Source organism: Echiichthys vipera (genome assembly GCF_963691815.1).
Source record: "Echiichthys vipera genome assembly, chromosome: 18".
NCBI lineage: Eukaryota > Metazoa > Chordata > Actinopteri > Perciformes > Trachinidae > Echiichthys > Echiichthys vipera.
The window spans coordinates 27,088,243-27,232,421 of NC_139843.1; the positions used below are offsets into that span (position 1 = coordinate 27,088,243).

The following is a 144,179-nucleotide window of genomic DNA, read 5'->3' on the forward strand; positions in this document are numbered from 1 at the left end:
GGTTATGTACCACAGTCTTTTAAAGCTGTAGCTGTAATTAAACCTCTTCTTAAAAAGCCCAATCTTGATCCTGAGGTACTAGCTCACTATAGACCTATATCTAAGTCTTAGTACATGAGGCCCCTGGTGAAGTGGGCTTCCGGCCCAGGAGTGAAGAAGGATCTCCCTGAACTTTTGGCTCCAGGGCCGTAATTTAATTAAATTTAACTCACCTCCCTGTGACGGTTCTGTGCCCCGGGGTGACGGATCCCGAGGACAGACTGCGACATGATGGCTGTGTGCGAGTCCTGTCTCCCCACGCTCTCAAAGCTGAGGGAGAACGTCTCTGGCCTGAAGGCTGACCTCAAGGAGAAGAACTAAATCCTCCTGGTATTTTCCAACGTCGCCTCAACTCAGGCGAAGTTCCTCGCCCATCTTAAGGCTCCCGAAGCTGGTGACCATACCATGACGGCTGCCGACAACACCACCCTGCCATGGATTGGCTCAATCACCACCGGATCTTCGGCCCCAACACTCACCGAGTCCCGCTGGCAGCATCAGGGTGCCAGGCCCAAGTCATCGGCACCCTCCTGCCTTCTTCCCGCGGAGTGGCAGTGCTCCACCAGGGAGAACGGAGCGGTGGCTCCGGGTCTGGTGAGCTCAACTCCACTCAAACCGAGGAAACCCTGGTCAGTGGTGAACAGGGGCACTGGGGCTCGCCCATCTCTCCCTCCTCCGCCTCCGGATCTACCACTGGATAACAGGTTTGATGTCCTAAGCATGCAGGATTTCCCACTGCTCGGTGCGCGCTCCAGCTCGTCTCCGGGATCCGCCCACACAGCCGGTCGTGGCTCTGGCCGACCCAGGAGCCGGGGTCCGCTCGCCCAAACCAAACCCCCCGCTCCGCCCCGGTTAGGAGCAGCCGTGAGGCAGCGCAATCCCCCCGTGCTGGTTGTCGGAACCTCTATGGCTAGGCACGTAAGGGTGCACTGCGGCCAGACTTTCTGCTACCCTCGAGCCTGCGTCAGGGATATTGAGTGCTCCGCCCTCCAGCTGTGCTCACAACACAGGTCGGCCTCCATGCTGGTGCTGCAAGCCGGCACCAACAACTTAAAGAAATGCCAGTCCAAGGTCCTCAAGCAGGACTTCAGGTCTATGGTGGACTGCCTGCTAAACACGGGGAAGTGTGTGATCATACTCATATTCCTCGAGGCAGTGGTCGAGGAGGAGGCGTTACAGCTATTTATGAATCAGGCCTATTAATAAACCCTAAACCTAAACTAAATTATAACTCATTTGAAAGTCTTGTTCTTTGTCTTTCACATTCAACCTGGAAAAGTGTGCAGCCAATTATACTTGTTATAGTGTATCGGGCTCCTGGTAATTTCTATCTGAATTCTCAGAGTTTCTGTCAAATTTAGTCCTTAAATCTGATAAAGTAATCATTGTAGGAGATTTTAATATTCATGTGGACATTGTTAATAATACCCTTACTATTGCGTTTATCTCTCTACTAGATTCGATTGGTTTTAGTCAGAGTGTACATAAACCTAGTCACTGTTTTAATCACACCCTCGACCTTGTTTTGGCTTATGGTGTGGAAATCAATGACTTAATAGTCTTTTCACAGAATCCTATTTTATCAAACCATTATTTAATAACTTTTGAATTCATATTACAGGACTACTCACCTCTGGGCAAAAGTTTCTACTCTAGATGTTTATCTGATAGTGCTGTAACTAAATTTAAGGAAGTGATTCCATCTGCATTTACTTTAATGCCTTATCCTAATATTCCAGTTTCCTGCACTAACGTTTGTCTCTCTGAAATTGATCATTTTGTTGACAGTGTTGCAGGCTCACTATGAACAAAACTCGACTCTATTGCTCCTTATATATAGGAGGCCCTCCGTAATGCCAGAGTAGCCTATTACTCATCTTTAATAGAGGAGAATTAGAACAATCCTAGATTTCTTTTCAGCACTGTAGCCAGGCTGACAGAGAGCCACAGCTCTATTGAGCCATGTATTCCTATAACCCTCAGTAGTAACGACTTCATGACCTTCTTTAATGACAAAATTATAACTATTAGAGACAAAAACAACTCGCTTGGCACCAATTTTTCTTCAAACCCAAAAACCTTAGAAACTGTAAGACCTGATATATTCTTGGACTGCTTTTCTACAGTCGACCTTAACAAATTAACATCTACTATTTCAGCATCAAAGCCTCTCCTAGACTCTATTCCAACAAAGTTACTTAAAGAAGCGTTACCTTTAGTAAGCACTCCTTTATTGGATATGATTAAAATGTCTTTATCAGCAGGTTATGTACCACAGTCTTTTAAAGCTGTAGCTGTAATTAAACCTCTTCTTAAAAAGCCCAGTCTTGATCCTGAGGTACTAGCTCACTATAGACCTATATCTAACCTTCCTTTTCTCTCTAAGATCCTCGAGAAATTAGTCGCGAATCAGCTGTGCGACTTTTTACATAATAATGAGTTACTTGAGGACTTCCAGTCAGGATTTAGAGCGAATCATAGCACTGGTAAAAATTACTAACGACCTTCTAGATAGCTTGACACAAAGGACTTGTCTCTCTGCTTGTTTTACTAGATCTTAGTGCTGCCTTCGACACTGTTGACCATCACGTCCTGCTACAGAGACTAGAGCATCTGATCGGCATTAAAGGAACCGCACTGAGCTGGTTTAAGTCTTATTTATCAGATAGATCTCAGTTTGTACATGTTAATGACAAATCCTCCATTCACACTAAAGTTAGTCACGGAGTCCCACAGGGTTTTGTCCTTGGACCGATTCTATTCTCCTTATATATACTTCCCTTAGGAAATATTATAAGGAAGCACTCCATACATTTTCATTGTTATGCTGATGATACAAAATTATAGAAGAAGACACTGATCAGTTAGATAAACTTCAAATGTGCATTAAGGAAATAAAAAGCTGGATGATGTAGTTACACACAATACTTTAGTCAAATCAGAAGGACCTCACAGAGTATATACTGCGTAACTCAAATTCTATAGGAGACTTCCTGGAGTAAGCAGAGTCGCTGGCAGTTTAGCGCGCCAGCAGGCATTTATTAGTAGATGGACATCGAATGATACAGACGTCTGGAGAAATGTTCTATTCTCTATCTAGAGTAACTGTGTGCAACACAGTACCAGTGATCAAAGGCAAGAAGTTCTGATATCTATTCTAACTACTCCAGCAGTTATGCTTGTTACAAAGGCGTGGTTTATGTGTCTGCTTGTGCATGCATATGTGTATTTCAAAAGTAGCTGCTGTTCCAGCCTCCATCTTCCTCCGGCCTCCATCTTCCTCCCCTCGCGTCGGGGTAACCTCTGTTTCCGCATGACTCTTCTTCTTTATCTGTGAAAGAAGCACATACTCTCATCCTCCCTGTAGCCTGCCTCCTTATATGGTTGTTCCTGCCTCCTTATATGGTTGTTGTTTGTGAACGGCAATTCTCTAATCTCAACTAGATGCCAGGTGGGTTTGTGCAAGCTAGCTATTTCATTTTCTTGTGACCTTGACTGGCTGCCAAAGGTTTGTGTGCTTTTGCAGAAAGCAGAAAAGCTTGAGCCTGGACTAATAATCACACTATCACACTCTTAAATGATTATACTTATTGCGTCTTATTATCATACTCTCATTAATCATTACTTATACCCACGCTAACACATGATTATGATACTTCACTCATTGATTATTACACTCTCATTAATCATTACTAATACACACGCTAACACATGATTATGATACTTCACTCATTGATTATTAATTCTTCAATGCCCTGCAATTTTCTGATGTTAAACTCAGATAAAACTGAAGTCATCGTACTTGGCCCAAAAGGCCTCCGAAACTCAATAACTAAAGATATTGTTACTCTGGATGATGTTTTGTTGTCCTCCAGCACCACAGTAAGTAATCTGGGTGTTATTTTTGACCAGGATATGTCCTTCGATTGTCACATAAAATTAACAACAAGGACTGCATATTTTCACCTGCGTAATATTGCTAAAATTAGGAACATTGTGTCTCAGAAAGATGCAGAAAAACTAATCCATGCATTTGTTACTTCTAGGCTGGACTGCTGCAACTCCTTATTACCAGGTTGCTCCAATAAGTCTGTTAAGAGTCTCCAGTTGGTGATCGTGGTGGTACCTGCTGCCGTGGTCCTGTGTGCTGGTCTCTGCTGATGTTGGTGGTGCCTGCTGCCCTGGTCCTGCATGACGCTTCCTGCTACTTCAATCACTATTAGTCATTTATACTGTCACTAGTCTAGTCTCTATTATAGAATTTGTAGCCATAAAAACACCATCAGTTTCTTTTGACCAAAATCTTATTTGTGTCTGTACGTCCAGTAGCTGGTTTTCAGCTCTTAACTCAGCGCAAACAATGCAGTGGATCGATCTATACAAAACAAGTGTCACTAGATTATTTGATAGTGCAGCAAACAAGTTACTGATTGGAGAATTAAGAAACAATTCACAGCTGTAACGATGAGTAGCAACATGAATTCAACAGGGGTTGTACTTATATTGTATCATACATACAGCATATTTCTTGGGAGAATCCACCTGAGTTCATCAGTGGAGGCGAGTGCTGTGATCATCATCATGAGACAGCATATATCAGTTTCTCCTTACTTCCATCAGGAAGACAAGTTCTTCAAGGTCAAGAACTAGCTTCACACCATCAGAATGCACCCCCACTAGGGATGTTCCTGGCCACTAAAAATAAAAAATACTACTGGTGTCCATCTAGCCATGTCCTCCTATCTTCTACCCCCTAACCATTGTTGTTGCATAAGCAATAGGGCTGGGTATTGTTAAGAATCTCACGATTGGGTCTCGATTCGATTCGATATCGATTTGATTAGATATTGCTTGAAATTCCTCAATATCGATTGAGTATCATATAGAAAAACACACGTAAGAGTACCAGAGCATTTTTTGAAATAATTTATTTTGTTTCATGCCTAATGAACAGCTGTGGTATAACTCATAGCATGATAAAACAGGACACTGCTTAAACACTGAACTACAGTGCATGTAAAAAACATCAGCTCAATAATACTAGTACATGCATGTATTTGATACACATACATACAAAAGTATTCAAAAAAATGACAGTGCTGATTAACACTGAACTAAAGTGTATGTAACTTAAATTATGTATTTCATATACTCAGCATTTTGGTAAAAAAAAAATAAAATGAAAAAATAACATCAGCACAACAATACCAGTTTAAGGTGTACAAAAGTAAACAAATAAAACATGACAGTGCTGTATTACATGTAATGTAATGTAACGTAGGCCTATGTAAACTTAAATCATGTTTTTTCTTTCTTCTGATCTCACATAAAACATAAGAACCAGGTGCCTTCTGGTTTCATACTAGATGTGCACATGTAGATTTTTGTTTAAGAAAATCAGCTGGTCTACATGTTCTGGATTAAGTGCACTTCGCTTGGCCATGAAAATATCACCAGCTGTGGAAAATATTCTCTCAGCAGGTACACTAGTTCCTGGGATACATAGGTATCGCTTTGCTTGGCATGACAAAAGGGGGTATTCCCCCTCATGTTCTCTCCACCAGTTGAGTGGATTGGTGGAGAGTGGCAGTGGCTTTACCTCTTTGTACCTCATCACCTCATCTAAAGCTTTGTCACTTGTGGTTCTGGACACTGCTATTGGAGCATATGTGTTCCCCAGGAGATCAGCTAAAGCACAAGAGTCCCTGGTTTCTTTGATGGTGGTCCAGTCATCAGCTGGCTCTGCCTGCTGCTCCAGCACTTCACCTGCCTCACTGTCTGCTGCGTTTATTGGCCCACCCTGTTGTGAAAGTAAATAAATCACATTAAAGTAAAGAAAAGCTTTGTATTTCAATAGTTGCACAGTTAGTTTCAAATCAATTGTGGGAGTGTATGATAGAAGTAAAATTATCAATAAAATAAAATGTGCCAGCGTTTAAATAATTCCAGACCTGACTGCATAAGACAATAAAACAAAAATATTATGTGTACACAGTTGCACACACCTAGTCAGCATCTTCATTCAATATAAATTTGCACTTACAGAATCCTTCTCAGTTGCTAATGCATCAGTGATAGTGGTGAAATTGGCGAAGATTTCCTCACGCTCATCATCAGACAGAAAAGGCAGGGCCTTGAAGCATGGGTTCACAGCTGAAGCTAGGAGAAGTTCGTCCTTAGGCCCATGTACTTTGAAAATAAATTAAAATGAATTAATTCACATTACAAATTGTATGTCAGGGTAGCTATTAGATTTTACAGTGTAAAATGAATAATGAAATTATTAGTGATTCAATATTAAAGTGTAATTCCGGCATAAAATCATCCCATGGTCAGCACATCTCAATAATTGGCAATTCTCTGTCTAATAATCACTGCTCTGCCTTCCCCCTGATTACCGAAAGGTGCAGAAGTTCCTTCTCCTTTAGAACTATCACCTCAAACGAGGTTCAACAGGTCACTGACGGCTTAAGCTCTGGGAGCAGTTCAATTCTTTAAATTGGCTTGTTATGTTTTGTCATTTCCTCTGTCCGATTATTTTAATCTATCTCTGACTACCTGTGAAACTCTCTTATCTTTGAAATGGGCCAGCGTAACCCCTTTACATAAAGGCGGTGACCGCCAAGATTGGTCACAGGAGACTGATGAAGCTTTACAGGGCTGCTTTGAACTCACAGACTGGGATTTGCTCTGTAATTCGCATGGAGAGGACCTTGATGATCTCACGGACTGCATAACAGGATACATCAATTTCTGTGTGGACAGCGTTGTTCCTACAGTGACTGTACGCTGTTTCCCAAATAACAAGCCGTGGGTCACCAGAGACATCAAGGTCCTGCTGAATGCGAAGAAGAGGGCCTTCAGATAAGGGGACAGAGAGCAGATGAGGCAGGTCCAGAGGGAGCTTAAGGAGAGGATCCAACAGGGCAAAGACACCTACAGGAGGAAGCTGGAGCACAAACTCAAGCAGAACAATTTAAAGGACGTGTGGAGCAGCATGAGGACGCTACAAACCATCTGGTAGCCAGACAGTAGGAGGTGGTACTGAACGTGCCAATGAGCTGAATCTGTTCTTCAACAGATTTGATGAGAGGGCTCTGGACCTAAGGATGAGGAATACAGGGGCGTTGTGGACTCCTTCGTCGACTGGTGTGCAGCTAATCACCTGATTCTAAACGCCACCAAGACTAAGGAGCTAGTGGTGGATTTCCGCAGAAGTAAATCTGCCCCCACACCCATCTCCATCAACGGCGTGACAGTGGATGTTGTCCAGGATTACAAATACCTTGGAGTATACCTGGATAACAAACTGGACTGGTCCAAGAACACTGAGGCTGTCTACAAGAAGGGCCAGAGTCGTCTCTATTTCCTGAGGAGGCTCCGGTCATTCAATGTATGTAACACCATGCTGAGGATGTTCTATCAGTCGGTGGTAGCCAGTGCCATCTTCTTTGCTGTTGTGTGCTGGGGCAGCAGACTGAGGGCAGCAGACGCCAAGAGAATCAGTAAGATCATCAGGAAGGCTGGCTCCGTCCTGGGGGTCAAACTGGACTCTTTGGTGGCGGTGTCTGAGAGGAGGATGCTGTCTAAACTGCACAGCATCCTGGATAACAACTTTCACCCTCTCCAACATCTGCTGACCTCCAGCAGAAGCACCTTCAGCCACAGACTCATTCTCCCTCGGTGTAATACTGAACGCCGGAGGAAGTCTTTTCTTCCGGTGGCCACCAAATTTTATAATTCATCTACCCCCGGTCAGGTAAGGAACAGTGGAGACACTGTATCCTGAGAAAATGTCACTTTGTCACTTTATATCATCAATGCACCACTTCATTTAGTGGTACTGTAACTACTGCTGCTACACTTTACACTGTCACTTTATATCACCACTACATCACTTTATTTTATGGTACTGTAACTTACTGCTGCTACACTTACTGTGCTTTACTGTAACCTAGCTCTGTAGGAAATGCTGTAACATTTCACTGAGGTTTACTGTAACATATCTCAGTAGAATGCTGCTACACTGTACTTTACTGTAACTTACTGTAAATTACTTCAGTAGGAAAGGCTGCTACACTTCACTGTGCCACACTGTCACTTAGTTCTGTAGAAAATGCTGCTACATTTTTAACACTGTTATCACTTATCGCTCCTTCTCACTTATTTAGTTTGTACTTATTTTATTTCAATCTGCTGCTAAACTATACGCTGCGTATTGTTGTATATTGTATATACCTACGCTTAACCACAATGTCTGTTGCACTCTGTCACACTTAGTTAATGTTTGATTTATTTTATGTTAGCTTTATTGTTATTTGATTATGTTAGCTTATTGTTACTCTGATCCTTTCCCACCTTTGTATTGAAACTGTTGCACAATAATTTCCCTCTGGATAAATAAAGCTTCTTGAATCTTGAATCTGCATATCAACATTTTATGAAAGTTATTAGTTTTAGTTTTAATGAATGTTTTCAAATTGGAAATTCTGCTAGGAAATAAAATCAAGACTTCAGTAAGCCTTGGTTTACAGTTGATTTGTTGAAGCTGTTGAGAAGAAAGAATAAACTATACAGAAAATATATCTCAAATCCTACTCCACTTACCCTTGGTGTCTATAAATCCTATAGAAATAAATATATTCATTCTATTAGATCTGCAAAAAAGAAATATTTCAGTGAAAAATTTAAGAGATGTTCAAAGGATATTAAAACCACGTGGAAAGTGATAAATCAGTTGTTGCAAAGAGAAAAAACTGCCCCAGAGCTACCTTCAGTCTTTTTGGAAGGTGAAAATCCTCTGAAAAATCGATTTGATATAGTGCAAAAATGTAATGATTTCTTTGTTAATATTGGTTATGAATTAGCTAACAAAATATCTGCATGTCATGGTAATCCACTGGAATTTTATTCCGAGAAATTTTCCAATTATTTCTTCTTTTGAGTCCTCTGATACCCAAGAAACAAGTGACATAATTGATGATCTAAAAGCATCTTCAGCCGGTCATGACAATATTACTGCATTTCTTGTCAAACAAGTGAAACAGCCAATACTGCAGCCACTTGCTCACATATTTTCTCTTTCCTTGAAAACAGGCGTTGTACCAAAGGATTTAAAACTTACCAAAGTTATTCCTCTGTTTAAGTCTGGTGATCCATGTTGTTTTAATAACTATAGACCCATATCTATTCTGCCATGTTTTTCAAAAATATTAGAAAAAAATATTTACAAAAGGCTTCTTATTAATTTAGATTCTAATTCAATTCTTTACAAACACCAGTACGGTTTCCGGAAAAAAACACTCCACTTATATGGCTCTGCTTCACCTGATTGACAAAGTTACTTCTGCACTTGAACAATTGAATTTACTTGTAGTATTTTCATAGACTTTTCAAAAGCTTTTGCACCAGTAAATCATCATTTTTTACTGGAAAATATGTATAAATATGGTATAAATAATTCATGAAACTACATACAAATGGTTAAAAAATTATGTTTCCAACAGAAGACGGTTTGTTTGTGTTACGGGTTGCTATTCTAACAAAGCCAGACTACTTTGTGGGGTTCCACAGGGATCCATTCTGGGACCATTATTGTTCCTTATATAGATTAATGATTTGTCTAATGTCTCTAATATCTTTTCTTCAATAATGTTTGCAGATGATACAACTCTAGTTCTCTCTGATTTCAGTTCACTGATTAAGGATGCTAATGTTGGTTTAACTGCCTATGCTACATGGTTCAGATTAAATAAATTATCTTTGAATACGAAAAAATCTAACTTTATCCTTTTCAGTGGAAATAAATCATATCCCAGGGACTTATTTAAAATTACAATTGAGTCAGCTGAGATCTTCTTCTACAAGATTCCTGGGAATTATTGTTGATGAGAGTTTGAGTTGGAGACAACAAACTGACTGGGTTAGCAGAAAAATAAATCAATCTATTGGTATAATAAGGAGGGTCAGTCATCTTGTCACCACATACTGTCTCCTCACTCTTTATTACAGTTTAATTTATCCCTATCTTTCATATTGTAATATAGTTTGGGCGAGTACTTTTCTTAGTACTCTCTACAAAATCTTGGTCCTCCAGAAACGTTTTGTTAGAATTGCAACTCGATCAGAGTCTTACATCCCATCCACTCCTTTATTTCAAAAACTACAAATTCTTACTATTTACGACATCAATATTTCTCAAATATGTGTTTTTATTTATAAGATCCAGTCAAGTGAAAGGAATATTCCTGAGCATTTCAAGACTTACTTTAAAGCAAATTCACAGGTCCATTCCCACTCAACTCGTCAATCTTCAGATCTTCATCCTCCTAAATTTCTTACTAGTAGAGGTCAATTTTCAATAAGATTTAGGGGTACCAAATTATGGAATGGCTTTTCCCATCTGGCAAAGAACTGTTCCTCCATAACTTGCTATAAAAGAAACTTAAAAGATAATTTAATGGTTGCTTTGTAATTGCGTTTTTCATATATTGTTGTTAATTCTTTACACATTTGTCCATTTACATATTATATACTCACTTTCTTTGCTTTTATATTGTATGTTATTATTTTGTTATTATATATAATTTGTTACTATTAACTTGTTATTTCTTTATGTACTCTTTTTGTATGTTCATTTTGTGTTTCTTTATAATATTGTGAAATTTTAACATTATTTAGGTGGAGGCTTCAATAAGCCCACTGGGTTTTCTGCCTCTTCCTGCACTGTATGTTATTTCTCTTCTTTGTCAGTATTTGTGTATTTTTTTAAATTGTGCTAAATAAATATAACCTAAAACCTAAACCTAATTACAACCTATAGACCCATTTCAATCATCAATAGCATTTCAATCATCAATAGTATAACTTATTTTTCATCAATTATCCAATTATCTCAATGATTACAATATTCTATCTCCACACCAATCTGGCTTTCAACCTAACTTCTTGACGACCACTGCTCTCACAAAATTCCCCAATGACATACTGTCCTCCTTTGATAATAATATGCATACTGGTGCCAAATTCATTGATCTATCAAAAGCTTTTGATATAGTTGATCACTCTCCTCCTAGCTATATACAATTGGTCTCTCAACAGATTCAATTTTATTTTTTAATTCTTTCCTTCACAATAGAAGTCAATGCATCTCTTTTCAGACCAATCAGTCAGACTTTAAGTCCATAACAAAAGGTGTGCCTCAAGGCTCATCTTTGGATCCTCTTTATTTTCTATTTTTGTCAACGATCTTCCACAAATCTGCTGTCAAATTCATCCCTGTGCCAATGATACTGTAATTTACTCTTCCAAACCTGTAATTCTAAAATTTTAACTTAGTTCAAAAATGTTTTTCGGGTCGGCCGAAGGCTGAATGGTTAATGCAGTCGCACCATATAAAGAGGCCGAAGGTCCGGCGGCCGAGGGTTTGACTCCGACCTGTGGCCCTTTTCTACATCTCTCTCCCTCTCTCTCTCTCTCTCTCTCTCTCTCTGTCTCTCTCTCTCTCTCTCTCTCTCTCTCTCTCTCTCTCTCTCTCTCTCTCTCTCTCTCACCCTCTTTCCAGTCTGAAAGAATTTTGTAGTTAAAAGGAAGTTCCTTAATATGTGCATGTTTCACACAGGTCTTACAAGAACGTGTTTTTAATAATAAAGTACAATTGCAGGTAAAATTCAACCTGGGGCTAGTTTCCTAGTATTTTCCCTGCTCCTATTATGCAGTAGTTCTCTCAGTCTCTATATGGGAGCGGATGGAAAAATATGAAAATGTGAAATGTAACATTTTGATTTCATTAGACCTTAGGTCGGCATGTAATGAATCAATCTGTTAATAATGGAGGCACCATGCTTAAAATTCAGGCTAAAAAGATGTCTCAAGATTTCTATTTAAAGATTTGAGGTGCAGGTCATGATTTTAAAATACTTTTGACAGTAAAATTGCACCTTGAAAGACAACATAGACCCCAAACATTGACCAAAGTCCGACTGTAGTAGTATTTGAGGAAACTGCACAGACCAGTGCCCAGCCACAGCTCCTCTGCAGACTCACTACTGTAATCAAATGAGCACAGAGCAAACGACTCCTCTAGTCCATGTAAATATAACTATGGCTGTTACTGCAGCCGTAGGGGCCTTCACATGATCAGCTTTTTGCGCTGAGCTCACTGCGAGGTTGGGCGCAGAGACCCAGTAAACGGCTAAATCAACGTTAATATTATAACAACCGTTTGCTCGAAAACTGCCTATTCACAAACCTGCTGTGATGCTTATAAACCTCCAAGCTTTACGTCTTCTTCCCAGATCGTGATATGACTTTATTGTAACGTTAAATAGTTCGGGAAACTCGTTTTTCCTCCATCTTTTCAGCCGGCTCGATGGCGCTCTCTGGTTGCCTAGGAATGGTCTTGTATAATAAAAGCTTGAAAAAGCTGTTAATAGCCTGTTTCAGGGTTTGAAATATATTGTACCAAAATTCAAAACCTTTGGGGACGTCCAGAACATGTGTGCTTGATCAGCTGGGGAAAGCATCACTGTGACTGGGGTATATCTAGGGCTCTATGAAGCACCTTCCACTGTAATAGGCCGTGCCTGGCACAAACTGAGGATGAGTGGACCTGTTTAAAAATGCCACTGGACCTCAGTAATGTCTATCCCAGGGCTATATAATTTAATTGGGAATTGGGGCTGGTTGACAAAAATGATCCAAAATGAGGGGCCAGAAAAATATAAGCATCACATTAATGGATATTGTAAAACAATGCACCGACATAGGAGTACACGTATTGTCTTAATTTGATCAATATAAATAGTAGTCATAGGCCTCAAAGTGCAACAAGCTTGTCAAAAAACAATCCATGTTAAATGATCAAACCTGTTAACCAGAGGTTTTCACTCAATTATTGGACTAAAGGCAATCTTCTTATAAATGACAGATATCAGTTGTTTGTGTTGAACGTTGAGAGACAGGAATTGGTCCATTTCAGCTCCAGGGGGGGCGGTTCGGAAAATATGGGAATTGCTTTTGGATAAAATGTCACATTTGAAGGTACCGAAAAAGTGGCTATTAGGCAGGCTGTATTCATCCAACATAGATGCAGAGGACGGAAAACCACCTTCGTCATACAGGTCATGAAGTGTTTTGAGGACCATATGCGGAATGTACGGTCAGTGCAGGAAGGGAGAAACGCATAATTATTCAAAACTGGGAGCTCTGTGAAAGCCGTGCTGCTTCCTGGATCCAAAGGTCTTAGGTGCCTCAAGGGACGGTAACCCTCATGTTATCCCAGAAGACTCCGGAGGCAGTTGCAAGGTACCGACGGGGCAGAAGAGAAGCAGCGGGTGTGGGAGAAGTTCAGAGAAGTCATGGAGAAGGACTTTCGGGGGCACCAAGGTGCTTCAGGAAAACCATTCGACATCTCAGCAGGGGGAAATGGGGAACCGTCCAGGATGGTTACAGTAAGGACGGGACGCTGGTGACCACAGCGGATGAGGTAATCGGGCGGTAGAAGGAGCACTTTGAGGAACTCCTTAATCCAACTACTCTTTTGTAGAGGCAGAGCTGGAGGCTCTCTGGCGGAAGTCACTGAGGTAGTCAAACAACTCCACAGTGGCAAAGCCCCAGGGATTGATGAGATTCGTCCAGAAATGCTGAAAGCTTTGGGTTGGTAGGGGCTGTCTCAGTTGACACTTCTCTTCAACATTGCTTGGAAGTCTGGGACAGTGCCAAGGGGTGGTGGTTCCCCTATTTAAAAAGGGGGACCAGAGAGTGTGTGCCAATTACAAGGGTATCACACTACTCAGCCTCCCTGTTAAAGTCTACTCCAAGGTGCTGGAAAAGAGGGTTCGTCCTATAGTCGCACCTCAGATCCGTCCTGGACGAGGAACAACTGATCAGCTCTTCACTCTCGCAAAGATCCTGGAGAGGGCCTGGGAGTATGCAGTCTACATGTGCTTTGTGGATCTGGAGAAGAAATATGACCGGGTCCCCTGGGAGACACTGTGGGAGGTGCTGCGGGAGTATGGGGTGAGGGGGTCAATTCTGTGGGCCATCCAATCTCTGTACAACCAAAGCAAGAGCTTTGTCCGAATCTTTGGCAGTAAGTTGGATTCGTTCTCCAAGTAGGGAATGTGTCCTTATCCCAAGTGAAGGAGAAGAATAACTCACTTTTTTCGAAATTTCGAAATAGCGCTCCCTAAAAACTTTCAAAATCCCCATAGGGAATTTGGGAAACTTTGTCCCAAGCACATTAAAAATCGGTAGACATATGTAACATACCCAGACCAAAAAGTCTCCATCATGACCTCAACCCAACAGAAAAAGGGCCATTTTGTTCTTTATTTATTCTATTCAAAATAAACTCCTCCCACAGTTTTCGCCCAATCAACTTCAAATTTGCTACACATCATTTACGGACCGAGCTGAGCTAAAGTTGCGCTCTGCAGGTATGTAAATGGCAGGGCGTGGCTGCTAGGGCTCAACAAACCTTTGTTGCTCGTCACCTACATATGAATGGCTCTCATGCCCACATACTTGATCCAATCAACTTCAAACTTGCTGGACATGATGATAGCTACGCCCTAATTTGGCTAGGCTACATTTTTTTTAATGCTGTAAAGAAATGAGTAATGGCGTCCATGTGGCGAACAAATTCCTCACCAAGAAAATACGTTTGACTTTTTAATATCTTTAATAAACTTGTATCATCATGAAAATTAAGATGGATGAACCATCAACTTATCATATCTCCTTCATGCTTTGTCCGATTTGCTCCAAAATTCACGTGTGATGAGGGACCACCCCTGAACGCACCCATCCACAACTGCCTAGGGCCACTTGGTGGCCGAACGAAACATTGCGTTTTGCCTCCGTCCTGGTTTTTTCTCCCTTCTCGCTTTTACGCCCTGGCCCCGACGTGCCTCAGGCCCCGCGGTTGCGTGGGAGAGCGAGGGCCCATTCATCTCCGCCGTATTTTATGGGTCTCATGCATGGGCATGGCAAAATTGCTCAGTAGCACCACCTAGAAAGTTGCTAAAATTGAGCCCCTCAATTCACCTAGAGTAACAAAAAACGATAGGCCCATAGAGAGTGAGGAGACACACGAATAAGCCTCAAGAAGACATATCCTAAACCCAACAGGAGTCGGCTATTTTGAGCCGTATTTTAACAAACTCGTCCAAGAGATTTAACCCGAGATTTTATCCAATCAACATCAAATTTGGCCTGTACCATCTCAAGACCCTTTTGATTTAAGTTACCTCATATCGTTCCGTTATTTTGAAGCGTCTGCCTGTGGCATGGAGGCGAATATTGGCGTTTTTCCATGAAACAGGAAGTAGCAAATAACTTCAGCACAAATTGTCCAATCTGGTTGATGAGGGTCCCGCCCTGAACAGAACCACATCTCAATATTCACTCATAATTAGAGCGCCCCCTATTGGTGACAGGAAATATGTGGCTTTTTAAAGGTGTCATTTAACAAACTCCTCCTAAAGATTGAATCCCATCACCTTCAAAATCAGCCTGTACCATCTAATACCATCTATACCTTAGTAATCAAAGTTATCTCATAACGTTTTGTTTTTTTGGAGGGTTTTGCCATGCCGTGGCGGTGAACATTGGCGTCACATCAGAACACAGAAAGTAGCTATAACTTGAGCAATAGTTGAACAATCTGCCCCAAATATCTCATGCATGACAAAAGCCCCGCCCTGAACAAACCTAGATGACAACATTGACTCACAGTGAGAGCGCCCCCTACTGGCAAACCTTAAATAACAGCCCCTACTGCAGGATGGACATACTTTTATGAAAATCTTTAGGCATATATAACACCTCTAGACGTACAAAAAAGCGTCTTGGAGCAAAATCCTAAACACAACAGGAAGTCGGCCATTTTGGATTTTATGGCCATTTTCCGACAATTACACGTGTCATACTTTAACAAACTGCTCCTCGAGATTTAATCTGATCGACTTCAAAACCTACCAGTATCATCTAAAGACGTCTGTGATCAAAGTTACCTCATATCCTTTCATTTTTCTGGGGCATGTGGTCATGGCGGGGAATATTGGCATCACGTTATAAAACAGGAAGTTGCTGTAACTTGAGCATACATTGTCCAATCTTCACCATATTTCTGATGATTGATGAGAGTCCGATCCTGAACAGAACCCCATCTCAATATTCACTCATAGTCAGAGTGCCCCCTATTGGCAACAGGAAATATGTGGCTTTTAGATGGTGTCCTACTTTAACGAACTCCTCCTAGAGATTGAATCCCATCACCTTCAAAATCGGCTTGTACCATCTAAAGACCTTAGTGATCAAAGTTACCTCATATCGTTTCACTTTTCAGGAGCATCTGGCCGTGGCCTCGCAGGGAATATTGCTATCACGTTATGAAACAGGAAGTTGCTGTAACTTTAGCATACATTGTCCAATCTTTACCATAATTCTGAGGAATGACAAGACCCACAGCCTGAACAGCTAACATCTAAATATTAACTGGGATGTTTTGGGATTAGCTGTGGTTAGGAGAGTCTTTGTCTGTGTGTGTGTGTGCATTTATAAGTCCTGTATTGTGTTTCACTGTATCTCTTTTTTTTTTACTTTGTATCATGTGCATCATTTTATGGAAGGACCCCCTCGAAAATGAGATTCAATGAGATTTATCATAAGGGGATATCCAGAATAAATAAATTCTAAAATTCCAAATATTAAATAATGATGAGTCCAATGTCTTCATGGAGCCTACCCCTGCATAACCTAAAAGTATCTCTTAAAAACGAATCTGGACTTTGTTTGTTCTATTTTATCTATTTATTATTCACCTTTCGGACCTCGAGTCAAGATTTAGAATGAATCATAGCACTGAGACATCCATCTTCAACCGCTTTTCCCTATCGGGTGGTAGGGGGGCTGGAGCCTATTCCAGTTGACATTGGGCTTGAGGCGGGGTACACCCTGGACTGGACGCCAGTCTATTGCAGGGCACAGAGAGACAACCATTCGCATATTCACACCTACAGGCAATTTAGAATCATCAATGAACCTAACACATGCATGTCTTTGGACTGTGGGAGGAAGAAAGAGAACCCGGAGACAACTGACACAGACACGTGGAGAACATGCAAACTCCACACAGAAGGGCCCCAGACGGGATTCGAACCAGGAACCCTCTTGCTATGAGGCGACAGTGCCCAGCACCGAGACAGTACTAGTAAAAATTACTAATGACCTTCTAATAGCTTCAGACAAATGAATTGTCTCTGTACTTGTTTTAATTTAACTCAATGTGATATAGAGTGCCAAATCTCAAGACACTGTACATATAGTAAAGTAGTTAAATACCACACTCTATTACCCAACAATTCCTTCATGAGCAGCAACAAATTGCACTATCGTAAATAATATTAATAATATTTTTATACAGTATTAATCCAGCAATCTTGTGCACACATAACCATTTTCGACCAACCCAGACCTAGTTCTAGTGCTGGGTGACTGTTGGATCAACTTGGGAACCTTCTCAGAACCGGTTTTCCACAGGCTAGAGAGCCACGTCATTACCTCACTGCATCAGTCTGAGATCTCCTCAGAAATGCTAATGCCCACTTCAAGCAGAACAACACACTTGTATATTCATGTTTATGTTTGCTTGCCGAGTTGTTAATAGTTATTTGATTTTCTGAAAGGAACTGTGTTTAATTATTGTGCATAACTGTGAATAAACATTTAAAAAAAAAAACTTAATTTATGGTAATCTGTTACCTTTTGATTAAGCATACTAAAGACGACATGTCAAAAAAACAACAATAAAATACACAAATTCTAAAAACAATTTTATGACTTTGTGGTACCTGTTCAAGACCAGCGAAGAGTTGGTGCTGCTCTGGAATCAGTTTTCCTGACCGAGAGCCGGTTCTTTTGCTGTCGTAACAGGAAGAACCGGATTGGGCACCGGCTCTGAACCGGCCTTGTCTCGGTCGAAAAGGGGTTACAGTGGCAATGAAAACATTCCCTTTAACAGGCAGGAATGTCAAACAGACCCAGCTCTATGGAGGACGGACATCTGTCTTGACTGATTGGGGAGGAAGAAAAGGAGAGAGAAAGAGAGAGAAAAGACAGACAGATGGACAGAGAGACAAAGACACAAAAAACAGATGGACAGAGAGACAGTTCCAGAGATGCAAGCAACTGCAAAAGTTACAGTAACTATATCTATAGTAATGTGAATATGACTTATATGTTATGGCATTTCATATACCAGAGTGATATAAATAGTAGGAACAACTACAGCTAAGGTGATAGAATATGATAATGATAATAATTATGGTGGTAAATATGACAGCAGCGGTTGTAGCAGATTCTGTGGTCTGTCCAGGGACCACGGGGCGGCTGTGGCTTAGTAGTAGAGTGGGTCGTCCTCCATTCTAGAGATCGGCAGTTCAGTCCACAGCTCCCAGCTCATGTCGAAGTGGCAAGACACTGAACCCCGAATTGCTCCCTGTGCTGCGCATGGGTGTGTAAATGTGGTGTGAATGGTTAGATTAGATGGTATGATGTCCACCGCCATCCGTGTGAATGTCTTTGTGAATGGGTGAATGTGACAAGTAGTGTGAAAGCACCTTGAGTAGTCAGAAGATTAGAAAAGCGTTATATAAGTACAAGTCTATAGAGTACGACAGCTGTCAAAAAGATGTGTCCATGATTAAAAGATCCGTCCGTGATTCTAACCATTTGTATTCGTAAATACAAAAGTTGTACACAAAAAATTATGCTGTCATACACGAGTCTGAGAAACTGTTCGGGTTAGGATTGTTTTTATGCGAGTATGAGTCTAAAAGCTGTGAGTACAACTCTAATTTCTACGACTACGAAAACTCCCCTGTGAACACGAATTCTGTTTTTGGGTATGAGTAGGAAAGGTGTTGAAATGACGTCACATAAGTCACTGGCAGGTCATAGGGGAAAGTAATCAAACCCCAAATGATGCGCCCAAGCCGAGGATGGCTGACAACAGTGCACCCATGGACACCGCCGGTACCTCAGGGGAAGCATCATCACAGCTAAAGTCAATAACACATCCAACATTTATTTATTTTTAGTTAGTTATTTATTTCATGAAATTATACTATTTCAAATAATAGTTATCAGAATCCTACAACACAGAGCTGATAACGTACCCACCAGCTCACAGGCCCAAGGGGAAGAACGCAAGCACCTGAGAGGCATGGACTGATGAAGCCTCTTGGATGAGAGGTGAAACGTCTTCACAGACAAAAACCAAGTCCAGTTGCTTTTGACTGAAATTGCTTTGGGGGTATTATTATTCAAGGTCTGAAAAGACTTAATATTTTTGTCATTTAGGCTAGTTTAGTCATTAGCCAATAAAAGCTCTAAATGCAGATATTTTTTTTAAATTTAGGGAGAAATGTTGTTGGTAGTTGATAGAATAAAACAAAAAAAGGTGTACCAGTATTTCATTTTATTCAAACACATACCTATAAATAGTAAAACCAGAGAAACTGATCATTTTGGGAGTGGTCTCTTATTTTTTTTTCCAGAGATGTATATGCCAATCATAGCATGTAAGTTAATACAACAAATATAAATTATTATATGATTATAATTATTATTATTACTACAATCTGGACCCATGCAAACCACACTTGAGCACCTGATCTCAAGCAAATGACTGCATGTTTACAGCTTTATTGAGTGTTCGCAATGTTAGTCTGTTATTTCTGTTTATTAGACTGCTGCTGGGGACGCAGCTCTAATCAAAGAGGCTACGGAGGAACTATACAGGATATTTTCCTTATTGTTCTTTTTACCTTGATTAAACCGCTTCAGAGTAATAGTGCTGGTTAAATAATTGAATAATTACATGTAGAATGGAGCCTCAGACCCGGGGTCCCAACTTTCGTCTCTGCAGCACCGCAACACAAACGCGCACCGTAACGCCTAATCCCTTGTTTATGACACACTGCACGTGACCAAGAACAGAGTCAGCGAAGCGGAATTGAAACCGGACTTATACAATGGACAGGTTTATACGCCATTTGACACAATTTATAAATCTTTAAAAGCCATATTTTGGTCAACATTATATCTCAAATTAGTTTTTGTTTATATCAGTGCTAATTAGCTAACTTAAGCCAACTATTACTAGTAGCTAATGCAAGCACTAACTGAGCATCACCGGCCGGCATGTTGTTAGCTTGTAAGCTAAAGCAGTATGTCTTTACGTCCATAAACCGTATATTATTTTAAACAGTACAATTTCATGAAATAAATAACTAAAAATAAATAAATGTTGGCTGTGTTATTGACTTTAGCTGTGATGATGCTTCCCCTGAGTTACCGGCGGTGTCCATGGGTGCACTGTTGTCAGCCATCCACGGATTGGGCGCATCATTCGGGGTTCGATTACTTTCCCCTATGACCTGCCTGTGACCTATGTGATGTCATTTCAACACTTTTTCTACTCGTACCCACAAACTGAATTTGTGTTTACAGGGAAGACTTCGTAGTTGTAGAAATTAGAGTTGTACTCACAGCTTTTAGATTCATACTCACGTTAAAACAATCCTAACCCGAACAGTTTCTCAGACTCATGTATGACAGCATAATTTTTTGTGTACAACTTTTGTATTTACGAATACGAATGGTTAGAATCACGGACGGATCTTTTAATCATGGACACATCTTTTTGACAGCTGTCCTACTCCATACAAGTCCATTTACCATGGTCTCTGGCAGTGACACCACTGTCACCAGTGGTTACTGCCACTAGGGGCGCTAAAGACACTGATCCGGAGCAGCTCCTCAGTGGTCTGCCCTGTGGTCCCTGTGGTCTGTGAAGCAAACTTTAGTATTTCCTCCACTTTTTGGCAGCACTGTTAGCTGGATAAATGTCAGAGATCGTAATCTTTTGTCTATAAAATACACAATATCAGATGTATTATGATTATTATTAGGGGTCAAAGCCTGAGGTGTCTGGGCGGGGGCTTGTCACAGCCCTCTGCATTTGGCACTGACACACCAGAGGGCCCAAGACCCTTTGGCATCAACGCCCTGGGTAGCCCTGCACGTAAAACACATGATACTCCTGTTGCTGTTTTAAACAAGGGGAACATAATTACGTTATGAACTCATATGTGATTAGGTTCAGCCAGAAAAACCACTTGGTTAGGGTTAAGAAAAAGATGGTGGGGTTATAATAAGTGTTTGTAATGTAACTACAGTGTCACACAGGACACAGACCCTGGTCTCCTAGGTGAAAATACGGTATTAGTTTAACCTTCTGTAGGAGAGTAAGCCTACCTTTATTATGGCTAGAATATATTAGTCGCTGAATGAATTATGAATTAACTCGACTCGTTAAAATTCAGGATTTATTTTACCTCGAAGTAGGGCACCACACCAAAATAAGACAGGATGTTTGTTAAACTTCGGTGAAGGTTTAATACCTGTTAGTAATTTAAAGTAATTCATTGTTTAAATTTGATCAGTCTCGTCTAGAACGCGTTAATTCGTACGACAGCCTTTATCAGTGACCAAACTTTCTGTACAGAACGGAAGATTCTCACAACGGCGTATGGTTATAAACATTTATTTGACTACCTAGCAAGGAGAAAACCGGATAGTGCAACACTGAATAGACAAGTGAAAAAGGGTTAAATGTGGATATAAAAAGCTTAAGACTTAAGAGTTATTCAGACCTAGGGGGCTGGTTTATAATATCACTGGCAGACTTAAACTGGCTCCAATTAGCCCATCAACAGAACTCGGATCAGAATTTAACTGTCACCAACGTTTAAACCAAGAATGGCATTAAAAGGCCAACCTTACTTTGCCGTTGTTATTACAGTCGCCCTGGCGTCTTACAGTACCGATGCAGGTTCGCGTCCGCGTCCCGGTGTTTGGCGGACCTGGGTTGTGGTCTGCAGACTGGGTCAGCTGCGCGGTTGGATCGGCGGGGCTCGTCTGCTCCCGTCCCGGCTTGGATTCAGCTCTTCAGGTGGCTTGCCTCCGGAGGTTGTTTGTGGGTTGACAAAAAATGTTCTGATCGGTTCTGTGGGGCTGGAGTCGCAAGTTCGATGCAATTTGCCGGCCGGACAAAAAGGCAAAGACAGCACGAGGGGTTTTACTATACTTATAAAAGATAAAGCGTGTCGTAGAAAACTAGAAAGTAGAAAAGTCACGTGATAAAAATAGATTAATAAACGAAAATACTTTAGTAAGAAACAAAATATAAAGTAACGTCTCTTGCTAACTTTGGGTTAACAAAGTTGAACAAAAGAAACGAACTGCAGGGAGCATAAGAGGTGCAGTAAGTTAAGGTGAAGAGAGAAGAGGACCCCCTCTTCTCTCTTCATCTTAAGGGGTGCGAAGAGCAGAAGAGAGTCTGAGAGAGAGCAGTCTCTTCCTTTTCTACGGAAGAAAAGGGGGGGTGAGAAGGGGCTCTTTCTTACCCAACCCTGTGGCTGTATAGCGAATTAGCTGCTTTATTATGCCAGAATTCTAACAGGGAAGATTAAACTAACAGTGGTTGATTTTTAGTTATTAGTCTTTCTGATATCCATTTAGCCAAAATCTTTAGGCAGACAGTTTTAACAGATACAGATACTGAGTGACGGGGCCTATTATTTAAGCACAAAATATTTCAGGAATTAGACAGAGACTTTGCACTTCTGAAACCACATAAACATAATCACAACAAGATACAAATAATTCATATACTGTTACACATTTGCAAGAATGTCTTTGAACAGCCCGTTGCGATGAAACATCGAACTTTAACCATTTTTCAAACTTTTAAGCAAAGTTCTGGGGTTTAGATCTTATCAATGAAAGTCCCTCTGTCTCCAAAACAGAGACCGATCCTCCAGTTCGAATTGCTGCCAGATTTGACGTTGATTTAGGATAAAAGGGTCCTCCATCCTTAAGTTCTGGGTTTTAATTACCCTAGGAGGGTTTGAGGTTGTAAAACACACCTTATCTCAAATTGAAACAAGTATAAAAACGTCTTATCTCCCACTCCCTTCCTGTGACGCTGAGCAGAAAAACAGACACAAAGAACTCATTAAACAGCACTTCCTCTCCGGGTCCTACACTACAACAACACCATCTTTAAAATAAGAATGTTAACTTCCACCAGGTTCTAAAATCCCTCAAGTCCCAGGGAAAACAGATATGACTTCAGTGGGGCAATGGGGCACTACTGGAATTTTAGTTGCTGTAAAGTTTTCACCAATTTGTTGCTGCATTTAAAAAGTTTACACTTTGTAATTAATTGTAGTTCTTGTTCATTTTGAAGATTATTTTTACCAAGCTGCTGGTGCATGATTTTTTATTTTAACAATTAATAACAATTCAGTAAATCTATTTTTGTTACATTTCGTTTTACAAAGTTAGTAAGTCCTGCCTGATATTGCCTGACACATAAAGAATGATCCCAGTCACTTCCACACAGTGAGGCATTTAGCTTTATTCAACACTGGGAGCAGATCGCTACTGTCTATTGGCCAATACCCAAAGCCTGGTTATCGGTAGCTTATTGGGCCTCATGACTGGGCTAATTTAAAGGGTTTCTCTAACAATTAAGTATTGCATCTCCACAGAGATACAAAAAATATATATATCCTACACTTCCTAAAATGCAACCCATAGCTTCTTTGGGTCCGTTCTGTCTGGTTAACGGCCACATGTTAGAAAGTCCAGGCCCCCAATTTGTGACAGGATATATTTGCAGTTTTAAAAACCCTAGCTGAGATACGCTCTGATGACGTCATTAAGGGATTTGTTCTTTTCAGACAAAGCTCCTCCAGAGTCACAGAAGACATTAAACTGTCAGTGCCCCTTACATGACAACATCACAATGTATTTTCTTTAAGGTGGGCTGGAGATGGAAACTCAGAAAAAGACAAAGACAAAATATGTTGAAATTATTTATTTTCAACAAAAAAACACAGCTCTATTGCTCCTGTTCTAGAGTGTTTACAATGCCACCATAATTTATCCACAACCTTTTCTTTTCTTTCATAAGAAAATTAAGTCGATTAAGAATCAGCCACTGCAGCACATCAGGGCTTTTAAGACACGTGTGAGATGCACTCATGCACAGCATTTCTGAATTTTGTAATTGTAACCCAACATTTTGTCCCATGTGAAGCTTTTTCAGGATCATGGAATGAGTAGGTATGATGTGTAGAACACACACAGTCCTACACTGACATGGTCAGATGACAGTATGTGGGAACACGTTGTACCTCTGTGTGTGAAGAACTGGCAATTGAGTTTATTCCAAATGCACCACAGATGGTTAACCCAGCTTACCAATTAAGACATTTCAAGATGAGACTTTAAAACACTTACTGTCTTTATGTATGCATTGAGTAAAAAAAACAACAACATGTGACTGTAAATGATTACTTGTTTTCATCACAGCCATGCACCCTTAAAAAAATAGCAATTTGCTATGAAGTCATAGGCTACTTACATTCCAGTTTGACAGCTCTATATGGTGGAAATCATCAATGTTAAGTGGATAAAGTTACTAAATGAATATGATACTGTAGGAACCCACAATTATGAGTGGTATAGAAGAAAAGAAAAGTAGGGGAATTTTTTTTTTTAATCATTTTTGTTTTTTATAGTCAATAGAATATTTAACATTTTCAAGTTGATTACTTTGAACATAGATGGATGGAAGTTATTACTTTGTGTTAATTGCACAATAAAATAAAAACTTTAAATGTGTTTTTTAAGTAATCATCATTAATAGAACACTCGAAATGTGTCTATTATTAACTAGTAGCTAGAGACAGAAATGTATGGAAGCCTGTTTCCGCCACTGAAAGAAAAAATATTGCCATGGTAAGACATGAGATAAGTCGAAATTATGAGATAAAATGTTGAAATTACGAGATAAAAATGAGATAAAAAGACATGAGATAAAAAGTCAATATTACGAGATAAAAAGACATAATGAGATAAAAACTCAAAATGATGATATGTCCACACATCAGTTTTTCTTCCTCTAATTTATAGCCACTTTTAAAGTGGTCGTCTATGTACTCCCAATCCATCTCAGTGTCAAACTGAATAGGAAATATCACACCAAAGAGCTGCTACTGTGACTGTTGAATGTACCTCATGATTTCAACTTTTTATCTATTTATTTTAACTTTTTAACTCATAATTTTGAGATGATGTGTGTACATAAGAGAAAGAACATAAGGCTGTTTAGTTTCAAAAAATGTATACCCTGGTTCTATAGGAAAGGTATCCTTAAATGACTACTGTTGTGATCGGGTGCTTTCAGAAAATACAATTCAATAAAAGTAACTTGACTTTCAAGGGGGGGAGGAGGGGGCACTGTTGTTAAAGGTTAAACAAAGGAAGAATATTGAATTAAAAAATACAATTGAATTGGTCTGTACCACCAGGTATAAAACTGTAAACAAAAACGGTCATGTAAAGACAGTCGCTATGCTAAGCTAGGCTAGCCATGTCCTGACTCAAGCTCCATACTTAGATTGATCTTCTCATTTCACTCTCAGAAAAAAAGCATATGAGCAAATATTCAAAATTATTCTATTAACCATGAACACTGATGCCTTGCCTCAATTTAGTCAATTGAATTAGAATTAGAAAATCACTAACAGCCTGATTATCTTGGTGTAGATACACAGCCCAGGGATGTGTGCGAAAATAATAACGATCTAAATATTGAGAGAAATAAAAGTTATGATTATTTTAGAACTTTTAAAGACACGACTGTGATGTAATACCAACAGATTCTGTAGACCTGATAGAACCACTCGTATAGACGAATCTGGCGAAGTACCTGAGGTGAACAAGTCGCAATTACTACGGTGGCGTCCTCCACTATTTGCTCGAGCTTTCATTATAAGTTAACTTTTTTTAAATTTACCTGTACTTTTTATGCAGCATTACTTTTGACAACAATTTCTAGGAAGTTGGGAAGAACCTGTGCAATTCTCTGCTGCTCCAACAGCAGTGGGAAACTTCAACTTTGGAAAATAACTGAACGACACAAACCTTTACCTCATGAAGAGCGCCCCTGTCTGAGGACGTACGGTCTACATGGATTCAAACCTTTACCTCATGAAGAGCGCCCCTGTCTGAGGCCGTAGACCATGGAGTCATGTGTCCCGACTCTGTACGGTATACGGCCTCAGACAGGGGCGCTCTTATGAGTTAAAGGTTTGAATCCATGTAGACCGTACCACCTCAGACAGGGGCGCTCTTCATGAGGTAAAAATTTGTGTAGTTCACATTCAGATTTTTTTCCAAAGTTGAAGTTTCCCACTGTGTGTGTACGTGAGTGTGCGCGTGTCTGTGTGTGTAGTGTTTAACAGTAGTACGTTTATTATAACCTGTTGTTGGCACAGAGGACACGGTTTTGTTGTTCTCAAATGTAAAGTAAAAAATAACAACACCTAGTGGGTTTTTATAGGTGAATGAAATATTATGGGATGTCAGTGAATCCCATAAGCAGCCACAGTAAGAGCCTCTGTGAGCTACGGTGGAACGGTTGGACTGTAAACCTGATCTGTGTCAGCTCTGCCCTGCGGTTCAGTTTCCTGCTGGAGCGCTCACAGTCTACGCCTCAGTGTCATAACCCAGTATGGGAGCCAGCCATCTCTCCACCTCCTCCACACTCATCTGCTTCCTCTTGGCATAGTCCTCCACCTAAGGACAAGAGCAGAGAAGATCCAGGTTCAGCCTGAGTTTGTGTCCCGACTTCCTACAAAATACGTGATGTGTTATTAGTGAGATTAGTCTCTTTAGTGTAGTAAGGCCGGCCAGGCAGATCACACATAGTGAGCAAGTGAGGATAGGGATCCCTTTAAACCTTTAAATGCACATCAACATTTAACATCCACTTAATGTAATACCATTTATTTTGGAGCTTCTTTAACATTAGGCTACAAGTTACAGGTTCAGTGTCGGCACTTGAACGGTCATCATGCAGGGAATACCTTTTCAGGACTTTTAAAGACCTTTGCAAAATATTTTATGACCTCATCGCCACTTTACGCTGTAATCAGCAACACATCTTTAACTTGCTAAACAGTTGTAATTGTAAGTTGCAATTAAATTCATAGATCATAACCATACAATAGAACCAATAATCTGGAAAGTACGGAAGCCCTGAAAGACAAGGTGAAATGTTTTTGTTTATCTCCTCCGTACAAGATAAACTTTGAGGCTTAATTAGTCTGTTTTGAAAGCCGTGCCTGACGCACGATACAAAGGGAAGTGAAAGTTCAGCAAAATGCAGCATAAACAACATGTTTTACATTATTAGTGAACTACAAATGTCTGTAAAAAGATAATGGGACTGTGCATAGGTGCTGACTTGGGTTAAACAATGTAGATATAAGGTCTGATGGAATCATATTGAGAAGAGACTGTGTGTTCCACATGGCTACTTAATATTCATGTCAATGATCATGATGCCTGCAAGCAGTGTAAACCTACATAATAATAATAATGGATTGGATTTATATAGAGCCTTCCTCAGTACTCAAGGGGCTTCAGAGTCCAGGTTCCATTCATTCACATACATGGTGGTGGTAAACTGCGACAGCAGTCACAGCTACCAGTCACAAATCAAATGTATTTTGACCAAATACCTAAAGCTTTACATCAGATCGTTTGATGGTGAGAGACGTCAGAATGTCTTTGATTTGTGACAGGCGCTAATGTTGACAAAATAAGCACAATGGGCCTCATTTAACAAACGAACGTACAGGTACGACCATTTCCTGGCGAACGTCTGCATTTATCAATTTGGACGTGAGCGTGAGCTATGATCAAATCTCACGTCTGGTCTGAGATCGTGTACGCACATTTGAGCCTGTGTATTTGCGGTGCAGCACAGCAAAACCTGTCTGAAAATAATGAACAAACCTCAGCTGTCATTAAGCATAAGCAGTCACATATTAAGAACTGATCAAAACGGATTCTTAAAACGAATAAAAAATTGAAAATTCTGGTTGGAGCGATTGATTGTACTCAAGTGCGTCTGAAGGCACCATCCATGAATGATAACGCATTCATCAATCGCCAAAACTACCACTCGATAAATGTACAGGTGATTTGTGATGCCAAGCTGTCGCTTTTAAACGTGGTGGCCAGGTGACCAGGGAGAACACACGATTCTTTTAAATATCAAAACAGCTCGGCTCCAGCCCCCCACGACCCCGACATTGAATGAATGAATGAATGAATGTGTTGGCGCGCGGCTGCAGCAAGACCAGTGCAGAGCCAGAGTCATCTCCTCGGTTCTTGGCTACCAAGGTATCAGATGATTAACATCTTGGTATGGTTCTTCTAGATGACAAAGGTATTCTCTTACGGAATACCTAATAACCCCGCTGGCAAAGGTGTGTGCTTTTAATTGGGTTACACCTGTCCAACAGTGCGCACAGGCACACACAGGTCTCAGTGGAGCGCTGCCTCGGTTTGACTTCCTCCGTTATTCTTATACAGTGTTTTTATGGGCCCCTTTTATTCCACTCTTAAGACTGCCAACAAGCTGAGCTTTATTTTGCTCCATCTCGGATGTCAGGATGCCGATCTGTGTGTCGGAAAAGTTTATTTTCTAACCGGCGTTCTTCCTCTCCATGTTTGACCTCAGTGGGCGAGGCCTCCGAACCAGGAATATTTAGGGGCGTAACATGTTAAAGACGATTGAATTCAGCCACCGCATTTATCAAGGTCCGCTCATTCGTACGCTGAGATTGGTCAGATACGAATGTTTCATAAATCACACGTGGGTCCTTTCCTACGACCAATTCTGCGCTCAGATCTGCACCCGTTTCCACGCAAGTTTGATAAATGAGGCCCATAGTGTGCATGTCCACGCCAGCCAGCCGGTGTCTCGCCAAAGCAATTTCAGTCAAAAGCAACTGGACTTGGTTATTTGTCTAGGAAGACGTTTCACCTCTCATCCAAGAGGCTTCATCAGTTCATGTACACATCTGACCAGGCTGGGACTGGTCAGACCAGTCGACTAAATATTAAGTAGCCATGTGGAACACAGTCTCTTCACAATATGATTCCATCAGACCTTATATCTACACTGTTTGACCCAAGTCGGCAGCTATGCACAGTCCCATACTATCTCCTACATAGGAACTTTTGGCCAACAATGCCAGAAGAAATTTCACCTCGCCTTTCAGGGCTTCTGTAGTAAAGGAACAAAGCTCGAAAGAATAAATTAGACCAAAGGCAAAGTTTATTAAAATATACCTTAGGTCACAACCAGTGGTGGAAAGTAAGTACAGTATTATTCAGCACCACTATACAGATGTGACTGATGATTTTTACCCAGCCTTTCTAATCAACAGGCCTTCAACTATTGTAATATAATGTTGCTTGGCCAGTAGTAAATCTACACCTGGTCTCTTTATCACACTTCATCCACACCTTTTCCTGTCATATTCTGTTTGAATATACAGCATACATACTGTATTTACACTAACTTACTTTCTGTTGTACACGACTCATTTGTAAGGTGAGATTGTTATCATATTATGACAAATTATGATTACTGTATGTACAAGCCATATTGATATAATTATGTTACATTCATATTATAGTTTTGTCCTCCTGGCTTTAATTGCATGTAATTGTTTTAAATCAGTCTTTGAGTCCAGTCCAGAGATCTCTAAATGAAAAGGAAGAGATCGGTTATCCAGTTGTGAGACGGGTCGCCAAACACCTATTCAGTGTCAGCCAAGGACTCACAAAACACCATTTCCTCTAGTGATTTATACCTGCTCCTTGGTGATCTTCCCCACAGCAAAGTATAAGGCATTAGGGTTTGCGAAGTAAAGTCCAGACACTGAGGCAGCAGGCGTCATGGCCAGGGACTCTGTCAGACAAATGCCTACACAGACAAAACACACATTGAGTTATTACATACGCATACTGCCAAGAAAACAAATATACACATAATAATGCACACACAGCAAAATTAGACAAAAGCAAAAAGGGCATTGTTTCATTTTTCTACTTTAATCTGAATAATATTGATTTTCATAGCTTTAACAGAAAAAGTCTCAAAGTCTCACTTGATTAAATCTGTTAAATGAAATTGCAATCAAATACAATACAATGAAATTACTTGTCTCTTTTGATCATTTATTTCCACAAAATGATTGGGTCTACAAACGCAGCATAAAAACATGTAAAACATGACATGAACTAATTGGAACTTTATGTCCAATATATGTGAAGAACATCTGGATCCTGTGAGGGCCTGATTTTGAACCCCCCATGACTTTGGGGGTTAAAGTAAAAGTTCACAAGCCAAGTGTCATCTAGTTTCCTACACTGGAGATCAAAATTAGAGAACAAGCTATAAATACTTTACTTTCGTTATTTGTTATTGTTCAGAATTTGATAGGATATCAGCTGTGTCTATACCACTGCTGTACTAGCATGTTTTTTTTTAAATAACCAAGGCACTTCAACAAAAACCTTTATTTTGTGAAAAAAAACAGTGAGCAAAATTAGAGAACACTTTCAGACCCTCCCAGTTGGTGTTAATCTGCAACTGGTGACAATTGTTTTCATTGTTGGACACACCCTATTTATCTGCAGCTCTCCTGGTTACTTTGAAAGATGGAAGCTGCTCTAAGGAGACTGAAACCCTGAGACAGCAGGTTGTCCAGATGAAGGCCAAAGGGATGACCCTCTCAGCTATCAGAGAGAGGTTGGGCGTTCACACTCTGTGATTTCAAGAATATTGAAACTTTACAAGGACACAGAATCAGTTAAGTCCCTCAAAAAGGCCGGCCGTCGACGTAAAACAAGTGCACGAGAGGAAAGGATTATGAGAAGACTCTCAATGGGGAATCAGTTCAACACTGCAGTTGGTGTTGGTCTCCAGTTCAGTGCTGAACAGGGCAAGGATCTGTCTCTGCACTCAGTGTCTCATCGCTTAAGACTTTTTGGAGTGAAAGCCCACTCTGCAGTGCCCAAACCTCTCATCAGCAGAAAGAATAAAAAGGCTAGACTTGCCTTTTCTGAGGAGCATGTTGTGTGGACAGAGGAGAACTGGTCCAGAGTGACTGCAGTGATGGGAGTATGTTCAATTTATTTGGGTCTGATGGAAACATTATGTTGGGCGTACACCGGGGAAAGACTGAACCCAAAGTGTGTGAAGAAGTCAGTTACATTTGGAGGAGGAAGTGTCATGGTTTGGGGATCTTTTCTGCAGCAGGAGTTTGGCCTCTTGTACAGCTACATGGCAGGGTGAATGCAAATGTTTATTTGAACCTCCTTCAGCAACATGCAATACCTTCACTGCAATTGGCTCCCAATCAGCTGCAATTTTCATGAAGACAATGCTCCCGGTCACACTGCAAAACAGGTGAAGCAGTTCCTTGAAGCTAAGATTATTGAAACAATGAAATGCCAAGAGTCCAGATCTAAACCCTATAGAGAATCTCTGGAAAATCCTTGTCAAAAAAGTAGTGTAAGAAACCCACTGCAGTTAGTGAACTTTGGAAGAGACTGAAGAAGAATAGACCAAGATCAAACCAGAGCAGTGTGAGAAACTAATGATGTCCTGTGGGCCCAGATGTGCTGAAGTCATTCAAAGCTGTGGCCTCTACACTTCCTGTTCATTTTTGAATCCTAGAGAAGAGAACATTGTTGAAATCTTCTCTTCTGACACAGTGGTTACTGTTCTCCACAATTTTGACCTCCACTGTATATTCAAGAGAAGGCAGACGTATCTACGGCTGCACCAAGAGGCTGCATCAGCATCTCACCTCCTGCTTGCCTCATCACCTTCCCTGCAGCAAGCTGCATTCACAGGGTCCTCCACCAGCCTCAGTGATGCCTCATTGCACCCTCCTGCATTATATTAAAGAGAACTTAATGGGCTCCTCACCGTCTTGGTATTCAACACAGCAGACAACATTGAGCAGAGTAGACATTCTTCATGCTGAAGAGAATGGTTTGCATCCATCGATGAGTAGCAATGTTAAATTGCATGTTCCTATGTTGCTTCACCACAGGCAGTTTCTTTGTTTTGCCTTGCAAGGCTGTGATTTTCAGATTCAGGGTGCTCCCCAGTCGGACTCCCCACAAGTATTTGTTAGATGTGAGGTTACAGCCCTCTCATGTTGTGGTCGCAGGACATGAGAATTTTAATCGATGACAAAGAATTGTGTTGTCCCAGGTTAAGGTAGCCCAGGAGAAGACTCCTCCTTATGTTTCATATGGCCTACCCCCATTTTCATAAACTACTGCACCTGTATGTTCTTTTTTTCGCTGCCCTGTCGCAGTCTCTCATCGTAGTCTGCTGTTTTTACGCTAAGTTATTCCTAATACTAAGAAAGTCAAACCTAAAAAGCCGGTGTCACCTCAGGCGAGCCCAGCTGCTACTAACTCCGGGGCAGGTCCCATATAACCCGCCATTGCTAGCCATGGTGTCGAGCTCGCCAAGATTTGTACGCTTGTGGATGACATGAAAAGTCAATGGAGGGGCGCTTTGACTCCATTGAAGCATGCCTATCCACCCTCCAAAAAGAGCACCGCGAAGCCCAGCACCGTCTGGACGACGGGGATGAGGCACTCTCGGCCGCTGATAGCCGCATCACAGTGCTGGGGGCGACATGCAAAGGGTAAACAGCGGCTAACGGGCTCCTCAAAGCTTAAGTGAATGATTTGGAGGGTTGCTCTCGGAGACTTAACGTCAGAACCGTGGGCATTAAAGGAGGTGAAGAAAATGGTCGCCCTACTGAGTTTGTCTCGCGGCTGACACCGTAGCTTCTTGGCAAGGACAATTTTCCCAAGCCCGTCAAAATTGACCGGGCCCACCGCAGCCTGAGGCCCAAGCCACTCGCTAATGAGCGACCGCGCATCATCATCGCTAGAGTCCATAACGACTGCGACCTCGTCAATATTCTCCGGCTCAGTCGCCAACAAGCCCCGCTACGCTACCATGGTGAGAGGGTCTCGATATTCCCCGACTACACAGCTGAGGTATCATCTCTACGCCAGGCCTTCAGCACCGTGAGGAAGAAGCTCATGGATGCCGGCGCTACATGCTCCCTGCGCTTTCCAGCCAAACTTAAGGTTGTCCAAAACAACACAGTGAAAATCTTCGGTTCACCAGTTGACGCTGAACGGTTTGCCACTTCACTAGCTGACAAAACCATACAGTAGCCTACTACCTAGTTTTCTACTCTTTGAATTTAATGCAGCTTCACTACTGTTGTTGTGGTTTAGCATTTTGCCTTTCTTAATGTCTAAGTTTCTAGCTTTCAGTCCGGGAGTGAGATAGGTCACTTTTTTCCTCATGGTATTGATATTCCACCGGGATTTTGTAACTCACTACTTGTTCAGCCCAGCCTGATTTACCCTGGTGTGATTTTCATTTAATTTTTTCTTCTTTTCTCTTCTATTATTTACCCTCTTGTATCTCACTCCCTCAAACATTCCCAGTATGGGCTTAAGAGATTGGTTGTTATAATTATGCTCATGCAGGTGCTTCTTATCGTTAAATCTTAAATTTGGAGGTGCACACGGTGCTGTTAGTATAGGCCAGTCTATTGCTGTACGGTTTAGCTGTCTCTGTTACCCAGCAGCCTCCACAATTGATCGGGGGTTTTGCCGCTTAGTTCTTGTCGTTTGTTTGTGTTTCAAATCGTGTTTGTCGTGTCAGCCATCATTTTCTGTTCTTTCGTTTCCTAAATTCAGGTTAGTCATGTGGCCAAGGGAATGAGTTCTATTACTTTTACTTCTTGGAATTGTAGAGGTCTTGGCAAGGCACTTAAGAGGGGGAAAGTACTCTTGCATTTAAAATCCTTGTCATCTGTTGCAGGAGACCCACAATCAACCTACTGAGCACAGGCGTTTGAGATCGCTATGGGTGTCACAAGTGTACCAATCTTTCTCATCTAAGGCGAGAGTGGTTGCCATCCAAACTATTCTGTTTGTATTCAACTCTATAACAACAGACCCAGGTGGGAGTCACTGGTGCAATCAATTCGTTCCTCTTTTAAATATCTGTGCCCCCAATTTTGACTTTCTGTAAAGTTTTTAATCTTGTTGCAGAAAATAATACTCATAATATAATCATTCGGGGCGACTTTAACCGCTATTTCGACCCTCAGCTGGACAGGTCTTCCAATAAAGCTGCACCATCATTGAAATATGTACCAGTTCTGAATAACTTGGTAAAATCTTTTGATTTAGTTGATCCGATGCTGGGAGAACAGGTTGGAAATTATATCCGCAAACTTAAGAAGAAGTATTTTGAGCTAGATGATAAGCCTGACAAATTACTTGCTAGGCAGCCAAAAGGCATACAGGCTGACAGGGCAATTTCCTTTGCCACTGGACAATTAATAACTGATCCAAAATTGATTAACGACAGATTCTTAAGACTTTTTCAGTCAGTTGTATACCTCCAAAGCTAAGCAGAGTGACTCCGACCTGGATGATTTTTTCAATTCTATGAACATTCCAACTCTTAGGGCGCACTCACACTTTTCTCTTTCTGTCCCGGGACAAAACCGGTTTTTCAGCTAAAGCCTAGTACGTTTAAGCAGTGTGAGTGCACCCGCTCCGCGCATAACTGCGGCCAGCGGGCCGTCCACGCTTGAAAGAGGTGGGCTTTAGCAGAGCCGTTTGCACATGTACGAGCACGAGCGTGCGCACATGTAAGAGCACGAGCACGAGCCCTACGGCGGTAGCAGTATGTGCGCCTGTTCAGACATAGAAAATAGAACGACGGACCATGCGCGGACATTTAACAACAACAACAATGGCGGTGAAAGGTTCACGTTGGTGTGATGCGGAGGTGGAGTGTTTACTGCAGATTTGGTCGGATGAAAATATTCAAAAACAGTCAACAAGACGCACAAAAACTCAGAGGTCTACGGAAAGATTTGTAAACAAAGCCACACACACGCGATCAATGCGTGTGACATGTTACGGTGTGATGACATATGGACAGCAAGAAGCATTGGCCGAGGCCCAGGCAGTGTGAGTACAAACGGGGCTGGGGCGCGGGGGGAGAGGGAGGGGGGGACAAGTACCCTAAAGCCCGGGCCGCGGTGCGGAAGGACAGTGTGAGTGCGCCCTTAATGAAGCTGCTAAGCTAGAATTGGATTCTGACCTCACACTGGAGGAAATAAAAACAGCAATTTGTTCCTTTCCCAATGGTAAAGCTTGTGGCCCTTGTGGCTTTGGAATAGAATTCTATAGAAAACATAGATAAAATTGCTCCTCTTCTTCTTCGGATGATAAATTGTTCTGTGAAAGATGGAATTTTCCCAGCAGTGTGTATATTGCTCATATTTGCCTTCTCCTGAAAAAAGACAGGGATAGCACTAATGTCGCGTCTTATCGCCCTTTAAGTCTCCTAAACAGCGACCAAAAGATTGTTGCAAAAGTTCTGACTAACCGATGAAAAGAACTAGTTGGCCTGTTAATCCACCCTAACCAGTCAGGCTTTATCCCAGATAGGTTCTCCTTCTCCAATACTCGCCGTTTGCTAAATATTATGTATTCCAATAAGTTATCGCACTCTGCTATCTCATTAGATGCTAAGCAAGCATTTGACCAATTTGAATGGAAATATATGATTGCAACACTCAAATATTGCCCCTTCTCTCCATATCAAATCAGCCTGGGTATCGGACACTGGGGTTGAGATTTCAGAGGAGCTGTGGGCCCAGGGTCTTAGAAGGATTAAATCTTGCTCTATCAATTCCAGACTTCAACTTATTCAATTTAAAGTAATTCATCGTTTGCATTTCTCCAAGACCAAACTGAACCGGACATTTCCTTCTGTTTCTGATACTGGTGACAAATGTAAATCACATGATGGGACTCTAGGTCATCTTTTCTGGTCCTGCCCCAAGCTTCGGAACTTTTGGGAAGACATTTTTCATTTGTATAGTGTTATATACAGTAAACAGTTGATCCCTGAATGTCATCTGATATTACTGGGCTGTTCCAACTTCTCTCTCACTCTTCCCTCATCTTTACAACAAGTCCTTATGTTTGGTTTGGTCGTAGAAAAACGAGTTATTCTGAGAGATTGGAAATCCGTTTCTCCTCCCTGTTTTAAGAAATGGTTGAACGACATGGTCTCTTGTATCTACCTGGAAGAAATTCAATATACTCTGTCAGACACTCATAACAAATTCCTTGATTTCTGGGGGACTCTTTATTGAGTATATTCAAAGTGACAGACATCGTTCTCCGGACTAGTTACTCTGGACACTATTATTCAGTCTCATTCTGTTTTGAACTGTCTACATTGTGCTTTGCACAGCCAAGCATCCATCTCCTTGTCTTCATTTGGACCTTGCTCTTTGGACTTTCTGGACTCTTTCCTGGACTTAATTTTAACCTTTTACATATTTATATCTTTGTGTGCTGGCAGTTTGTTTTGTTCTGTTTTGTCCTTTTCCTCCTGGTTTTATTGTATATTGTCTGTTGTTCTTAATGTGGCTAAAACATAAAAACTTTACAAATAAATGCCAGAACCCCTGCAGTATGAGGACTGTCAGAAGTTCTTTTCTAACTGGTTGACAGTTTGTAAGAGACAAGTACATTGTTCAGTACCTACCATCCTTGGGTTCCTGCAATCGAGGACGGTCTTCCTCTACCCTAACAGAAAAAGATGTATGTGACTGCTATTTTCATTGCAGCACATTAGGGCCTGCAATGAACCTAGGGGACCACAGGCTGGTGTCCCTCTTCTTGAAGGGTTCATTTCCCTGAGCCCCCTCAGGCTCCTGCATGGGACTTAACCTTAGTGTTAGAACGAAAGTTACGAATGTAACTACGGTTCTATGAAACCGCCAGAATTCCAGGTCACTCAGAATCTTGTGAACCGCGGAAATGATCTCGTGGATGACATCGAAACTTTTACCTGAGCCGGGGGTCGTCCGAGGTCACATGTGACTTTGTTGATATTAATACTCGACCTGCGCATGCGCGAGACAGAAGATATCCAGTGTAAAGCACTGCCTCTGGCAGTCATCCAGGATTCATAGAACCGTAGTTACATTCGTGACTTTCGTTTTATTCCATTCTGCCTCTCATATTCCATCTCATAATGTATTTTTTCCTATAAAATTTACTGTTTCAGTTGTGACCAGTGTGGTTCAACCAATCAGGCAGCAGCAGAATCTCCCTGCGGGTACCACTTCTTGTTTAGCTTTACTCACTTTTTTCACCCTGGGTTTTGTCTCTCAAGCTGTATACAGACTGACCTATTTTATCAGTGAAGGTTGTCGAGGCAGTAGGAAACCTGAAAGGAACACCTGCAGACATTACTCATGGTTGAAAAAGGCACTGACTACTTTCATGCAGGGAAAGTACAAGTGCAGTGGACTGAAATAAGGGATAAGTACACAGTGAGTGATACATTCTTGTATACAAAATAATTTCATTCAAAGTGCGATTAAAACTTCAACTAACTAGAAGTCTGTCCTGACGCAGCATCTTCTATCACTACAACAGTTCCAGTATAAGGTTAGTGGTTAATCCTATCCCTGACCTGCTGCATGTCTATGTGGATTTACAGTCCTCAGGTTACTACAATGCACATATGTGTTTTCTGTTACGTGTGTAACCAGTTTTTTTGTAACTTGAGGGCATGTTAGGCGCTAAGAAGAGAAATTTTTTTTGTTTTGCCGTTCAAAAGCTACTTAGGGTATTTCACACGTGTAGTTGTGGTCCTCTGTGATTTGGGGTTGAAGTGTTCACACTGTACTTTTTCAAATGCACCAAACATTGTGAACAAATGTCACATGGTTGAAGCAGTCGCTCTTCATGGTGAGTGTCAAACTCACCGACACTTCCTGGTCTCGAAAAGCAACACCAAATGTATGTAGTCTTGGGTTTTCTTGTTTTGGTCTGGTGTTTGTATCAATTAAACATTTTAGAAGAACAAGACAGCCATTTGTCGAGCTTGTTATACTTCAAATGAGATGAGTGAGTATGTACGGAAGGAGCAGGTGGGCCCTTATGACAGAGATTATTAAGTGTTGTCCTTGTCCACACAGATGACGAGCACGTAAAGTGAACAGAACCTTAGCGCACTTAGTGGCAAACCCAGACCCAACTTTTCAGGCAGACCAGAGTTCGGCCGTTTGGCCCGCACCAGGGTTCAAATGGGCTTTCACACCACCCCAAACCAACCGGAATATCCGATGATACACTCCGGGGTTTGGATAAAAATGAACTAAACAGACCCTAAGAAAGAACAATACAACAGCATTGGGAGCCTTTGAGCTTGACAGTGAAATGGTCGGCGCTCTCACCAGTCTTCTCCTGGATCCCAGCCAGTCTCCACATAATGGTCTTCTCTGTGTGGTCAGGCTGGCTGGGATAACCTGCTGCAGGTCTGATGCCCTGGTATCGAATTCTGTGGAGGTCTGATGCCTGCAGAGCCTCGCCTGTACTATAGCCCCACAGCTCCTTACGCACACGAGCATGGAGCTCCTCAGCAAAGGCCTAGAGGAAACCAAAGAAACACCAACAGTTAACATGTTATTAAGCATGCCATACAAGCAGTTATGGAGCCCTGGTGTGTCCATACTGTACCTCGGCCAGTCTGTCAGCCAGGGCTTTGACCATGATGCTGCTGTAGTCGTCTCCCTGAGCCTGGAAATGCTTACTCAGCTCCTCCGCTCCAAACACACCCACAGCAAACACACCAATGTAGTCAGCCACACCGCTGGCTATGGGGGCAACAAAGTCAGACACACACAGGTAGGGCTCTGAACTGGAGCTGTCCTTCTCCGCCTGCAGCACGCACAAACACGCACGCACGCACGCACGCACGTGCACACATACACACACACACACACACTTTTAGACTTTGAAACAACAAGAGGGTTCTCGAAAGGCAATTTTAGCTAGGTAATTCCCTTCGTGTCTCTGGCATCTGTCGGAAAAACACAACACCACAATAAAAGACATGCCAGCCAATGACAGACGTTTAACAGGACAGTGCTCCACAACAACATCACCAAAATTAAAGGCTCCTGCTATGAGGATGTGTGTTCCTGTTAAGGGGGCTGCACGGAATATTAATCAAAATCATAATTTTGGCTCCCACAAGGTTCACACATGATCGACTGTGATACTGACGTTTAAAATGCTCAACTCTGCTCAAAAACTGCTGCTTATCAAATCAAAGGCTTCCTGAATTGCACTCTGCACTCTACCGGTTAACATCCTACCATCCACACAGCCATCTTGACACTGAAGGAGAGTTTTGAGGGTCAGATGACAGAAGAGAACATTGAGGTGGGGATCTGCAATAAGGCCAGCTTCAAAAGACCCTCCCTGGTGACAGGGCTCTGGCCACATTTCATCACCGAAAAAAACGCACATACCGGGTAACTTGGAGAGGCTCTGTGTCAGAACCCTGTCCACTTAGTACTTGGGTCCCTCAAGGTTCAGTCCTGGGTCCCCTCCTCTTCTCTCACTACACTCGGTTCCGATATTCACTCACATGGTTTGTCCTATCACAGCTATGCCAACTGACTGTATTTTCCTGAATATAAGACGTCCCTACTTCTTTTAAGAATCATGTTCAAAAAAAGTATTTTTGAAGACCAAATCTTGTTTTTGTTCTTTTCTTCCTCCCAAATTTTTTTTTATTGAATTCTGCAGATAAGTACACAAGAAAAAGTTAATAGTTGTATAGTGTGGTTACTTCAAGTCAGACACGGTCACAATCAATCAATCAATCAAGTAACCGAATAACATGTATCATACACTTACCGGCCACTTAATTAGGTGCACCTATCCAACTGCGCGTTAACGCAAATTTCTTATCAGCCAATCACATGGCAGCAACTCAATGCATTAAGGCATGTAGACATGGAAATATCCAGTGAGTGGCAGTTCTGTGGGCGCAAATGCCTTGTTTTAGCCAGAGGTCAGAGGAGAATGGCCAGACTGGTTGGAGCTGATAGAAAGGCAACAGAAACTCAAATATCTACTGGTTACAACCAAGGTATGCAGGAAAGCATCTGTGAACACACAACACCATCTACTTTCTAGCAGATAGGTAACAGCAGCAGAAGACCACACTGACACTTTATTAAGCACCAGGTATGCCTAATAAAGTGGCTGGTGAGTAAGTATATAGGTAAAGTTTAAAAAAAAAAAAAAAAAACAGTAAAAATAAATAAAGTAATTTAAGAAAGAGAAAAACAACAAAAAATTAAAAATAAAATAAATCCGGGCACAAGGAAGTGTTCTCAGCATCATCAGGAATAACAGTAAGACTGTTACTAATAAGAGCAGACAGTGGGTCCCAGGTTTTGTGGAATGCTGTCAAAGAAAGAAAACCGTAAACTCTCCAACCATAGACATTTTAGAATTTCACGTATCCAACTGTTAAGAGGGGAAACATGTTTCCATTGAAGGAGAATGTTACGTCTGATGAGTAGGGTGGTAAATGCAACGACGCACTGTTTAGTAATGGGCAGATTTTTAGACGGCGGGAGCCCAAAAAGAGCAGTCAGGGGATTAGGTTCCAAATTTGTGTTAAGAGCCTGTTTGGGGGTTTGAAATATATCAGAACAAAATTCAAAAAGCTTTGGGCACGGACTTCTGGTTTGGCTGAGATGGAGTAGACACGGGTCTAGCCTTGCTCCCGCAGCTTTTGATAATTTTAACGATTCAGGACCCCGAAAGTCACAACAATAGTAAAATTCTTCTCATTTAACGGATGAACCACCTAAATATGCCAACAGTCGACCAGACAGATTGTAAAAGACCAGGGGGCGAAGGCTAGCCCCGCAGAGGAGGGAGGTGCCGAGATTAGCATGGCGGCCATTACTAACCTCTTGGAGCATCACCGTGCAGCCCTTTCCGCCGAGTTCAAAGCCTCCATTTCAATGCTCGAAGCAAAGCTGGACCACGACCACGCTACAGTGTCCAGCTAAGCCAGGGCTCACTGCACACTAGCTGTGGATCGAACACTCCTGAGGTCGTAGTGGCACTAGATGCGGAGAAAGCCTTCAACCAGGTAGAGTGGGGCTTCCTATTTTATATTTTGGAGAAATATGGCTTTGATTCTAATTTTATTTCTTGGGTTAAGCTTCTGTATGTAACCCCCTCTGCATCTGTAAACACTAATGGCGTCCGTTCAGCATGTTTCCCTCTCAGGCGTGGGACCCGGCAGGGCTGCCCGCTCTCACCCTTGTTGTTCAACATAGCCATTGAGAAACCAGAAACTGGTCCACTCATCTTCGATTTGTACCAGGCACAGCCTATTACAGTGGAAGGTGCTTCATAGAGCCCATTTCACCAACGTTAAATAGGCTTAGATATATCCTAGTCACAGTGATGCTTGTAACCATTGTAAGCAGTCCTCAGCCGACCCCCTTGTCAACCCCTTGTCATCTGCTTTAATCTGTCTCTGCATCTAGTGCCACTATGACCTCAGAAATGTCCAACCCAGGTGAGAATATGATGTTGAGCAGCCTTCTAGTGTTGAAGAATGGGTGTCTCCCTAATGTGAAGCCTGTCTGGTCTAGTGAAATTATCGATGACATTACACTTGGAGGCGGAGGGTGAGGACCTGAGCAAGGATCAAGGGGGTGGAGAGGTGGAATAAGTTCAATCGAGTTTCACCAGTTCCTCTGGAATTTCCACCAGCCTAGCCCGTTCAGCCCCTTCTAATTTGAGAAATATAGGATATCACTTGTCCCCGAATAGTAGCTTTAAGCGCTTCCCACAGAATGCCACTGCTGACGTCAGGGGTGTCTTTAAACTCTATGTAAGGGTGGAATTGGATCACAACAAAATCTTTAAACTTACTTTCCGACAGTAAGTGTGAGCTGAACCTCAATGGTGAACGAAGAATTGTATCTCGTGGAAAACTAATGTCAACTGTCGAAGAAGCATGGTCAGAAGTGACTGTTGGGTGATATTCACATGCATTCACACAGTCGAGGAGATTGTTATGGAGTAAATAGAAATCAATTTGGGAGAATGTGTTGTTTACATGGGGAAAAAAGGAGAAAGCTTTGCCATGGGGATTTCTAAACCTCCAAGGATCAGAAATTCCCAACTGTGATGCATATGTTTTTACGGTGTGTGCTGATTTAGATAGTGTAGTTAGTGTAGGGGAAGATCTGTTGAGAGTCACATCCTGCATGCGTTGACTGTCAGTGTTTGGGATTTTTGCAAATAGCCTTGTAAAAACTGTTCATCATCCCAGGTGGGCGCATAAACCGAAACTAAGACCATTGGTGTGTTCTGAAGTGTACTCGAAACTATGACATAGCTACTGTCAGTATCTAGGACTACATTTGTTGGCTCAAACAGGACCCTTTTATGAATGACAATAGCTGCCCCTCTAACTCTACCTGTAAATTTGGAATGGAATAACTAACTCAACAATACCCTCTTAATACCTGGGGTGTCAGCTGATTTGAGATGTGTTTCTTGCAGAAACATCACATCCCCCTTAAGGTTCTGTAAATGTGTCAAGACATTACAGATTTTGATTGTGTTGTTCATTCCCTTAGTATTCCAGGCAATCAGACGCACTCGAGTGCCTGTCTTTACAGCATTAGCCATAGGAACAATAATTATAAGTTAGAACGACACTGCATGACCTTAAAGCATTCTGTAGTAGTGGAAAAAGAAGAGAGTGGGGAGGAAGGGTAAAACAGAACAAACAAAAAAAGGCCCAAACACACATAAAACAGAACATAACAACATGCAATTAAACAATAACATTGGGACCAATCTGAGGGCTACTCCCATAGAAAAAAACACCATCTGAGCTCTCCAGCTCGCAACTAACAGCTAAACTGAGCTTCCGGGGTCGCCTTCCTTAACTAACAGTGTTTGACCCCTTAAAGTCACCACAAGAAAGAAGAAAAAATAGTAAAATTAAAAAATATATATTCAGACAGATAAAAAAAAACATGTAAAATAAATTAAATCAAATCAGCCAGCAGAGGGCGCCAAGATGCCATAGGGCAGACAGGGGGTATTTTTCTACATCAGATCAGCTAAATAGAATGCCTGCCTATATGAAACCCTAGCGTCCCCCCTGGGTTAGAATGCACATGCTGTATTTATAAAGGTCACCTCTGTACATCAGTCTATGATAAGAGTCAGGCCCCTTGACCAAACAGAGAACAAGAATACTTCAGATAACCCTATTGCGGTGGGAGATGAACATTTGAAATAAAATAAATTAAAGCTGTGAGGAAAATATATAATAACGAACTGAAATCCACATGTAGACGAGCTTCCAGTTCTTGGCATGAAGGCAGATTAAAGATAAATTGAATTCACATAGTAGCGTAAGCAGGCAGAGAAAGAAAAATGGAAAAAAAAAAGAGAACGGAAATTCAAAAACATCAGAAAATACCGGATCTCGAGTCAACATGTCCACAGTGTGTTAAAATGTCCATTTAGCGATTTCTGTTCAAAACTCTTTAACAGACAGAATATCAGCAGTCCGTCTGGACTGTAACTACTAATGCAGCAGTCCAAAAATAAACTCAGTCCAGTCCGGGGGCGTTAAAGCACAGCTATACAGTCAGCATCACATCAACTCACGGTTATCCATATAACATTACAGTGGCTCGTCTGTGATAAAATCAAAAGTCTCCCGCGGTCATCAGGTCTCCTCCTTGCAAGAGGATTTTATGATGGCTTTCGCCTCGGTGACCGAAGAGAGCCTTTTCCTCCCCCCATCCTTCATCGTGATGACAAGCCTGACAGGAAACAGCAGAGCAGGTCTGAAGCCCAGGTTGTAAAGCTCCGACATCACCTCTGTACTGCAGCTTCCCTCTCCTGGCGCGGGCCATGCGTATGATTTTCTCCTTCATCTGGTACATGTGCAGCCTTATAATGACTGGCTCTCTGCCCTGGCTTCGGCTTCTCTGATAGCGTGCGATAAGTCATTTTCAAAATGACCGTACCGTTCAAGAAAATCAAAACCAAATGATACCTCCTGCTTCTGATAGACCAGCTTTGTAAAGGAGCTTTCCCTGTTTCTCGGCTGCTTGACAGCTGTTTGACTCTGCTGGGTTAATCACCATTATAATAAAATGAAATCAGAACTCCTCCTCAATTGTCGGCTAACTTGGCCAACTTTTGCGCTACTTTGTAGCCATGTCTCAGGCCCCTGCCACAGTAAGCTAAGCTAGTTGTCTCTGTAAACAGTGTCGCTGTAAACTGTGTTGTGATTGACAGCCCGTCATCAAAGGAACTTGTTTTAGTGTGACTCTGACTGTGTCTATAGAAGCACTTACTTGGCCTTTAAAATCTAGACCCCGACCCCCTTTTCAGGCAGATTTCCAGGAAAAAAACCTGTCTCTCTGTTTTCCCCAGTCTGACACACTCGCAGCAGAACGGATCTCGGCCTGTCTGACTGACATTTCTCAATGGATGTCTGCAAAACCACCTGAAACTCAACAAGACAGAGTTGCTTTTTCTTCCTGGAAAAGGCCCCCCCACCCAAGACCTTACTATCACCCTTGACAACTCTGTGGTAGACCCCCACCCAGACTGCAAGGAACCTGGGTGTGACACTTAATGACCGACTCTCCCTTACCGACAACAGTGCTGCAACAACCTGATCGTGCAGATATATGTTGCACAACATCAGGAGGATACGCCCTCATCTGACCCAGAAGAAATGAAAATCTAATTAAATTAAAACTTTAAATGTAAAAGTGCAATAAAAGTATTTTTTCTAAATTTAATGAATAAAGATGATACATAATTATGATCCCAATCCTGATCAAAACAATGGTGATTATCATTTTGGCTAAGATGGTGCAGCCCTGTTATCGGTGCATGACGGACACTGAACACAAAACAATGAAGCAACTGTTTATGAAACTCACCTGTTGCCGTAAGCCATGGAAGGTGGCGATGGGCTCGGTGTCTCTGTGTACTGTGACATCATCTTTGTACACACGGATGTCATCGCCATCACTCTGGGTACGCCAGAACCCCACCAAGCCCCGCCCTTTCAGACTACCGCTGTCAATCATCTGGTTGAGGAGCCGCTGGGCGTCATCAAAGACACGTCGAGCCTCCACACCTGCAGGAAGACAACATCACTGAGGTCAGACACGGTTCCACTTCTGTTACAACAAGGCTGGAAGTCATTTTGAATTTCAACTCTGGGATGAATAAAGTATAATTGATTGATTTCACTGACTCACTACTCAAATCAAATCAGCTTTATTTATATAGCACGTTTCATACCTATAAAAATGCAGCCCAAAGTGCTTTACATTAAAATAAACCCCCTTGACATCCCCACTCCCTCAATTGTCACACACACACACACACACACACACACACACACACACACACACACACACACACACACACACACACACACACACACACACACACACACACACACACACACACACACACACACACACACACACACACACACACACACACACACACACACACACACACACACACACACACACACCTATTATTCTTCTGCCCTTACTACAAGCCTGACTAGCAGCTCTGTGCTAGCCAGGGAGAGAAACGGGCGAACTCTGGTTATATTCTTAATATGGTAAAAACCAATCTTTGTATTATTTCTGATGGGTGGAATAAAATCAAGCTCAGAGTCGATAAAAATGCCCAGGTTGTTTATGCACTGTGAATGTTTAAAAGCATTTAGTTTTGGTAAAAGTTTCTCTCTCTTGCCTTCAGGACCAATAATTAAAACCTGTTTTGTCCTGGTTGAGCTGTAAGAAGTCCTCTGCCATCCATGACTTTCTATCTAAAATACATTTTAAAAGGGAATCAATAATAATAAAAATAATAATCAAAACACTGCCATTGTTTTTGTCTTCTTGTAGCTGTACACTTGTTTTAGTTTTTAAGATCACCAGGAACTGTAGAATAGTCACTTGCATCAAACCTGTGAATTCACAATATATACAAACTTTTTAAAACTTAAGGCCTTTCTATGTTGTTTTTAAATGTGGCATAGAACCCTTGCACACTGAGTCCAATGTGTTTGTTTATTCGATTTGTTTGCGAAAACTTGCAGTGACAGAACCCTGACAGAGGTCGAGCTCGTACCGACAGTCTTGTCGTTGAAGATCTTGGGGTAACCTCTGTTGGGGTATTTTCCTCTCAGCTGCCACACATCAAAGAAAGGCTTCCAGTCGATGAAGTCCAGCAGACTGTTCAGGTCGTAGCTCTCAAACACACGGGTGCCAAGGAACTGAGGACACACTGAAACAAAAGACAAAGAAAGAGCACACTTTAACAATGCACTAAAGTATTACATACAGTATGTCCTCTAATTGCTTGTTTCAACACCTCACTGAAGCTATATGAGACATGTACTCATGATAGATGCTGTATCAGTGTATCTGTGCTAGAGTTTAGCTTGAATTATGTTGGGTAGGGATGGACACGAGTAGTTAATTCCAAGATCAAGGGATCACATCAGTTCCTCGAGGGCCAATCGAGTACTTGTTTTTCCAAATCTATTTTTGAACTCAACGCATCATCCTGCAGGAATAATGATGCACAGGAATATAGCCTACCCAACACCTAATGCTTATTCTCAATCACAACAGTCACAGTTAGACTTATTTCACAACCACAACTTCAAAACCTTGTTTCATTTCAAAAACATAATTAAATCCTGGTCCCATTCTGTTAATGATCATCCTGCTGTGGAGAACAGGTGCTCCTCTGGCACAGAGGTGGCAGGTATCAGCCGGGGCAGTGTTGACACATCGCTTGTGCCTGTTGGACTTCCACCACTCCAGTGGGTTTTCCTGAGGATGAATGCATGGCTCACTGAAACAAGCTTCTAGCTCATTGACATCTTTATTTTTGATCTAGTCCTCCAGATCCAGATCATCAGTGCTTGCGACGTTGCGGCCCCCAACATCACTGCTTTGCCCCTCCATGTTGTCTGGGCCTTGCACAGTGATAGGGAGAATTTCATTTCCCTAGACAGCTTGTGTTAATGTTTATTCCTTCAGTAGTGTAGTGGACAACTCTAAATCACAGGACTTCTGCATTATAGCCAATGAAATGTTAGCACATCTCCTCTGGCTGTCTCGGCCCACCCTCCTAGTATAAGAATCTGATGAGAATCTTTCCAGTTTGAGAATTAGAATAGAGGTGGCTTCATACACTACTTTGTGTTGACGGCGCTTCTCTTCTCCTTGGTCAAGAATGAATAAACAGCATAAGACATACTGGACTCTGGCACTTTAAATTATTTTCTGGTATCACAATAAATTCTTCATTAACACAAAGTAACCCCATCATGTAGGTCACACAACTTCTCCCTGATGGTGAGGTGAAGAGCGGGTTCCAAAAATTTAAGGTGTTTGTGTCTCAGGTCAAGCGCAGAAACAAGAGGTGCTGCACATGCACAAAAAAAAATTAGAGTGCCGTTTACCAATCCAGTTAATTTGAAATGAGGACTACACAAGAAATCAATCACTCACTCACACCCGTCCCTAATGCTGGGACTTATTAATCTTTGCTGTCTTACCTGGTCTGGCCAGAGAGAGCCAGTCTATATGTAAAGCCTTCTCTCTGGCCTGGGAAAGTGACAGATACCGACGATCCTGAGGAAACAGAGGTGAGAGGGAGGAGGGAGAGGAAGGCAAGGAGATTTTATGGATTTTACACATTTCATCAGGAGCATACTCAATATTCTTAACATTAAAATTCTTATGCAAACACACTTCCATCCAACTGTGAAAAAAACTGGACATTCAAGTATCAGAGGTGAGAAAATGCAGTGTGAGTCTAAGAATGATTGGATACAGTTGTGGTCAAAAGTTTACATTCACACTTGTCTGGAACACTTTTGGAAATTTCAAATTATTTCTGAAACTGCTTTTTCTGTGACAGGAATATTGGGAAAGGTTCTTTTTTGTTCGAAAAGACAGTTCTACATGTCATCTAACTTCATGAGATTGCCTCTTGACTTCCTGTCAAGCATCATGATATACTGTACTTGGCCTGCTTGACACAAATATCACAGTTTCAAGTGGCCACTTGAGGCTCGTTTGAGACTCAATCCTGACAGACCCCCAAACAGAATTCAGACACAGAAGCTAAGCAATGTACTGCTGCTTGTAAAAAAAACAAAAAACAATATCAGTGTATGCTATATTTAGAATATTTTCACCACTTTATCTTGCTGCCTGACAACCCTTTCTGACGGGGAACTAAAGCCATTATCTTCACTCTCTTCAAAGCCACCAGACTGCTTTGACCATTTTAGCTCACAGAATACAGGAGTAGCTGGTTTAAGATGCCTTGTTTGGTTAGTTAGTTTGTGTAATTATGTGACTTTGGTAAATCCTAACTCACCCTTTCACACAAACTAACTACTCCATCAAGGCAGTGGTAGAGCAGCCATTCCTGTGTTCTCTGGGGTAAAATTGTTTTTGGATGGAGCTGACTGTTACAGCCAGTATTTAGATGGGATGAAGGTACAACAGACACGGATGCAATGCTGATCTCAAAGATGGGTGTCACTGGACTCAGGTCCCAGAGCTGTAAAACCCCCTATAGTTTACTACTGCATTAGACCTTACTTGGTGTTCCTATCAGCCAGTCTTACCTTCAGGGAGTCATAGTGCTCCTGCCTGATCTCCTCATACTCCTCTTTCAGGTCCTCAAAGTACTCCTCCCTCACTGCCTTATCCAGGAGCTGCGAGGACTGAGAGACAGAGAAATAAGCAGGAAAAACACTCTGATTTGAACTAATCTAACTGGAGCCACTTTGAAATCTGAGGCCAAATCAACTAATATCAACTCCCTCACCATCAAATACATGTTTTTCTTTTTCTAATGCCTTTTTTTTGACATTATCTAATATTCTCTCATAAACTGCTGGACTGACTTTGGGGAATAAATCTGGAAATGTCCCATGATTGTCTTCCTATTTGTATTTTGATGCTGATCCCAACCCAGGTGCAGATTAAAACTTTGTTGGCATTTCAAATTTATCACATTTTACAGCCTGTGCAGACATGTGCTCTTTAAGTGAGTTCCAGTTCAAAATCCTAAGGCATTACCGTCTATTACCCATTTCTGGTCCACATTTTACCCTAATGGAAACACACCTTTAGAGTGCACTCACACTTGGCCCAGATGATCGGTGCTGTGCTTAGGCATCCCACCCACCCTGTCAAACTTTTGACAACATAAACCGTTCTGATGTATAACAAACTGAACCAGACTACTCGGAAACAAGGCGTAAACATTTAAGCACATAGAAAGTGGGTTATTTGTGTAGCCTTTTTCTAAATACCTCTCTATTCATTCCAAAAGAATGCTGTAGTGTTTTCTATTGGTCAGAGGGTAGGACTGACAAATGGTATACTAGGCCCAGTAAAGTTTCAGTGATGTCTTACCACCACTACACTCCTGGAGGCATCCAGAACATGGATCACAGGAGAACTGTAGCGAGGAGCGATCTTCACTGCTGTATGTGTCCTGTCAAACACAAAACACACTAATTACCCAAGAGAGCACTGCAAATTATCAACATGTTATAGTGAGCAGTAGTGTTGTTTTCGTCAACGAAAATGATGACGAAATATTGTCGTCAAAAACTAGACGAGATGAAACGAAAATGCTGGGCATGGGACGATGACTAGGACGAAATATATAATGGAATTTCGTTGACTAATAAAAACGAGATGAAATGTCTCTTCATTTTCGTTGACGAAAACGAGACGAAATAACGTTGTTTCGTCTCATTTAGTCACGTTATTATTATTATTATTTTGAAGTTTTCTCCCAGTCTCGCGTCTGGGCGACGTCACTTCCTCAATCCCCACACGCGCATTATTTAGTTTCTGAAGATGCCGCTGCTGTGTCGTTAACGTTAGTGTTAGCGTTAACAACAACTAAAGAAACATGAGAACAAAGTCTGACACCAGCCGGGGCTCGTGTTTGGAGAGATGCGACCACAAAATCACAGGAAAAAAAAACACGGATCTTAAGAGACACCTCAGGGCATCCCATAATGACATTTAGGTAAGTCAAGACATAACATAACGACACTTTCTGTTTTAGAAAGCTCATGCGACATGAGGCTACGGTTAATGTGTCGGGTTTTAACGCTAGCTTTAGACGTTAGCCACTGGAGCTGCGAACAAGTGTGTGTGTGTGTGTGTGTGTGAGACTAGCGTGCGTGTGTGTGTGTGTGTGTGTGTGTGTGTGTGTGTGTGCGTGTGTGTGTGTGTGTAAGACTAGCGTGCGTGTGTGTGTCACTAACGCGTGTGTGTGTTTGTCTGTGTATGAGACTAGCGTGTGTGTGTGTGTGTGAGACTAGCGTGTGTGTGTGTGTGTGTGTGTCTGTGTGAGACTAGCGTGTGTGTGTGTGTGTGTAAAACTAGCGTGCGTGTGTGTGTGACTAACGCGTGTGTGTGTCTGTGTGTGAGACTAGCGTGTGTGTGTGTGTGAGACTAGCGTGCGTGTGTGTGTGAGACTAGCGTGCCTGTGTGTGTGTATTTGTTTGTGAGAGTGTAAAATGTGTTTTTAGTTTCTACCTGACTGACTCACTCTATAAGTGCACTAAACTTCCCCTTGTTGGCCAAATACTTTCACTAGTTTTGTATTTCACAGAGCAAATCACACTGAACTGAATTTGGCATCAACATAAATTGGATTACTTATTCCAGACCTGTACATGCATATTTGGCTCAAAGGAAATGTTGGTTTTGTCAAAACTACTAGGTACTTTTATCATATTGATTAAATATAATTGCATTACTAAAAAGAGACTAATATACAATTTCCGTTGACTAAAACTAGACTAAAATGCTCAGACTTTTAGTCGACTAAAACTAGACTAGACTAAAAGTAAAACAGGCCGCCAAAAACAACACTAGTGAGCAGGGGTGGTACTACTTACACTACTGTAACTAATTAGTTTGCAGAAATCGTATCCATTAGATAGGTGTTTTTACACTGGACAGTAAGATGTTCATTTGCTACCTTTTTGCCATTCTTGTTCATGTATTCAGACAGACCGTGGCCTGATTTGCCCTAAATGCGCCGGCTTGGACCCCAAGCATATTGGCAGCTCGATTTCCATGTAAATAGAGTTTTGCAGCTTGTCGGCACATTGAGCGGAGGTGTCGACGACGTGAACTGTTGTGCGACCCACAGTCGGGAGTTTTAAACCCAAGAAACAGCTGATCATAGAAACGAGAGACAGCAAGTCACCACCTTGTCATCACTTAAACTGAATATCGACCGTCAAGATGAACGATTGGAAAGCCTGTGAAATCTGTGAGATGCTGACAGAGAAAGTCGTACATTTTTAGATCCCGGGGACAATGAAAGACGGGATTCTTTACGAAACGTTGCCGACGTGGCTTTAGTCAGGAGAAGGAACAAGTGATCAGCAAATTAAAGAACTTGAGAAAGTCAACGAGGTCATGGCTTCACGTCACATCACATGTTTACACCTATCCCAAAAGTCGGCTTTTGAGAAAGGAGGAATATCATGCCTCGGTTTCACATAGACAGGACGGCTATTGCCGCCAATGTGGCGGCTTTTCTGTATAAAATCACCTTATGATTAGAAGAGATGATTGTGTGTAATGTTTTGGATGATGAACACTCTTCTGCAGAAAGCTACTTCTCTTGTGATGCACATCATTAGTTACTTCTTTCCAAATGAAAGCTTAATCAGAACTAGGGCTGAAACAATTACTCGAGTTTCTCGATTACAAAAATTCATCGGTCTCAATGATTCCTTTAATTCCTATCTTGTGTGGTATGCGGCCTCTTCAGCGCAGAGATCATTGTTCCACACGGACCGTTTTTGCGGATGCACACCACTACACCTGGAAAAGGCAAAGGATCATTTCACACTAGAAGCCAAAAAGGTGCAATGTGTCCACTGTAAACTAGAACTGTTCTACCACAACAGCACGCCATCGATGTTTCAGCGCCTGAGCCCAAAGCAGCCTGTTGTTAACGCCACTTCACCGAGCGCCGCTGTTCTGGTTTAAGGAGGGCGGTTGCTGTAGTGACGGAGAAACAGGAAGAGAATGGGTAGCGTTAGCTGTCCTCGTGAATTCCTCTGTTTAGTTTTTCATGAATGTTAAACATATCGTTACCTACCTGATCAGTCTTTAGAGTTTTGTTTGAGTAAATGTGTGGAGTTTTGTTTGTTGCTTGTTGTTACGGTAAACAGGAAGAGAGCGACTCACTCTTCCTGATAATATCTATCTCTAATTCATTTTCTAAAATAATCTATTTGTCTTTAAACCTGTTTGAGTAAACACGTGCGTCATGTAGAATTTTACGCACCACTTTGAATTGTTTAAATAGTAAACTTATTCATAGTAAATTGCGAGTCACAAACCCACCCCTGTTACCACACCAAATAGGCCTACCCCAGACATAATATATTTTTTGCAAAATAACGCAAATTATAATACTGCTAATACTGCTGCCCCCGCGACCCGACCCCGGATAAGCGGTTGAAGATGAGATGAGATAATACATTTTTACAGAAAATTATATATTTTTTATCTGATTAATCGATGTAATAATCGGTAGAATACTCGATTACAAAAAGATTTGATAGCTGCAGCCCTAATCAAAACCCAACACACAAGTATTTACACTACCTTCTATCATATACCTCCAGCTCCTAGCTTACCCATTTTTGCTGCACCATATATATTACATGTATTAGCCTCCATAGTATTCATGTCCAAACTCAAAATCAAATGTGAAATCAGTGTGCTGCATTAACTTTTCCAGTCACATACTAAAGCGATACGTGTTTGAGCGTTTGATGAGAGCTGAGAGCATAGTAGGGGTGACCCTGAATCGTCAACTATTCAACGAAAAATGTGCTTATGAAACAATGGATTATTCCATTCTGGCTCTGGGGGTGCTGTCTGATTTTACATATAGATCCTTGGTTTCTCCCAATAAACCATGATAAATAGCCTATTTGGGTATAAAGATAAGCCTATTAATAAATACTGTTGCTAAAATGTGAAAATAACTCATGTGCTTTTAATCTGTCTCCTTAATGTGCGGGAATAACCCCCATAATAGTTGTACTATCCAGGATCCGGCACCGTCAGAAGGCACCTTGGCTGGGCTTTAAATCTTTCTGTGCGTCACAAATACAACAGTCTGCTACTGTTTAATCATCAGCAAAACCTCCAAATCCCGACACGCGTGGCCGCGCAGTGCTGGACTCACTTGCACCCGCCGCTGTCTGCTTCATGTCTATGGCTCGACAGCCCGGGTCGGAGGGTTTTTCATGAGCAAAAAAAAAAAGACTGATTCGACGATTAGTAGACTATAGGCAAGACATGACCAATCAGATTCAACTATGAACATTTTTAGTCTGGGACACCCCTCGAGCACAGGTTATCTATCATAGACAAACGTTTCTGGATCAGTCAGCTTGATTTCTGCTTGTGTGTGTTTTTGTTACTTTGATGTGGTGGCTCCTCCAATCAGCAGTGGTGTTGTCATTCCCAGTCTCTCCATCTCTTTGGCCACATAGATCATCTCATCCAGAGAGGGGGTGATGAGACCAGACAAACCAATGATATCTGCAGGAACAAAGCCAGCAAACACCCCACATTACTGCTACTGCTATTAATGAAGAAAAACAGTTACTACGTCCACAATCATTTCAACACTTTGGATCGGAAAAAACGTAAATTGCTTAGAATGATCATTTTTGATAAGGTAGAACAGTGCTGCTTGGCCTTCAGTGTTGCTCGAGAACCGCTCATCACTGATGCTTAAAAGTGTTGAAAGTGTTTAAAAGTGAATTTGCTACAATGTAATATCTCTGGTCTCTTTCCTCTTCTGTGCTCTCCTTCTTCTCGCTGTAGCGAGTGAAGGAGAGCAAGCTGTACCGGGCATGCCGTTTGCTGGTGTTACAGTTAATAGGGTTCTGCTAGGGGTCAACAGATTATCGGCCTAGCTGAGTAGCGGTGGCTGTTATTTGGCATTTACCGATTATAGTATCACCGATATAATAATAATATTATAATTAATTATTTCTGGTCTGTTACAACTTAACACGGCCTCACGTAATGTCCCTCCCACAACACTATCTGATTTGCTAGACTTCATACCAGCAATAGAGTATATATAGTAATATAGTAATTACAGTCATCCACACTGAAGTTGTAAAAAGCGATAGCGGTGTTTAAAATTCTCTCCTTTTCTTCCTCCCAAACCTACGGGGAAATTGTTGGGTCTTTGTAAATCATAAATCACAGTCATAGAGTGTGGTCTATACCTAGTCTGTAAAGTGTCCAGAGATAACTTTTGTTATGATTTGGCACTATAAATAAAATTTTATTGAATTAAATTAAAATGATGTATGGAGCCACAGCCAATGTTGTATTTTAAGCAATGGTGCCAGTGGGACGTATTTAAAGTTGTACTCCATAAGAATTTAGATATCTTGTTTCGAGCAGCCTCTGTGGCCGTAAGATGTATCAGGTGCGCCTGTTCTTTCAGAGCCTCCATCTTGTCACGTTCATGGTCACTATGAGTGTTGACTATTGATTTTGCTCTTTTGTAAACTTTATTGAAACACATTGACCTCCCCACATGTCACACACACACACACACACACACACACACACACACACACACACACACACACACACACACACACACACACACACACACACACACACACACACACACACACACACACACACACACACACACACACACACACACACACACACACACACACACACACACACACACACACACACACACACACACACACACACACACACACACACACACCTTCTGCCCTTACTACAAGCCTGACTCAGAAGTCGAAATTTCCAAATACTAGTGAACGCAGCATAACTGTTGGTGATGATCTGGGCCGACAGACCAACCGCTGTCAGCAGCGTCACTAACATGGCGGCTTCTTTCTATCTAGAGGGGGAATGTCTCCACAGACACACAGATGTGAATACTCAGCAAAAAGGCAACAAGTGCTTTCATTAGTGGGTCACATGATCAATCACCATTGTTTTAACTCACTCTGTAATAGATAGGAACTGAAAAGACAATTAACTAGAAGAAAATCTTACAACTTTAAGCATCCACAGTGCAAATGTGTTTGCACTTGTTATGTAACGTTAGCCGACAGTAACGTCAAGTCTCTTACAGATCATTTGAATGCCTTAGCAAACATCCATAAATACATTTACTTGTTCATTATTTAGCCAGATGACTAAAACCAACTGAGTTACCTGTTAATAAAAACGCTGCTGAATTGTCCTAAAGCTGTTTCTTGTAACGTCCTAGAGTTGAGGGAAACTGTTAAACCAAGTGGGGGTATAACCACGTATGTTTACTCACGTACTGCCCTAGTACATTTAAGGTTCTTGACTTAATAAATACTTTCTCATGTTACTTCATCTGATCTTGGAGACAAATACTACTTTTGACTCTTTAAATGTATTTGACTTAGATGATAATAGTTAGCTTGCAGATTCAGTATAGAATTAATTCAAATGCTCCAGCTTTAGGGTTAGGGATAATTTCAAAATGTATTTTAAATTTTTGTTACATTAAGTATATTTTATGTCATAAGTAAGATTTTAATGCAAAACATTCATTTTAACTGTAAATGCATATCTGTTTCAAATATCCTTTATCTGTCTCATTAACTGCTAATAATCAGTATTGGACCTGGAAAAATGGTCAACGTACACTACACAGTGTGAACAAATGCACTACTAATATTCTAAAATGGTACGTACTGTAAATGCTGTGAGCTACTGCAGAGGCCACTTAGAGGAGCATCCAAACATTTTGATTAATTCAGAGCTTCTTGGCTGTTGTTAAAACTTTCACGTCTGTCTGTCAGCATCACAAACTCACAAACACTGTACCTGCTTTCTGTGTGACGGCCTCTCTGAGGATCTGATCACAGGGAACCATCACACCCAGATCGATCACTCTGAAAGACAGGACACATCCTTAATCCAACAGAAAGCACTCACACAAGTGTTCCTCTTTGCATTTCTTTGTTCTTCAGTTAGTTATCATACACCTGTCCATAATCACTTACAAAGTCTGCTTTCTGACTGCTTCTTTCAAATGTTACATATTACAAACTTACTACTATTTACAACACACTGCAATAGACTGTGAATACACTTAGAAAGTGTTGAAGAAGTAGAACCTAATGTGCACTGGAGAATTGGAGATGGAACGGTAGGCCTTCAGCAGCAAACCAGTTTTACCTGAAGTTGTTGCAACCCAGCACCACACCTACGATGTTCTTGCCAATATCATGGACATCTCCCTTGACTGTAGCCAGAACTATGGTGCCCTGATAGGGATCCTGCAGATCAAGGAGGAAACATCAGAGGAATTGAAGGACCAGAAAACAGGAGGAAACCTGTCCATTTTTACAATGTGTATTAACTTTCTGCTGCCTCAATCTAGCGAAGCACCAAAAGTGCATCTGACCACACCTCATTTTAAGACCAAAACACCTATGGGCGCACATATGGGCACAACTACATTTGCTACCATGGGCACTGGGCGTGAAAAGTGTCTGTGTCGGTCTGAAACAAGCAAGACAGTTGTGCCGCTTTGTGTCGTGTCCTTGATGTTTGACTACAGGATCTCTCATAGTTTTTTACCTTTGGACACATGATCATGTTTAAAAAAAAAAAAAAAAATCAGGCCATGCACTGCAAGTTATTTGGGACTTTCTCATAATGAAAGCTGTATAACTGAATGGAATTTTTGGGGTTTAACAGAGATGCACTACTTTGAAATAGTATTGTGACATCACATGTAGGTGTCCAGTGAAAATCATTCTTGACCTTAGTGGGAATCAGAGCTGCCTTAAAATTCAACTACTAAGTGCACCCTTCTTTTAGTTGAGACTGACCACATCTTCAGTTGACCCCAACAATAACTTCATCTCCTCCCTCTCCTTCTCCATGAAAGGAATCAGATAGCCCACCGCCTTCTTCATAACACGAGCCGACTTGATCACCTGAAAACCCACAGGACTTAAAGTTGTATTACTGTTTCTAAATGCTGAAACACAAATAAACAGAAAACTCAAAGCCATAGCAAAACATGCTGAGGCCACAGGTTGATGATGCACCGCCATCTTACCTGTGGGAGGAACATCTTCCCAGCTCCAAAGAGATCTCCTACCACCTTCATGCCGTTCATCAGGGGGCCCTCGATGATGTGAAGGGGCCTCTTGTAGCGGTCAACCTGAGCCTGACACTCCTCCACATCCTCAACCACATACTTCTCTATTCCCTGAAAAAAAAAAACATGAAAATGACAACAGCTGAACTGTTAGTAGTCCAAACTATGTTTGATTTTAGGTGCGTTTCCATCTAGGTTATGTGTCCACTGGGAAAGTTTCAGGGCAACCCCTCTCAGATGTCCTCTCACTTGGCGTGTCTCCATTATAAAAAAGGACCCCAGAGGGATTTACCAGTATGCAGCTATGGGCCGCAGGTCAGAATCTAACCTAGGCCGCTGCAGCACTCATTTTAACAAGTGCGTGCACAGATGCGCGTGCACACGTCATTTTCTACACTCCGATGGTAAAAAAAAAAATAGCACTACACCACTGGATATAAGTGTCTTCTCTCTATTTCGCCGGCTTTAAAAAAGTAAGTGTTTTGTTGTGGTGCTTAGAGCTATATCCTATCAGCAACGAGGCTTTTTTAGGGGAGAAAAAAGGACCTGCTCTTCGCCAGCGCCAACGGAAGCCAAAGGGGCACATTCAAATAAATGGCGTTTCGGCGAAGGCAACCCACCTTATACCGGGTATTTCACTGTAATGGAAACGTTGCTTTTGATATTTCTTAAAAGATAAGTAAATCCATAGAACTCGTCTGTCAGTGTTTTTTGAGTTACAGGGAGGGAGAGGGAAATACAATACGGGTTGCCGTTGCCATGTTCTCTTCCGTAACACGGTTGTGGCATGACGGCATCAATGATCAACTGTGCATGCGGGTCACTTCAGGAGCGTGACAGACATTTAAAGTCGAATGTGGACAGCCAAACAAAAAAATCTGATTTGAGCAATAAATCGGAATTGTGCATTAAAAGCTGCAGTGTGAACGGAGCCAATGATGATCTAAGACTTTATACACTCTGTGCTATCCTGCAAATTGAAATTTATCTTCAGGTTCACAGCTTTTAGATGATGTATACGAGGGCTGCGCTCAAAATATCAATAGGGCAATATAGTGTGACGTATTCTTTGCTGACACGTGTATTGATACAGCAGTAAATGCTGTGACGGCAGAAAAATAAACATTACCTACTGTATGGTGCAGTGCATTATAAAGTCAACAGGTGGCAGCCAAAGCCAGTCAACAAACACTGCATGTGTCAATTCAAAACAAACATTCATACAAAAATGTTAAGTTTAAAAATGTAAGAATATTTCATTTGCATTAATTAATAACTCTGAGATCAGAAACAACATGTTTTATTTATGATCTCTGTGGACGTGTGATCAAAGTTATACAGAATTATAACACAGCTGTTGTAGTAGTAAATTCTGTGTAGGACATAGTCTTTTTTCAAAATGATATATAATGTGATCCGTATCACATTGTAAGGGTGTAGGCAATAACCTTGCCCGGATGTACAGCACTTCTATGTGGCATGGACTGCACATTTATCTCACCCTGAACATCCCGTCCCCCTCACCGTTAATACACTGGCCCGTTCTTCCAAGCTCCGCGAACACAGATGAAATATCAGAATTTTACATGTTTACAAGGATGTAGGAGCTCAACAGAGTTAGACTGATTAAATCCAACTGATGATGAGGCAGATTCAGACTGTTAATCCATTCAGACAGATAATCCTGTACTGCTGCACTGAAAACCAATCACTATTTTATAGGGATGCTCGATATTGGCTTTTCTGCCGATATTCCGATATTGTCCAACCCTTAATTTCCGATACCGATATCACCCGATACCGATATATGCAGCCTTTTTACACCAAAATTCATCACATATCACCTATTATGGAATTAACACATTATGCCTAATTTTATGTGATGCCCCACTGGATGCATACATAAATGCAACACGGCTTTTCAAATGTAAACACAGTCTGTACAAAATAAGTTATTGAAAAAAGTGCCATTCATTTATTTGTTTGTGTTTTTAGAGAGAATATTTTGCCTCAAACAACACTACAGACAACATCACAACAAGGAAGATGCATAGCTTCAGTCCAGAGAAGTAAACAAACATAGTCCTCTTTTTCCAGACTGAGTAACCGGCCGTAACTTGGCAAATAATACAATCAATAAATTAGCAGTTAAGCTCAACATGCTAACCTGTATTGGATCTAACGGATACAGCACCAGAAATTACCTTCTCGACGTGACAGTAAACAATGCTGTGCAATTCGGGTAAGCACTGGTCTGAGAAATACTTGCGACTGGGCGTTATACAGACATAACGGGGCTCGAGGAACTCCACATGTTTGGTGAACCCGGCATCTTGAGCGATAGAAAACGTTTTTTTCTCGGTGTCGGCTGTTGCTTCTTTCCATCACTTTGCTGCACAGATGTAGCTTATCACTCCCCATGAATCTTCTTGAGGTGGGTGATCAAATTTGATGTTCTAAAAGAAGACGCCTTGTTTCCTCCTCTCATAACTAACGCCTTGCAGTCATTGCAAAGCGCACATATACTGTTAGTATATGACACTTGGAAATACTTCCAATCCACGGACATCTCATGCACCGGGGGAGCTGAAGCTTGTTAGCCACGGTTAGCAACCTACTAGTGAAGCGTGTTGTTGTTGTTATACGTCATCAAGCACGCGCCTGTAAACGGCCCGTGTTGCATTCAGGTACACTCGGAAATGCTGAAGCCTACAGAACTAACATCGGATGTAAAAACCCGATACCGATAATTCCCGATATTACATTTTTAACTCAATATCGGCCGATAATATCGGTGGGCCGATATTATCGGACATCCCTACTATTTTATGTTTGCAAGGTTGTCTTACAAAATAAATATAATATAATAAATACATCTTTAATTGTACAGTAGGTGTAGGTCAGCAGACATTTAAATGATCATAGTGCCGAGTAAAGAAATATGATTTCTGTTTTGGGCCCAATGTATTCGGAGCGGAATGAGCTGATTCAGAGTATATAGAACAACTACAAGCACATCAATCCTTCATTTGTCCACACTAACATACGGTGAAGAAGAAAAAGAAATGAAACAATCCCTAACTATGTCTGAGCAGGCTTACATGATGATGAAATTATGTGTTTCCAGACTTGGCTGACTAAGTGTGGACATTAGTGTAAAGACCACTTTCTTTGCATCCTGAAAGCTATTGAAATTTAAGTAATACCAGTATGCAGATGAATCCTGGAGGAATTAAAATCAGTTGGAAAATTCTCCCATAAACCTAATCTAATCTAATCCTCAAATATCTTACCTTAATGAGAGCGTACTCTAACCTGTCCTCCACACTTCCTTCTCTCCATTCGTCCGTCTGAACCACCTTCTTCGCTCCTTTCACATTGTTCTGTGAAAAGTATGAAAAATCTGATAACCGAACCAAAGCAACAACAAGCCGGTGTATTATTTTTCTGTATATGTGTATACCTGTGCGTAGGCCAGTAGTTTCTCAGTAGCATCCGTGTCTCTGTTCCAGATGAGGTTTTCACACAGCAACAGCAGCTCTTTATCTATGTCATCATAGACCGGCAGGTTACCGGCATTCACTATCCCCATATCCATACCATCCTGAGACACAGACAGAGACAGTGTGTTACAATTAAAAGCCTGTTTGTGAATCACAGAGATATCAGGAGATTTAGAAATGGAACCTCCACATTTATGTTTTCTGTGGCATATTCAGAGAGAGAGATTCACTCATATTTACTGCTCAAATCCTGAGAATTACTACCAGATATACAATATGATTAAATATATACTGTATGGCTCATTATGGATTTGAGGTCCTTCTCTGAATGGGTTTCTACTGTGTGGCTAGATGATTCCTGGGTTAGAGCCCAGACTGCCATGAGAACTCTAATTTAAGCGGCAGTTCACCAATTCAGAAAAACCTTTCTGCTTGTAAGGTACAGTATGTAGCCATGGAGATGGTTTTGAGAACTCTGCTGCCTAGACTAATGCCACCGCTTCAATACAACAGAAGTGAACCATAAACTGTATATAAATATGGATGACGCAGCTACACTACCTACCAATGTACAAACGTGAAGCCAAAATATCCTGGCTATGGGCACCGCCATGTTGTAATTTTGCTACAAGAATCTGCACAGTGGTGATCTGGAGACCAACCGTCGATAACAGCTGTCAAACATGATGTTTGACCAAATAACTAATTAAAACAAACACTTCTGCTAACATGGAGGGGATTTGATGATCTATACTGCAGCCAGCCACCAGGGAGAGATCGAGAAGCTAAGGCTTCACTGTTGGGGAGCTGTCAAGTCATCCATCTTTACATACAGTCTATGAGGTAAACGTAATATCATTTGTGGTACTCATAGCATAGAAAATACTTTTAGAAACTCTCTTGAAGGGGGCGCGCTTGAGCATGAGTGGCGAGTAGACGTGTCTTCTGCAACTCCCGCTGAAATCTATCAAATTTATACATTTTGGACCTCATAACCGGTCAAACTCCGTTGGAAAAACACGCTAAGGTACTTAACAACCTTAAGAGTGGATGAATACCTCCCAAACCGCCCAAACAACAAAGTGGGAAAGCCACAACACGAGGCGATTTGGACTCCTCGGCTAGCGTTGGCGCAGAAACAGGTGCTAATGTAAGCAACATGGACGCCCTGGCTAATGCAGTCACCACTGTGCAAGCCTGTATCAACTCGTTTCAGGAGGAGAACCAGGCGTGTAATGCTTCTCTACTTTCGATCCTGTGTGTGTATGGCCAACGAATTACTGATGTGGACTACGGGCTGAATGAGTTCGACAAGAGACTGAGCAGTGTGGAAACTTCTCAAACTTTGTTGGCTAAAGAGAACGATTGTACAATACATTGTTGTACAGGTTCATCGATGGTTGAAAAAAGGTATCCAACATTGCGGGTAGCGGGAGTTTTCTGGGGGGTATGGCCTACTTAAGGCTTATTTATGTGTTAAATGTATTTGTTTTGATGTGGTATTTGTTCTATATACGGTTTGTGAACCTACCCATTTTCTTTTTTTTCCATTCAAATGGGCTAGACGCAGGTATCTTGGAATTGAGTGGTTCCAATAACACAGAGTAATAAACATCTTGTCCCAGGGAAAGATAACATGAAAATTATAAGCTGGAATGTGAAGGGTTTGAATCAGGCACTCAAATGAAAAAGGGTTCTCTCTCACTTACAATATCTTGGGGTTGGTATTGCCTTTTTACAGGAAACCCACCTTCGAAATCGAGACCAGTCTAAAAGTCACAAAGAATTGGTGTGGCAAATGTTTCATTCACAGTTTGAATGTAGAGGTTTGTTTCATTGTATCAGATACTGTCTCGGACCCAAATGGCAGATACGTAATGGTTGTGGGAGAGCTGTTTCAACTTCGCCTAGTATCGGTCAATATTTACGGCCAAAACTATGACGATGATGTTTTTTTAAAAAAACATGCTGAGTTCCATCCCTAATCTGGATAGTTATCACTTGATTATGACTGGGGATTACAATCTGGTGATGGATTCTGTCTGGGATCGCTCTTTTCAGTCTGTACTAAGACCGTCTAAATCTGTGCAAACAATCCAGTCGTTCATAGACTTACATGAACTTATAGACCCATGGAGATTTAAACAACCCACCAAAAGGGAGCATTCGTTTTTCTCTAATGTACACAAGTCATTTTCCAGGATAGATTTTTTCTTGGTTGACCCCTATTTGCTTAGTGTTATTACAGATTGCAACTATGATCCAATCATAATTTCTGATCATGCCCCGGTTAGTATTAAGGTAACTCTTCCAGCTCCGAAGAAAAACGGACATGGCAGCTTGACACACTTCTGCTGGCTGATTTAGACTTTGTGAAATTCATCACAGAGCAAATAGATTTCTTTCTGCAGGTAAATAGGACTGATGGTGTCTCAGCCTCGACCCTCTGGGAGACACTTAAAGCGTATCTCAGGGGATAGATTATGTCTCGCTCAGTTTATATTAGGAAAATGAAGTATAAGAATATTGAGGAGCTATCTTCAGAAATTAAGGCTCTGGACAGACTTATATCTGGTTCTCCGACCCCTAATTTGATTAGGAGGAGAGTAAGCTTACAAACTGAAATTGATCTCTTAACTACAACCCAAGCGGAAAGGCTCATCTCTAAGTCCTGTAGTAGATTCTACGAAGAGGGGGATAAACCTTCCAAACTATTAGCTAGTCAACTCCGCCAAAAAGCGGCGCCCCGTTTTATTTCGCAGATTACGCTATCTGATAGCTCCTCAATGGAGGATCACCAGCTATTAACAACTGCTTTAAAGAGTTCTATTCTAAACTATACTCTTCAGATTCAACACCAGATCACAACCAATTTGACGCTTTTTTTTCTAATCTGAACATTTCTACAATTGACTCTGACTCTAAAGAAGGACTGGAACAAAATTTGACGCTGGAGGAAACTAGCAATGCAATAATGTCTCTTCAGAGTGGAAAAGCCCCTGGCTTCCAACTGATTTTTATAAAAAATTTAAGGATAAACTTGCCCCCCTTCTTCTCTCCGCTATGCAGAAGCACTGAAGAATAACAATCTTCCGCCTACACTCCGCCAGGCATCTATTGCACTGTTGTTAAATAAGAATAAGAGAAGAAGAAAGGACCCTCGAGATTGATCATCCTACAGACCTATCAGCTCAACAAACTGCGACGGTAAGGTGTTCTCAAAGGCCATTGCACTCCGGCTCGAGAAAATTCTTCCTCATATCATTTCGGAGAACCAGACTGGGTTTATCCAGGGCAGACAATCCTATTTTAACCTGAGACGATTATTTCTTTTCCATAAACTTGGCAGGTTTGGTTTTGGCCCTAATTTCACTCACCTTATCAAACTAATTTACACTGATCCAACAGTCTCAGTTTATACCAACGGTATCTCATCTGAGTATTTTCCTCTTCACAGAGGGACGAAACAAGGGGATCCATTGAGTCCGTTGCTTTTTGTTTTAGCTGTAGAGCCACTTGCCATAGCTCTTAGATGCAATAATAGTATACAAGGTATCTCTCGTGGTGGCCTAACTCACACCCTCTCGCTTTACGCAAATTACTTGTTTCTTTACGTCACCAACCCCTTCACAACTATCCCTGAAATCCTTAGAATCTAGCAGGAATTTGGAAACATATCTGGGTTTAAACTAAACCCGTTGCAATGCCAGAGAATATCCCAATCTGCCATTTAAGTTGTCTGCCAAGTCCTTTACATATCTAGGTGTAAAAGTCACCAAATCCTATTACAGTCTATCTAAAAGTAACCTCACTCCTCTGTTGGAACAGTGCAAACAAGATATCAAAAATGGTCTATTTTGCCCCTATCTCTCATCGGGAGAACAAATTCTGTAAAGATGAATATTGTACCAAAGTTTCTATATTTATTTCAGACGTTTCCCGTTTATATACCATAATCTTATTCAAGGCATTTAATCGAATGATTTCTTCCTTTATATGAAATAATAAGTCAGCTTGCATAAGAAAATAATTTATGGAGAGACCAAAGAGTGTAGGTGGGCTTTCACTTCCAAATTTGCGCACGTATTATTGGGCTGCGAACTTATAATAACTAATACCATCTCTCTGTGGTTAAAAAAATGGAATGATAGGATCCCTGCATGGCTCCAGATTGAAAAGGTTACAAGTATCCCACAATCACTCTGAGCAACCCTACCATCACTAATTAATAATGTTCACGAGTGAGGGGACGATGGAGCGTGAGTTTGGCCGGATAATCGGAGCAGCATGGGCGGTTTTGCAGTCGCTCTACCGCACCGTTGTGACGAAAAGAGAGCTGAGCTGGAAGGCAAAGCTCTCGATCTACCGTTCAATCTTCGTTCCTACCCTCACCTATGGTCATGAAAGCTGGGTCATGACCGAAAGAACGAGGTCGCGGGTACAAGCGGCCGAAATGAGTTTTCTCAGGAGGGTGGCTGGAGTCTCCCTTAGAGATAGGGTGAGAAGTTCAGCCATCCGTGAGGAACTCGGAGTAGAGCCGCTGCTCCTTAGCGTTGAAAGGAGCCAGTTGAGGTGGTTCGGGCATCTAGTAAGGATGCCCCCTTGGCGTCTCCCTAGGGAGGTGTTCCAGGCACGTCCAGCTGGGAGGAGGCCTCGGGGAAGACCCAGGACTAGGTGGAGAGATTATATTTCCACACTGGCCTGGGAACGCCTCGGGATCCCCCAGTTAGAGCTGGTAAACGTGGGGAAGTTTGGGGTCCCCTGCTAAAGCTGCTGCCCCCGCGACCCGACCCCGGATAAGCGGATGAAGATGAGATGAGATGAGATGAGACAACATAATTGTAACTCAATCACTACGTGTTGTGAATCAGTTTAAGAGATGTCTGGGTATTCAGAGTGTTTCTATTCACTCACCAATAATACATATTCATCTTTTTCAAACATCCTTAATGGACAATGGCTTCAAAATTTGGTATAACAAGGTATGTTAATAACACTTTTGCTAGCTTTGAACAACTGTCAAGAAAATTCAGTCTGACCAATAATATTTTTTTGCAATACTTGCAAGTTAGAAATCTTACCCGTGAAAAGTTCGCTAGTTTTCCTGCATCCCCCTCTCCTTGCTGTTTGGACTCCCTATTAAGGGTCAATATGCTGGTCTAGAGCAGAATATCATTTATTTATTCCCATATCATGAATAGATGCAACCTGTCTATTTCACACATTCAGGAACAGTGGGAAAATGACTTGTGGGCTCAACTGTCTGATGAGAGTCCACTCTTCTTCTATGTGCTCCAGGTATGCTTTAATACAGTTTAAAGTGTTACACAGATTGCACTTTTCAAAAGCTAAATTAGCAAGGATATTTCCGAACGTAGACCCATTATGCGATAGATGTAAACAGACTCCAGCTACTTCCTATCATATGTTCTGGTCTTGTCCGAAACTTGTTCCTTTCTGGTCATCCTTTTTTGAAGTTATCTCTAAGGTTCATGCTCATAACATCTCATCTTCTCCATTGGTTGCTGTTTTTGGTTAATTTTCTGATACAGTGGGATCTGTTCCCCCTGTTCATTTACACAGGGTCATTGCATTATCCTCCCTATTAGCTAGACGCTTGATCTTATTTATATGGTAGGCTGCTATTCCTCCATCACACCGGCATTGGATTAGGGACGTTATGCAGAATGTTAAGTTGGAAAAAATCAGATGTACCCTCAATGGGTCCATCAGCAGATTCTACAAAACCTGGGACCCTCTGATATCATATGTGAACGATTTACTGGGTCTGGAACTGGATCTCTGACTGTTTATACCTGCCCATGGTCGATCCTGTAATAAGTAAAGTTAGGTGCACCTCCTACCCTTTTTTCTTTCAATTTAACTTTCATTTTTTTTCAATTTTTTTTTTTACTATTATTCTTTTTATTGTTTATTTATTTATCTTATTTTATGTCCGTCTGTTGTCTCTGCCAAGTCTGTCAGGTTGTTTTTGAGTTCGGTCTGTCTTTTTGTATGGTTATTTGTAAAATAGAGAATATGATTGTTTTGTATGATTGGAAAATTACAAATAAAGTGTTAAAAAAAACATGAAACATGAAAACATTGTTGTTATTATTTACAATAGACCACAGACTGAATGGTTCACTATTTTTCACCTTGAACTCTATTGACAGTGCGGTGTGTGGTGTGATGGATAGCTGACTGTGTGTTAGTGTTCACCTTGATAGCATGGTACAAAAATGCTCCATGCATAGCTTCTCTGATGGCCTCCATCCCTCTGAAGGAGAAGGACAGGTTGGACAGACCTCCACTAACCTTGGCTCTTGGTAATGTCTCCTACATATACACACCAAAACATAAGTAGAATTTACAATATTTTTGTTATTGCAGTATGCAGCAATTGTTCCTCGGACTGAAAGATGCATTACCTTGATAAGTTTGGTTGCCCTGATGAAGTAGATAGCATAGTCATTGTGTTCCTCCATGCCTGTACCAATGGTGAGGATGTTGGGGTCAAAGATGATGTCATTGGGATCAAATCCCACTTTGCTAACAAGGAGCTTGTAGGCCCGAGTGCAGATCTCCACTTTACGCTCGGTATCCGTGGCCTTGAGAAGACAGCAGACTTGTCAGCACACATGTTTTTTTTTTTTTTGTACGTGTGAGTATTTTTTCCTCCCTACCTGTCCCTCCTCATCGAAGGCCATGACCACCACAGCAGCTCCGTAACGCTTCACAGTGGCAGCTCTCTGCAGGAACTCCTCCTCTCCTTCCTTCAGGCTGATACTGTTGACTATACACTTCCCCTGACAGCATTTCAGCCCAGCCTCAATCACTGTGAAGTTAGAAGAGTCGATACACAGAGGAACCTGGGGGGAGAAGGAGAGCACATTATTTCATAGGTTGGTTATTAACTTTTTCATCTGCTAAATTACATGTGTGTTTTGAGCGTAACATAAATGAAACCAGTCAGAGTGTCATCTCCCATTCCCCTGGCACATTGCTATTTACACTAGCAGTTTTCTTCTGAGGAAACGGATCTGCTTGTGCACAAAGCGACAGACCCTCTGCAATCTCACAGTCCTCTGTCCCATCAACGATTCAAATTGACTGCATATGAGCAAATAAACTGTAAACCTGTTTCACTGAGGAGGAGGAGGAGGAGGAGCAGCAGCACTGCTGTGTGTGTCACAAGCAGGATGCGCAGAACAGCTCCAATGCCATCCAAATCCACTTGTATGCTTAAATCCTCCACCTGCTACCCACCTGAATGAATGATTTTCACTCCCCCTGTGGGCTGTTGCTTTTTAAGATATGTATTATATTGATGTCTGAGTGTTTTACTTTATGATCAATGCTTTCAGTAATTGTACATTTTTCAATGGGCACAATAAAGTCACTGCAGCAAATTATCTTGGGACATTTAAGCAAAAGAAACTAAGAACTTTAGTTATATACTTTACAGAGGAAAAATAACTAAAATTATCTTCTGAAATAATCAATTCAGTATCCGTTTCTTGTGCGTAAATTTGCACAGGCGAGCAACAGCAGACAGCAACTCTGCTCTGTTCACATTTTAGAGAATGTAAATAATATTTTCCTCATTAATGGTTATTATTTCACCCACCAACTATTAACCTAATTTTTTTTTTGTTGTTATGTTATTTTTATGACCCAACCGGCATAATCCATGAATTAACCAGGGGGCCGAGGATATAACTGCGGTCCATGCTTCATCAATCTTACTATCTGAATAATGTGCCCTTTCAATAGCAGGAAAAAACTGTGCCACGGTTTTTGTTGTTTGATGACGCAATCACTCTCTGATGCCTCAATATAACAATGCTCTTACATTGCGTATCATATTTTATGTCAATCCATCAAATAGTAGATATTTCAGTCTGGATCAACTTACAGTGTCTTCCATAGAGCCATACTAGCATGACTACCGAACCACAACTGTAATGTGGCAGATAGAGTGTTAATTTCTGTTATACACCGTATATTTGGTTGCAATATAACCAATATGGTAAAATGGCAAATTCATATTTAAAAATTTTAATCAAATTGCATGTGTTCATTTCCACAACATTTATATCACCTACCCTTGCAATGTCTGGCTCAGAAGCAATTAAGTTACAAAATCGAGTCATAGCTGTTGGCCCCTCCAACATCCCCTCATCCATGTTGATATCCAGGACCTGGGCTCCCATCTCCACCTGGGTCTTGGCAATGCTTAGAGCCTCCTGGACAACAAACAGAGAAATGTATACCATATAAACAGGAAGATGCAAGCTACCATTTCATCTATGCTCATGATTAGATGAAAATGTTTAAAAATGACAAATTAAATAATAATAATGATGACAATAATATCAAAATATGTCTCACATCATAGTTTCCTGCCATGATCAACTTGGCAAACTTGCGTGATCCAGCCACGTTACAGCGCTCCCCAATGTTAACAAAGTTGGTGTAAGGACCGATCCTGAATGGCTCTAAACCTGGAAATGAGATCACATTAACATTACACCACATGTTGGACAAACAGGGGTAGTGGGGCGAAAGGAGATGTCATATTTTAAAAAATAAAAGCATGAGCAAACTCCCATGCCTGGACATTTGAACTTTAATTGGTTCACATATGTTTTAATTCTTATACAAATGCCAGTAGTGAAATGAAAGAACACTAGCCAAAAACATTGAAGCGGTTGTAATTACCTTTATTCTGAGTGTTACGACTGTAATCACTAATTATTCCTTCTCCTTTGTTTTTATTTTTCAGTAGTTGTTAAGCTACTTTCTGTAAATCTCAACACAACAGGGAAGAGAAAGCTTTTATTATGAAACAGCAGAACAGGAAGCGTTGACTTTGAGTAATTTAAAAATGAGGGAAAAAAAGAGTTGTTGAAAGTTTATTCCTAACCTTGGAAACCAATGAGTGGACTCAAGTTAAGTTTCATTGGTTTCGTCAAATAACATTACACTGAATGAATAAAGGAACAGGTAAACGTGACGTGAGTGTGAAAATTAGAACAGGAACAGATGGAAGCACACGGAGGCTTCACACCAAAAGTCACTGGGGAACGCTTTATATTAAAGGTCCTCGTAATAAGCATTAGTTAATAGGTAATAAAGGCCTCATTAGATGCTTAATAGCATTATTATGTGAAAACAAGACTACAGTGTTAATAATAGCATTATAAACATGTTTGTTATATCATGAGACATTTCTATGCACTCAAAAGAAAATCATTATGTTTTTATTAACAGTTAACTATGCTTTTTGCAACTACTGGACCTAAAGCGAGAATAATGCTATTAAATAAAGTTTTTAAAGATATTTAAATATTGAGGCGATGACATGCAGCAAAGTGCCCATGTTCAATTCCAGCCACAATAAAGAATCAGCAGTCAGCCCCCAGGTAACCGGGGCATCACTGCTGAAAAACAAGCCCTTTAATAAAGAGTATATTAATCCTAACAAAGCATTGTTCTCACTTTAGATCTGGTAGCTGCAAAAAGCAGTTAAAGGTTGAATATGGAGAACGAGCAGAACTCCGTCATCTAGTGTCTGAAGATCAGGTTCGTTGCCGAGTGTGTCAAGCGATCAGCCTGCTCCATGTCAAGTCCTGAATTATACAGGGTAACGGCTAATTTGCACAAACCCATATGACAGAAAGTCATTGTCAAAGCCGTCAAAAAAAAAAAATTATTAAGTCAGACTTTCATTCTGTACCCCTTAAAATGCCCTGTGGATGTATCATTATTTTATTTTTGTTAATATAGCTTTTATTAAAGATTCTACATATTCAACCTTTAACTTTAAATAAATGCATAACAGTGTGTTTCTTACAAGTGATAATCTTAACAATAAACTTGTTTATGTTTCCATTATTAACACTAATATAGTCTAACATGTTAATATAGGGTCCTTATTACCCATTAACTAACGCTTATTATAAGGACCTTAATATAAAGCGTTACTGGTCTGGTTCTCTCTGTAGTAGGTCTAAATAAATAAATCACTATTTGAAAACATATCCATTAGCGTATATTCACAATCAACCAGAACAACTGGGATTTGACTAGTTTAAGCATGAAAGTCTCTATAGAGATAGCTTTTGTGCCAAGTTGGACAGCAGTTTGCACAGATGGAAACAGATGGTTTTAATACCTGACAGCAGCATGTAGTCTTGATAAATCTCAGCAGCAGGAACTCTTGGCTTACAGTGTTTAACTGCTTCAGATATGGCCCTGTATGAGGAAGAAGGAGGGAAAATATTTTAAAACTTTCAAAAAGTGCATGAAATTTAACAAAGACATTTTCTTGTCATATAAAAAAGACAGTGACCTGATATGCCCTGGAGTGGTCCCACAACAGCCTCCCACAATATTCACGAGTCCATCCATAGCAAACTCCTGCACACAAAGATACAACTAAATCTTAGCTGCTGTATTATAAAACTATAAACATAGGGTTTTGAATTTCAAAATTCAGTTCAAAAGCTACTCTTTGTCAGTGTTTCTGTCCTGGTTTTATAGGATCCTGTCTCTACTTCTGTAGGCCTCCTGCTTGGCCTGACAAGGCTACCTGAGTTCAGCTCTAAACCAGGGTTTATTGTTTCTGTGTGTGCAGAAGGGTTTAATCAGTACACACAAAAGCTGATACAAGATGTCACAGAGTCATTTCACCCAGGTCTATAACTGCAGCGTGAAAAACACCCCCTAATTTCTCCCATGAGAACATAAGTACCTGCTTTGTTTAGAATTTTTTTGTGGCATTTTGCACAGGAACTATCGGGAGGGTAAGGAAGGAAATATTGGCAGGGTAAGAGATGTGGGCATGACGGCTTTGTGTTTGTTAGACTACCATACAAGAAAGTCTCAAATTTTCTTAGAATACTTTTTAGGCAGTGTTTAACACTTTTCTGTTATACTGTAAATGTGTTAAAACATTTGCTAAAAATGTGGGTGCCAAAGTCAACTAACACAACACAACACATCACATTCACACATCGAACATAAACAGGCAATTATGAGTTTATTATTATATTATAATACTGTAGCCAGAGCTTCCCCGTTGCTATAATTTTTCCATGATAACCCCTTTAAACTTAACATTGTCATCCCATGGTGATGTGCATCTTAACATACATCTTACAAACATTAGTCCTAAAAATAAATAATAGAATAGAACCTTTAAATTGGAGGCTGTTAATTCTGGGGTTTCGTCGTACCCCCCAAAAGTATTGGGAAGACCTAACAGAGAGAAAGAGAAGACAGATTACATCATTCTGGGTGCTCTGACACATGATGCAACATAAGTTAGACCACAGGCCAGTGTGTGCTTCAGCTGCCTTGAACCAACAGCAGAATAATCAATGAATAATTGAGTATGTTAACATGCACTAATGCCAATCTAAGCTTCCCTGAAATAAATCCAATCCGTGTCAACCCCTGGTGTTTTCTGTGGCAGTTGGTTGTGGTGGTGCTGAATCATTGGATTGCATTATATTGAAAGCTGATACTGAAGCTGTATATTGAAACATTTTGTCCCACAGTATGTAAATGTGTGTGTGTGAAAGGTTGGTCAAATGTTGCGTTTACCATGTTCACTTTTAATTATAATTGAATCCTTTATATACTAGGGATGGGCACGAGTAGTTAATTTCAAGCTTGAGGGATCACATCAATTCCTCGAGGGCCAATCGAGTACTCGTTTTTCAAAATCTATTTTTAGAACGCAACGCATTTTCCTGCAGGAATAATGATGTACAGCAATACAGCGTACCCAACAAATAACACTTATTCTCAATCAAAACAGTAACCGTTACACTTTAAGGATTGATTATTTCACAACCATAACTGGTTGTGCTTTTTTTTTGTATAATTTATTTTTGAGATATCCCTAAAGCAATTTCAGTCAAAAGCAACTGGAGTTCATGTACGCAACTGACAAGGCTGGGACTGGTCCAACTAACTGGTGTGGAGATTCAGGTACTCCAGCACACAAGAGCAACCTTTCACAAGGCTGATGATGTCACTAGAACCCTTTTTGCTCCAAGTGCCAACGACCGTCGTTGGAGTGACAGTCGTTGGTGGGAAGTAGGTTTGGACTTCATTAGTACTCTATTAAGTCTTAACGACAGTCGTTGGAGTCACAGGAGGCCATTTGTGAACAGTTGTTCTTTGAGGTTAGATTGTTGATTCTCCTGGGAAGGATTGAAAGGGCTCTCCTGTGTTGGGCCATGCGTTTATGCAGTGGTTGTTTTGTTTCTCCATGTAGAGTTCTTTGCATTCCTCGTTGCATTGAACAGCATAAACCAGATTGCTTTTGTGGGGGTGTGGTGTTCTGTCCTTGGGATGTACTAGTCTCTGTCTGAGTGTGTTACTGGGTTTGCCATTTTCACAAAGGTCCAGCTGGGGTAGTCACAAGTTGTGAGGGCGCCTCTCAGGTGCTTGCGTTCTTCCCCATGGGCCTGTGAACTAGTGGGTACGTTATCAGCTCTGTGTTGCAGGGTTCTGATAAATCCAAGCTTGTGTTCCAGGGGGTGGTGGGAGTCAAACAGTAGATATTGGTCTGTGTGAGTGTGTTTTCTGTATACCCCATTGTGGAGGCTCCTGTCATTCTCCATATGGACGTCACAGTCTAAGAAAGGCAAACTGTTGTCCTTGACTTCTTCGCTGGTGAACTTGATGTTTCGGTCCACTGAGTTTATATGTTATGTAAAAATTTGCACCTCTTTGGATTTGATTTGAAGCCATGTGTCGTCCACATATCTGAACCAATGGCTCTGTGTAATTTCTTAGGAGTTCAAAGCCTTGTCCTCTACCTCCTCCATGTATAGATTTGCCACAATACAGGATACTGGTGAACCCATGGGACAGCCGTGTTTTTGTCTGTAAAAAGTGCCATTAAACTGGAAATATGTGGTGTTCAGGCATAAATCCAGAAGTTGGATGTTGTGGTCTGGTTTGAGATTTGTTTGGTTGTCCTGTGTGAGCCGCTCTCTTACTTTAGCCAGAGCCTCCATGGTTGGAATACAGGTGAACAAGGAAGTCACGTCGTAGGATACCATGGTTTCATCTTGATCCATTTTTAAGTCTCGGTCTTTGTTCACAAAGTCTATGGAGTTTTGGATGTGGTGTGGGGTGTTTGGAAAATAACCAGGGCTTTCCTTCTTTCTTTGTAAGTGTTTCTTAGTCTATGATGTAAATCCTTGGTTCCTGTATGTTGATTAACACAACAGTCAAGCTGTGAATGAATGCTGGGGGGATTACGGAGAGGAGTCACATGGGGTGCAAATGGTGACATTTGGTAGTCGTAAAACACTGATAACATCCACTGGGGTCATTTTTATTACTTTGAGGTCTTTGTGTTTGTAAGGTGCTTTGATGTAACTGTATATATGCTGAAGTTACTTGGAGAGAGGCAGAGATCATTTGAGACCCAGTTGTTGGTAGAGTCTCTCCTGTATGCATGCAGTTTAGTATAGACATGATTTGAGAAACACTGAGGACTCCAGAGAATTTCTTTCACAGGTGTTGCCCACCAGTGGTGCCAGGATATTGGCTATGTGCTTGGCAATGTTGTCAGTGACCGAGTTTATGCTGCTGACAATGGGCCTGAGCGGGGCCCTTCTTTATGGATTTTTGAGAGTCCATATAAGCAGGGGGTTGAGTCCTGGGGGTAGAGCCTGTAATATTGTGATTTCTCAATGCCCCCTTCTTTTTGTAGTTGCTGGTAGGGTCTCGTTTCAGTGTTTCATAAGTGTGAGAGTCACACTTAGAGTAGTGCAGAGATCTTTGCCTGGTAATCAGTTGTATTGACAACAACTGTGCATCTACCCTTGTCTGCTGGAAGGATTGTGATGTTGTGGTCTTTGCTCAGTGCTGTTACTGCTTTTCTCTCCTCAATGGTGAGATTGGATGGGGGGACCTCAGCTTGGGACAACGCTGCTGACACTTTTAACCTTAGCTGTTCAGCCTCAGTTCCAGTAAGGTTGTTTTTCTTTATAGCAGAATCTGTAGCTGTTATCAACTCCACTATGGGTAACTCTTTTGGTGTCATGGCAAAGTTCAAGCAAACATGGCCCAACACAGGAGATCTAACTCCTCAGGTCTGGACTCTGCTGTCCACTTACATCTCAAGGAGAAAGCCCAATCCTTTGATGACAACAATGTCCACATCCTGGACAGAGAGGACAGATGGTTTGAAAGAGGAGTAAAAGAAGCTGTCTTCAATGCAAAAGTAGAGAAACCATCGCTAAACAGAGGAGGTCTGAGGGCGCACTCACACTGTCCGTCCGTACCGTGCCCCGTGCTTTAGGGTACTTGCCCCCCCTCCCTCTGCAGGCCAGGCCCGCTTGGACTCACACTGCCTGGGCCTCAGTGAAAGCTTCTTGCCTGCCTATACGTCATCACGGCGTAACACATCACACGCATTGATTGACGTCATCGCGATGCGTCGCTTTGTTTACAAATCTTTCCATAGACCTCTGAGTTTTTGTGCGTCTTGTCTGACTGTTTTTGAATATTTTCATCCGACCAAATCTGCAGTAAACACTCCACACTCCGCAGCTAAGCACGGTACGGTTGCACTCACACTGGTCAGACAAACTAGACTTTACCCGTGAAACCTGTTTGGGCACGGTACGGAAGGACAGTGTGAGTGTGCCCTGAGACACCACTTATCTCTAATTTACAATGCTGCCCTTTCATCCCTTCCCAGGACATTCAACAATCTAACCTCAAAGAACATCTGTTCACAAATGGCCTCCTGTGACTCCAACGACTTGTCGTTATGACCCAGCAGAGCACTAACAAAGTCAAAACCAACTTCCGAACAACGACTGTCACGCCAATGGCAGTCATTGTCACAAAGGGTTCCAGTGACATCTTCGGCCTTGTGAAAAGGTTGCCCTTGTCTGCTGGAAGGATTGTGATGTTGTAGTCTTTGTTACTGCTTTCTCTACTCAATGGTGGGGTTGGACCTTAGCTTGGGACAACGTTGCTGAATCTTTTAACCTTGGCTGTGTCAGCAAAGTGTCCACACCAGATAGTTGGACCAGTCCCAGCCTGGTCGGATGCGTACATGAACTGATGAAGCCTCTTGGATGAGAGGTGAAATGTCTTCCTCGACAAATAACCAAGTCCAGTTGTTTTTGACTGAAATTGCTTTGGGGATAACGATGACCTGGACAAGTGAGAACATTCACAGGCTTATTTGTGAGATAGATCTTGAGCATAACAGATATACAATACACCACCTAAATGAAGTGAAATTAATACACAGATTAATTTTGTGAAACAAGGTACTAAAAAAAGAGACAGTTTACTCCCAACTCCCAGAGAAGTACTAATTACATAGGGTATAATGTTTTTTTATATAGGTAATAATGGTAGTGAGAGTCTAACATTGGCCACACATGCCTTAACATGTACAAAGACATACAGTATGTATTCAACTGATGCATGTCAGACTATCGCGTCCCATCGATGCTGTCTGTCCACACTTATTCATGAAATGTGTAGAAGAAACTGTAAAATGTGCCTGAAAACTGTAAAATATCCGGTGCACCAGCAGACTACTAATGTGAAGAACAGGGCCGTCATTTCACACAAGTAGCCTTCTGCCCAAACCAGTCATACACAGTCTCACTCACACAGACACACTGCAGTGTGAGTCATTTCCTTTCGAGCTTTGTCTGAATGGACCTTATCTGGCCTCTTCACCTTCAACAACGCATTTATTTCAATTTCGTAGTGAAATGAGGTCGTGTTTAGATAATAAATAAAATAAATAAATAAATAATCATGTCAACTTCATGATCAGCTGTTCTCTGCCCATCGCGGCACTTTCAATGAGCGCAACAGGAATAAAATAGAAACAAGGTAGTATGCTGAGAGTGAAGCGGCCACACCACAGCCAGCAGAGGCAACAGGTAGCTTTAGGTAGCTTTTTGTTAAATGTCCATTGTACTTAGCACAAGTTGGCAAAATTGCACAATCTGATTCAAATCTGTTCAGAAAGGCTCTTTGACCTAAATGCTGGTATATATTTTCTCTTTTCGGGATATGTTTTGACATAGGGAAATACTTTCAATTTCACTGTTAAAATAATTAAAAATCATGCTTAACATGCTTTGGTTGATGACAGTATATACTGCAAGTTTTTCAAAGTTCCCAACAATTGACGAAGGCAACGTGGGTTTGTTTAGTGTCAGTGAGAACGTGGTGGAAGGCAGTGACAGCACTCCTGAAGTCTGGTTGTATTTTGGTTTTATAAGAGTGATGAAAATGGTCCCATCTGTAGAACATGCAGAAATAAAATTGCTGCAAAAGGCTGTCATGATTTTAATGTTAAAGAAAACAGAAAGTGCTGCACATTTTAGTTGTATTTACAAAACAGTGTGTATTAGCAGCTTTTGAACATTTCCAGCACATTTTAGCCATACCTAGATAACCATGATAGTTTTGGTCACAATAATCATAATATGTTTCATATCTACAATATATTAAGTGTAAGACTGAAAAATCTTTTTATTAATAAAAAATAATACATCATTTTAATTTAAAAATGTTATTAATCTCCCACTTCTAAAAGCTTTTTCAAAACATGACTATAATTAAACTCTGTATGTATGATGAGTGTGTGTTACCTGCATTGGGATAACAGATAATGAAAGCAGTGGTGCTTTGTCCTATGGCCTCAATGAACGGCCTCATCTCTTTTGCCCCCAATGCACAATTTAGACCAATACTGTAACACAGAGAGGGACAAGACCAGTAAGTAACTGGAGTTTAGATTACACTAACAGAGAGGTACAAGGCAAGTAAGAAACTTGAGTTTAGATTAATACACTAACAGAGAGGGACAAGACCAGTAAGAAACTGGAGTTGTGTGATGTACAGTAACTCACCATAGAGGATTAATGTGGGATACACTCACTACAAAGGCTTCTCCTGTCTGACCGGACAGAGTGCGTCCACTCCGGTCAACGATGGTGCCTGAGATCTATACCACGAGACAAGATGACAACAAGAACATTGACATAAGTCAACTAAGTCAACAGAACACATTCATCCCTGGTTTAGCCCTAAGACAGCTTTTATCTCACATTAGTCAGAAACTTCATTTAAAGATATGTTCTTAAGGAAAATATAGGAATAAAATATAACAAAAACATATTCCATTATAGACAGACATCGATTTTTCATTAATACTGTATACTTGTGCAAACCGAAAGACTTCACCCCAAGCATAAACTGTTATCAGAAGAACCAAAGAGATGAATAAAATATCACAAACATACAAATATAGGTTTTCTTTCGTAGCTCTTTTCAAACAGCAGGTCGATAGCAAACAAGGCAGCCTGTAGAGAGAAACATACACAGGTAAGACATCAATCCCTGTTACATCATCTAGTAACAGAAACTTAAGTTGCATTTAAAACATGTCCACAGAAAATGCTCCTTTCTTATTGGCTGGCAGGTGTATCACAGGAGTTCCCCTCAAAGGTTTAACCACCATTGTAAATTGGTCCAAAAGTAATAATAATGTATTATACTCATTAAGGTCGTCAAAAGTATCGAAACTTCAATACTTTTCAATACCACGTGTTTCAAAATAAAATTGCTACATCTGATAGCATTGAAACATACTGGAGCTTAAAAAAAATGAGTTGGATGATTTTTTTTCTTTTGCGATGGTATTGAGTATGATTTGTATTAATGCTAGTATTGTATTAACTGTAAGCAGTTTAAAATTCAACCTAAATACTTGTAAAGAGAATGAATTAAATCTCTAATATAGTGAGTGTCTAAAACTAATAATAGAATAAAAGTAGACAACTTTTTTGCAATGTAATAAAATTGAAATCCATACCACATAATCATGGCCACATCAAGGTACTGAGCCCCTTGAATGTTTCCTATTATTCTGCTGACTATAATACAAACCTCTCAATGAAAATTAAGGAAATTATGAATTAACATGTGTAAACTAATCAGATGAGAGATACCTTGGCATTGGCAGTATCAAAGATGGTTTCAACCAGAAGGATGTCTGCTCCTCCATCTAATAAACCTCTGATCTGCTCTGAGTAGGCTTCTACAAGCTCATCAAACGCTGGGGAAAGCACATGAACACAACACATTTCACTCACTAGAATGACATACTGTACGTTACATTTCTAGGATACATTTGCGAGTTGGTATCATTTGATAGACATTTTCACAGCAGACATTTGGAATTGTCATAGTAGGAAAAGTATAGGCATTATTAAAACACCAGTAGCCAGGGTTACCACACATTTTTATGGAGATAATTTCAAAACTTTTCCATGCCTGTTCACAACATATAATACAAGCAGGACTGTACGGTATACTTTATTCCCAATGTTAATTATTGTATGAAAATAAATGTCATCTTTTCTCTAATAGTTGGTGATGTTCATACTCACTTCAAACTACAGTCACAGCCAATACATTGTACTTTAGTATATCAGTCTGGCACAGGCTTTTAAGCATTACAGGTTAACAGAAGTGATTATACTATCAGTGTGATCTTAATACATTTGGTGATAAATTCATTTCTGCATGTCAGTTTAGAAACAATGCAGCAACCTAAGTATATAGCCTACAAACTACAAAATATTTCATGCCTCAAATATGCTTAAACCTACACTGGCCTGGTATTATTCAAATGTATCAGATTCAAATGATTCAAAACATCATTTCACCTATCTCTCGTTCCGGTTCCGGCGCTGTGTAAAGCGGCAGCCAGCAACAGTTGCTCTCTCTCCTTTCCGCACTTTTTTGCTATTTTATCTTATTTTACTGTCTTTTTATAAGTGCTTTTTCCTGTAAGTCGTCGTGCTAACCTTAGCCAACTATGTTTGTTAACTTTCTTACGTGTTTTTTGTCCGTTTGTCTCATTCTTGGGACTATTTTTGCGGACCGCGTCTCCGTCTGGACGCAACAATGCGGCGGCTCCATTGTTTACACCCATGAACAGCTGTTGTCGCTAGCACCAACGGTGCTAATGCGGGAGAGGCCTGAAATCCCCACAGAAATGAGGAGAAAGTACAGGGGATGTAAGGCTGGACGTAAACACCAGGAAAAAAAAAAGGAGATATAAACCATCTCTCCCTTCCATTACCATGGGGAACGTGAGGTCGCTGGCTAATAAGATGGACAAGCTGGCGGGCCTGGTGAAGACTCAGTTGATGTATCGTGTGAGCAGTGTGCTGTGTTTCACGGAGACATAGCTCCACGAGGACATCCCGGACTCTAACGTAACTGTGGACCGCTTTCAGACTGTTCGGGCGGACAGGAGTCACCGTGAGAGTGGCAAGAGAAAAGGTGGGGGACTTGCTATTCTTATTAACAACAAGTGGTGTCATCCTGGACACGTTACTGTAAAGGAGCATGTGTGTAGCCCGGACATTAAGCTGCTTGCCGAGCGCCTTACTACCTGCCGAGGGAGTTTTCACACGTGGTCGTTCTGGTTGTTTACATTCCTCCGACTGCAAACGCGGCGCGCGCGAGTGACGTCATCCACACCGTCGTCGCGGGCCTTCAGACACGGCACCCAGACGCATTCATTGCAATATCTGGGGACTTCAACCACATCACTCTGGCTGCAACACTGCCCACTTTCAACCAGTTTGTGGACTGTCCCACCAGGGAAAACACTGGACCTGCTGTATGCTAACGTTAAGGAGGTTTACAGCTCCACTGCCCTTCCTCCTCTTGGAAGATCAGACCACAACCTCATCCACCTGCAGCCCCTGTATAAGCCCCAAGTCCAGTGGCTTCCTGTGACCACCAGGACTGTGAGGAGATGGTCACAGGAGACTGACGAAGCTTTACAGGGTTGCTTTGAACTCACAGACTGGGATTTGCTCTGTAATTCAGATGGGGAGGACCTTGATGATCTCACGGACTGCATAACAGGACACATCAATTTCTGTGTGGACAGCGTTGTTCCTACAGTGACTGTACGCTGTTTCCCAAATAACAAGCCGTGGGTCACCAGAGAGATCAAGGTCCTGCTGAATGCGAAGAAGAGGGCCTTCAGAGAAGGGGACGGAGAGCAGATGAGGCAGGTCCAGAGGGAGCTTAAGGAGAGGATCCAACAGGGCAAAGACACCAACAGGAGGAAGCTGGAGCACAAACTCCAGCAGAACAAACAAACCATCTGGTAGCCAGACAGTAGGAGGTGGTACTGAACGTGCCAATGAGCTGAAACTGTTCTTCAACAGATTTGATGAAAGGGCTCTGGACCACCCCCCCACGGCTCCTCCACAACCATCCACCTCCAAACCTCCAACCCTGCTGACACCTCCCCCTCAATTCCTTCCTGATTTTGCCCTACCTGTCCCCTCCCCCCCTCCATCACCTCTCTCCACCCCCACCAACGCACACAGCAGACAGACCTTCACTGCAGAGCAGGTGAGGAAGGAGCTGTGCAGACTCCACCCAGGCAAGGCAGCAGGTCCCGACGGTGTCAGCCCGAGGGTCCTCAAAACATGTGCGATCCTGCTGTGTGGAGTCATGCAGTACATCTATAACCTCAGCCTGAGTCTTGAGAAGGTCCCTGTGCTGTGGAAGACATCCTGCCTGGTTGCAGTACCAAAGAAGGTGCGTCCCAGCACCTCCGAAGACTACAGACCGGTGGCGCTGACGTCGCACCTAATGAAGTCCCTGAAGAGGCTGGTCCTTTCACTTCTTCGGCCCCCTGGTCACTTCATCACTGGACCCTGTACAGCATGGGTGTCAAAGTCAAGGCCCGCGGGCCAGATTCGGCCCGCCAATGAATTATCTTGGCCCCCGGGATGATATTTGATTAGTATTAGAACTGGCCCGCACGCCACAGCCGCCTGCTGGTGTTTCACGCAAAAAACTACATTACCCACAATGCAACGGTAGCCCGCGAACTCACTGTAGCGCCGCAAGTGGGCCGCCCCGTCTTCAATATTCTTAGGCATTCAGGGCAGATGTCAACGTTCAGCACCCCCCCCCCCCCCCCAAATAATGGCTAAACGGAAGGTGGACGATGAGCACAGGGTGTTTTAAGCTTGGTGGGAGGCAGAGCACATGTTCACGGAGGTAAAAGGCAAAGCTGTGTCTCTTTATCTTGATATTAAGGAACATGTTTTATTTTTGAAGGACATTTTCTTTTTTGCTGTTTGCCTGTTGAAAATGTTTTCCTTGAAATAACTAAGGTCATAAGAAAATATTGCTTTATTCATTTCATGTACAGGACATGTGTTTTCTCTTTGAAGGAAGTTTGATTTGGTCTGTGAGCCTGTTGAAAAATGGATGGTGATAGAGGATGCTATCATCTTCCTGCTCAACCGTGCCTTCGCCCACCTGGACAGACCGGGAACCACAGTGAGAATCTTGTTCATGGACTTCTTGTTTACAAGAAGGGCCAGTGTCGTCTATATTTCCTGAGGAGGCTCCGGTCATTCAATGTTTGTAACACCATGCTGAGGATGTTCTATCAGTCGGTGGTAGCCAGTGCCATCTTCTTTGCTGTTGTGTGCTGGGGCAGCTGACTGAGGGCAGCAGACGCCAAGACGATCGGTAAGATCACCAGGAAGGCTGGCTCCGTCCTGGGGGTCAAACTGGACTCTTTGGTGGCGGTGTCTGAGAGGCGGATGCTGTCTAAACTGCACAGCATCCTGGACAACAACTCTCCACCATCTGCTGACTTCCAGCAGAAGCACCTTCAGCCACAGACTCATTCTCCCCCGGTGTAATACTGAACGCCCGAGGAAGTCTTTTCTTCCGGCGGCCATCAAACTTTATAATTCATCTCCCCCTGGTCAGGTAAGGAACAGTGGAGACACTGTATTCTGAAAAATGTCACTTTGTCACTTTATATCATCAATGCACCACTTTATTCAGTTGTACTGTCACTTACTTCAGTCAGAAATGCTGCTATACTTTACACTGTCACTTTATACCACCACTACATCACTTATTTTGTGGTACTGTAACTTACTGCTGCTACACTTAACACTGTCACTTTATATCACCATTACATCACTTTATTTAATGGTACTGTAACTATCTGCTGCTACACTTACTGTGCTTTAGGACATGCTGCTACATTTCACTGTGGTTTACTGTAACTAACTTCAGTATGAAATGCTGCTACACTTCACTGTTCCATACTGTCACTTAGTTCTGTAGGAAATGCTGCTACATTTTTAACACTTATAACTTATCGCTCCTTCTCACTTATTCAGTTTGTACTTATTTCATTTCAACAAGCTGCTAAACTGCACGCTGCGTATTGTTGTATATTGTATATACCTACGCTTAACCACGATGTCTGTTGCACTCTGTCACACTTAGTTCATTGCTTGATTTATTTTACGTTAGCTTAGCTTTATTTTTTATTTGATTTATGTTTTATGCTTATTGTTACTCTGACCCTTTCCCACCTTTGTATTGAAACTGTTGCAAAATAATTTCCCTCGGGATAAATAAAGCTTCTTGAATCTTGAATCTTGAATCTGGCTGACATGGAGGAAGACGGAACGCAGGGAGAAAAGAAACATATGTGATGGTAAACAAACCATCATGCATCAACGCTTGGAGCTACGTTACATCAACCACTGCAGAAAATACATTTGGCGTTAGGTTACATTATGTACGAGGGCCAATCGAGTTTTTCCAAATCTATTTTTTTCTTTTTATGGGGATACCTAAAAGTCTAATCTATGAGACCAGAACAGACGTTGACAAAACAATAAAATGATGTTTGTAAATTCTATTACATTTTGAAAATTAAATGAATTTTGATAAACACCTACTTAGCAATTATTTAAAGTGTGTATACATTTTTTTGGGACACCCTGTATATCTATAATCCCTTCCATGTTCCCAGGCACTTCCCAGTCATACTCTTTGATCCCTGAATCAGTCACTTTACATTGTGAAAGTGTGAAGTCATCTTACTGATGTTCCTGAAGTCAGGTCTCTCCACAGACGGGGATACTGACAGGGTCCTGTTGGTGGGACCCATTGCCCCCGCCACATAGCGTTTACAACCTGAAAACACACACAGATTACAGTTGGTAACACACATGAGGAAATCCCGGAGAGTAAGGAATTGTACATTTATCTACTGATGGTTATAGAATTGAATTCAATTTTATTTACAGTGCCAAATCATAACAAAAGTTATCTCAAGACACTTTACATATAGAGTTGGTAAAGACTACACTATGACTTAATTATGATTTACAGCAGACCCAACAATTCCCCCATGAGCAGCAACAGCAATCTTGTGAACACAGTGGCAACAAAAACCTTCCCTTTAACAGGCAGGAACGAACAGACCCAGCTCTATGGAGGACGGACATCTGTCTGCACTGGTTGGGGAGACGCTAGGTTACATTATGTGGAAGGTTATACACTGATTGCTTATCATGGCTGCTATACTAAAAAGGGCAGGAATGGCGGCTTTAACATTACTCCTAATAGTAAGTTGAAGGATGACTTTCCATTTTCAGTTGTCATTAGAAAGGATCAGACTAAGGATTATAACTTTGTAAAAACTTGGATTTTCTTTGGTGCTGTTATGTTAAAAATTCAGCTGACCGGTTTGTTTGGTGACATCATTGGCTGCCCTCCTTGCCAGCTCTGCAGACGCTCTGTTGAGACGATAAGCCTGCATGACAGACAACAACACATATTTCAAAGCAAGAAACAAGCTTGTGACTTTATTTTTTTTATGGCTGTGGAACTGGAAATAGGCTTATCTTGTTACTGGGGAACTGTATGTAAAAAGTATCAGTGTATCACTGTAGTATTACAGAACATATAATGCTGAAAAATTATGCTTGGGGTGATTTCAAAATTTTGTCAGCAACTGATTAATGCTCGACATACAGTACTATTTAACTATTTAATTTATTTTAATGTATTCTTTATTTTCTCAGTGTTCATTTCTAGAATACATTGACAACGTAATGAATTGTATATACAATAGGTGCACGAGCGCACACAATGAAAATGGCTGTGCACCGACGCTCCCCATCCAACCTGATGGAGATTGAGAGGTCATGTATAAGGAATAGCAGAAACTGCCCAAAAATAGGTGCCAAGCTTGGGTGGGTTTCTTAGACATTACTTTGTTGCCAAGGATTTTCCAGAGATTCTCAATGGGGTTTAGATCTGGACTCTGGACTCACCATTTCATGGTTTCAAGGAACTGCTTCACCTGTTTTACAGTGTGACAGGGGACATTGTCTTGATCACTGCAGAGTGGCCTTTCACTCCAAAAAGTCTTAAGCGATGAGACACTGAGTGCAGAGACAGATCCTTGCCCTGTTCAGCACTGAACTGGCGACCAGCTCCAGCTGCAGAGTTGAACTGATTCCCCATTGAGAGTCTTCTCATAATCCTGTCCTCTGGGCCCAGTATTTCAAAATTTGTAATCTGGATCAGAATAATCCGGATAATGAAATCCTCCTTTTCTCAGTCATGGATCACGGTGATCCTGCTGACTTTATCTGATTATTTCAAAACACAGGCAGGGTGGATCACCGTGATCCCTACCTGGCCGGATACGGATTTCCCAATCTCAAGTCTCCGCCTCCGGGATCTGAAACATGGTGGACTACTTCATGAAAGGAGTAGCAGAGAGCCGACTTTCACGTCAAAAGTGTAAGTTAACCGTCGTCTATTGTGTAGCGGTTTTAATATCATACGAACGGCGACCAACACATCATGCAAGCCAACTATTTCAATTGTCACCTTATTAAAAGCAGGCCGTGGAGATCTCTAATTGAGACGCGGCCGTGCTAACGGGAGCTAACGCGGCTCCATTGACTTGTGTGTAAAGCAGCTAGCGGGCTATCATTAGCGGCTATCATTAGCGTCACGTCATTTGCAACACGGCAGATTTACAGTATAAGCAGGCTGCATTGTGTACAGACCTGCTCAGTGCTTAGAAAACACAACGCAACACAGTTTGAGTATTAACTACAAGGTTTGTTCAGAAGGTTCAGAATGCTACAGTAGCCTAATGCTGGTGATGATATCATGTTTTTGTGTAGGCTACATAAACACAATTTGGGATTGTGGATTAAGATACTCATACACCTTCTACCACTCACTCCACTCACAGCCATGGACCACTCAGCTACAACAGGGTGAGTGCTGGAAATCCTTGAAAATGCTTTAATTGTATTGATACATTTAAGACTTTCAAGTAATTGGAATTTGAATAAAGTGCTTGAAACTGCTTAAATTTGTAATGGCATTACTTTCATGGTATTGGTCAGTGACACAATTAGAAACATTTCTTCATCCTAATTCCTCTCCAACATAATTATGATAATTTATAAAAGGATCTGATTTGATGAAGTAAAATAATCAATGTGTAAAACACTAACTGAAATACATTGCTACATGTTTTAAAATCACATTCAAGCTATATCCAAATATTTTAAAGGTGCATTTTTAAGCTTGAAGCCACTTTGTCTTCAATTAATCAGATGCATGAAAATATACCTTGAAAATGCTTGGAAAGTGCTGAAATGTGCAGCATGACATTAACACTGACACAGAAAAAATGTGCACATTTTTCTTTAATCATTCAAGTGGAAAAATAAAGATTAACCATGGCATTTCTCACAGCTCTTCCAGCAGGACCATCAGGCTGCTGCGGTGGTGGAGGCAGCGGATCGGGGACTTCTGCGCAGGGAGGAGGTCCATCAATGGGAGCCCCAAGTGGCACTCTCCTCGTTTGTGCAATGTTGTGGAGCACAATGCAGGCACAGATGACGTGACAGGCCTTCTGTGGCTCCACACGGAGATAGTTCAGGCAGGCAAATCTGCGTTTTATCACGCCATTCAGGCGCTCAATTGTCCCTCTTGTTGTGGCATGGACACTGTTGTACCTCTGCTGAGAGTCATTGGTGACAGTAGCAAAAGGGGTCATCAGCCAGGGTAGAAGGGGGTAACCGCTGTCACCGAGGAGGATGCCATCTGGGGCGGCCTGCTGGAACCTTTGAAAGAGGTGGCTTGACCTCAAAATACGGGCATCGTGTACAGACCCAGGCCATCTTACGACACAGTTGGTGACAATGAGGTCAGCGTTCCCCACAAGCTGCACGTTAATGCTGTGCCGGCCTTTTCTGTTGACATACTCCCATTCCCTGGCATGAGGTGCCTGAATATGCACGTGAGTACAATCAATAACACCAATACAATTGGGCATCCCCCCCAATGAGAAAAACTTCCTCTTGGTCCTTGCCATGTCGTCTTCATTTTCAGGCCATTTCACAAATTGACCCAGAAGATTGCTGAGGGCAGATGACACTGAATGCACCACATGGCCGACTGCTGACTTTGTCACCGCCAGTCCATCCCCAATTACCTCAAAGAAGGAACCACATGCATAAAACCGTAGCGCTATAAGCACTTGCTCCTCCACAGTCAAGGCATGGCTCCTCAGGGTGGCACGTTCAAGGTGAGGATGAAGAATATTACAGATGTAAGTAATATCATCTCGCCCAAATCTGTATCTTGCATAAAGCTCCTCATTTGAGTAATGCTCGAGCAGGTTGGGGCGCTCAGCATAATGCCGTGGCCTATACCTTCTCCTTTGCTGTCGGTGTCGGTGTACAATTGCTGTCATTGTCTTGTCAACCAATCGTGTTCAGCTGAGAACCCAATTTAAGCCCTTACTAATGAACCTGGGATACTCTCACACCTGAAAGTAACGAGACTGGCAAGGTATAAAAGAGTGACTGGTTGATCAACCTCCAGACACCATGGAGGCCCAAAAGAGTAAGGGATTGAACTTTACAGCTGCTGAAACGCATGCGTTGCTGGATGGGGTGAGGTCACATTATAGTGTTTTGTTTGGCACTTTCAGCACCCCTGGCCAGACCAGTGTGTCTGCAAAGACCAAAGGCGAGATTTGGGCTGCTATCACAGCCCAAATAAATGCCACTGGCAGTGGCCAACTACGGTCGGTGGAGCAGGTCAAGCTTCGGTGGAAAAACTTGAAGCAAAAGGCCACCAAGGACCAGGCGGAGGCGAAAAACCCCCAAACAGGGAACAAGCCCTTCAAAGGTAAGACTTAACTGTTTGTCTTCTAAATTCCCATATTATGTTACATTAATGGTACAAGTACTAATTTCATGTCACTTTTGTGAAGCACTATGAGCTACATGTCTTATATGAATGTGCAATACAAATGTTCTTGTTTATTTCGTAAAGCTGGAGAATTCTCAGATACTGTCCTCGATATACTTGGAGGGGAGAGTTCCCATGCCCTCCATGGGATTTTGCCAGCCAGTGTGGGGGAGTCTGACCAGCCACTCAACCTTTCAGCTGACTATGTGCTGCTCACACCTGTGCCATCAACACCATCAAGTGCCAGCATTGCTCCACCCGGTCCACCATTGGTGAGAGCTTGTTTTTTTTGCATTTCACTACACTGTTTTAAAGCTTGGTTTTAGCTTTGCATGTGACCAATAAACTTATCCATCTACCACATCAGGCACGGGGGCCAGAGCCAGAGCCAGCGCCAGCGCCAGAGCGACAGCGACGGAAGAGGCATGCCGGGGATGAGGAAGCCTATGAGAGGCTCCTCAAAATGGAGACCGAAAGGGCAGTCAAACAGACTGAACTGGCCAAACGGCAAATTAAGCTGACGCTGCTTCAGCAAAAAGAGACAGAATTAACAATCAAGCTGTTAGAGAAACAGCTTGACATTTGAAAAAGCATGGTCCTTAGTGGTCACATTATTTTTTGTTGGAATAAAACTTTGTTTGGACCCTGCATTCCTTTGTCTTTCTCTGTTTTGGTACATGCAAGTTACAATGTTTGGTGAACTAGAATTTGAGAAATAATTGTAATTTTATTTACAGCAGTTTTACAGTGTGGTCAAAAATTTTACATGCTTTACATTTTTTGATATTACTTAAATTACTTGTTAGAAGTACAACACTAACACTTAAGTGTAACAAACATCTTGAGTAACAATATCTAGGAGAAGTATGCGCTGAGAGTTTGTCAATCCAAGTCAAATCCACCTCTGAGGTGGGATTCAAATGATCCTGAAATTTTGGTATCAAGTTGATCCAGATATCTGACTTAACTTTTGAAATACCCAAATCAGCCTTTTATCTGGATTCAGGGGAGGATTGGATTACCAGAGCTGAAACCCTGATCTTCAGGATCAGGATTCTCCTGATCTGTGTTGAAATACCCAGTTTTCAGATCAGATATAGATTTAATCCAATCCGACCAGGATAATCCTGTCAGATCACGTTTGAAATACTGGGCCCTGGTGATTTTGTTTTACGTGGATGACGGGCCTTTTTGAGGGACTTAAATTAATCTGTGTCCTTGTAAAGTTTCAATCTTCTTGAAATCACAGACTGTGAACGCCCAACCACTCCCTGATGGCTGAGAGGGTCATCCCTTTGGCCTTCATCTGGACAACCTGCTGTCTCAGGGTTTCAGTCCCCTTAGAGCAGCTCGCTATCTCGCAAAATAACCAGGAGTGCTGCAGATAAATAGGGTGTGTCCAACAATGAAAACAATTGTCACCAGGTGCCAGATTACCACCAATAACTGGGAGGGATCTGAAAGTGTTCTATAATTTTGATCACTGATTTTTTTCACAAAATAAAGATTTTTGTTGAAGTGCCTTGGTTATTTAAAAAAGCATGCTAGTACAGCAGTGGTATAGCCACAGCTGATATTCTATCAAATTCTGAACAATAAAAAATAACAGTATTTCAGAATAAATACTTTGTTCTCTAATTTTTATCTCCACTGTATTCTTTAACAAAGTTCGGCTAGATTAATTAATTAACTTTACAGAGTGACATCGGTGCACAATCCACATCAAAAAGGTTTATTTTCATTCCAGCTCAAAAACTCACTATTCTCCATATCAGTAATTGGTGCATTTTCCCCTCTAAAATCAGTATTGGTCTCGAAATTCCACATTGGTCAGGCCCTATCTCAGCCAACTCTGCTGAGTGCAAGGAGGATGTTACCGTTTATGGTAAAGACAAGCCCAAAGTCACAGAACTAGGTGAAGAGTGTACAGCTGCATGCAAAACCCCAATTCACAAGAAGTTGGGACGTTGTGGAAAACATAAAATAAAATAGAATTATTTGCAAATTCTTTTAAAGCTATATTCATTTGAATACACTACAAAGACAAGATACTTAATGTTCAAACTGATCAACTTATTGATTAATTGCAAATATTCAATCATTTTGAGTTCCGGCGCTGTGTTAAGCGGCAACCAGCAACAGTTGCTCTCTCTCTTTTCCGCACTTTTTAGCTTATTTACTGTCTTTTTATTAGTGATTTTTTTCCTGAAAGTCGTCGTGCTAACCTTAACCAACTATGTTCGTGTACTTTCATACATGTTTTTTGTCCGTTTGTCTCATACTGGGGACTATTTTTGCCGACCGCGTCTCCGTCTGGACGCAACAATGCGGTGGCTCCATTGTTTACACAGCTGTTGTCGCAACAACGGCGCTAATGCAGGAGAGGCCTGAAATCCCCACAGAACTGAGGAGAAAGTACAGGGGATGCAAGGCTGGATGTAAACATTGGGAAAAGAAGAGGAGATATAAGCCATCTCTCCCTTCCATCACCATGGGGAACGTGAGGTCGCTGGCTAATAAGATGGACGAGCTGGCGGGCCTGGTGAAGACTCAGTTGATGTATCGTGTGAGCGGCGTGCTGTGTTTCACGGAGACGTGGCTCCACGAGGACATCCTGGACTCTAACGTAACTGTGGACGGCTTTCAGACTGTTCGGGCGGACAGGAGTTACCGTGAGAGTGGCAAGAGGAAAGGTGGGGGACTTGCTATTCTTATTAACAACAAGTAGTGTCATCCTGGTCACGTTACTGTAAAAGAGCGTGTGTGCAGCCCGGACATTGAGCTGCTTGCCGTGAGTCTGCGGCCATACTATCTGCCGAGGGAGTTTTCACACGTGGTCGTTCTGGTTGTTTACATTCCTCCGACTGCAAACGCGGCGCGCGCGAGTGACGTCATCCACACCGTCGTCGCGGGCCTTCAGACACGGCACCCAGATGCATTCATTGCAATATCTGGGGACTTCAACCACATCACTCTGGCTACAACACTGCCCACTTTTAAGCAGTTTGTGGACTGTCCCACCAGGGAAAACAAGACACTGGACCTGCTGTATGCTAATGTTAAGGAGGCTTACAGCTCCACTGCCCTTCCTCCTCTTGGAAGATCAGACCACAACCGTATCCACCTGCAGCCCCTGTATAAGCCCCAAGTCCAGCGGCTTCCTGTGACCACCAGGACTTTGAGGAGATGGTCACAGGAGACTGATGAAGCTTTACAGGGCTGCTTTGAACTTACAGACTGGGATTTGCTCCGTGATTCACATGGAGAGGACCTTGATGATCTCACGGACTGCATAACAGGGTACATCAATTTCTGTGTGGACAGCGTGGTTCCCACAGTGACTGTACGCTGTTTCCCCAACAACAAGCCGTGGGTCACCAGAGACATCAAGGTCCCCCTGAATGAGAAGAAGAGGGCCTTCAGAGATGGGGACAGAGAGCGGATGAGGAAGGTCCAGAGGGAGCTTAAGGAGAGGATCCAACAGGGAAAAGACACCTACAGGAGGAAGCTGGAGCACATCTCCAGCAGAAAAATTTGAAGGACGTGTGGAGCGGAATGATGAGCATCACTGGCTATAAACCATCTGGTAGCCAGTAGGAGGGGGTACTGAACGTGCCAATGAGTTGAATCTGTTCTTCAACAGATTTGATGAAAGGACTTTGGACCACCCCCCCACGGCTCCTCCACATCCATCCACCTCCAAACATTCAGCCCTGCTGACACCCCCCCCCCCTCATTTCCTTCCTGAATTTGCCCTACCTGTCCCCTCCCCCCCGCCATCACCTCTCTCCACCCCCACCAACGCACACAGCAGACAGACCTTCACTGCAGTGCAGGTGAGGAAGAAGCTGTGCAGACTCTGCCCAGGCAAGGCAGCAGGTCCCGACGATGTCAGCCCGAGGGTCCTCAAAGCATGTGCGACCCAGCTGTGTGGAGTTCTGCGTCCCAGCACCTCCGAAGACTACAGACCGGTGGCGCTGACGTCGCACCTGGTGAAGTCCCTGGAGAGGCTGGTCCTTTCACTTCTTCGGCCCCTGGTCAGCTCATCACTGTCCCTCTACAGTTTGCCTACCAGCAGAAACTAGTAGTGGAGGACGCTATCATCTTCCTGCTCCACCGTGCCTGCGCCCACCTGGACAGACCGGGAACCACAGTAAGAATCTTGTTCATGGACTTCTCCAGTGCGTTCAACACCATCCGGCCTGCTCTGCTGGGAAGTAAGCTGACGGCGATGCAGGTGGACCCTCCCCTGGTTTCCTGGATTACGGATTACTTGACGGGTCGACCACAGTATGTCAGATTGCAGGAAGGAGTGTCTGACACTATGGTCAGCAGCACTGGAGCTCCACAGGGAACTGTTCTTCCCCCCTTTCTGTTCACCCTGTACACCTCAGACTTTCAGCTCCTCTCTGAGTCCTGCCACCTGCAGAAGTTTGCTGACGATTCTGCAATTGTTGGATTTGTCAGTGAGGGGAAGGAGGAGGAGTACAGGGGCGTTGTGGACTCCTTCGTCGACTGGTGTGCAGCTAATCCCCTGACTCTAAACGCCACCAAGACTAAGGAGCTAGTGGTGGATTTCCGCAGGAGTAAATCTGCCCCCACACCCATCTCCATCAACGGCGTGACTGTGGATGTTGTCCAGGATTACAAATACCTTGGAGTATACCTGGACAACAAACTGGACAGTAAGATCATCAGGAAGGCTGGCTCCGTCCTGGGGGTCAAACTGGACTCTTTGGTGGCGGTGTCAGAGAGGAGGATGCCGTCTAAACTGCACAGCATCCTGGACAACAACTCTCACCCTCTCCACCAGCTGCTGACCTCTAGCAGAAGCACCTTCAGCCACAGACTCATTCTCCCCCGGTGTAATACTGAACGCCGGAGAAAGTATTTTCTTCCGGTGGCCATCAAACTCTATAATTCATCTCCCCCCGGTCAGGTAAGGAACAGTGGAGACACTGTATCCTGAGATAATGTCACTTTATATCATCACTGCACCACTTTATTTAGTTGTACTGTCACTTATTTCAGTAAGAAATGCTGCTACACTTTACTGTAACTTCAGTAAGAAAGGCTGCTACACTTCACTGTCACTTTATATCACCACTACATCACTTCATTTAGTGGTACTGTAACTTAGTTCTGTAGGAAATGCTGCTACATCTTTAACACTGTTATCACTTATCGCTCCTTCTCACTTATTTAGTTTGTACTTATTTTATTTCAATCTGCTGCTAAACTGCACAGTGCGTATTGTTGTATATTGTATATACCTACGCTTAACCACAATGTCTGTTGCACTCTGTCACACTTAGTGAATTGTTTGATTTATTTTAGGTTAGCTTTATTTTGATTTGATTATGTTAGCTTATTGTTACTCTGATCCTTTCCCATCTTTGTATTGAAACTGCACAATAATTCCCCTCGAGATAAATAAAGCTTCTTGAATCTTGAATCTTGAATGATTCCTGCACGTTTCAAAACAGCTGGGAGGAGCAACAAAGGACTGGGAAAGTTGAGGAATACTCCAAAAAACCTGTTTGCAACAGTCCACAGGTGAACAGGTGAATTGGAAACAGGTGAGTGTCAAGCGAGGATGGAGCAAGGTTCACCACTTTGGAGCAAATAGTCCAACAATTTAAGAACAATGTTTCTCAATGTAAAACTGCAAAGAATTTAGGGATTTCATCATCTAAAGTCCATAAAGGAAAGGTGATGTAACACAGTGGTCAACACGTTCCAAAAAAGCTGGGCGTGTTGCAGGCATCAAATTCAAAATGAGTGATTAGCAAATAAACAATAAAGTTTATCAGCTTGAACATTAAATATATTGGCATAGTGTATTCAATTGAATATAGTTTGAACAGGATTTTCAAATCATTGTATTCTGTTTTTGTTTACGTTGTACACAACTTCTCAACTTCATGTGAATTGGGGTTGTGGAAATGTTCAGCGTGTTCTAGCAGTGTCAGACTCCATACCATGTGTTCCAGTCCATAGTCTGCCTGGGCGACAGAGGTGCTGCTGAATGTGTTGGTCTCTATGATGTCAGCACCAGCCAGCAGGTAGTCCTATAAACACAAACACTGTGGATTATCAAGATGACATGTTTGTCAAATTGTCATTCTACACTACTTTGAGCAAGATAAACATGACTCCATTCATTTGTATTGAATTGGTGGCAAAAACCCTTACAACCACAACACATGAAACTGAAATTAGCTCATGGCTGATATCACAAAGTGAGCCAGAGTAGTCTGGGTGAACAGGACCTTTACGTTTTCCTTGGATCAAGTACCTTGTGTATTGTGTAAATGATATCAGGTTGTGTGATGCTGAGAAGGTCGTTGTTGCCCTTCAGTGAAAGAGGGTGCTCTTTAAACTCAACCCCCCTGAAATCTTCCTCTTCAAGTTTATGTTGCTGGATCATGGTTCCCATACCCCCGTCCAGGACCATAATCCTTTGCTGCAGCACTGCTCGCAGCTCAGACTCTAATGGACATCCGCTTCCTGGAAGGAAAATAAAGGGAGTTTATATTTACCAGGGATATTACAGTTAGACAAATGCTTCAAAGAAGAAAACAACAAGCAGATGGCAAATATACGTTAATGAAAAAAAAAAATCTAATTATAACATAATGGGAGAAAATAAAACCACCACTACTTCTTGACCCTTTTTTTTCGGTGAAACTGCATAATTTCAGACATTGGTTAATTCTGATTGGGCACGATTGGTCTCAAATAGTACTTATTAGAAATAATTAAATTGATATGTAATCTGTACCCATCCTGCAGAGTTCCCATCTAGCGAATGTTGGGAACCTTTGATGAATGCTTCAAGCTAAAAGAGCTAACAGCTTTGGAAACCAATATCATTATTTAAGAAATCCTAAAAAAAAATATACCAGTTAAACATGATATATATATGTATATGTTAATGATTAAACAATCCCTTAGATCTGATTATTAAAAAATAATGACCAAGATACGAGATAAGCAGGACATTTCAGTGTAAAAATAAACTCTGCAGTGCTCTATGGTGAACAATTTATGTGATGAGGCACTGTTTCTCAGTGGTAGACCAATATATCTGTGATAAAATAATATCTGTCTGTCCAGGCTCCGGTCTATCCTGGTCTCCCACCCTCTCTACAACACACTGGTCCAGCAGAGGAGCCCCTTCAACAGAAGACTCCTCGCACCCAGATGCACCACAGAAAATCTTTCCCGTCTGTGGTCATTAAACTATACAACCCATCCCTAGGAGAGTCTGTCACCTCCTCTCTGTAATTCAGACTCAACCACAGACAGTCTGTTCTTTTGTAAATTAGTCTGGTATTTTTGATCTTGTATGTATTTCTTAAGTTTTTTAGAATATATGTTTTCGGCTCTATAATATTTGTTGTTTGTATATCTGGAGTTTTGTAACAAAAATAATTTCTCCCTGGGATTATTAAAGTATTTCTGATTCTGATTTCCAGATATATGGACCCAGCTGATTTATGCTCTATACGGCACTGGATCCACAGGTTACACACCTTTTTTTTCTTAACTTACCAGACTGGTCTAGCTCTTCTATTATTTGCCTTTGCTGGTACTGAGGTATTCGGTCAAAAATGCCATATTAGATTTTCTCCACATTGCCCAGCTCTAAATTACATAGTTAAATGTATGGCCTACCAAACAGGAAAAACTCAATATGATGGATTCATCCAAACAAAAGAAAAATAATATGATAACAACAATAATAACAATGCCTGGTCAAAAATTGTTAGTTGCATTTCTCTTTTTCCCCCATTATGAATGCAACTATGAAGAGAGAAATTAACTTGTGTTTCTTTTCCAGGTGCTGCTTCAGTGCTTGAGGTAACCCTTCGTGCACATCGGTCTACAGACCTGAGCACTGAGCCTCACTTCACTCATTTACAGAGTATGTTACTGGAAACTAAGTTGACGTTATACTGCTTACGGTTACATCTTTCTTAACGTTTAACTTATTCACCTTCCTGCCCCGTCTTGTTGTATAAGTTACTACTAAAGCTAACTCGAAACAAAATACGCTGTGTATTCACCAGTTACATGTCATAATAGTTGACTCCTATCACTCGTCACTCATCCACGTGGTGTCACAAGTGGACAGCAGCGACTTCAGTGGGCACACACAGAGCATTACAGGCTTAGAGCTAGCTGTCAAAGCTAACTTAAGAGCTTATATTTACCCGCTTGTGAAAAGGATTGAAAGACATTAGTCGGAGCCATCTTGTGCAGAGTCAGCCTTGTGAACAGCCCTACGGTCCGTCTGAAGCGGTTAATCCTGCTGCTCAACCTTTCACTGCCAACCCACTCGATTTTTCTCCGGAGCCTCTGGAGCTTGAGGTCCACCCCCGCGGTAACAGCTCCACTTCTTCTGTCTTTCTTCTGTAGTTAAGTAGACTACACACAGCTATGGCTTATTGCTGCCCCTACTGTTTGTTATTAAGACCTTTTGCACAATCCTGTTTTGTGAAGATAATCCACCAATTTTCGTTTTAACCACAGCCTGTATTCATTATACAGTCTATGGTTTTAATTTAAAATACTTAAAAAATATTGTATATATTGTTCCTGTTATTCTATACATTTTATATTTCCGTGTTTATATTGTTCATATTTTCCTAATTCTTTTTTATATTTTCGACAATTTATTGTTACTTATTGATGCTTATTCTATCTGTGCTATCCCCTTTGCTGCTGTTATAAGCAAATTTGCCCTTAGTGGGACTAATAAATTAATAACTTATCTTATCTTAACTTAACCCAGGAATCCAGATTTAAAAACATGTGCATATTAAAAACAGTTTCCCCATCTGCTCTAAGTTTCCTGAAAAGAGTCCTTCTTTGATACAGTATATTTTACCTTCAGCCTAGAGAGATCCCACATGTCATCACTGTTGTTCTGTACATCCCTCCTTCTGCAAACCCGACAACTGCCTGCAGCAACATACACACCACCATCTCCAGACTCCAGACTCAACACCCCAGTGCCCTCATCCTCATGTCGGGAGACTCTAACCACGTCACCTTGGATAGTGTTCTGCCGACCTTCCAACAGTACGTGGGCTGCCCTACCAGAAAAGGAGAGGACTCTAACATTAAGGGTGCATACATCTCTACTTCTCTCCCCAGGGCAGGTCAGATCATAACCTGGTTAACCTCAAACCCTGCTATGTGCCTCTGGTGAAGAGGCAGCCTACGACCACAAGGACTGATAGGAGGTGGTCTGAGGAGGCTTATGAGACACTGCAGGGCTGCTTTGAAGGGACTGACTAGCCAGCACCTTGTGAACCGCACGGGGAGGACATCGATGGGCTCACTGAGTGCATCACAGACGACATTCATTTTTGCGTGGACTACATGTCCCAGCTCGGACTGTAACCTGCTACGCCAACAACAAACCCTGGATCACCAAGGACATTGAGGCCATCCTGAATGAAAAGAAGAAAGCATTCAGAGATGGCAACCGGGATGAGGTGAGAAGAGTGCAAGGGGTTCTCAGACTTAAAATCAGGGAGGCTAAAGACAAATATAGGAGAAAGCTGGAGAACAAACTCCAGCGAAAGAACATGAGGGACATGTGGATTGGCATGAGAACCATCACCGGGTTCCAGAAGACTGGTAGCATGGGGTTGGAGGACCGCGTGGACCAGGTCAACGAACTGAACCTATTTTTCAATAGGTTTGATACTGCGGCCCATCCCCCACATGACTCTGCTGGTGGCTGCCCTTCAACTACTGCCACTTTACCTCCTCCTACTCCTCCTCCTTACAGAGCCCTTGTCTGCCCCTCACCACCTCACTTCACACCTACCTATTACACCCCTCCCCCTGCTCTACATCATGTCCTCCACAATCTGATGACCTCAGCCCTTCCCCAACGGACACCTCTACAGTGTCCTTCACGCCTGACCTGGTGAGAAGATAGTTGACAAGACTCTACTCTGGCAAAGCTGCAGACGATGGTGTTTTTCCCAGGGTGCTTAAAGCCTGTGCCCCCCAGCTGTGTGGAGTACTGAGCCAAGTCTTAAGCCTGAGCCTGCACCTCATTGTGGATTACCTGATGGGCAGACCACAGTGTGTACGCCTACAGAACTGTGTGTCTGACAGGGTGGTCTGCAACACTGGGGCACCACAGGGGACTGTCCCCTCTCCCTTTCTCTTCACCCTCTTCACCTCAGACTTCAACTGTTGCACTGAGTCCTGCCACCTTCAGAAGTTTTCTGATGACTCAGCAATAGTTGGCTGCATTGGAAAGGGGGATGAAAGTGAAAGCAGGACTGTTGTGGGCAACTTTGTCACTTGGAGCGAGCTGAATCATCTCCATGTGACTAAAACAAAGGAGCTCGTAGTGGATCTGAGGAGGGTGAAAACACATGTGACCCCTGTCTCCATCCAGGGGGTCCCTGTGGCCACTGTAGAGGAGTATAAGTACCTGGGGGTGTACTTCAGTAATAAGTTGAACTGGACAACTTCGCTCTCACATGCTGGGGCAGTGGGATGAAGGTCACAGAGACCAACAGACTGAACAAACTAATCAGGAGGGCTGGTGATGTCGTGGGGGAGGAGCTGGACACCCTGACGACCGTGGTAGAGAGGAGGATGATGTCAATGCTCCGGTCTATCCTTGACAATGTCTCCCACCCTCTCTAAGACACACTGGCTCAGCAGGGGAGCACCCTCAGCAGAAGACTCCTCGCACCCAGATGCACCACAGAGCGCCACAGGAAATCTTTCCTGCCTGTGGTCATTAAACTATACAACACATCCCTTGGATGGACTCCCTAGGGAGTCGCCCAGGGGGCATCCTTACTAGATGCCCAAACCACCTCAACTGACTCCTTTCAACGCTAAGGAGCAGCGGCTCTACTCCGAGTTCCTAACGGATGGATGAAATATTAATTTCTGCAAATTTAAATTTTAGTTTTTCTAATATATGTTGTCTGTATAATATTTGTTGTTTGTATAACTGGAGTTTTGTAACAAAAATAATTCCCCCCCTGTGATTATTAAGTATTTCTGATGATTTGCACTGGAGTAATACACGTTAGTAGTATATCAGGTGCAACTTATTAAAAAAAAACATGTGTGTGCGTTTAAAATATGTGTGCGATGTGTGTTATAGGATGTTGTATAGATATAAATAGTTTGTTTTAACTATAGTGGTTTTTGTGAGGAGTCCTTTTGTAAATGTATTTTCAGAGCGTCTGTCTGTGTGTGATCCTGCGTGTGTGCCTGTGTTGACAAGGGGCATGCTGCGGGTCTGTTTTTAGGGGTGGCTATTATCTGACGTGTTATTTCCGTGTCTGTGTGTGTAGTTTTATATTTCTTTGTTGTCACTGCGCATGCTCTGTTTTAGCTGTCGCCGTTAGGTGACGTATTATTTCAGCGTCTGTGTGATTGTAGTTTAAATATGTTTTGTGTGACACAGCGCATGCGTGGTAAGCCTCCCGTTTTTTGTTTTGTTTTTAAACACAACGCATGCGTGGTAAGCCTCCCGTTTTTTTTTTTAAAGCATAGGTCTTTTTACATAAGTTGATGTGTCCTGACATGTTTTAATGAGAGGGTTTTACTGAATCCTCATGTTGTAAATAATGTGAAAGGGTTGGAGTTGGGTTTAAATGAGAGTTGTTTTGTTTTTTAAATAGTAAGACCATGTTTTCATGTCTTTGCTGATGTAGTGTTTTTAAATAGAGGTTTTAAGTTAAAATAGAGATGAGCAGAGTTACCAAAAAAAAAAAAAAGTATGCAAGAGTACTATATAAAGTTGTGTTTTTAAAATAAAATCTGGTTAGAATATTGGTGTTTATATGAGTAGAGATTTAATCAAACTAGTATTTTTTAGTTCTGTGTCTTGTGATGTAGTGTAAATTAGTGGTGTTTAAACAAGAAGAGATATAGTCAAGATAGTATTTTCTCTTAGAGGCTGTGTTTTCTTGTTAATTATTTCTCATTAGATATTTGTGTGTGTGTGTGTGTGTGTGTGTGTGTGTGTGTGTGTGTGTGTGTGTGTGTGTGTGTGTGTGTGTGTGTGTGTGTGTGTGTTGTAGTGTTTTTTAAAACAGTTATTTATATGAGAAGATTTTTCTTATCATTATAAGTTTTTATTCTTGTGGCGCGTGTCCAAATTTCCACCGGCCCGTAGCATCTGTAGAAATTTTACACACAATACGTTAGTCAAATCAGAAGGACCTCACAGAGTATATATTGCGTAATTCAAATTCTACAGGAGGCTTTCTGGAGTCAGCAGAGTCGTTGGTAGTTTAGTGCGCCAGCAGGCATTTATTAGCAGGATGATCATTGGAATGATACAGACGTCTGGAGAAATGTTCTATTTTCTATGGGATGTCAAAGTCAAATACATCAGAGGGCAGAAAAACCAAATTTGCTACAAGCCGAGGGCCGGACTGGTTCAATGTTTATTAAAACATATTAAAATGATTGCATATAACCTATTGAATCAAGACCTAACACAGTGTACCGTATAATCTATAATAATTAAATAAATAATCCAATATTTTTGTATGGCTCCAGCAGTAATTTCAGGTGAAAACATTTTTCAACAGGCTCACAGACAAAAATAAACTTCCTTCAAAGAGAAAACACATGTCCTGTACATGAAATGAATAAAGCAATATTTTCTTATGACCTTAGTTATTTCAAGGAAAACATTTTCAACAGGCATACAGCAAAAAAGAAAATGTCCTTCAAAAATAAAACATGTTCCTTAATATCAAGATAAAGACACACAGCTTTGCATTTAACCTCCGTGAACATGTGCTCTGCCTCCCACCGAGCTTAAAACACCCTGTGCTCATCGTCCACCTTCCGTTTAGCCATTATTGGGGGGGGGGGGGGGGGGGTGCTGAACGTTGACATCTGCCCTGAATGCCTAAGAATATTGAAGACGGGGCGGCCCACTTGCGGCGCTACAGTGAGTTCGCGGGCTACTGTTGCATTGTGGGTAATGTAGTTTTTTGTGTGAAACACCAGCAGGCGGCTGTGCCGTGCAGGCCAAGATAATTCATTGGCGGGCCGAATCTGGCCCGCGGGCCTTGACTTTGACACCCATGATCTAGAGTAACTGTGTACAACACAGTACCCGTGATCAGAGTCAAGAAGTTTCTGATCTCTATTCTATCTGCTCCAGCATATAAACTTGTTACAAAGGCGTGGTTGTGTGTCCGCTTGTGCGTGCATATGTTTATTTCAGAAGGAGCAGTCCTCCAGCCTCCATCTTCCTCCCTGCGTAGGGGTGCCCTCTGTGTCCACAGGAGTCTTCTTCTTTATCTGTGAAAAAGCACAGCACTCATCCTCCCTCGTCTAATCTCAACCTAGTTGCCAGGTGCATATTTGCAACATGGCTAGTTCATTGTCTTTGTGACCTTGACTGACTGCCAAGAGTTTGTGTGCTTTTGGAGAAAGCAGAAAAGCTTGAGCCTGGTCAAATGATAGCAGAGGCACATACTATCACATTCTTACGAATTACTTAATCATTACTAATACACACGCTAACACATGATTACTATACTTCACACATTGATTTTTAATTCTTCACATCCTATCATAAAATCAATAATATGTGGCCCGCCAGCACAGTTTCCCACAGTAAACAATACACACATACGAAAAAGCAATTTTTTATTTCACCATTAGCCGGCAGTAGACCTGTGGCTGCACTCTCATAACTACTTGACATTGAAAAACAGAATCGTACGTATTTAGAAACAAAAGCACCCGTTCTCTATTGAGCTGAAAAAGACGCGCTGTGTCCCGTATTACTGTGAGAGAAAAAAAATAGCCAGAAAATTGCCATTGGAAAATAAATAACAGAGCACTTTTTTTATAAAACTTTACGATAAACTTCTGTCCTGCTCTGTGACCAATGAGCTAACAGCATATTTACGCATGAGTATGACGAACTTTAACCCTTGTGGAATATTTTTAGGCCAATTCAAAAATGGCGACTGGTACGAAAAAGAGGAAAGTTGACAAAGAGGGCCGCAGTTTCAAGGACAAATGGAAATCTGAGTACTTTTTCACTGACATACGAAACAATTGTGTCCGCCTAATTTGCCAAGAGACTGTGGCTGTTTTCAAAGAATTTAATATTAAGAGGCACTACCAGACGAAACATGCTAACTATGACAAGCTAACCGCGAACGAACGCACCGAAAAACTAAAGCAACTGGAAGCTGCTTTGATTGCGCAGCAGAGTTTTTTCACAAGGGCCCGTGAATCAAATGAAAATTCTACAAAGGCGAGTTATGAGGTGGCAATGCTAATTGCCAAGCACTGCAAACCTTTCACGGAGGGTGAATTTATTAAAGACTGCGTGATGCAAATGGTGGAGAAAATCTGTCCGGAGAAAAAGCAAGACTTTGCCAATGTTAGCCTGGGTCGTAGCACTGTGGCACGAAGGATTGAAGAAATTTCATCTGATATCAAGAGACAGTTAGAGGCAAAAGGTGTGAAGTTTGACTTTTTCTTGTTAGCCTGCGACAAAAGCATGCATGCGTCAGACACCGCTCAGTTACTGATTTTTTTGAGAGGAGTGGACAACGAAATGAACGTGAGTGAAGAGCTTCTTGACCTTCAGAGCCTTAAAGACCAAACAAGAGGAATAGATTTGTTTGCTTCTGTTTGTTCCACCGTAGATGACATGAAACTACAATGGAATAAAATCACCGGGATTATTACGGACGGCGCACCTGCCATGGTTGGTGAGCAAAGTGGGCTATCAACGCTCGTCTGCAAAAAAATCAGCGAAGCAGAAGGTAAAGCTATAAAACTCCACTGTATTATTCACCAACAGGTTCTGTGTGCCAAACATCTGAAATACGATCACGTTATGAAACCCGTGATAAGGGCTATTAATTATATTCGCTCCAGAGCCCTGTGCCACCGTCAGTTTCAGCAGTTTCTCCACGACATCCACGCTGAATATGGAGATGTCGTGTATCACAATGACATAAGATGGCTCAGTCGTGGGTCTGCACTGCAGCGATTCTACTCCCTCAGAAAGGAGATCGGACAGTTCCTGGCACAAAAGGGACAACCGATGCCGGAAATCTCAGATCCTGTTTGGCTGGCTGATTTTGGATTTTTGGTTGACATAACATGACATCTGAATTGTGGAGCGATTTAATAGTTTTTTTGTGAATATTGGACCTGAACTTGCAGGAAAAATTCCAATTGATAATGAACCAATGGGTAACCTAATAGAGACAAATTCCAAGTCACTGTTTCTCACCCCGACAGATGAGAAGGAGGTCTTGGAGACAATAAGGAAATGCAATAACAAAACATCACAGGACATCAATGGCATAGACATGAAAACAATTAGGAACGTAGCAGAAGTCATTGTCAGACCATTTACACACATTTGCAACTTGTCATTTCAGTGTGGACAATTTCCCTCCAAAATGAAAACAGCCAAAGTCATCCCTTTATTCAAATCAGGAGATAAGCACTGTTTTACAAACTACCGTCCAGTGTCCCTTTTGCCTCAGTTTTCAAAAATATTGGAAAGACTACAAAATTTTATTGAAAAAAATAACTTGCTTTCCAACAGTCAATATGGCTTTAGACAGGGTCGCTCAACATCGCTTGCCCTGATCGAACTAGTGGAAGAAATAACAATTTGCATTGAAAAAAAGAAATTAATAATTGGAATCTTCATCGATTTGCAAAAAGCTTTCGATACAATTGACCACAGTATTTTGCTGAATAAATTGGGAAAATATGGCATTAGAGGGACACCACAAAACTGGTTACAGAGCTATTTGGAAGACAGACAGCAGTTTGTACAGGTTGATCAACAAAATTCTACTTATTGAACTGTATTGTGCGGGGTGCCTCAAGGTTCCATTTTAGGACTGTGGAAGTAAGAGAAATGAGCTGCTCTCTTCATGTGGCTTTTGAAATGGCTAAACTGAAGTTGGTACACAGTGGGGTCATGGTACATACCCCTGCTGATTGAGCAGATAATAAACTTGCATCACAGAGCCTAGAATGTGCAAGGTAAGAGATCTCGTTCCCATTCACCCATCACCTCGTAAAGATTCTAACAAACAGAGGAAATGCTCATTCCCTCATTTTAGGCACACACACACATACTCCTTAACTAACAAGTTTGTGTGTTGCAAACACAGACACATCTGTCTCTCTAGATAGCCATATAGGGACATGCACTAAATTCCTTCTCTCAGCATTTAGTGTTATAAGATGTTGCTAGGCAGATTAACGTCTGTTGCCACCTTTTTTACCTTGGGGGCGTTACCATCAGCCCACCAGTGTATTTAAAGCCGCTACTCTTAGACCACAACAGACTCGTCTGATGTATGACCTGGTTTGAGTTGTATCAGAACTTGTCTCCGCTTTGCAAAGTGCGCCAATAAAGATATTGGTGTGATCTCAAGCCATCGTCTCAAGATCTCTTCTTCTATCCTCCGATCAACGGACCCGGGGAGATAACTGCAGGTTGATCTCAACAATTTGGGGGCTCGTCCGGGATCGGAAGGAGAAGAAGGCAAATTCGACCCAAAAGGTTTCTTCACGGGGAACAGCGTGAGACACAATCCGGCACATTAGTAAAGGTGAGCAGAACCTGTTTAATCGAAACTCTGCACATTGGGCATTCTAAAACATTGTGTCTTGCCTGCGCCACAGTGAGTAAACTATTTAAATTGAGATAATGGCAAAACTGAGAATGGTAAACTGAGAATGGTAAACTGAGAATGGTCCTGGGTCGTGGTTGACCCCACCGTTATTCTGACGAGGATACGGACAAAACCTAGGAGGTTACTGGGTTAGAGGCCCGGGGAACTGAGGATACCCCGAATTCTATAAGTGGGTTAGAGGCCCGGGGAACTGAGGTTACCCCGAATTCTATAAGCCGAGTCTGGGACTTATATGTGTGTTTGTATCGCAATTTTGCTATAAGTCGAGTCTGGGACTCATAAGTGTGTTTAAAGAAGTGTGGGAGGTTCATGTGTATATCCACTTTGACATCAGACTCAGGTTCTGAGGAATACACATTTCTGTGGGACAACAGAGTGTGGTATAGTTCTGTAGCTGTTTTTATCTGAAATGGGAAAAGTGGTGCACGTTCTGGGGTAACCCCAAGAGTGAAGGCGCACAGACGTGAGTCTGTGTAGAAGCTTCCTTTACTAGAACGGCATTACAGGCATTGACCCCCGTTGACGAGAACAGAGAAGTGTTTTGGAAAATACATAAGCATTTAGGGAGAAAATGAATGATAATTTTTAAAATGCAAATATAATTTGCATGAGTGTAGGGATTCCCAACTACAATAAAATGGGCGTATGAATGTGGTAAGAAAAATAAACTTTTTGGTAACTCATTTCAGTGTCTAAATATCCAGTTTGGATATTAAAGGGTGCGTTGTCGTACAGACCACCTGGCTGAAAGATTATCCAAAGTTAGTGTATGTGTGATAAGATCTAACCATATTCGTATGGGAAGATCAGCATGTGTGAAATCTGTCTGAGTGAACAATAAGCCCATTGAAAGTAAAAGCACATCCCAGTGAGTCAATAGAAAAATGGGAAACAAATTGGGAAAGTTTTTTTAAATTTTTACAGATCCTGCTAAATTTATAGCAGATAAATGGGTTAATGTGGTTGAGAGCTTTCATTTTGGCATTACTAGACTAAAAGGTTTTTTATTTTTTTTTATTTTTCGTCTTTTATTAGGCACATGTCTAGGTACAAATGTAGTGAAGAGGGTAAAGTGATGAGAGAGAAAGGGACAGCGAGTAGGGAAAGATAGGAGGAAAGCAAACTCAGTTATAGAAAGACAAGAAATTAAAGAAATAAGTATGTGTGACAGAAAGAGAAGTGAAGGATGATGAGGAGCAGAGATTAGGGATAAAAGACAGGGCCTCCTCATGCTGTCTCCAGGCCATGCAGCCCCTGCATCAAGCCCATATGCATATTCCCAGAAGGACTCTGACAATGAGGGGGAGGGGAGACTGAACCTGCATCTGATGTGTCAGTTGTCACAAAACCAGTGACTGAGGAAAACAGACTGAAACAAAGAAAAAGTTAGCATTGCTTCTCCAGAAAAGTTCTCTCTCCAAACAGCAACTTCTTTTTTGACTACTGGCCTGAAGAAAAGGAAACGGATGTCCACCGCACCAGATGTTCAGTTGAATTGGACACTGAAGAGCTTGTGTTCAGGACATGGCAGCCAGAGGAACTAAAAGATTGCAAGGAGGTGGGAGCTGGAGAGGTGTGAACGCAACATTCGACTGGCCATTTGGTTAGCTATACCAGCAGAATAGGGCACAGAATCCTGGACAAAGATTGCCTCATCAAGACAACAGCAGAAGGAGAGAAAGAAGGAGACTGGGACAAGATCCAGAGAAGTCCTGGTTGCGTGTTTCTGCTTGGGGTTTTTTCATGGTTCCCCCATGAACAGGCCATACAGACAGCGGAGGAAGGTCAGAGCATTTGAAAATCACAAATAAGAAATTAAAGATAAAAACATCCACACTAGATGGCAACGTTAGTTGAACTTAGAATGAACAGGATGTTAATGTTCCACACATACATACACTTGCATATACATATAGGAACATTTATTAAGAATAAGTATTGGTGTCAATAGGGAAGGTTAGGGTTTTGCAGTGAGGGTTGATCATTAGACACAGAAAGTTAAGGTTTTGATTACTATGCTCAGACAAAATCTTTTTTAGCTCACATAAGAAAAAATTCAAGTTATTGAAAGCAACACTGATTATTTCTTATAAAACAAGCATGCCATTGTGGAATGTCTCAAATATAACTCCCATTTTACCTGAAGAGGCATCACAGATGTCACAGGTTTGAGTTTCAGGTGATTGATTTTAGAAAATGCAATATTGATGCATCACTGTAAATCCTGACTCATTATTCTGGGTTTTTTGCTTTCACTCTCAATGGTATTTTAATTTTTGGAATTTAATGGTATAGTTTTCTGGGATAACCTGGTTTAAAAAACTGCCATAGTGATGGTGAAGTTTTCAGAAACATACGTCTTGTTTTTGCAAATTGAAGCATTAGATATAACAATAATAATAAGGATAATATTATTAATAATGATAATAAGTGGGTCCTGACTGCATCCATAGGAACTGGATGGGTTTTTAAAAGACAAAATGAATAAATAAATAGATTAAATTCTATTGCCACTTATGGATTATTTTATGTTTTTGTGGAGATCTCCCAAGCCCTGTATAAAGAAACTTGGCCAATGACTGACTTTTTAGACTGTGACTGCTGAGGCAAACAGCCTCTACCGACTTAAAATGACCTACCTGATCGAGCTCTGATTGTTTCTTTTTAATTTTTGCATGATAATTGTATGTCAATAGTTTTAGGTCGATTAACAAACACTAACATCTGACCCTATTGTATTTTCAAAGTGTGCATGTTCTGCATGATACTTATTGTCACACTAATGTTTATGTCAGCCTGAAGCGCTGTACCGTCTTAATTTTTGGGCCTTTGATCCTACAGCTGAAGATGGAGAACCATTCTTGGATGGAAATGTTTAACAGTGGATCAAAACCATTTGAAGCATTGTTTGATACATAGTGTCTAACGATAATTCTGTTTTTCTTTATAGATGGTTCTGCGAGGAATCCGTCTAACTACTCTTTCTGTGTTTGCCTTTGAACTAAACTGCCAAAATAACTCGTCGGCTAAGGCGACAGAGTTATTTGTATTAATCTGTGGTTTTCTTTCTAGGCGCAACAGATGATACAGTGTCAGAGTCACAATATGCTTTAATATTGTCCATAACTTGCAGACTCTGGGAAAAACTGTGGCATTCTCACTCCTACAGGAAAACCTTTTGTTGTAAACCTTTTGTCTCCAACACTTTTACCTGTTTACAGTTAAAAGAGTTCACGCTGACTGTAAAAACTTAGTTTTCACAGGGCAATGCCATAGCAGATGATGATACGGTGTGAATAGAATTGTTTTTGTTTTAATGTTTTTCGTTGTTTTTATTTTTTCCTTGTCATATTCCAAGAGTTAAAAGTTAACCTCTACTAATGTTTGCACTGTGTAGTCAAAGAAGGAGTTCGTTGATGATATTGTGTTATTTCAAGAAAATTATTTGACACTTTGTGTCAAAAAGGGGGAATGTGAGAAATAACCAAGATTGACCTTACTTTTTTTGTAACTCTTTATTTATCTATGATGTAAATCCCTGTATGTTGATTTACCTAACAGTCAAGCTATGAATGACTGCTGGGGGGATTGTGGATAGGAGACATGGGTTCCCGGAGAGGAATAGGAATCAGGTCAGAAAACGGAACACATTTCAAGAATCAGGATTTGTAGAAGGTTGAATCAATGCTGGGTTTGAAACACAAGTTTGGTATAGTTTACCATCCCCAGTCACAAGGGAAAGTGGAAAGAATGAATCAGACTATAAAAAACAAATCGGCCAAAATCTGTGCACAGACCAAAATGAATTGGGTTGACGCCCTACCATTAGCCTTGATGTCTGTTAGGAGCTCTGTGAATCAGAGCACAGGTTTCACGCCTTTTGAGTTGCAAACGGGAAGGGCTCTGCCAGGGCCAAAGTCTAGCCTGCCTGGTATGAAAAATGATGACCAACCACTAACCAACAGAGAGTATTTCCGTGAATTGCAAAGTCTCGTTTCAGCATTCGCCAAACAGGTGACCGATCGACTCAGCAACGCGGAGGCCCAGTCAACGCCGGAGACAGACTGGGTGGTGCTGAAGGTCATCAAGCGGAAGTGGTCCGAACCTCGCTGGACAGGTCCATACCAGGTGGTGGAGCGAACATCCCACGCCGTCCGACTGAAGGGGAAAGGCGACACTTGGTACCATTGGAGCCAGTGTGCGGCAGCAGCAGAACCACAACTCTCCTTGAGTGAGGTGCAACAGGACCTGAAAGCATCGTGCACTGTACCGGCTGGTACAGAAGAAAAGACCACCGACCAACAAGGGGCAGAATAATCCCCTGGTGGCACTGGAAGGAAGATAGTATACCTGAGCTCGTTAAAACCAACACCCGAAGAAGACGACGTCGCCAGACCCACCATCTCCATGACAACGTGTCAACTGAACTTTTTCGTTTTTCTATCTGTAATATTTGCTATTTACTTTGCTTTAGGTTTGCTAAAACTAATACTCACAGGCACCACTAGGTTTTAGTGCTAAATCATGCTACTATTTGGTAATAGAGGGGTGTTATTATCGTGTGGTGCTCTAACATGTATAATTGTACCCCTGATTTTTTGGGTATGCGAGGGTCAGCATGAACAGAGTCAGGCAGTGACACCCCTTAGCCCGTTCTCTCGTGAGAAACGAGGAACGCAAAAAAGGATAAGTGTATACAGAAATATGGGGGAATTGAGTTAGATTACACCCTAAATTCAACCTCGGCATTCCAATTTGACCTATGTAGCGTAATTCCTTGTGGAGGCAAGCCAACTTCGTATAGAGGGTATGACGTATATCTCTGCCAGCTGGGGTGGCCAGGGAGCCAGGTTTGGTGTCCTAGCTGGAACCATGTCTGGCAGGCCACCAATCGAGACTTTAACCTGCAAACGACGACCTCGGAAGGAAAGATAAAAACGGCGGGGTACTTTCGTATACAGAGGGATTTTAGTGCACAAACAAACCCATTAACAATGAGTGTCCTACAATTAACAGCCAATCCGTATCCTAACCGCCCAAGTGGACATTGTTGGAACTATACCGAAAACTCCTTCTATTTCTTATTAGGGTTAGATATCACAGGAAAGGACCCTATGGGCCTAATAAAACTAAACTTACGCACGGCTCGTCCTCAAAACCTCACCGCATTAGCCACTGTGTCCACTCCAGCCCCGGCGACTAAACCGGATCTGGGATCTACCTTTAAGGTCATAGACTACTCTCTACTGAAACCGGCAGATGTAGTACGGATGGCTACCGGGTACTCTGAAGAAAACTTGTAGGTATCCTGGGTAGCTCAGGTAGCGCGAGAACAGAGTGAAGGGGACTGTGTAGCATGTGCATCTGCTCGCCCCAGTTTAGTAACAGTCCCAGCGCCACTCTTTCCAAACGACACAGTAGGCTATAATTGCATGATGAGCTTGACTTACGGCATTGATACCAGCTGTTCCACTCTGGGACATCTGTTTCCCCCAATATCTAACAAAACCACAGTAGGTCCATTTACGCCCAATAAGAAAAATGGTACGTACATATGTTATGAATGGTCTGACTATACCCCAAGATGTAATCTAACTCACAGGCTGTTGCAGCCGATGCTGCAACAGCCTGTGAGCTCTTGCATACTGTAGTATCGCGGTACCAGACATCGCACCCTCAGTCCCTCTTGCTAATCTCTGGTGACTTCAACCATGCTTCCCTGTCCTCCACTCTTCCCACCTTCACACAGTATGTGAAATGTCACACCAGAGACAATAGAACATTGGACCTATTGTATGCCAACACAAAGGATGCATACAGCTCATCACCTCTCCCCCCGCTGGGTCGTTCCGACCACAACCTGGTCCACTTGTCCCCTGCATACATTCCTATGGTGAACAAACAACGACCCACCATTAGGCGTGTGAAGAACTGGTCTGAGGAGTCTAGTATGGCACTGAGGGACTGTTTTGACACCACGGACTGGGATGTGTTGTGTGAACCTCACGGGGAGGACATTGACAGTCTCACAACCTGCATCACTGACTATCTAAATTTTTGCGTGGAGAACACCGTGCCTACTAGGAGGGTACGGTGTTTTCCCAACAACAAACCCTGGGTGACCCCAGATCTGAAGGACCTACTCAACAAGAAGAAGATGGTCTTCAAATCTGGGGACAAGGACGAGCTGAGGAGAGTGCAGAAGGAGCTGAAAAAGGCGATCAGGAGAGGAAAAGACAGCTATAAGAGGAAGCTGGAGGAGCGGCTAAAGGGGAGCAACGCCAGGGAGGTCTGGAGAGGCCTGAAAACCATCTCTGGCCACTCCAAGGACAGTGGGAGGGGCCCTGTATCAGGTGATCAGGTCTGGGCGAATGAGCTGAACCAGTTCTTCACCAGATTCGATGGCGACACGTTTCCCTCCCCTCATGCTCCCCCTCGCCCCCTTCTCCACAGCAGCTGTCCTGGTCGGCTCCCCCATTCCATCCCACTGCCTCTCCAACAGCAACAACTACACCATCCTCACTCCAAGTCTCCCACCTCCTCCCCCCTTACCCATCCCTCAGCCCCTCCCCTAGCCTCGTCATAACAACAGACCAGGTGAGGAGGGAGCTGAGGAAAACCAAGGCGAGGAAGGCTACTGGCCCTGACGGCATCAACTCCAGACTGCTTAAGGACTGTGCAGATCAGCTCAGCGGTGTGCTCCTGCACATCTTCAACCTGAGCCTCAGTCTGGAGAGAGTTCCACTCCTGTGGAAAACATCGTGCGTGGTTCCGGTTCCAAAGACTGTTCACCCCAGGGAGCCAAACCACTTCAGGCCAGTAGCCCTCACCTCCCACCTGATGAAGACCACGGAGAGGATCGTACTCTCCCACCTGCGTCACCTTGTGGACAGTGAGATGGACCCCCTGCAGTTCGCGTACCGGCCCGGCATCGGTGTGGATGACGCTGTCATCTACCTGCTGCACAGGTCCCTGACACATCTGGAGAGTGCCGGAAGCTCTGTGAGAGTCATGTTCTTCGACTTCTCCAGTGCTTTCAACACAATCCAGCCAGCGCTGCTCAGGGGGAAGCTGGAAGGGGCGGGAGTCGACCGTCACCTGGCTGCATGGACCATTGACTACCTCACCAACAGACCGCAGTACGTGAGGCTTCGAGACTGTGTGTCTGATGTGGTAGTCTGCAGCACAGGGGCTCCGCAGGGTACGGTGCTCGCTCCCTTCCTTTTCACACTGTACACCTCAGACTTCAGCCACAACACCAACAGCTGCCACCTCCAGAAGTTCTCCGACGACACAGCCATCGTTGGACGGGTGTCCGAGGGGGACGACCTGGAGTATCGAGACGTCATCGCCAACTTCGTCGCCTGGTGTGAGGCAAACCACCTGCTCATCAACGCCAGCAAGACGAAGGAGGTGGTGATAGACTTCAGCAGGAAGGCTCCCACAACAGCACCGGTGAACATCCAGGGTTTGGACATTGAGAAGGTGGAGCAGTACAAATACCTGGGTGTTCACCTCAATAATAAACTGGACTGGTCCCACAACACCGACGCCCTGTACAAGAAGGGCCAGAGTCGCCTCCAACTACTGAGGCGACTGAGGTCTTTTGGAGTGTGCAGGGCACTTCTGAGGACCTTCTATGACTCTGTGGTAGCGTCTGCTATCTTTTATGCGGTGGTCTGCTGGGGCTGTGGAAGCTCAGAGAGGGACAGGAAGAGACTAAACAGACTGATCAGAAGAGCTGGCTCAGTCCTAGACTGTTCCCTGGATTCCACTGAGGAGGTGGGTGAGAGGAGGATGTTATCCAAACTAACATCGATCATGGACAACACCTCTCACCCCCTCCATGACACTGTGGGAGCCTTAAGCAGCTCCTTCAGCCACAGACTGCTGCATCCGAGATGCAAAAAAGAACGCTTCCGCAGGTCGTTCATCCCGACCGCAGTCAGACTGCACAATAATAATTTGTAATGATTGTTATGTTTATTTTGTCAATTCACCCATGTGCAATTCACTTCCACATCATCACAAGTCACTTTTGTAATGCATATTTGTAACATCTGTACTTAGTATTTCCATCCACTGTAGTTTTTCCACTTCATATTTATGACACATAGTGTAAATTGTTGTATATTGTATATAGTATATTTTCTATTCTTATTCTTTATTTTTATCTTCTATTTTATTTTTAATTATCTTTGTTTACCTTATGTAAACTAAGGGTCTGTGTTGTCTGTGTCTGTGTTGTAAGCTACTGCTCACGTGAATTTCCCCGCTGTGGGATCAATAAAGTCTATTCTATTCTATTCTATTCTATTCAAAATGCCTGATAAACGCGACTATGGGTCCATAGACTCCTCCTGGTGCAAAGCAATCAGAAACGGAAGTGAAATTGGCACGTGGGCTCGGGCAGGATTGTATTACTATTGCGGCACTAACCGACTCGATGTCCGTCTTCTCCCACATAGCATTGGGAAATGCGCGATGGTAAGACTGAGAACACCTCTCCTTTTGATAGGCGACCATTTGGGACATCTGTCTGCTAGTGATGGGACAAATGAACTGAGGCATTTGAGGCTTGTCTCGAGTAAAAGTGGGCGTGTCAAATGAAGCCGCGCTTCGAGGCCTGTATCGCTTCCGGAAAATGACGTAACCGATGACAAACGAGGCCTCGGTTTGGACAGATCACGTCATTGGTTCGTTCACCGTATCACTTCCCAATAAAACGCTTCAAACCTCGATGCACGCTGTGGGTGTTGTAGGCGTTTATGGTGAGAAGAGTTGGAGAGAGTTAGTGAGAGTTAGTGAGAGTTAGAGAGAGTTAGTGAGAGTTGGAGAGAGTTTGTCAGAATAAGAGTAGCAGTAGCAGGAGAGTAGGAGAAGTAGAAGGAGTAGTGTAGATCATTTCCCCCACTGTAGGGCTTTGATGTGAGATATATATTTTTCTTTCCTTTTACACTGGTTTGTGTTTGTTTGTGTGTATGTCAGTTATTATGTTTGTAAATGTCACTCCTGAGTATATATGTGCACCTTCTGTCACTTTCTTCATTCACATACACTCTACTTTGACTCATGTATGTAAAGACGTCACTGGGAAGCCACAGTTTGACAGCAGTGTTGTGTTACTCATTCTTAAAGATAACATTTTTAAGTGAAATATGTACAACTGTTTTGTGTATCATTAATGAAATTAGTTGAAAAAATAAACACTGGTGTTGGGGAATGATTTATTCATGTGATGGTGCATGTATATGTTAAGCGTGATTTTACTACAAAGCACTGTAGGAGCATTAACATTCCTGCCAGTTCCATTTTTGTTTGTTTTGCCAGAAATTCCTCTTCACAAAGATGGAGCCAGCAAGAAAGAGGAAGTCCTCACCTGTATGGGAGTATTTTGAGTTGACTGATCATAATAAGGTTTGTATGTGTAATGATATACATAAAATAGTGAATATTGTATACTCGCTATACACTGAACTATCAGTCCTAATATGTATGACTTCCTTAAAGGTGAGGTGCTTGCTGTGTGATAAACAGCTAACATACAGCAACAACACTTCCTCCATGCTTCGCCATTACAGAGCACTGCATGAGCATGCCCAGCCTGCCAACAGGCCGGATACAAGCCAAAGTACCATCAGATATTTTTTTGCATGTTGTCAAAATCTCGTGTTCAGCTCCTACAACACACCAGCATCACTGTTAATTGATAACTGTTACAGGTTCCAGAAAAGCAATGGTGGATGAGGCTGTGGTCAACATGATCATCAAGGACTCCCAGCCGTTCTCCGTTGTGGAGGATGTGGGCTTCAGGGAGCTCATGCACCTAATGGATCCCAACTATATTCTCCCCAGTAGAAAGGTGTGTGAACAGAGCCAATGTGGTCATTTTTATGTTGGTCATCATGACAGCTCTTCTTTTCACCCTCAGGCTCTGAAAGCAATGGTGGATATAAAATATCAGGAGGCCAAGGAGAAGGCCAGAGAGCAGGTCCAGAAGGCTGTGGCTGTCAGTCTCACGTCTGACATGTGGACGTCCATCAATATGGACGCCTACCTGGCAGTGACGTGCCATTTCATTGACGATGAAGACCAGCTCTGCACTACTCTGCTTGGGGTGCAACATTTTCCAAAGGCCCATACAGCAGAAAACCTTGCAGCGGGGCATGTACAGCTCATGGAGGAGTGGGGCATCAGAGATAAGGTGAAGTGTCTTGTCACTGATGGCGCATCAAACATGAACGCTTGTGTGAGACAGCTAAATGTGAGGCATGCAATATGCATTGCTCACACAATAAACCTTATTGTTCGCAAGTCCTTCGATGATGTGGAAGGACTAAATGAATTAAGGCAGAAATGTAGGAGGTTGGTGACCCTCTTCCGCACAAGCACTACTGCGAAAGAGCGACTGGTCCAAGTGCAGGAGCAGATGGGAAGGCAGCCCTACAAAATGATAATAAAGGTAGACACGAGTTGGAACAGCACATTCCTTATGTTGCAGCGGCTGTATGAGCTAAGAGAGCCAGTGGGGGCAGCCCTGGCCTCACTGAAAACAGACATTACCCCCCTTACAGCAGCTGAGTATGACTCTGTGAACAACACTCTGAGTGTACTCGCCCCATTCCACCAAGCAACAGTTGAGGTTTCTGCTGAGAAGAGGGTATCCTCCTCAAAAGTGATACCTCTCATGAAGATGTTGCATCATGCAATAACAAACAAGATGCACACAATGAATGCATCCACCATTGCGAGGCAGCTGGGGGACAACCTTGTTCGACGTCTGAGGGACCACATGAGTTCTTTGGAGTCAGCAGGTGGCCTGACAATGCCAACTTTATTGGATCCAAGATTTAAAAAATTAGGATTCGAAAATGCAACCAGGAGACAAGAAGCAGTGAACCGGCTGAAAAATGAGTGTGCAAATGTAATAAGGCATGAAGCCTCATCTGCCCCCCCAGACCAGCTGCAAAACACTCGCGTGGCTCAATCTGGTGGCAATAGTAAGTAACCCCATCTGTATCCTTGATTATGACAGTGGTATTGTGCATGACACCCCACCCCCCTTTTTTGTTATTAGGTGAACTTTGGCGGCTGTTGGATGACGCCATAAACAGCAGCGGGAGCAGCTCAAGTGTGGTGGCAGATGCCGTGATTGAAGTGGATCGTTACTTGGCAGAGATGAATATTTCAAGGGATGAGGATCCACTCGTATATTGGCATGGACATAAAGCCATGTATCCACACCTTTACAAACTGGCAGTAACCTGGTTATGTTCGCCAGCGTCTTCAGTGCCATGTGAGAGGGTTTTTTCGAAGGCTGGAGAAGTGTTGTCTAAAAAAAGGAACCGCCTGAATCCAAAAACATTGGAAAAACTAGTGTTTTTGAATAAAAATACAAACTCTTGAAATGTTGTCATTGGTATTTTAATTAAGAACAGAGCTCCATGTCTGTGTTGTTGTCCACATACTTACACATGATCATACTATAGAAATATCCATTGTTTATTGTTTCTGCACACATAAGTAAATCATACATTTCAGCTCAAGTCGTGGTACAATGGCATTGACTGTAATTTAATTTGTCCAGCAGATGGCAGTATTCACTGTTTCATTGAGGCCTCGATGAGTGAACCTTTTGGTGAAGCAATGGGCTGGAAAGCCTCAGTGATTCACGGGGCTTCATTTGCCCATCACTACTGTCTGCCACCGAAACCGCTAGACAGGCACTCACACAACGTCGACGACGTCATGTGCTCGAGAAACGACACACCGGTTCATTTGATACTTCATTAAACAATCCTACGTATATTGATGCAGTTGGAGTACCACGCGGGGTCCCCAACCGATACAAATTAGTGGATCAAGTAGCAGCAGGTTTTGAAAACATCCCCCTTATTAGTGCTGTGTTCCCGATCACGCCTAACAAAAATGTCGATCGCATCAATTATGTGCATTACAATGTCCGGCGACTAACCAATTTAACCAGGGACGCAGTCGAAGGTCTTTCGGCTCAATTAGCCCCGACTTCACTTATGGCAGTTCAAAATAGGATGGCCTTGGACATGGTTTTAGCCGAAAAAGGGGGTGTGTGTGCAATGTTTGGGAATGTGTTGCACGTTCATTCCCAACAATACAGCGCCGGACGGTTCACTGACCAAGGCCTTAGAAGGATTGCGAACCCTCTCTAAAACTATGCACGAACATTCTGGATTGGATAACCCCTTGGATGAATGGTTCACCAGAGTATTTGGAAAATGGAAGACATTGATTCTGTCATTGTTTCTGTCTATCGCTGTTTTCCTGGCCATACTAGTAACTTGTGGATGCTGTTGTGTACCATGTATCAGATCTTTGATGGTTAGGCTAATCACCACCACCATTGAAGGTAAAGCTCCTGTCATGATGACCATGCCTCTACTGTTAGCTGAAGAACAGGAAAACCAGGAGAATGAAGATGGTGACTATGTACGGGATATTAGACTGGTCGATGTCTAGACCCACTACAGATGTGATTCCAACGCTTTTTCTTAAAACCCATGTACGGCCGAACTATAGCATACGGCCGAGCTATATTCATGTTTACTATCAATGATTGTCTGCAATTGCGAACGCTTGATGTTGAGCTCTTTTGAGAGCTCAAAAGGGGGAATTGTGGAAGTAAGAGAAATGAGCTGCTCTCTTCATGTGGCTTTTGAAATGGCTAAACTGAAGTTGGTACACAGTGGGGTCATGGTACATACCCCTGCTAATTGAGCAGATAATAAACTTGCATCACAGAGCCTAGAATGTGCAAGGTAAGAGATCTCGTGCCCATTCACCCATCACCTCGTAAAGATTCTAACAAACAGAGGAAATGCTCATTTCCTCATTTTAGGCACACACACACATACTCCTTAACTAACAAGTTTGTGTGATGCAAACACAGACACATCTGTCTCTCTAGATAGCCATATAGGGACATGCACTAAATTCCTTCTCTCAGCATTTAGTGTTATAAGATGTTGCTAGGCAGATTAACGTCTGTTGCCACCTTTTTTACCTTGGGGGCGTTACCATCAGCCCACCAGTGTATTTAAAGCCGCTACTCTTAGACCACAACAGACTCGTCTGATGTATGACCTGGTTTGAGTTGTATCAGAACTTGTCTCCGCTTTGCAAAGTGCGCCAATAAAGATATTGGTGTGATCTCAAGCCATCGTCTCAAGATCTCTTCTTCTATCCTCCGATCAACGGACCCGGGGAGATAACTGCAGGTTGATCTCAACAGGACCAACTCTGTTTTTAATGGACATCAATGATATTTGTAGCATATCCAAAATTATGAAATTTATACTTTTTGCTGACGATACAAATATTGTTTGCTCCGGTGAGAATTTCAAGACACTTTTGACTAACATCACTCAAGAACTAGATAAGTTAAACAATTGGTTTAATATAAATAAATTATCATTGAATTTAAAAAAGACAAAACTTATGCTTTTTGGATATCGGAAAAAAGATATGCCAGTACAAGTAACTATTACTTGTTGCACTATAGAGTGCAACAGAATGTGTTCTTGGGTGTTGTAATTGATGAAAAGCTCTCTTGGAAACCTCACATAAGTCACCTGCGTTCAAAAGTGGCAAAATGTGTTGGTGTGATGAAACGATGTAGCCTGTTACTCAATCAAAATGCTTTATTTATTCTTTATCACTCCTTCATAATGTCATATTTAAATTATTGTTTGGAAGTGTGGGGAAATTGCTACAAGACAAACTTGCTACCGCTCGTCACTCTTCAAAAACGAGCCATTCGAATTATTCACAAAGTCAAATACAATGACCACACCAATCCACTTTTCCTTAAGTCATTTAACTTAAAATTATCTGACTGGGTAAATTATAAAACTGCGCAAATTATGTACAGGGCATCAAAAAATATGCTGCCGGGTAACATTCAAAACCTATTTAGAGATAGATGTGCTCATCACACATATAATTTGAGAGGATGTAATCAATTGTACCAACCAAATGTAAGGACAGCCCTTAAATCTATGTGTGTCTTGGTGAGGGGAGTCATTGTGTGGAACAAACTGGCAGAGGAAGCGAAAAGTTGTGGAAATCTCATTCAGTTTAAAATAATGTACATTCAAAATAAATGTGTTGTGTGAGTACCAGAAGGAGTTGCTGGACTGACGCCGTTTTTTTGCGCGCTCCTCCAGCTGGGGCTCCATTGGCCACGCAAGCACGCACACACACACACACACACACACACACGCGTGGGTGCGCATGCACGCACACACACGCGGCGGGCGCACACACGGACACACCCATTGTCCGTCTAGGCGTCTGTCTATCGCTCTGCCTACCTGTCTGTCTCTGTCTGTCTAAACACCTGTCTGTATAGATGCCTGCCTCCAAATGATGACAAAGACCATAAGTGCCATGTTTTTTGTTTTATGTCTTGAGTTTTGAACCTTGTGCGTTTTTATTTTTTATGCTAAACAGAAGACAATGTGTAGATGATATTTGTCTGTTTTTAAAGACAAGATTCTGATGTGTGTGAAGTATTGTGGTGCAAATATGGTTTGGTAATAAAAACCCTTGATCACGAACAATGAGTATTCATTTACCAACATCAGTCACGGAGGACGTTATGATGAATATTTTACTATTGTGGAGAGTGTACCGCTGAGACCTCCTGTCTACAGGTTAAAGGACTATGACGGGGAGATACTGCATGGAACCTTTTACGAACAAGAGCTACAAAAAGTTATTTTGGCTAAAAACAAGACGTATAAAATAGAAAAAAATACTATCTAAAAAGAGACGACAGGGGCAATCCATGGTGCTAGTCATGTGGGTGGGGTGGCCGGATAAGTTTTTTTTTTTCTGAATTTCAGAAAAACAGGTCATTCAGTTACCTTAGGGGTCCAACATGGATGGTGAGGGGTTTTATCTCACACTGCCTAGCAACTCCTCTGCAGCATTCTACCCTGACAATACAATAGCAAATTTTAGAACAAAACTGCCAAAACCTTTACAGTTTAAAGGGAGTTATGAAGTGGGGTTAATAGAAATTCAATATCCAAAAACATGGACAAACTTTTCAGCAAGTGATGCAGAATTTGTTGCATTCGATAGAAAAACAAACAAGAGGGCCTGTATTACAGTAACGAGCGGATTCTACAATACTATGCCACAGCTAATAACTGAGATAAACAACTGCTTGTCCAATAATAATATGCCCTATATCAAGCTGAGATTCAATACGATTAAAACAGTAAGTGAGTGTCTATAATACCCCTAAGAGATCTGGAATTGACGTTTCGAGGAAAACTTGCACAAATGTTGGGCTTTATACCCGGGGAGGTCTTTGAAACCCCAGAAGACAGCACAATAGACGATGAACATATTTCACCCCTTGTGTATATTGCACCATATCCACCTGATGTAAACGTAGGCATGTACAATATCTTTGACATTGTTGAATATCAGACAGTGGGCGACAGTTATGTACCACTTTTACAAATCGTACATATTGAAGGATCCAACAACCAAATGATCACAAGAACATATGACAGACTACACTATCATAGGCTCTGTAAAACACACATTGATACCAAGACAGATCAGAACCAGACTATTCTGTTTACATACGGAAAAGTTATATTAAAACTACACTTCAGACCTGTGAAATATTACTTCTAGACAAGGTGTGACAATGTATCAGCCGCATATACAGAACCCAGACAAGTATGTCGCCTATTACACAGCACAAGCGGGCGGTGACTTTACAGTTTTTTCGGGCCTGCAATCTCAGTACGGTCTAGGACTGGGTGGAATATTTTGCGGTCTGTTTAGACTTGCACTTCCCTTTCTCAGGAAAGGATTCACTGTAGCCGCACCACATTTAAAGACGGCTGCTAAAAACATTGTTTCTGATGTTGTCAAAAACGTCATGAACCAGAGCAGTAGAAAGCAAGAGGGGTCCGGAATGATGGCCATATCTCATCGTCCAATAAAACGTCCACCTGGGCGCAGGGGGAGTTCCCAGCCAAAGAGGCGCCGCCTAGTTGCAAATAAGAAGAGGGTTGCTTTAAAAAGAAAAAGTACACCCGTGAGAAGACGTAAGGGGACAAAACGCAAGGCAAGAGCTGGAGATATATTCTAAAATGGCTTTAGTACACGGAATGTCAAAAGAATGTGTAAAATCGGATCTGTTTCTCGTTCCGTTAACACAATCAAGTATTGAGAAATGTGTATATGTGGAAGTACCTCCTCTAGCAGCCATTACAGACACAGCTCCATTAGAATTTTACATCCCAGCAAGCTCAGAAGAATATCTGGACCTGAACAATACTTTTATGTACATCCGTGCTAAGATCACCAAGGCTAACGGGGGAAATCTGGCACAAGGAGATCAAGTCAAATCCCTCAAAACCCTTTCAGCCCAATTTTGCCAGGGGTAATGCCGTAAGAGAGTATCACCAGTTATATGCAGCCAGTGGCAAGTATTTAAAAAACACTGCTGTAGCGATATCCAGGGATGAATTTTGTAAAGGCTATTCCATGTTTTGCTTTAACTTGACCCCTGACAAGGGCTGTGGAGGGCATATGTCCCTTATAAAAAAATGGCAGTGTTCGTCTAGAGGCGCGTTTTAGAAACCCTCTACAGAGAACAATAAATGCCATAATTTATTCCACACATGTTTCTATAATCGCGATCACGGCGGCAAGTTCTCATTGATTTTTACTGAGATCGTCACAATATGAACACAATAGAGTTGACTGAGGTTCTTGGCAAGCTGGTAAAACAAAGTGTCTTTGTAGGAGTATTTGCCAGCGATCAGTTGCCTAAAAAAATGATTATGAATAGACCTATGGGCTGGTGATAAATACTGACCCCTCTTACATGAGTGGACAACATTGGTTGGCTCTCTACATCAATGAACATGGAGTGGGTTCATTCTTTGACAGCTTTGAGAATGTGCGTACATACGCACACTTCCCTGAATCAATTTTTTCCTTTCTTAATAGAAATAGTGGGCCTCATTCATCAAACTTGCATGGAAACGGGTGCAGATCTGAGCGCATAAATGGTCGTAGGAAAGGACCCACGTGTGATTTATGAAACATTCGTATCGGACCAATCTCAGCGTATGAATGAGCGGGCCTTGATAAATGCGGCGGCTGAATTTGATCGTCATTAACATGTTACACCCCTAAATATTCCTGTTTCGGAGGCCCCGCCCACTGTATTCCGTAAGAGAATACCTTTGTCATCTAGAAGAACCAAACCAAGATGTTAATCATCTGATACATTGTTTGATTTAATGCAATTTATTCTGTAAAACAAGTGCAAGATGTATGCTCCACAGTGTGTGGTCAGCATTGTATTTTTTTTCTCTATCATATGGATAAAGGGGTTTCTTATGATGCTCCTAATGAAGAAATATAGTAATAATCTACAGAAAAATGATGTTATGGTGTGCAAATTTGTGAAAAAGATACAACCCTCTGTTTCATGTGGAAAGTGTGACTTCGGGTGTGTACAATGTGTACAATCTGGAGATTTATTTTTAAGATGAGTTTTGTTTAGTTTTTTTGCTATTTTGTATTTTATGCCAACTGTATTGCGCAATACAGTTGGCATAAAAAAATATAAATAATAAAAAATATAAATAAATAAAGGGTTCTGAACACTCTATTACGTAACCTTTTAAAAAAAAATTTATTTAACACCACATGAGACAGTACAAAAATCAAAAATGCATCCAGTTTGACAACATATGTCTAGGAGATAGAAAAGGACTTTCTTCCTCGTCTGCTCCTCGCTTTCTTTTAGCAGGGGAGGGGGTCAAAGATTGAGTGACAGGTGAATGTTTCTCAAGCTCTTCAATTCTTCTTTTAACCTGATGATTGGGTACGACTGAGAGAGGGATGTTCAGCATTGATAATGATAGCAGGTATTTGTCCCATCCTGTAGGCCTTTGACTGTCAGATATATTTTGAGTAGCTGTTACACTGTTTAGTCCATGAAGTAATATGTTTTGCAGATATAATTTTATCCATATTATGCTGCACTCTGTTCTTGCTGTTTTTTGGAATGTTTTTAAAAATTTCTTCAGCCACAGAATCTTTATTTTCATGGCCCTCCTCAAGCACTGTCCTGTTCACATTTTCATTCAGGGGTAGAGACAATGTAAGTGTATTCTGATCACACTCACCTTGCCTAACCATTGTGAGAAATCTCTGCAAGACAATGGAATATTTTTTAGCCTTTTCATGAATATCCTCAGTTTTCTCGTCCAAAATGTCTCTCATATCGCGATCCAATTCATTTTCAACCATATCCCTTATAGATGCTCGCGGGGGTTGATGTCTTAAAAAATTTAGTTGCTGTTGTGGTACAAGAAACATCTTCTGAGCATGTTCCATGTTCTTTCTATTTCTGTCTTGAGGCTATAAGACTAGTTATAAAAGGCACAGCAATACTTAAGAGAGGTAGAAGAAATCCCCCAGACTGATTGATTAGCTTCTTCTTTTTCTGTACCAAACCCACTTTTTTATCAGCAAATAATTTAATCCCCGCATTCTTCTTTTTCAACTTGTGGTATTATGTTTTGGTTAGAGGGATCTTGCCTTTTAAAACATTGAAAATAAGATAACTGGCATTTAAACTGATAGTACGGCTACTACTACTGTGAAAAAATAAATTCTGTACAAGATACAAACAGCTTAAATTCCTGTGATGTACATACTTTGTAAAAACATTCTGAACTTCAATATTATTACAAGCATCATTCATTAAATCATCAATGATCAACAAATTGTTTTTATTTACAGGCAACAATGAATCATCACATAAAGATACAGGCAGGCCTTCAATAAAATTTACATTTCTAGATTTTAAGATATGATCATACATTGGCTGCCAACATGAATATATATACACAATGTTATCAATATTTTTTGATATTATTTTATCAGCATTTTCAATCAGCATTTTTACAAAATAGGTCTTGCCACAGTTTGAAGGACCTGACACAATAAGACTATAGGATGCTGCAGCCTGCAATCAAACCCACCAATGTCCCAAAACACTCATCTCAGTAACCATATGGCAGTGTAGTCAAATCAGGGAGTGACCGTCTCTTTGTGTAGACCACCTGAAAGCGTTTCCTGACTGTTTTGTTTTTCGGTTGAAGTGTCTTTATCTCTCACTATTGTGTCTGATTTTGTCACAATGTTTTGCGTTGTCCTATTACACCCCACAAATTCGTGCACACGCTTCACGAGTGCATCAAATGTCACAATGGAAGCATTGTGTGCAGTCAGTTTCACACCCTTACACTTTAACGCAGTCTTGTTGTGTAAAGAATGGTATGCGTAACATTTTGGCCCACCAGATACAAACTCCACAATATAATCACCCCCATCACTATCACTGTTGAGTTTGTCGGTCAAATCCCCTAAAAAGGGCCCTGTTTCGGGCATCCAGTCACCTTCCTTTGAAACAAAAATGACACTGTCTGTATCAGAATAGAGACATCTCTCACCTAGCTTATCCATCAAATCATAAAGCATCAGACGTGCGTATGCTGTAGTCATAGCTCCTAGAAAGATGTTTATGTCTTTTGTTTTACCCGTCTGTGCTTCTCTGAACCACCACTGGACAAGTGCGACATGATCAGATAGGAATAGAAAATGTCTGACAGCATACAGATCACTAAACATGTAGCGGGTAAAGACATCAGGATCTGTCACTAGTTCACTTGTGACCTGATTTCCACGCATAGAAAAGCGCCCCCCAGAGAGAGTTCAAAAGAAGCTTATTAATGCTACGCACAGCTTTATTAACACCAATCCTGTCTGGATTCAAATGAATACCCTCTCTGTCGTGATAATCTTGGATGTATTTTGCTTTTGACTCCTCGTCTTTTGCATAGCTGGGATAACCTGACGCCTCCTGCTTCCGCTGTAGGAAGGTTTTCACGTAATCTTTAAACAGACTGTCACTTTTGTGCTTGAAATGCCATACCTCATCTATCCTGTCTACAGTATAACCCTTTTCTACAGCTTTTAGTAACTCAGCACTCACCCAGACACCTGAGAGAGCTCTCTCAGCAACAGAATGGTTACATTCGCTTTCCTGGTTTTCACTTTCGGCACATGTGCGACACAGAGGAAACATCAGCTTACTGTTGCAGTGATATCGCAGCACGGGGTGGTACAATCCTCTGGGAGGCTGTACAGTACACTTTATTAACCCAAAATAATTTTCCAGCGGTTCAAAATCGCGTAAGATCACTTTGGGGTGACCTACGGGGTAGCATTTGTGGGCCTGAACAGTTGGGTTCAGTGATGTGAAGTCATAATAATGCATCTTTTCACCCTGAGCTGCTTTGTAGTACAGTTTGTACGCGTTGGTTCGACCGCCACACAGAGCTTTTACGACGGTTGAGTCTTTCAGGTGCAGCATAAGTTTTCAAAAAGTCCTGTAGAATTGGGTCATCTAGTTTGGCTCTCGCCCACTCACATTCCCACATAACCTTAACTTCTAGTTTATGTGTTAGTCTAAGTGATTGTATTTTTTCCTTAAACTGTCGGTGAAGAACTCCAAATGTAATGTGGTTTGAGGGGTTTTTATGGCCGTGATTAAAACATCTGGAGCAACCATGCCAAAAACAGCCTGCAAACTCATAAGCAATTCGCCTATTGTTTTGTTGACAAAAAACGTCAACATAGTATGGTCCAAACTGCTCCTCGCCATGATTCAAAGCTAATTTCTATTTAGCTATTTGTCTAATTTCTGTTTTATTTTTGAAGGCCTCAAATTCCAGCCACTGGATGGATGCATTGGAAAATGCCTTGTGTTGCCTGGTATAAGCCCCGTCATATGTCAATGCCAGCGTGTCACAGGGGAGAAATTGTGTCTTAAACACTACCATGCAGCATGAAGCCAATGTGGTATATTCAAAAAGATCAAGCTTGGCACACTCCAAAAAGGCTTCACGATAAACAATGCAGGCTTTGCTCAAAACAACAACATCGTTGACGCCATAAGAATATAGTTCCCTCCGGAAATCAAACACCCCATGACGCACTGTGTTGTACCACAGCATGAACTCTGCCCTGTCATGTACAGACATGTTGTCATATCCATAGTAATGAGGCTCTGGATAAGGGCCTATGTATTCTGAGTTTTCTGTGGTGTTGAACAGGTGAGGGAAATGGCCTTTTTTGGTGTCTTCAAAACCTAATGCTGCAGGAGTTTTTGCAAGTCTCATGGGTAGGAAACTGAACGAATCAATCCACTTCTGTCTGTAAACTAAATCATACATGCGCACTACCCTGCTTCCTTTCATTATGATTTTAGGGGTGATACCCTGTTTGGTGAGATAGTGCAACACAATGTAATGGTCAAATCCTGAAGCATTATGAGCAATGAATGTGCAGTCTTTGTATTTTGGTTTCCTAAACTTTTGTAGAAAGAGTTCAACACATTTTGGGCCTGAAGCTGTCCATTTCTTATTTTAAAAATCAATAGCACAGACGAAATTGGTCTCGTGGTTGTTGTTGTCAGTGTGTGTCTCAAAGTCGTAAAAGAATATTTAGTCTGGGGCGCTGGCGGTTTTTCAGGCTGTATAAAACACTAATGATCTATGTCAGACTCCATCAATGCGCCACAGTGACTACATTTGTCCTTTAGACATTTATGACCCCCCGCTTTTGATTTGTTGCTGATGCCATAAATACGACCACAATCGACGCAATATTTGGTGCGCTCATAAGGTCTAAAAGTTTTGCTTGCAGCATCAACTACACGCTTGTGCCTATCAAAACATTCTTTTGATCTACAGAAGCGGTTGCAATCTGCACAGCGTACGGCTGATAAACCTTGCTGTGTGCGACATTCACCAGACAGACATACATTGCAAAAGTATTTGCATTTGTGGAATGCTGGTGTTTGGTAGCCTTTAGCTAGACCCCAAAAATCCGGTTTTCTTTTCTACCATGTGATAATGTTCATCATTCAGGTAGAGCCATGCTGTTTTGGGGTGGGGATTTCATGTGTTTGGAATGTCTCCGATTTTTTCGTACTGTTATTGTGATGGAATACAATAATCTTGATACCCAAATGCTGCTCAAATTTGGACACGTCTGATAACGATACCTTCTGATCTACATCAAAGCCTACACCCGAATGAACCTGCAGGGCCTGTTCTTGAACCTCATTTTCATGCATGTCTGGGTTCATGTAGTGCACGAGACACATGGAAAAGCACAAGTTATTATTCGTGTTTTGGGGTATGTTGAGATTTAATTTTTTCTTTTTTATTATATCGTCATAGTGGATGGATGCTAGTTTGCGTCTCACACCCCCACGCTTGTTGAATGCTGCCGATACTACAAATTCAAGCTGGTCATCTGATGCAATCCTGTCATTACTCTGCATCACCTGCTCAATTTCGTTCAGGAAGGCTTCAGCATTGAAGTTGTTAGAAGCATTTAACAATGCACACTCATCGCTGGACAGTGATGGCCCTCTTAAGACTACATTTAAAACGCCATCTGGCGCTGCCAAATCTGTTGAAAAGTCCACTATATCTGTCAGTCTATGTCTGAGTGTTGAAAATGCAGTGCTAAGATTATCCAACACAATATCATTCAGGTTAACCGGCTGTCTTATCTCCGCCCCGTTAAAATTGCGCCTCTCTGTGATATTAAACTCACAGGCTTAACCCACCCGGTTCAAACGTGCGGTTAATTCAGGGCTGTACTTTGCAGTTTTATGTTTATGTGATGAAGGGATGCTTTCATTTTGAGGGGGTTGTCTTTGGTGTACAGAACCACCAGTTATTTGTGCCTTTTGTAATTTGTCATCTGACTCAACAAATCCTGAGACATCCTGCTTCATTATACCCATGCTATGCAAAACATTAAGAGCCTGCTCCGATGTCATCTCCACATCATCTTCCTCTAATGCATCCATTTCAATTTCAATATCAGACAGGCTGTCAATGAGAGTCGATGGAGTATAATCATACCACTTATACTCCTCCTCATCACCTGAATTTGCATCAACCATTTCATGTATTTTTTTTCTATTTTTCGATTATTGAGAGGGTCATTTTCAACACGTCTGCCATGTTTTGATTTGCGCGCACATTTGCGACCCATGTTTTAAGACAACACAAGACACCGTAAGCTAAATCAGACACAAACTTATCTACCTCCAGGAGTCTAGTAAACACACTACTATTCACATTTTTCTTAGTAGTAGATTCAGTTTATTACTAATCATATCGAAATCTCTTTTAAGATGGCTTCTAAGTTCCAAAACCTCGCTTCTAAGCAATCCAACCTCTTTTTCAAGCTGGTGTGATTTCCTAATCTGTCTGAGTGCTATGTTGCCGAGTCTGATGCTGTTGTTATTGACTACTGTCTTTGTATAACGGCATTCCTTAATCTGGGCTCTGCTACGCCTTATTAACCCCTGTAGCTCTCTTTCTGCATAGGTAAAAGACTTATTTGTAGACAGCTGTTGTACAGGTTGATATGTATTGTTTTTCTTACTATGAGATGAGTGCTGGTTTTCTTCGGTGAAAGAATTTTCGTCCCAGTCTTGTATCTGTGCCTCAGTCCAGTTTGGAATTTCTGAATATGTCTCTGTGACAGTGTTGGTATCTGCGGTAGAGGGTCCTTCACCAGTCTCTTCCTGTATGTCCTTTATCAGAATAGGTGCATCTGTTGACTCGGTTCCTTGTAAAGAAGTATGTTGTATGTTGAAGATCGGGAATATTCCTGTTTGAAATATAGAATGAGAAGAGGTACTTGTCAAAATGCAGGCCATAAACAGCTCTTTTAATGTTAATATAAAATGGATAACAACGTATCCTTTTCTGCAGTTTTCTGATTAAAACATGTCTCATTTCCAGAGTTTTGCTGTACATCTACAGCCTGCTGGGCCTCTTTAAGTGGGATATAAAAAATAAGTCAATGACATCTTTAAACGTTTCTTCACACAGACACACCCATACACACAGACACATACATATAATACAAATGTAAGCTTAGATGTTAGCTTCATACCTAGGACATAAGACCTCTTTCTTGCTCCGGTGGCTTCTACAATGGAGTCCCCAAAGGTCACTGTAGCGGATAGCACAGTGCGCTCCTCCCCTGTTTTAGAACACTACTTATCAAATAACACATCAGGTAAATACTCTTGTACCAATTTAAAATTTAAACAATAAAATGTCGTACTCACCAGATGTGCTCGCCATTTTCCAGAAGAAGTTGACGTATTTTTAAGCAGAAAACGGATGAGCAATGCAAAAACGCAGTCTGCCTCGTGCCGATATGAAGTCTGAGGTCTGAGAAAGATCTGTACGAGAGTCCCCTAGATTTATACAGCAAATCCCTCCTCGAAATAACACCTCAATTGTTTTGGATGTCTATGCTGATTCACATCTGCAGCTTTGATGAAAGTTATTTCACACTTCACGGGTCGTGAGAGACAGTGCCTCCACCAACCTGGTTTTGGAGGGGAAATGGTTTTTGTTATCCATTCTATATTGTCTTTTTGATGTTAAAGAATCTGTCTTAAATTTAGTTATTTACTTTTAAAATAATAATATAATAATACGTATATAGTGAGAGAAAACTGCAGCTTTGATGAAAGTTATTTCACACTTCACGGGTTGTTAGAGACAGTGCCCCTACCAACCTGGTTTGTGGGGGGTAAATGGTTTTTGTATCCATTCTATATTGTCTTTTGGGTGTTAAAGAATCCGTCTTAAATGTAGTTATTTACTTTTAAAAGAATAATATAATAATACGTATATAGTGAGAGAAAACAGCAGCTTTAAAACACACACACTTCCTATGTACAAATAAGGCTTTGGTAGACGTCGCGTCTGTAAAGGTGATAAGGCTTTGGTAGAGGTGAGACATTGCTCTCTTTGAGACGCCTCTACCGACATGTTCAGACACATCACCTTAAGACAATACGTCTGCGAACCCCCAAAACCCCTGCTTCCCACGACAGTAACAGTAACAAGAATAAAAATTTATAATGATAAGAAAAATCTTCTCATATAAATAACTGTTTTAAAAAACACTACAACACACACGTACACACACATATCTAATGAGAAAGAATTAACAAGAAAACACAGCCTCTAAGAGAAAATACTATCTTGACTATATCTCTACTTGTTTAAACACCACTAATTTACACTACATCACAAGACACAGAACTAAAAAATACTATTTTGATTAAATCTCTACTCATATCAACACCAATATTCTAACCAGATTTTATTTAAAAAACACAACTTTATATAGTACTCTTGCATACTTTTTATTTTTTTTGGTAACTCTGCTCATCTCTATTTTAACTTAAAACCTCTATTTAAAAACACTACATCAGCAAAGACATGAAAGCATGGTCTTACTATTTAAAAAACAAAACAACTCTCATTTAAACCCAACTCTAACCCTTTCACATTATTTACAACATGAGGATTCAGTAAAACCCTCACATTAAAACATGTCAGGACACATCAACTTATGTAAAAAGACCTATGCTTTAAAAAAAAAAAACGGGAGGCTTGCCACGCATGCGCTGTGTTTAAAAACAAAACAAAAAACGGGAGGCTTACCACGCATGCGCTGTGTCACACAAAACATATTTAAACTACAATCACACAGACGCTGAAATAATACGTCACCTAACGGCGACAGCTAAAACAGAGCATGCGCAGTGACAACAAAGAAATATAAAACTACACACACACACAGCCGCGGAAATAACACGTCAGATAATCGCAACCCCTAAAAACAGACCTGCAGCATGCACGTTGTCAACACAGACACACACGCAGGATCACACACAGACAGACGCTCAGAAAATACATTAACAAAAGGACTCCTCACAAAAACCACTATAGTTAAAACAAAAACTATTTATATCTATACAACATCCTATAACACACATCGCACACATATTTTAAACGTGCGGAAAAAAAACAAAAAAAAAAAACATGCGCAGATGCACATGCGCGTACACGCCAATAACGTGCACCTGATATACTACTCGCGTTTAACTGTCTCCACGCTCACCAGGATGCAGGAGCATCAGAATGCTTTCCAATCAGAGCCAGGCCACTCCTCAGCCCACAGTGTAAAAGCCTCAACATTGAGATTACTACAGTCTTTTCTACTGCACCTGAAAGTGCACTTGTCTTTACTTACACTTTCCAGCACTGAAAAGTACACCCTTCCCTTCCTCTATCTATATTGCAAATTAATTTGCACTCTTTCCTGCTACACCTTCTTTGCCATCTCATCTGCCTCCTCATTCCCTTTTACACCCATAGGTCCCCAGAGAAACCCCACCTCATACCCTACCTTGTGAATTCTGAATAAGACTGTAATATCTCTCTTGGATTTAGTTTATTTGATTGAATTTGAAGTTGCTGCTGAATCACTGCATATAATTGAATTCCCCTGTTTATTGTCCTCAACCCATCTTAATGCCCACAGAACTGCCACCATTTCTGCTGTGAAAACTGAAATATGATCTGAAATTCTGTATCCTTTTGTAGGACCTCCAGAGGAAGTGCTGTTTAAGGAATTCTTTGTGTCTGGTTGGTCTGCTCAGTTTCCCAGTAAGGGAGCCGTAGATAAAGACATTTTTATACTGGTGTCAATAAGAGATAAGGTGTTTTACAATTTCAACCCTCCTAGGGTAATAAAATAACCCAGAACTCCAGATAGAAGACCCCTTTTAACCTAAATCAACGTCAAATCTGACCGCAATTTGAACCGGAGGAGCTGTGCTTTGTTGGGAGACGGATGGACTTTCAGTAATAAAATCTACACAATAGAACTTTGTGTAGAAGTTTGGTAAACAGTTTCATCGCAACTGGCTGTTCAAGACATTCTTGCAAGTGTGTAACAGTATATGCATTATTAGTATCTTGTTGTGATTATGTTTATGTGGTTTCAGAAGTGCAAAGTCTCTGTCTAATTCCTGAAATTCCTGTGTTTTAGTAATAGGCCTGTCACTATATCCAGGAGAATGTGATGATGTGTAGTATCTGTATCTGTTAAAGCTGTCTGCCTAAAGATTTTGGTTAAATTGGATATCAGAAAGCTTAATAATGGAAAATCAACCAAAGATAGTTTAATCTCAAAATTAGAATTCCGGCGTAAAAGCAGTTGATTCGCTCAGAGTCAAAGGGATGGGTTAAACAGCGAGACACCCCCCCTTGTCTGAGTAGAAAAGGAAGAGACTGCTGTCACCTCATTCTTCTCTCTTCTGCATCTCTCTTCTCTTCACCTCTCTTGACCTCCTCTCCTGCATCTCTACCTTTTCGCACCTCTGACCACCCCTCCTGCTGTTCGTTCCTTTGTTAACCCAAAGTTAGCAAGAGACGTACTTTATAAAATACAATTTAACAAATTGCATCGAACTCGCGACTCCAGCCCCACAGAACCGATCAGAACCCTTTTTGTCAACCCACAAACCACCTCCAGAGGCAAGTCATCTGAAGAGCCACGACGGGACCCGACGAGGCCCGCCAATCCAACTGCGCAGCTGACCCAGTCTACAAACCGAGCCGAGGTCCGCCAAACACCGGAACGCGGACCCACGGAACCTGCATCGGTACTGTAAGACGCCAGGGCGACTGTAATATCAACGGCAAAGTAAGGTTGGCCTTTTAATGCAACTCTTGGTTAAACGTTGGTGACAGTTAGATTCTGATCCGAGTTCTGTTGGCCGGCTAATTAGAGCAAGTTTTTTTATCCGCCAGTGATATTATAAACAAGCCCCCCTCGAGCTTCTTATATCCCCATTTAACCTTTTTTCACTTCACTATTCAGTGTTGCACTATCCTGTATTCTCCGTGTTATGTAGTCAAATAAATGTTTATAACTTTACGTCGTTGTGAGAGTTTTCCGGTCTGTGCAGAAAGTGTTGGTCACTGATAAGGCTGTGGTACGAATTAACGCGTTCAAGACGAGACTGATAAAATTTAACAATCAATTACTTTAAATAACTCACAGGTATTAAACCTTCACCAAAGTTTAATAAACATCCTGTCTTAATTTGGTGTGGTGCCCTTACTTCGAGGTAAAATAAATCCTAAATTTGAACGAGTCGAGTTAATTCATAATTAATTCAGCGACTGATATATTTTAGCCATAACAAAAGTAGGCTTAATCTCCTACACTTTTTATACCTGATTTCAGGCATGCTAATACCACTTTCCCACTCTCATGATCTTCGGACCCATCTGTATACATTTGTAGGTGGTCTCCCCATTTAAGTTGCTGTCAGACTTTTGCCTCCTTTACTACAACATCTGACAATCTACACTTCCAGCTGGAGTCCTTCACAGTAAAGCCTTTAACCACAGTTTCAGCTTCTTCAGGGGGTACTTGGAGAATGTCCGCAATTCAGGACAAAACAGTTTTTTTTTATAAATCTTTTTTATAATCTTAGCAATATTTCACATTCACAATTACAGTTACAATTACAGAAAACCTCAATTTGACGTTTTCATGAATGACATGCAACAATACAGACAAACTAATTAAAAAATATGAATAAATATAAGCCAATACAAATATCAATATGAAGCAGCCCTCATTTATTCCACAGCATGTTGTTGTTGTATACTCTTTAAAAGGCCAAACTGCACACATGTTTTGCGCACCCACATATTCCAGCGTGGATGTAGTGAACCAACTGTACCAACAGTTACAGACTGAACTATAAATTCAACCTCAAAACCTGCGCTGAACTCACAGGAAGGCTATCAACAGTATCTACAGGTCTTATGTCTTAATCCAAGTGGAGGCAGTTTGTGATGACACACACAACTCATTCAGCAACACGGTTAGCTGTCCCCTAAAGAAAAAAGAGCTGTTTGTCAGAGATGTATATATGCTATCAAAACATTTCTAAAAGATTTAGTGACTCTTAGCCATTGTCTGTGAGTTTTCTCTGTTACATTCTGACTTCATCAAGTCCATGCATTAATGCTAGACCTTAATTATTTGCAGTTTTTAACTTGCCATAATACACTTAATAATGTGGCGTCAGGGCAGAAGGTTGCTATAAGATATGATAGTCTGGTAGGTTGGAATGGTATGTGTGCCTAGTTACACATGGGGGGATTGTGTGTTGAAAGCCCTTAAAAACCAAGTTTAGTTAACATCATTATCATGACACATGCTGAAATATTGATATATTATAGGTGTGTGTGCTGTAGCTCAGATAGAGAGGTTTTGATTTTTAAAAACATCTTTATTTTCAATAAACAAGACGTTTCTTTACCAGATCATCACGCTTTTATTAGCGCGCACTGATTAAAACTATAAAAACATATTTAAATATATTATCTCATCAAAACATAGACTGAAAGATCAGGTTCTCTTCCTGCACTGAGCACATAGCTATGCTGAAACACCACTGGTTTAAAAACTCCTGTATGTCCTTCATTAAAGAGTGGAATCTAAAATCCATTCTCACTCTGACTTTTACCATAGACACATATGTTTGAGTTAGCTCTTATCCTGACACATTTTACACTTTGTCTTTCCTGCTTTTATAAATCAACATGTCAGTATATAACATACCTGACATCGAGCAGCCTTGTCTTATCCCATTGGTTACCTTGAAAGGTTTACATAGACCACCATTAATTTTCAGCAAACTCTGAATATTGTCATACATTACCTTTATCTAGCAATGAAACCAGATCAGTGTCTTAATCCTAATGAGATCCCAAATAAATAACACATTGTCAACAATGGACCTGCTGCACACGCAGTATTCTCCAGTGGATGACCTGGTCCATCACCAGCTTCAGCCTGAAGGACAGGACCTTGGACAGCAGCTTATTGACTGTCCACCAGTTCTTTGTGTTCATTAAATCCCCTTTTTTGGGGAGGAGAGATAGCACTCCTCCGGCGGCTCTGAGAAAGTGTGCAGTCATTAAAACTTTCTGTAAAAACATCTAAAATATCTGTTTTCATTTACTCCCAGAAAGTCTTCTCTAGAATAAGACCTCAGTCAGGGCCCCCTCTAACTCTTTGTTAATGTCCCAGAAACTTTGGAAAGAACCCTGCAGAACAAGTTGGAGGCGTCTTCGTCTTGTGTACTCTGTACAGTACAGGTCAGGGCAGAAGTCCACGACTCTCTCTCTTATCTGTGCAGATGTGGTCAGCTGTTGTCCTCCGGCCGATCGCAGAGCATGGATCATTCTCCTCTGTCCATTCTTCTTCTTCAGGCTGAAGAAGAACTTAGTCATAGAGTCCATTAGAGCAGTGCTCTGGAACCGGGACCGGATCAGAGCCGCCTGTGCCTTCAAGCACAGCAGGTCTGCCATGATGGCTTATTTGGACTTGAGGTCTTCAATACAGCCTTGACTACCTGTGGACTCTATGATCCACTATTGTTATCTCTAGATCCTTCATAGACTTGGGTATGTCTCGAGAAACACTAAGAGTAATGAAGACAAAGCTGCTTGATGTCAGCCTTACCAACGTCCCACCACTTGCTCAGTGAACTAAAATCTCCCTCTCTGTCTCTAAAACCCTTCCAAAAAGTAAAAAACACTCTAAAATGTGCATCTAAATACAAAGCAGTGTTAAAATGCCAATATGCAGATCTGTTTATCAAATTAGCAATATAAACATCACACATGAACAGCCAATATAGTGCACCCTTTAAAAACATTCAAATCATGCTTAAAACAATCAAACCTGTCTAATCTAGACATTGTTAAAAGATTTTGAGGTGTAGGTGGATACAACATATCTACCACTCCAACTTTTCAGTTAAGGCTCGTGGCACAGACATCTTAATCTGTAGGGGGGTTCCCTTTAAACATCTGTCTACGATAGCAGATAAAGACGGGAGATAACTCATTGTTGTGGGGGAATTTCACTCTAAACCTCTAACATTATTAAATATATATGGACCAAATAATGGCGATCCAGAAATTTTCAAAAAAGGTGGAGATTTGAATCTAGTTTTGGACACATTTTCCTACAATGCAAAATATCACAATATTATTATTTCCAATTGCGGCCTGATATCATTTGCCTAGAGAAATTGGAGATTCAATCCTCAACTCATCAAAGATAAAAAAAGTTCTGTGAATATCTGGAATCAAAAATTAAGTTATTTTTGAAACTAACGACAATGAAAACACATCTCCTACACTGTTATGGGAAGCCTTTCAGGCTTACTTGAGAGGGCACATTATTTCTTTTCAATCCTCTCTCAAGAAGCGTAACAAGACAAAACAACTAGAACTTGAGGAGGAAATCAGTCAACTTGATATGGAGAACTCCCTGTGCCCCTCATTAGAAAAACAAACTAAAATATTGACACTTAAATTTTCACTTAACAGTATATTATCAGATAGGATTTGCAGAGCCTTTATTTTTACAAAACAGCCATATTTTTAATTTGGTCACACAAATTACTGGTGAGACAATTCCGAAAACTTGAGAATGACAGGACTAGGAAGGTTCAGGAAGTGTCCTTACATCTCCCAAGGATATTAATAACGGATTTAGACAGTTTTATGAAACACTATACTGTACACTTCTGAGGATAATTCTGCAGGAGAAACAATGCAGACATTTCTAGATAAATGTGATCTCCCGTCTCTGAGTCAAGAGGACCGCGAACAAGGAGGGCTAAATCTACCAGATTTTCAGTTATACTATTTGGCTGCTCAATCCGAGCTATCTGGATTTGGATTAGAGATTTAGAGCACCCTCCATCTTGAACAGTCCCATACAGCGCAAGCCCTGTCTAGCATTTATGGAAGAACAATGTATTATAAAAATAGAAAGGTCTACAGAGGAGTCAGAAGAGGTCTCACAGCAATCGAGGGGAATTTATTGAATCAAGTTTTAACACACTCTTATCACAGAGTTCCAAGATCCAAAATCCCCAAATTCCTAAATTCCTAGTGTCTCTTAACAGAACTTCCCGTCTTATACTGATGTTCGTGTGCTGTTCTTAACACGCCCCATCAGGTCTTTCCAATACACACCCATACATTTACAATCAGTAGAGTCTACTTTGTGTCCAGACGTCATCATGCCCAAATACAGTTCTATTATTTTCTAAACAGAATGTGCTTATCAGGCCTATGTCCCCAGAGCACTGTGACCTCGTCCTGTTATTCACTTTCTCAATCATGTTTTCTTCCACATATCTCTCCTGTGAGGGTTCATAAGCCTCATTAAAGTATTATCGTTAGAAATCAATACGCCATCCGCGGCTCATGCAGGTGAAAACCTCCGGCCTTCATTTCGTCATCATGTAATCATTCTTGATCATCTCGTCATTCTGTGGAGGAGAAAAGTCCTGCATAGTCCCCATGGCCTCTGTTTTGACATACATACATGTTTCGACTGCGCTGGGCGCGAGCAACGGCTGCATTGATTTCTTCACGTTAATCTTTTTGCATGTGATAAAAATTAACCAGTGATAAAACATTTGTAAATGAATCTATAATAACTGTAAATTATAGACTGTAGCACTGTAAATTATAAACTGTAAAACTGTAATTTATAAACTGTAAAACTTTAACTTATAACCGCAGTCATGATATAGTGTTATTACCTGTAAAACTTTCAACTGAAATCATCAAATGTAGTGTAAGCCTGAGCAACTTTAGATAAGCGCTCGCCTGCATCGTGCAGTTGTGTTAAATCATGTTTTGATTAGAATAAAAATGAATCTTAAACTAACTGAATATAATGAATGAAAACAGTTGTTAAATCATGTTTTGATTAGAATAAAAATGGATCTTAAACTAACTGAATATAATGAATGGAAACACTGAACAATGAATGAAAATGAATCTTAATCTAACTGAATATAATGAATGAAAACACTACTTTCTTCTTTCCTGACTCTCAACTATGCAGATCATCCGCTGTGATCTGGTGTTTTTAACCATCTAATCTGTGTGTGTGTTTACATCCACCATACCATATCCCTCCTGAAGTCACTATTTGTGATTTACCTTGTCTTATTACCATAAAGCCTGTAACTATTCTCTGGTGTATGATTATGATGTAACCTTATAATGCGACTTACACTCTAATGTTGGATAGCAAACACATTTTAAATTCATGAACATTCTTGTACAGTCTTAAACAATAATGCAGATATTCCATAGTTCATTTGCCCTGGGTAGTAGTTCAGTTAACCAACTCCAGTAGAGCCATTTGTAGTTTTGTATCCTCCACTGCCCGCTTATACAACATTCCCTGGATCCACCTTTTCAGTATGGGTATGATGCAACAGTGTAGGGATGCTACAACAATTAACACTATGAAAATGATCGCAATAGCTTTTATACATAACGCTCCTCACTTTCCGGCTATTGCTTCTAGTCCCCTCCACTCAAATGGTGGACCTCTTAGCTGCGGTGCTGGCATAGGTCGACCTGTTAGCATTTCATGCGGTGTTAAATGCGTTATTCTATGCGTTTGCATGCGATAGCTCATTAGTGCTGGTGGCAAAGCATCTACCTAGTTCCGCTTAGTGGTGGCACAGATTTTGTTTAGCTTAGCCTTCAGGGTTCCATTTACTCGCTCAACCATTCCTTGGCTTTGCGGATGATACATTGCTCCTAAATGTTGTTTGATTCTCAACTGTTGTAGGATACCTTTTGCAACTTTCTGCACAAACGCAGACCCATTGTCAGAAACCTGACAACAATCTCAGCGCTCAAGTCTTTTGATGGTGTAGCTTCAACCCATCTGCTGAATCTGTCGATTTACCACAAGCATGTATCTTTTGCCTTAAACTGATTTTATCATATCGACATAGTCCATAACTAGATGTTTAAATGGACCTTCTGGTACTGGCATATATCCAGAAGGTGTTTTCACACCTTTCTTTACATTATTTCTAGCACATACTTCACATTGGTTTAACACCTCGTTCACCATTGCTTGCATATAAGGCGACCAGTACCCTTGTTGTTGAATTTTCTTCATCACGTCCCCCCTTGCACAGTGATCTAAATTGTGCACTTCAGAAATCAACATGGACAACAACGTCACTGGGGCCACCAACAAACCGCCTTGTGACCTCCATAACCCTTGTTCACTAATTTTTGCGCCTCGCCTTCTCTAAATGTCTCGTTCATTCTCAGGCGCTTCTTTTTGTATCGAAAGTTGTACTTTTGAATATTTGGGTGTTTTCAACTGAATTTTGCATATTTTTGACGAACACAAAATTGTCATGTTTATTTTAAACAATGCATCTCTTCAAATCAAATTGACAGGTGTTTGTTTCGCAACCAGAATTGGGATTTTAATTTCTTAGTTTTCTGTGGTTATTTACACTGGTTTGCCGTCGTCTTTGTCCTCCGTAGGAACCTCCCCTTAAACGATATGAGTTTCCATATCCAACGGTGAGCTCAGCCGGCGTCCCAGCGAGCAGGTCCAAACCGATCGAACGTCCGGGGTCACCAATTTATGCTAGAACAATGTATTATAAAAATAGAAAAGTCTACAAGAAGGAGTCAGAAGGGAGGTCTCACAGAAATCGAGGGGAATTTATGAATCAAGTTTTAACACACTCATCACAGAGTTCCAAGATCCAAAATCCCCAAATTCCTAAATTCCAAGTGTCTCTTAACAGAACTTCCCGCCCCATACTGATGTTCGTGTGCTGACAACGTTTACACGCCCCATCAGGTCTTTCCAATACACACCCATACATTTACAATCAGTAGAGTCTACTTTTTGTCCAGACGTCATCATGCCCAAATACAGTTCTATTGTTTTCTAAACAGAATGTGTGCTTATCAGGCCTATGTCCCCAGAGCACTGTGACCTCGTCCTGTTATTCACTTTCTCAATCATGTTTTCTTCCACACATTTCATTTATTAACTCTTATCACAAGCAAAAACTTATATCCTCAAATCCGATGATTAAACTTACATCAAAAATCTGGGATGAAATCAGAGTGAAGTTCCACAGTGTCCACAAACTGTATCGTTCCACTCCATTTCATTTTAATCCAGTTTACCTGGGGCATTGATAGATGGCATTACTAGAGGCTGGTATAACAGAGGTATATGCACTTTTGGACACCTATATGAGCACAATAATCTGAGATCCTTTGAGCAACTAAGGCTCTCTTTCGGGCTCCCCTCTGCACATTTCTTTAAATACTTGCAAGTCCGGGATTTTATTAGGGTACAGCAAGGTGGGAAACTTATCCCCTTAGGGGATCCTGAGATAGACAGTATGATGCGAGACAAGCATAACTCTAAAGGATTTTTATCCTATGCTTACAACAGACTAATGAGCCTGTCAGAAAATACAGCTATTACTGCAAAACTTAAGTGGGAAACAGACACTGATTCTGCCTTTGAGGACTCTGAATGGAATCTGTAGTAGCTCTCAATCATTCTCTTATAACAGTCAACATAAACTATTACAGTTTAATCTTATACATAGGGTTTATTTGACTCCTCATCGTCTCCATATGATAAGCAGTAACAACTCTGAATACTGCCCTATGTGTAAGACTGAAACAGGATCTCTGCTCCACATGTTCTGGACGTGCAAATGTTTGGAGCAGTACTGGAGATCTATCTTGGACATTGTTAAAGGAATTAGGGGTGGGATTTAATATCCTGGAATACTGTATTTTGTTTGGATACTATTACCTGTTGGAAAAACTTAAATAAATAAATTGTTAAAAAATATATATATATATCATGCACTCTCCCAGACTTCCCCAAAAGGACCTTATTAACCTCAGTTTGGATGCTGAAAAAACATTTGTCCAGGTCGAATGGGCATACTTATTTTCGGTCTTGAAGAAGTTCAACTGTGGTGATAAATTTGTGTTCTGGACTAAGCTCCTATTCAATAGCCCCCGGGCCAGAATACTAATAAAACTCTTTCTGATCCTTTCCGGCTGGGTATGGGCACGAGGCTGCTCACTTAGCCCTCTACTGTTCGTGTTAGCCATAGAACAGCTGGCCGATTTTTTTGCATCCAGATGGGATACATGGTTACAATATAGAATACACCAAGAATAAAATATCATTGTACACAGACAACATTTTGCTATTTGTCATGCAGTTTAGGATTACATTTCCTTCAATTTTGAAAACCTTTTCAACTATTTGGTAGTTTCTCGGGGTACAAGATTAATTGGGGCAAAAGCGAGCTACTGCCAATACAAGTTACAGATCAAGATTGGCTCAAACAGTTTCCTCTCAGAATAGCATCAGACAGTTTATTATTTACGTATCATTTTTATTTACTTACTTATTTATTACTTATTTGGGGATAGGAATTAGAAGTATAATGAACTTTACAAGGTGTCAGGATCCCTGTCCTGTCAGGCCCTTCCCTCTTCCTTTTGTATGAGTTTGTCTCCCTCTGTCTTTTTTCTCCTGCTTGTGTCTATCCCTTGGTGTTTGTCTGTTGTTGCTGGTAGGCGTGGTCCCGCCCAGCTGTGGCTCATCACCTCGTCAGCACTGGAGGGATAAAAGGCCAGATGTGGCTCACATTCTGCGCCAGACCGTTGTTACTATTTCGTGGTTCGTGTCTCTATCTTGGTTGGCTACCTATACGTATGATCGTGTTCTCTATCCGTGTTGCGTCATTCTTTGTTAATTGATGCGGCCCATGGATGATGCGGCCCATGGATGGGCCAGATGGGCCGCAGCCTCTGCCGTGTCAGAGGCAAAGCAGCGGGTGGGAGAGAAGTTCGGAGAAGTCACGGAGAAGGACTTTCAGGTAGCACCAAGGTGCTTCTGGAAAACCATTCGGCACCTCAGGAGGGGGAAACAGGGAACCGTCCAAGCTGTTTACAGTAAGGACGGGACGCTGGTGACCTCAGCTGATGAGGTACTCTGGCAGCGGAAGGAGCACTTTGAGGAACTCCTTAATACGACCAACACGCCCTCTTTTGTAGAGCCAGAGCTGGAGGCTGATGGGGAATCATTGTCAATATCTCTGACAGAAGTCACTGAGGTAGTCAAACAACTCCACAGTGGCAAAGCCCCAGGGATTGATGAGATTCGTCCAGAAATGCTGAAAGCTTTGGGTTGGGAGAGGCTGTCTTGGTTGACACATCTCTTCAACATTGCGTAGGAGTCTGAGACAGTGCCATGGGAGTGGCAGACAGGGGTGGTGGTTCCCCTGTTCAAAAATGGGGACCAGAGAGTGATGACATTAACAATCCGTCATGTGAGTGCCCAGCTCATTTATCAGCCCTCATTGCTTGCATGTAGCTAAAATGATGCCAAGTGAACATTCATTTTCTGCAGCAAGTCCCTAATTGTTAAGCTACAGTTCCCCCAGTTCTGCGTTATGGACCTATGCCTCCAAAATAACCATAACCATTCAAGAAGGAGCAGCTGCTACTCGTCACTTGGCAGTGTTATTGGCATGGTAGTGACTGTATGATTCTGTTCTTGAATGTTGAGTCCAGCTTTTTTGCCTTCTGCAAAACAATCACATTCATCCAGATTTTTAACTTTTACTGACTTTACTAGGCAGGCTATAAGAAAGTTCTGTTTAAGTTTCATCAGTGTCAAAAGGATTTACTCTACAACCGGTACGGATAACAATGAGGGGACAACGGCTTGTAAGCAAGACACAAGAGTATTGAATTGTAATAGTAGAATCCCTGTGTACAGCAGGCAATCTGCATCATCATTTTGCGTAACATCTGCAAAGGTTCTGTGTAACAAACCATCTCAAGTCAAGGATTTCGATTCTCTCTCTCTCTCTCTCTCTCTCTCTCTCTCTCTCTCTCTCTCTCTCTCTCTCTCTCTCTCTCGGAGTGCATGCTGGGAGTGAGTGTGCTGAGTGTGAGTGAATGGTGGAGCTGAGAGCGTTTGGTTTTTGTTTCAAATTTTCGTAAGTTTGTGAAAAAACATTTCCTTTTTCGTCGGTGTGAGTGTGTTTATGAGTTATTTGTTTGTCCTTTTCTGGTGTAAGGGTTGTTTTTGTGTGTGTGTGTGTGTGAACGTGTGTGTGTAATTGTTTGGAGGGGCAGCGTGCTGTGTGCGGCACAATGCCAGCAGCAGAGGCTGTAGCTGCGGACTTCCCCGCAGTGCAGTGCTCGGTGGAGGAGGCCGGACTGGCTGTGGGAGAAGTGGTCGGTTATGACAGTGTGAGGTCTGCCTCACGCATGAACGGGGCTATTGTTCTGTTTTTAGATAGTACGGCTAAGGTTGGCGAGGTGGTGGAGAGGGGAGTGGTTATCAGAGACACCTTCACTCCCGTCTCCCCTCTCGTCAACCCGGCCACAAAAATAATGATCTCGAACGCTCCCTCGTTCATCAGAAATCAATTGCTGGGGAGGGAGCTGTCTAAATACGGACAGATAGTTTCACCTATAAGAATGGTTTCGCTGGGATGTAAATCCCCTAAATTAAAACACGTTGTTTGTCACGGTAGACAGGTTTACATGGTCTTAAAGGAAAGAAACACCAATCTGAACCTGTCTTTCTCGTTTAAAATTGGTGGTTTTAATTATGTTGTCTTCGTTTCATCAGAGACGATGAAATGTTTTGGTTGTGGGGGCGAGGGGCACTTGGTCCGGTCCTGCCCGAAGGACTGCGGAGCGCAGCGGGCTGCTGCGGGGGGAGATCCGCCCGTTGCTGCTGCGGCTCCGGGTGGAGATCCGCCCGTTGCTGCTGCTGCGGCTCCAGATATCACCCCTGCCCCGGTTACCGTGTGGGGCACCCCCGTTGTTGCCGCAAGGGCAGTTATTTCTTCGAGAATCCTCCCGCGGCGCCGGTCCCCGTGGTTGCAAACAATGAAGCCATGCACAGTAATTTGACTGAGAACAATATGTTTCAAGAAATGATGGAGGAGGATATGTCAGAAGACGATCTCCTCAAAATGTCTCAGAAAAGAAAGAACATTGAAAGTGAAAAAATAAACAGCAAGGTAAAGAAAACAAATTCCCAGAGGTCCACTGAGTCAGAGAGTGATTTTCTCCTGACTCAGCTGGACCTCACTAGTCACTAGAGTCTCACTACACTCCAGGAAAAATTAAAGCCTTCCTGGAGTAAACTAAAGGAGCCAGGCTGCCTAATGTAGGTGAGTTCTCTCCTGACCTGCACCTTTTTATTAGTTCAACCAAGCCGCTCACCAGGAAGAGCTATGGAGAGGAAATTTTAACCGAGCAAGAAATCTTCAGATTAAAAAAGTTAATACTGAAGGTAAGAGCTCAAATCGTAAATGATGAAGAGGATTGTTAGATGTTTTTACCTTTTACTGACTGCTCTTCTTACTGTTGTTCTTTTTTTATCCATGTGTGATTTTAACATCAGCACCTTAAACCTGAACGGTGCCAGGTCTGATTTTAAAAGAGCCACTCTTTTTAAACTGATGGGGACTAAAAGAATTGATGTCATGTTCGTTCAAGAAACTCACAGCACTGTAGACAACGAAAGTGAC

General features: G+C 41.8%; 2 protein-coding genes and 1 long non-coding RNA gene across 4 annotated transcripts; 1 reads left to right on the forward strand and 2 right to left on the reverse strand.

Moving 5' to 3' along the window:
• Positions 1-26,357: 26,357 nt before the first annotated feature.
• On the reverse strand, positions 26,358-96,325 carry mtr (5-methyltetrahydrofolate-homocysteine methyltransferase). 2 transcript variants are annotated; one of them, XM_083932153.1, is made up of 33 exons: positions 96,197-96,325; positions 94,276-94,487; positions 93,959-94,048; positions 84,429-84,498; positions 83,784-83,876; positions 78,830-78,936; positions 78,122-78,181; positions 77,729-77,823; positions 77,468-77,568; positions 72,004-72,065; positions 71,158-71,225; positions 70,981-71,060; positions 69,195-69,307; positions 68,909-69,049; positions 67,487-67,672; positions 67,232-67,411; positions 67,023-67,139; positions 60,761-60,901; positions 60,591-60,680; positions 57,256-57,408; positions 57,023-57,130; positions 56,364-56,464; positions 56,010-56,077; positions 53,561-53,681; positions 49,494-49,575; positions 48,698-48,796; positions 47,615-47,690; positions 46,174-46,329; positions 44,958-45,157; positions 38,665-38,865; positions 38,382-38,574; positions 29,856-29,968; positions 26,358-26,760 (listed from the first exon to the last, which is right to left on the reverse strand). In XM_083932153.1, exons 1-33 carry the CDS (start codon positions 96,234-96,236, stop codon positions 26,671-26,673), a joined length of 3,807 nt encoding a protein of 1,268 aa, XP_083788279.1. In that variant the 5' UTR covers positions 96,237-96,325; the 3' UTR covers positions 26,358-26,670. The 2 variants fall into 2 exon arrangements, with proteins under 2 accessions (XP_083788279.1, XP_083788280.1); XM_083932154.1 differs by lacking the exon at positions 38,665-38,865.
• On the reverse strand, positions 86,431-87,474 carry LOC310961298 (putative nuclease HARBI1; the record flags this gene model as incomplete). The annotated part of the gene is made up of 1 exon (XM_083933321.1): positions 86,431-87,474. The coding sequence occupies one exon, from the start codon at positions 87,472-87,474 to the stop codon at positions 86,431-86,433; it is 1,044 nt and encodes a 347-aa protein (XP_083789447.1).
• Positions 87,688-88,457, forward strand: LOC310961021. Its single transcript, XR_014593617.1, has 3 exons — positions 87,688-87,914; positions 88,062-88,249; positions 88,345-88,457. It is a non-coding gene; the product is annotated as an uncharacterized lncRNA (long non-coding RNA).
• Positions 96,326-144,179: the final 47,854 nt, after the last annotated feature.

Coding starts and splice junctions, on each gene's coding strand:
- mtr (XM_083932153.1), bottom strand. CDS start 96,236: ATGGCTCCGACTAATGTCTTTCAATCCTTTTCACAAGCGG. Junction 78,182..78,829: donor TTGATACTGCCAATGCCAAG/GTATCTCTCATC, acceptor TTCTCTCTACAG/GCTGCCTTGTTTGCTATCGA. Junction 67,140..67,231: donor GGGCAACCAAACTTATCAAG/GTAATGCATCTT, acceptor GTGTATATGTAG/GAGACATTACCAAGAGCCAA.